The sequence below is a fragment of the Hyperolius riggenbachi genome, chromosome 7 (genome assembly GCF_040937935.1).
Source record: "Hyperolius riggenbachi isolate aHypRig1 chromosome 7, aHypRig1.pri, whole genome shotgun sequence".
Classification (NCBI taxonomy): domain Eukaryota; kingdom Metazoa; phylum Chordata; class Amphibia; order Anura; family Hyperoliidae; genus Hyperolius; species Hyperolius riggenbachi.
Window position 1 is genome coordinate 38,904,270 of NC_090652.1, and position 144,179 is coordinate 39,048,448.

The 144,179-nt window shown below is 46.5% G+C and overlaps 1 protein-coding gene and 1 long non-coding RNA gene across 2 annotated transcripts; both read left to right on the forward strand.

The window, feature by feature from the left end:
- The first annotated feature begins 785 nt into the window (after positions 1-785).
- On the forward strand, positions 786-101,235 carry LOC137525981 (interferon-induced very large GTPase 1-like). The gene is made up of 5 exons (XM_068247192.1): positions 786-5,416; positions 67,906-67,934; positions 89,171-89,259; positions 99,930-99,982; positions 100,920-101,235. Exons 1-5 carry the CDS (start codon positions 819-821, stop codon positions 101,233-101,235), a joined length of 5,085 nt encoding a protein of 1,694 aa, XP_068103293.1. The 5' UTR covers positions 786-818.
- A 2,448-nt stretch (positions 101,236-103,683) lies between these two features.
- On the forward strand, positions 103,684-112,352 carry LOC137525480 (uncharacterized). The gene is made up of 3 exons (XR_011022924.1): positions 103,684-103,740; positions 109,242-109,367; positions 112,285-112,352. It is a non-coding gene; the product is annotated as an uncharacterized lncRNA (long non-coding RNA).
- The last annotated feature ends 31,827 nt before the right edge of the window (positions 112,353-144,179 follow it).

Below are 144,179 nucleotides of genomic sequence, written 5' to 3' on the forward strand. Positions count from 1 at the left end.
TTTTAAAGGGGGACTGAAGAGAGAGGTATATGGAGGCTGTCATGTTTATTTCCTTTTAATCAATACCAGTTGCCTGGCAGCCCTGCTGGTCTATTTCTCTGCAGTAGTATCTGATTAAAACCAGAAACAAGCATGCAGCTAGTCTTGTCGGATCAGACTTATAAGTCTGAACCACTGAAACACCTGATCTGCTGCATGCTTGTTCAGGGGCTATGGCTAATAGTATTAGAGGCAGAGGATCAGCAGGGCTGCCAGGCAACTGGTATTGTCTAAAAGGAAATAAACATGACAGCCTCCATATACCTCTCTCTTCAGTTCCCCTTTAAGAGCAGCTTCCAATTTAAATGGTTTTTGGCTCATTGTGGAGCCCCAAAACATGCTATCATAACCGAATTTGCCAATTTCCTGGATTAATTGATTAATTAAAATCGGAATGGGGCACTGTCCTCGTTTTAAAGAAAAATAAAAAAAAGACTATAAGGCCTTAAAAAAATGCCAAAGGTATCCACCTTTTGGCCCTAACATTGGTAGGGGAGCACATTTGGTGGAAATGGCAAGTGTGGGTGCTTTGCAACCAACCATGCAGGACAGCACCGTAAATAATGCAAAATTTCCCTCGAAGGGAATTTGGGAATTTTGTCTGTGGAATTAAGTGGTTAAAGTGGCTATTCAATTATAGAAATAAAAAAAAATAGAGAAGCAACATAATATGCTATAAAGATGTTTGTATTGCAGGTTAGTAACCTTCTAAACTTCTTTATTTATTTTTCTTTTTAGATAAAAAAGAGACTTTCTATAATTTCCTCATACACCTGAACATGGAGAAATATTTTATTTCAAAGCTGACTCTGAGGGACATTCTAGATATAGGACCAGAAAACCTTAAAGACCAGATGCCCGAGAAAACAGAAGATGTACCTTTGTGTACTCTGAGGAAGATTATGGCGCTAGATAATACAGCAAGACATACTCAGCTTATCACAGATCTAAGTGACTTGGAATTAGATGACCTATTTTTTAGTGACATCTTTGACAATTCACAAAATCAATATTTCATCCACCCTCTGGATGTCCTGTGTGTCCTCCTGCATTGTTCAGACAGTTTTCTTCAACAAGAGATTGTCACCAAAATGGCCATGTGTCAGTTTCCTGTCCCTCTGCTGCTACCTCCTGGTGATGGATCACATTTCACCCTCATGCTGTGGGCAATGAGGGCCATTGTGAAGAAATGGAGACCCCAATCACTGGAGGTTAATAAGGGGTTCAGAGAGGATAGTGTCGTTAATATTCCTATGCCAATCATATCCTTTGTCAGGTTGGGAAAAAACAAATTATCCAAATCTATAACGGTGAATCTTGTTCTTAATCCACAAACTCAACAACATAGCTTTTTCATACATGACTTTATGGACGCGGGAAACAAAGAGAGGAAAGTATCTGATGGACTTGTGGAAATCTCCTGGTATTTTCCTAATGGTAAATCTGATGTGTTCCCAGAACCTGTTACAGTAACCAACCTACGTGGAAACCTGGAGAACAATTGGGAGCAGTTCACATTTCTGGCTCGAATCTCATCTGCTGTGTTTATATTTGTAGAGACAATTAATGAGAGGGAATTCCATTTGTTATCAAGCTGCAGTTGTGGTGATACTATGTTTTATTTTGTTGTTACTCCAGCTGCAGGCAAAAGTGTCGACACACAAACAAGAACATTTCTATTGGATCTTTTATCAGTTCTAAGAATTGGTAAAGCCAATGTTATTCTAAAGAACCAATCAAATGCAATACAAAATAAAATTCTTCATATACTAAACAACTGCCAGAAACCTGTAAGATTGGAAGATCTACAAAAGTATCTTAGTGGACATCCTTTTGAGACAGATGAAAATAAGGAGGAGTGCCAGAGAGCTAGGGAATGTGCAGATAGAATAACTAGAGACATACAAGATGTAACGGAGTATAAAAGTAAAACAATGATATTGCAAGGAGATCTTTGGAAAGATTTGTCTAAACTAGAAAAAGAACTTTGCAGAATGGAAAAACAAGGGAACCAAGATGCAGAAGCATATCACTCTCATCTACGAGTTCAGATGAATTCCTTGCATGCAAAACAATATCATCAACAAATGCCAGAAGGTATAAAGTTGTTTGCTGAGGCACTCACTCATTTATCCGGAAAAGAGAGACAGTATTTCTTGAAATGGATGAAATTTAAGCTGGATGCCATTGCTAGAGACAATTTGCTTGAACTTCAAGCCATTTATAAGAGGAAATGTACAGATGTGACATTTAACAGAGAAGAGCTTAAAGACTTGGATAGGAAAATATATACCAGTTCCTTAGGAATAGAACATTTTTTGCGTGAATTGGGACAGTTTTATGAGGCTGAATGTTCTATGATAAAACAAACACTAACTAAGGAATGTCAAAAAAAGTTTTCTAATTTCCCAGGAATGGTAGCTGAACTTCTGCTGGATGGGTTTCCATTTGAGCTGATAGATGGAGATGCCTTCAACATCCCTCTGCAATGGATAACTGATGTCTTGTCTGAACTGGATAGAAAAACGGGAGGGAAATGCAAAATAAGAGTGATATCTGTGCTGGGAGTGCAGAGTACAGGGAAATCCACCCTACTGAACACCATGTTTGGTTTGCAGTTCCCGGTGGCCAGTGGAAGATGCACACAAGGAGCATTTATGACTCTTCTTCATGTGAAACAGGATTTACAGAAGGAGCTTGGTTGCCAGTTCATTCTCGTGATTGATACTGAGGGGCTAAAAGCTCCAGAACAGGCCTCTCTAGAGGGAAGTTATGAACATGACAACGAGCTGGCCACACTGGTGGTTGGGTTGAGTGACATCACCATAGTCAATATGGCCATGGAAAACACATCAGAAATTAGGGATATTATGCAGGTTGTGGTCCATGCTTTTCTTAGAATGAAAGAAATTGGGAAGAAGCCCAACTGTCAGTTTGTACATCAGAATGTGAGTGATGTATCTGCTCATGATAGCAACATAAAACACAGGAGGGAACTTTTGCAATATTTGGATGAGATGACAAGAGTTTCTGCCGCTATGGAAAGAAGAAATAATATATTCAAATTTACAGATATAATAGAAAGTGATCTTGAGAACGACAGCTGGTATATTCCAGGCCTGTGGCAAGGAGTTCCACCAATGGCTTCCATAAATCTTGGCTACAGCTCATGTGTGCTTGAGCTCAAAACTAATTTATTGAAACATATCCAAATTCATAACCATACTGACATGCCATTAAGCATCCGTGAGTTCATTATATGGATAGAAAGTTTGTGGAGATTTGTAAAATATGAGAGATTCATCTTCAGCTTTCGAAACAGCCTGGTGGCCAAAGCCTACAATGAATTTTCTGCTCAATACTCCTTGTGGGAATTGCATTTCTGTAAAAGGATCTGCGAATGGTTGATCAGCACTGATATTTCGATTAAAAATCAGTCTGGAGAAATCTATGATGTTGTTGACATACGTGAACTTCAGGATATTCTTCAGGAGGAAGAGAACAAAATGATGGCATCATTACAAAAATACTTTGAGACATCAAAACATGCTAATCTCCTAGAACGATATAGAGAAGATTTCACAGTAAGTATCAAATGTCTGAAAATGGAGCTTGAAAGAAATGCTCTTAGCAAGTGCGATAAGGCTGCTTCAATTCAGAGAGGGAAAATAAAACTCCAGAACATTCAGAAAACGTGCCAGACACTGGTAGAAGAAAAAATCAGAAATCTCTTAGAAACATGTAAAGAGAGTACATATGAAGCAAGTGAACAGGTGATTAAACAGGAGTTTGAGTCAACATGGCTGAAGACATTGTCAGATCTACCATTTGAAAAACAAAGGAGGGTTAATGTGGAGCAATCCATTCTACAAATTCTGAAAGCAGACATGAGTAAAAAAGCACCTTATGTCAATGAAACTTTACTTAAAGTCAGAGGTTTATATAAATATGCGAAGAAACCTTTTACACTGAATAAAAAAGACATTGATTTTTTTACATTGAGAGATCTGACATTATATAGACCGGCACTGCATGACATTAGTGATCTTGCTGTATCAATCATTGGTATGTGTGATGAATATGTGAAAGAGAAGGTTTCCTCCATTGAGGATTATGATAAAACGTACTCTAAGGAACTGCTGCACATGATCAATACAAAGCTAGACAGTGAGGAAGCCAAGAAGCTTCCGTACACAGCACAGTTTGAACTAGATGTCAAGCTTCACATTCTAGGAAATGCATCTCAACTGTTTCAAAGTTTACATGACCAATTTATTCAGAAGAATGATCCAAGGTTTTGCTTAGAAAAGCTCAAACCACAGTACTTGTCAACATTCCTCAGTATCATCCATAGGAAGGATGACTGTCAACGCAGAGTGCTCAGCTTCTATAAGTACTGCCTGAAACCAGCAATAAGCAATTATGTATTCAAACATCTTGGGCAAAAAATGTTGGATGAGTTCTTAAGTGAGTCTGAAAATGTCCCATTTCAGAGCAGAAGCTTCTTTCAGTATTCTGTTTTGCAGGAACTCCTGGAGGAAATGTCATTTGAAAAATATTTAGAATACCTCAATTCATATGAAAGCTTTGTCAAAAAATGGGTATTAGTTTACATCACAAACAAGTGCCACGGCACTTCAGCCTTAGGAGATTTGCTCAAGAACATCCTCTCCTCCATTGTCAAGAAAATAAAAGCAACTCTTAAAAATGAAACTTGCCTAAAATGTAAATCTCTACCAAGCCTTTTAGAACAGTTCTGTGAAATGTTAAAGACAGACTTGGTGATTCCACAGAATGAGCTCAAAGTGATCACCTTTCACAACTTTGGGAAGGTTGAGGAGTTTGCATCTGAAGTAGAGCAGCACCTCCCTGAGATAGAGCAACAAATTCAAACTAAATTGAGTTTGATCGATATGCAGACTCTGCTTTCCAGAGTAACAGTGCAGCCTCAGCATGAATTGTTCAAAAAGGTGATTGGCTGTGGGATGCAGTGCCCTTTCTGTAAAGTCTCTTGTGATGCTGGAGGTGGATACCATAGCCAACACTTTGCTTTTGTCCATAGACCACAAGGTTTAGTCCGAGAAAGTTCCCGTTATAAAGATTCTTTAGACACCAGCATTTGCTCCACCACTGTTACATCCAATACTCATTTTAAAAATGAAGATACAAATTGGGAGTGGCACCCATACAAAGAATATCGTACAATATATCCCCATTGGATCATCCAACCAGATACCAGCATTGAGTCTTCGGATTACTGGAAATTTGTGTTTGTTTCATTTAATGAGCAGTTCGCCAAAGAATATGATGCAACACCATCTGCTTTGATTGAAAGCTGGAAATTAATAACAAAAGAAAAAGCAAAAGAAAGTATAAGGTATGTACATAAAAAAATAAAGTAACAAAATAAACATACAATTGAAGTGTGCATGAACTTAAAAAAATAAAAAAAACTAGGTCAATGTGTGTGCCTGTGCAGCATTGTTTGTTGGTTGTCAATGCAGGGATCAATGCATGTAACGTTCAACGTTCTGTGTAGAGATCGGCCGAACGGTTCGCCGGCGAACGGTTCCAGGCGAACTTTGGTGGTTCGCGTTCGCCTGGAGCAGACAAACTTTTGCGGAAGTTCGATTCGCCCCATTATGCACTATGAGGGTCAACTTGGACTCTCTGCATCACAGTCAGCAGGCACATTGTAGCCATTCAGGCTACACTAAGCCCTGGAGCCCCACCCCCTTTATGTAAGGCAGGCTCGCTGGCCATGACACTCACTCGTGTGCCTGCTGCAAATAGACAGACTAGGGAGAGCTGCTGCAGATTTTTTCTCCTAGGGAAAGATTAGTTAGGCTTTTGGCTTGCTCCTGGCTGATTGTTATTGCTAAAATAGCACCCCTCAACAGCTCTTTTGAGAGCTAATGTTTTCCTGATGTGTTTTTTTTGTGTGTGTGTTACTCCCTGACACTGACATTATACAGCCCTATCTGTTGCAGCTGGACCTTGGTAATTGTTATTACTGTGCCATCCAGGCCCTGCCTAACTATCTATACTGGGACACCTACCTATGCCTACCTAACTACTGGGGCACCTACTTACCTATACGGGGACACCTACCTACCTATACTAGGGGACCTACCTATGCCTACCTACCTATACTGGGACTCCTACCTATGCCTTGCTAACTACTGGGACACCTACCTATGCCTACCTACCTAGACTGGGTCTCCTACCTATGCCTAGCTAACTACTGGGACACCTATCTATGCCTACCTACCTATACTAGGACTACTACCTATGCCTAGCTAACTACTGGGACACCTACCTATGCCTACCTACCTATACTGGGACTCCTACCTATGCCTACCTACATACAAGAAGATAATAAGGTTGTTGCTTCATTGTGGACAGACCAAATTTGATCAGCTGGACAGTCACTGTTGTTCTATCATTGAGCTACCACAGCCCGGCGACCATATGGGCTTGAAAACCGCCACGGCCTACACTCTGGCCACGGTGCGCACCAGTCCAGCACGGCTGTCACTACGCAAACAGCTGTTTGTGGTGCTTTACACAGTGAGTTTGGTGTGTCAGTGTGAAGCAGAACTCTAATTACACTCCCTGATTGATGTATACACATGCAAGATGTTTGAAAGCACTTTAGGCCTGCAATTTAGCATCCAATGTGATTTCTGCCCTTAAAACGCTGCTTTGCGTCACATTCAGATTTTTCCCCGGGACTTTGGCCATATAGTTCCATAGATTCACCACTATTCTCCTTTACATAGCTTTCCGAAATGTTTTTTGGTCTAGGTTGCCATGGTATTTAACCAGGGCGTCATAAACAGGGCCTGGTGCCATGGCATCAGTGCGTCCCGTAGGAGGGACGCATTGTGATGTCACACAGTCACGCTGTATCCTTTATCAGCTGCAAGGGTCGGGTTGCGATAATAGCGGCCCGAACAGCAGCTGATGTTGCGGCGCTCAGCACTCCAACCACGCCTCTTTCCCACCTCCTTTCAGTTGTGAAAGTCGGGTTGCCATAGCGGCGCTCAGCGCTCCAACCAAGCCTCTTTCCCACCTCCTTTCAGCTGTGAAAGTCGGGTTGCTATAGCAGCCGCCCGAACAACAGCTTTTGATATGGCGCGGAGCGCTTTAGCCACGCCCCCTCCACTCTCCCATCCCGAGAGGTCTACCAATGGCAGCGGTCATCATGTATCTATGACGCTTGCCATTGGTCCAATATACGGACACCAGGCCGCATCTACCCTATCCACAAAGGGCACATTGAGGGATAGTATGATGCCTCAACTACGCCCCCCGCCGGATCCGCCTAGTTACACGCTTCCATCCGACACCTCCCTTCGGGCAGAGATATATCAATCGCCCCCCCTTCCGCACAGATTTTTGTATTTGCAAGAAACTCGCAGGCAGTCTCTGCGGGACCCACGGCACGACAGGGCAAACATCTGCCCATTCACTCTGCTGAGCAGATCCCCGTGGTCACACATAATGTTTACATTTGACATGCTGTTGATGGACAGGGTCCCATCCAATCCCTTTTCTCCCAACAAAAACGCCCATGTCAGGGCTGTAACATTGAAATGAAGGACAGATTTGTCCACCTATTGACAGGCTCAGTTAAACACCATCCTCCAAAAAGGGAGGGAACAGTTAACCAGTCCCCACCCCCCATTACACATTTCCCTCCAAATGGAGAGTATATAAGCCTCTAGTGTGCAAGCTGGCAGCGTTATCTGATGAAGGCGTGGAACGCCGAAACGCGTTATAACGCAGCCAGCACACGGTTTTCCTTGGGGCATTCAGGGTCATTTTCCATCAGACCCTCTCGACTCCGATGGCCACGGCAGTCTGAGGTGCGACCGCCAAGGAAGGACTTTTAAAGGATTTTACATGCTTGTATTCACCTTACATCTAGTAAGTGAATTTTTATTTTGCGCAATTGTTTTAATAAAGCGATGTTACACTAGGAGCGCTCCTCCTTCTTTTATTTTTTGTCTCTTATAACAAGCCTCTGACAGCCGGGCTCTAAGAGGAGCAGCTAAAGTGTGACGTCATTCGGCCACCCTTGACTACTGCCCTAGCAGCGCAAGATTTCACATCTTTTTCAGGTGTATAGGTGTCCCCAGTATATGCAGCCAGGTGTATAGGTGTCCCCAGTATATGCAGCCAGGTGTATAGGTGCCCCCAGTATATGCAGCCAGGTGTATAGGTCTCCCCAGTATATGCAGCCAGGTGTATAGGCCTCCACAGTATAAGCAGCCAGGTGTATAGGTGCCCCCAGTATATGCAGCCAGTTGTATAGGTCTCCCCAGTATATGCAGCCAGGTGTATAGGTCTCCCCAGTATATGCAGCCAGGTGTATAGGTTTCCCCAGTATATGCAGCCCGGTGTATAGGTCTCCCCAGTATATGCAGCCAGGTGTATAGGTGCCCCCAGTATATGTAGCTAGGTGTATAGGTCTCCCCAGCATATGCAGCCAGGTGTATAGGTGCCCCCAGTATATGCAGCCAGCTGTATAGGTCTCCCCAGTATATGCAGCTAGGTGTATAGGTCTCCCCAGCATATGCAGCCAGGTGTATAGGTGTCCCCAGTATATGCAGCCAGGTGTATAGGTCTCCCCAGCATATACAGCCAGGTGTATAGGTGCCCCCAGTATATGCAGCCAGGTGTATAGCTGCCCCCAGTATATGCAGCCAGGTGTATAGGTGCCCCCAGTATATGCAGCCAGGTGTATAGGTCTCCCCAGTATATGTAGCCAGGTGTATAGGTGCCCCCAGTATATGTAGCCAGGTGTATACTGTAGGTGCCCCCAGTATAGCCAGGTGTATAGGTGCCCCCAGGAAGGGAGGCAGCCAGTGAAAGGGAGCTGGTGGCAAAGTGGCGGAGAAGGGGGGAAGTCTCCCCCCCCCCCCCTTATTTCACCTTGGTGCTCCCTTTCCTGTCTCTCCCTTCCGGATCAATGTGTCTCCTCCGATGGCGCAGCGGCAGAGTGATAACGGGCGGAGAGGACTTACCGATGTCCTTCCAGCCGGCAGAGGGAGCTGTGATCTGTGCGCCGCTAGTTTGGTCTTGAGTAGACCAGACTTGAGGCGCACAGATCACAGCTCTCTCCGGCGGCTGCGTAACAGCGGTAAGTCCTCCCCGCCCGCTGTCAGCCGCTGCGCCATCGGAGAGAGACACATTAATCCGGAAGGGAGAGCCAGGAAAGGGAGCACCAAGGTGAGGGAAGGGGGGGGGAGACTTCCCCCCTTCTCCGCCGTTTTGCCACCAGCTCCCTTTCACTGGCTGCCTCCCTTCCTGCGCAAACAGTCCGCCCCTGCGTCTGACCCCCCAGCCAGCCGGGACACTGGGGGGTCATAGCGGGATAGCGGGAGAGCCCTCCCAAAGCATGCCAGTCCCGACGAAAACGGGATGGTTGGGGACTATGGTATAGGTTAGGGAATAGGAGTACTGTGTTTTGTGTAGTTAGTACTACAGTGCTAGTTACATAGTTACATAGTTATTTTGGTTGAAAAAAGACATACGTCCATCGAGTTCAACCAGTTCAAAGTACAACACCAGCCTGCTCCCTCACATATCCCTGTTGATCCAGAGGAAGGCGAAAAAACCCTTACAAGGCATGGCCCAATTAGCCCCAAAAGGGAAAAATTCCTTCCTGACTCCAGATGGCAATCAGATAAAATCCCTGGATCAACATCATTAGGCATAACCTAGTAATTGTAGCCATGGATGTCTTTCAACGCAAGGAAAGCATCTAAGCCCCCTTTAAATGCAGGTATAGCGTTAGTTGTTAGAGTTAGTTGTTAGAGTAGTACTGTGTTAGCTTACTACAGATTACTGCAGTGCTGCTGTGCTGAGTGTCAGTGTGACAGATAGACAGTTAGTGTGCACTGTCTTCTACTCTGCTGTCTGTCACTCCGTGCTGATTTTCTTGAAAGTCAAACACTGATTTTAATAAAGTACAAGTACCCCACATCATCTGGTGACATCATCACATGTAAGTTGTACTATGTCTGCTGGCACTGGCAGCCGGGGGAGGGGCAGTAGGCCAAGAGGAGAGGGAGCAACATTGCTGCCACCGTCAGCATTTCTGACGCATCAGTGTCCATTCTGCCGCTAGCCACTGCCCGTCCGACTGTTAGGGGTAGTCACGCTGCAGAGGTGCAGCAGCGTGTAGTGGCCATTTTCCAGCTGATGGTGGATGAGCAGGCCACCACCAGCTCTACAACAGAGACCTCCACCCCCACCAGCACTCCTGTTCGCAGGAGCAGCAGCAGCCGCCCAGCAATTTGGTCATCACGTCGACCCCAGCGGGCAGCCTACCCTCAGTGAGCGCACTTTTCACTCCAGGCACCATGATCACAACAATCAGCAGGGCTGTTACCAGCAGCGAGCCACAGGCCACTGCTGCTGCTACCACCTATATTTCACCCAAAACACAATTGCTGTGTAATTATTTTGAGGTGTCTGGGATGAAAACTGTGATGTCCCAGTAATGCGTTGGACTTTGGACCAGAGTTGGGCCGAACCTCCGATTTTAGGTTCGCGAACCGGGTTCGCGAACTTCCGCGGAAGGTTCGGTTCGCGTTAAAGTTCGCGAACCGCAATAGACTTCAATGGGGATGCGAACTTTGAAAAAAAAAATTATTATGCTGGCCACAAAAGTGATGGAAAAGATGTTTCACGGGGTCTAACACCTGGAGGAGGGCATGGCGGAGTGGGATACATGCCAAAAGTCCCCAGGAAAAATCTGGATTTGACGCAAAGCAGCGTTTTAAGGGCAGAAATCACATTGAATGCTAAATGACAGGCCTCAAGTGCTTTAAAACATCTTGCATGTGTATACATCAATCAGGTAGTGTAATTAAGGTACTGCTTCACACTGACACACCAAACTCACCGTGTAACGCACCGCAAACAGCTGTTTGTGTAGTGACGGCGGTGCTGGACTGGTGCGCACCATGGCGAGAGTGCAGGTTTTGGTGGCTTTACAGCCCATATGGTCGCCTGGCTGATGTAGCTGAATCACAGAACAGTGACTGTCCAGCTGATCAAATTTGGTCTGACCACAATGAAGCAACGACCTTATTATCTTTTGTGTGCCCCCGGAGACACTCATCTATGCGCCGGTCATTGCTTCATTGTGATACGCAAGCCCCTTCACCACGGCAAGGTAATGATCACGAAGGGGAATGGGCGCATGTACATGCCTTTTCTTTTGTTGTTGCAGCTGCCCGCAGTGCAGCCAGAAAAATTAGGCACGCACCAGAAAAATTATTACAGCGGCCGCTGCTAGCAGCGGCCTAAAAAATTCAGCAATCCGCCTGGAGTCCCGGACCCTGTTGGTGGTGGCGGAGAAGGTAGTCAAGCGGCCTCCAGGCAGACATGCTGTGTGGAGGGACTGGGAGCGACTTAGTCTTCTTGGGGCAGCCCAGGCAGCCAGTCACACGGCGTGCAGGCAGAGATGCTGTGTGTGGGGGGGTCTGACTTAGTCTTGGGGCGGGCAGCAGCCCTCCGGGATCCATGCCTCATTCATTTTGATAAAGGTGAGGTACTTAACACTTTTGTGACTTAGGCGACTTCTCTTCTCTGTGACAATGCCTCCAGCTGCGCTGAAGGTCCTCTCTGACAGGACGCTTGCGGCAGGGCAGGAGAGAAGTTGGATGGCAAATTGGGACAGCTCTGGCCACAGGTCAAGCCTGCGCACCCAGTAGTTCAAGGGTTCCTCATCACTGTTCACAGCAGTGTCTACATCTACACTTAAGGCCAGGTAGTCGGCTACCTGCCGTTCCAGGCGTTGGTGGAGGGTGGATCCGGAAGGGCTACGGCGAGGCGTTGGACTAAAGAACGTCCGCATGTCCGACATCACCATGAGATCGCTGGAGCGTCCTGTCTTTGACTGCGTGGACACGGGAGGAGGATTAGTGGCAGTGGTACCTTGCTGGCGTTGTGCTGTCACATCACCCTTAAAGGCATTGTAAAGCATAGTTGACAGCTGGTTCTGCATGTGCTGCATCCTTTCCACCTTCCGGTGAGTTGGTAACAGGTCCGCCACTTTGTGCCTGTACCGAGGGTCTAGTAGTGTGGCCACCCAGTACAGCTCATTCCCCTTGAGGTTTTTTATACGGGGGTCCCTCAACAGGCAGGACAGCATAAAAGACGACATCTGCACAAAGTCGGATCCAGTACCCTCCATCTCCTCTTGCTCTTCCTCAGTGACGTCAGGTAAGTCAACCTCCTCCCTCCAGCCGCGAACAATACCACGGGAAGGTTGAGCAGCACAAGCCCCTTGCGACGCCTGCTGCGGTTGTTCTCCTGCCGCTGTCCCCTCCTCCTCCTCCTCCCCCAAAGAAACACCTTGCTCATCATCCTCTGAGTCTGACTCGTCTTCTGCACACGACTTCTCTTCTTCCTCCTCCTCCCCCCTCTGTGCTGCCGCAGGTGTTGAGGAAACAGCTGGGTCTGATGAAAATTGGTCCCATGCCTGTTCCTGCCGTAACGGTTCCTCGTCACTCTCATTCACAGCTTCATCCGCCACTCTACGCACAGCACGCTCCAAGAAGTAAACGTAGGGAATTAAGTCGCTGATGGTGCCCTCACTGCGGCTCACCAGGTTGGTCACCTCCTCAAACGGCCGCATGAGCCTGCATGCATTTTTCATCAGTGTCCAGTTGTCGGGCCAGAACATCCCCATCTTCCCAGACTGTTTCGTTCTACTGTAGTTGTAGAGGTACTGGGTGACGGCTTTCTTCTGTTCTAGCAGGCGGGAGAACATGAGCAGGGTCGAGTTCCATCGAGTCAGGCTATCGCAAATGAGGCGTCTCACCGGCGTGTTGTTTTTCCGCTGAATTTCCGCAAAGCGTGCCATGGCTGTGTAAGACCGCCTCAAATGCCCACAGAACTTCCTGGCCTGCTTCAGGACATCCACTAAGCCAGGGTACTTTGCCACAAATCTTTGTACCACTAGATTCATGACATGTGCTATGCAGGGTATGTGTGTCAGCTTCCCCATATGCAAAGCGGCAAGCAGATTGCTGCCGTTGTCGCACACCACGTTGCCTATCTCCAGGTGGTGCGGGGTCAGCCACTCATCAACCTGTTTCTTAAGAGCAGCCAGGAGAGCTGCTCCAGTGTGACTCTCCGCTTTGAGACAAGACATGTCTAACACTGCGTGACACCGTCGTACCTGGCATGCAGCATAGGCCCTGCGGAGCTGGGGCTGTGTAGCTGGAGAGGAGAACTGCCACTCAGCCAAGGAGGAGGAGGACAGCGAAGAGCATGTAGCAGGAGGAGAGGAGGTGGCAGGAGGCCTGCCTGCAAGCCGTGGAGGTGTCACAATTTTGTCCGCTGCGCCCTGCTTGCCATCGTTCACCACCAGGTTCACCCAATGGGCTGTGTACGTAATGTAGCGGCCCTGCCCGTGCTTGGCAGACCAGGCATCCGTGGTCAGGTGTACCCTTGACCCAACGCTCTTCGCAAGAGATGACACCACTTGCCTCTCAACTTCACGGTGCAGTTGGGGTATGGCCTTTCTCGAAAAATAAGTGCGGCCTGGCATCTTCCACTGCGGTGTTCCGATGGCCACAAATTTACGGAAGGCCTCAGAGTCCACCAGTCGGTATGGTAACAGCTGGCGAGCTAACAGTTCCGCCACGCCAGCTGTCAGACGCCGGGCAAGGTGGTGACTGGCCGAAATTGGCTTCTTCCACTCAAACATTTCCTTCACGGACACCTGACTGCTGCTGTGGGCAGAGGAGCAGTAACCGCTCAAGGGCAGAGGCGGAGTGGAGGAGGGTGCCTGTGAAGGTGGAAGGGAGAAAGAAGCAGATGATGCACCTGAAGGAGGAAGAGGAGAAGGAGGGTGACTTTTCTTTTGTGTGCTGCTGCTGCTTTTGCTCAGGTGGCCATCCCATTGCTGTTTGTGCCTTTTCTCCAGGTGCCTTCGTAAGGCACTTGTCCCTACGTGAGTGTTGGCCTTTCCACGGCTCAATTTTTGTTGGCAGAGCGAACAGATGGCTTTGGTCCGATCTGAGGCACACACATTAAAAAATTTCCACACCGCTGAGCCACCCTGGGATGTGGGCACTATGGGGACCTCAGCAGCTGATGCTGAAGGGCAAGTTGGCTGGCTGTACATAGGTGGCGATACATGGTGCCGGGCTCTGCCACCAGCTGTTTCTGACGAAGAGCTGCCCCAGCTTCTTTCAGCAACTTCTATCCTCCTACTACTCTCTGACTCCCCCTCTGAACTGTCCCCCTCTTCATCTCCTCTATTGGGAACATACAGAGGATCCCTATCATCGTCATCATTGTAATCATCCTGCTCAGCTTCGCTTGACTCAGAAAAATCCAAACATGCACTATCAGTAGGTCCTTCATCCTCCTTACACGTTACATCCATAGTGTTGCCGCGTAACGCAGACATATGAGCTGGTGAAAATTCATCTGGCTGTAACAACAATGGCTGTGCATCAATGATTTCACCACTAAATAATTCTTGCGAAGTGTCAAATGCAGCGGAAGTGGTGCTAGTAGTAGCGCTGGTGGCTGAGCAAGATGAGGTGTTCTGTGTCGCTAAATACTCAACCACGTCCTGACAATCTTGGGACGTGATGGGACGTGCCTTCTTCCGAGCACTGTACTGTGGGCCAGGTCCACACGAAATTACATTTACACGACCTCGCGCAGACCTGCCGGGTGGCCTTCCTCTGGCTCTGGCACTACCTCTTCCTCTACCTGTTTTTTCCATATCGGGTATGCACGGAGTGGTATATCACACTGCGTGCACTCACGTAGGTAGGTGGGTTCACTTAACTGCACAGGTATGCGCACTGATGCGGTGGGTTCACTGAACAGAACAGGTATGCAGTGGCAGGTTCAATGAACAGTACAGGTATACAGTGGCGGGTTCACTGAACACAACAGGTATGCAGTGGCGGGTTCACTGAACAGGTATACAGTGGCGGGTTCACTGAACAGAACAGGTATACAGTGGCGGGTTCACAGAACAGGTATGCAGTGGCAGGTTCACTGAACACAACAGGTATGCAGTGGCGGGTTCACTAAACAGGTATACAGTGGCGGGTCCACTGAACAGAACAGGTATGCAGTGGCGGGTTCACTGAACAGAACAGGTATACAGTGGCAGGTTCACTGAACACAACAGGTATGCAGTGGCGGGTCCACTGAACAGAACAGGTATGCAGTGGCGGGTTCACTGAACAGAACAGGTATACAGTGGCAGGTTCACTGAACACAACAGGTATGCAGTGGCGGGTCCACTGAACAGAGCAGGTATGCAGTGGCAGGTTCAATGAACAGTACAGGTATACAGTGGCGGGTTCACTGAACACAACGGGTATGCAGTGGCGGGTTCACTGAACAGGTATACAGTGGCGGGTTCACTGAACAGAACAGGTATACAGTGGCGGGTTCACAGAACAGGTATGCAGTGGCAGGTTCACTGAACACAACAGGTATGCAGTGGCGGGTTCACTAAACAGGTATACAGTGGCGGGTCCACTGAACAGAACAGGTATGCAGTGGCGGGTTCACTGAACAGAACAGGTATACAGTGGCAGGTTCACTGAACACAACAGGTATGCAGTGGCGGGTCCACTGAACAGAACAGGTATGCAGTGGCGGGTTCACTGAACAGAACAGGTATACAGTGGTGGGTTCACTGAACAGGTATGCAGTGGCGGGTCCACTGAACAGAACAGGTATGCAGTGGCGGGTTCACTGAACACAACAGGTATGCAGTGGTGGGTTCACTGAACAGGTATGCAGTGGTGGGTTCACTGAACAGGTATGCAGTGGCGGGTTCACTGAACAGTACAGGTATACAGTGGCAGGTTCACTGAACACAACAGGTATGCAGCGGCGGGTTCACTAAACAGGTATACAGTGGCGGGTCCACTGAACAGAACAGGTATGCAGTGGCGGGTTCACTGAACAGTACAGGTTTACAGTGGCGGGTTCACTGAACACAACAGGTATGCAGTGGCGGGTTCACTGAACAGGTATGCAGTGGCGGGTTCACTAAACAGGTATACAGTGGCGGGTCCACTGAACAGAACAGGTATGCAGTGGTGGGTTCACAGAACAGGTATGCAGTGGTGGGTTCACAGCACAGGTATGCAGTGGTGGGTTCACTGAACAGGTATGCAGTGGTGGGTTCACAGCACAGGTATGCAGTGGTGGGTTCACTGAACAGGTATGCAGTGGTGGGTTCACAGCACAGGTATGCAGTGGTGGGTTCACAGCACAGGTATGCAGTGGTGGGTTCACAGAACAGGTATGCAGTGGTGGGTTCACAGCACAGGTATGCAGTGGTGGGTTCACAGCACAGGTATGAAGTGGTGGGTTCACAGAACAGGTATGCAGTGGTGGGTTCACAGAACAGGTATGCAGTGGTGGGTTCACAGCACAGGTATGCAGTGGTGGGTTCACAGCACAGGTATGCAGTGGTGGGTTCACAGAACAGGTATGCAGTGGTGGGTTCACAGCACAGGTATGCAGTGGTGGGTTCACAGCACAGGTATGCAGTGGTGGGTTCACAGAACAGGTATGCAGCCAGACAGGAACAAGTTAAGCCTAACTAATCTTTCCCTGAGAGACAGTCTGCAGCAGCTCGCCCTACTCTCACTAACGCAGGCAGCACACGGGTGACCGTAATGGCCGCCGCTGCCTGCCTTATATAAGGGGGGGTGGGGCTCCAGGGGCTAGTGTAGCCTAATTGGCTACACTGGGCCTGCTGACTGTGATGTAGAGGGTCAAAGCAATTTAAAGGCCACTTACGGTTTTCAATCCGGATACCCGGATATACCCGGATAATAGGTTTGGATATCCGGGTCTATACGGATTGCGGAATGGTTCAAATTCGGATGCTCAAATGTATCCAGCTAGTTTACTATCTGGATCCGAATCAACCCGGATAATTAAAAGGGGTATCCGAGCAACACTACTCTGACTCTCTTATTTGGTACATCTGCAAAAGAGAAGTTGCAGAGCATGGTGGTTGTTTATATTTTCCTCCCCTGTTCTCCTCATACATAACTAATGCCGCCTGATTGGCTGAAGTTTCTTTTATTCCCGTTTTCCCCTCCCACACCTCTGTTCCTCACTGATTGGCCAATATTTCTTGTGCTGAGAAAGTGACTCAGCTGAAATTCAATCCATACAATTAAACCATGTCTGCAAAGTCACACTAACTAAGATGGAAACTGACAGAAACAGAATTATCTTTATTTACTTTATAAAACTCACTGAAATCAAAATGTGGACAGTGCAATACATGTTATGTAAGTAGAGCAAGTATTTATCTACTTATCTATGTGTTTTGTTTCTGAGATTGTATGGCTGACAGCTCCTCTTTAAAGCAGAATATAACCCAGAATTTCTTCTTTGCTCTAAAAGATTATTAACAGCATATAATATACTAACACAATGTTTTTTTTTAGTAAACCAGCAAAACAGCATTCAAAGGGTGAGATCACCGGGCTGACTCTTTCTTCTGCAGGGAGAACCCGCATCCGAACTGCTTATAATCTTATCTTGTGTACACTTTCTTTACTTGATACATTTATGTAAACATTCTCTGGCTGTGCAGGACTTCAGCTGATGAGTCCTGGGGTGAAACACAGGTCAGAAATAACTGCTGGGTGCATTCACAACAGAATTACAGCAGTTATAAATAAAATGCACCAGCAGTTTTCAAAGTAAATTAACTGAACTTTGGGAAGTTATGATATCTAAATGAATATTAATACTTGTGCACAAAAGCAAATAAGATAATTGTATGGGTTATACAAAGTAGGAAAACACAGTTTTGTTGAAAATGTTGTCAGAGTTTAAAACTGCTTTAAAGTGAACCTTAAGGCAAATAAAAAAAATGAGTTCTACTCACCTGGGGATTCCCTCAGCCCCCTGCAGCTGTCCGGTGCCCTCGCAGCCTCGCTCCGATCCTCCAGGACCCGCCGGCGACCACTTCCAGTTTCGCCGTCAGGACCCGACAGGCTGGGAACGCGAGTAATTCTTCGCGTTCCCAGCCACAATAACTCCCTTTATGTTGCTATAGCAGCAAAGGGCTGCTATAGCAACATAGAGGGAGCTATTGTGGCTGGGAACGCGAAGAATCACTCGCATTCCCAGCCTGTCGGGTCCTGGCGGCGAAACTGGAAGTGGTCTGCGGCGGGTCCTGGAGGATCGGAGCGAGGCTGCGAGGGCACCGGACAGTTGCAGGGGGCTGAGGGAAGCCCCAGGTGAGTAGAACTCATTTTTTTTATTTGGCTTAAGTGCCTCTTTAAGTCTTTTTGGAAATGTTCAGAGTGAGGGAAATATTTTGGAGATAAAGGAACCCTTGTCAAACATGAAAGAAAACCCATATTCATGTACTTAGTGTGGGACATGTTTTGTACAGAAATCACAGTTTGTCAGACATGAATCTTCAGGCCTATCCATGTGCTGAGTGTGGTAAAAGTTGTGTTTGTAAATCAGATCTTGTCAAACATGAGAAATCTCACACTGTTGATAAACTCTATTCATGTCCTAAATTTTGAAATGTTTTGGGATTAAATCAAACTGTGTCATACATGAGAGGGTTTCCCCCTCTCCCACAGAGCCTTTGTCCAATCTGTGGACAAGGGTTTCTTCCCCACCTCTGGTGCCCACTGCCCAGGAGGAGGTTGGGGGCATCGACACCCTGGGGGGATTCATTGTTGCATCAGGGAGAACCCTTCAATGGACTTTCAAGGCCAAATAAAAAAAAAATAGTTCTGTACCTGCATGAATTTTGAATGCATGGAGGACGCCATCAGCGCCATCCAGGGTGTCTCCTGTGTGTGGATCGGGGAGGAGGCCCTAGAGCTGAACAGCCGCACTCGCATCTATGCAGACTGCGCAGCCGCGGCAACCTCCGGCGGCCATTTTTGAGGAGGCATGAGAGCTCGACCCGGGCTGTGGGGTCGGGAGCCGGCCCGGGGGGACATTGAGCAGCGCGGACCTGGCGGAACTACACGGAGGGCCAGGACGGTGTCCTCCGTGCATTCAAAATTCATGCAGGTACAGAACTTTTTTTAAATTTGGCCTCGTACGTCCTTTAAGAAGGAAACCCCCAGGTAAAATATTTATAGGGGGTATTGACATACTCCTTACCCATTTCCACGAAGAAAAAAAATGAAATAAACTCCCAACCATGAAAAAAAGTCCTTTAATGTTCTTAACTTCCCTGGTGGTAAGGACGAGCCTGACTTATCCAACTAAAAGATCCTGAAATTTAAAACTTCTCTGCCTGCTCTGCCGACTCCACTTTTTTTTTTACTTTGATGAGATTCACTAGGATAGCTGGAAACCTGTCAGCACACTGTGGGTAAGTGATCCATGCTATACCTTGGTGTGTCAACAGCCTTCCAGCTGCCCAAGGAACGCCTATATAAATAAATGCAGAGCCAGCGGAGCAGAGATGTTACTGGAATACCCCCTTTCTCTCTTCTTCCTTCCCACCTTCGCTGCAGAGATCACTAGTGATTTTGCCCCGCACCCCCCTCTCACCCGCAGAGATTGCCAGTGCTTTTACTCCAACCCCCGTAAATATCGCTGGAGCTTGTGCAGCATGTGAGTATTACTCCCTCTGCCTTTCTCCAGCCCTGATTTCACCACCTCCTCTGCGTTCAGCTCCGGTCTCCAATGTCGGAGCACCGGGACTCGGGTTGAACACGTCAGCACCGAGTCCCGGTTCTCTGGAATAGTAGACTGGAGCTGTACATGGCAGAGGTGGTGTGATCGGCACTGAGAGAGGCACGGGGAGTAATACTCAAATGCTGCACAAGCTCGGGAGATCGCTACAGGAGTGGGGAGCACCTATACTTATCTTTTGTGACTCTCTTTCAACTGGCAGAGTCCCAGTGGATTGGCGTACAGCCCACGTTTTCCCATTATTTAAGAAGGGCAAAAAATCAGATCCAGGAAATTATAGACCTGTAAGCTTAACATCAGTTGTATGCAAACTATTTGAGGGGTTACTAAGATATACTATACAAGACTTCATAGTAGAAAATAATCTTATTTCTCAGCATCAACATGGGTTTACTAAAGACAGGTCCTGTTTGACTAACATGCTCAGCTTTTATGAGGTAGTGAACGCTAATGTGGATATTGGGAATGCTGTCGATGTGATATACTTGGACTTTTCAAAGGCCTTTGACACGGTTCCCCACAAAAGTCTGGTGCACAAGTTGAGGATGCAAGGACTGGGGAAGAGTCTGTGTTCATGGATAGGGAACTGGCTAATGGACAAAAAACAAAGAGTTGTGGTCAATGGATCGTACTCAAAATGGGAGATTGTTAGCAGTGGGGTCCCACAGGGGTCTGTACTGGGTCCAATGCTCTTCAATTTATTTATTAATGACCTAGTAGATGCAGTAGTGAGCAATGTTGCTATTTTTGCAGATGATACAAAATTGTGCAGAATCATCAACTCTCAGGAAGATAAGGACATATTGCAACAGGATCTGGATAGGATGGCTATATGGGCACATAAATGGCAGATGAAATTCAATGTTGAAAAATGTAAAGTCATGCATTTTGGTCGTACCAATGGTCTACCACCATACAAAATAAATGGGATACAGTTGGGGACATCAAACTTGGAGAAGGACTTAGGAGTACTCATCGACAACAAGTTAAATAATCGCACTCAATGCCAAGCCGCTGCAGGTAAAGCTAACAAAATTTGGGGATGCATTAAAGGGGAAATAAAAACTTGAGATGCTAGCATAATATTGCCCCTGTTTAACTCTCTGGTAAGGCCACATTTGGAATATGGAATTCAGTTCTGGGAACCACATTACAGGAAAGATATTGCAGTTTTAGAGCAGGTGCCGAGACGAGCAACAAAATTGATACGTGGGATGGAAGGTCTCACTTACCAAGAAAGGTTAGATAAACTGGGTTTTAGTCTAGAGAAAAGACGCCTTAGAGGGGATGTAATTAACATGTATAAATACATCAGAGGGCAATATAAAAACTTGGCGGATGAGCTTTTTGTCCCTAGGCCTTCTCAAAGGACTAGAGGACATGATCTGCGCATGGAGGAAAATCGTTTTAGCCATTTATTTAGGAAAAGGTTCTTTACAGTAAGAGTGATTAAGATGTAGAATGCATTGCCACAGGAAGTAGTTATGGCAAACTCTGTACCTGCATTTAAAGGGGGCTTAGATGCTTTCCTTGCGTTGAAAGACATCCATGGCTACAATTACTAGGTAATGCCTAAAGATGTTGATCCAGGGATTTTATCTGATTGCCATCTGGAGTCGGGAAGGATTTTTTTTTCCTTTTGGGGCTAATTGGACCATGCCTTGCAAGGGTTTTTTGCCTTCCTCTGGATCAACAGGGATATGTGAGGGAGCAGGCTGCTGTTGTACTTTGTTCTTTGGTTGAACTCGATGGATGTCTTTTTTCAACCCAAATAACTATGTAACTATACTGGAGCACCTATAGCTGGCTATCTACATTGGGAACACTTGTACATTGCTACCTATATTTAGGGCATCTATACCTGGTTACCGGTACTGGGGAACCTATACCTGGCTAACCTATGCTGGGGCATCTATACCTGACTACCTATACTGGGGCACCTATACCTGAATAAGCTATACTGGGGCACCTATACCTGACTAACCTATACTGGGGCACCTATAGCTGACTAACTTAGACTTGGGCACCTATACCTGGCTGGCTAACCTATACTGGGGCACCCATAGCTGACTAGCCTATGCTGGGGCACTTATAGCTGGCTCATCTATACTGAGGCACCTATAGCTGGCTAACATGTACTGGGGAACCTATAGCTAGGGAACCTATACCAGGGCATCTATAGCTGGCTAACTTATACTGAGGCACCTACACCTGGCTAACCTATACTGGGGTACCAATACCTGGCTATCAATGCTGGGGACACTTATACCTGGCTACCTACTGTATACTGGGACACCTATACCTATCTACCTATACAGCACTTATACCGTGATACCTATAATAGGGGCACTTATACCTGAATACCTATGCTGGGAAGCTAAATACCGCATTGCAAATAATGTTCTCAAGTCCACTGGTGGGAAGGTTGGGGGGGGTGCAATTTTTACTACCTAGCCTTGGGAGCAATTTAGCTTAGAAAGTGCCCTGATTGGAAGCTTAGCTTAGTGTCCAATGCGCACTCTAGATCACACACCCGGGGGAGGCATGGGGGGTCTTATACTCAAGTCGTCTTATACTCAAAGATTGGCATGCTGATCCCTTGTCATGTACAGTACCTCCAATAGCTTTCTCAGTGTTCTTACATGTCCATTTGGTGGATTTGCTTCTCTCCCGGCAATGACATGCCCCTGGGATCGGTGTTGATGATGCCAGGGTCACGCATCATCATCAACATCTGGCAACAAACTTTATTTTTTTATTGAATTCAATTCAATAGCCTTTATTGAACTCAACATTAGAAAAAAAAATACTTGAAAATTATTTTAAATGAATTGAACCACGTTTTGCAAAGAAATCCTGGTGAAATTAAATGCCCGAGAGGTTAATTACCCACAAAAACCTAACTTTCATTACTATGACAGTATCCTCAGAAATTAACCATTGATATATCCTCCCAATACTAATTTTGAATATGAAAGCTTTTGTGTGTAACAAGCTCTAATTTATGTGCAAAACACTCAGCACATGGATAGGGCTTCTTAAGTGTGAGATATCTTAGGCCTAAGAAGTGATTTATGAACAAAATATTTCCCACACTCAGGACATGAATGTGGTTTTTCACCAGTTTGAGTTCACTCATGTTTGACAAGGTTCCATTTATCGCCTAAATATTTCCTACACTCTGAAGATTTCCACAAAGTCTTAAAATGAAAAAAAACACAACCACAAAAAAGTCCTTTAATGATCTTAATTAACCATAAATATTTACCTTTCATTGCTCCTATGACAGTATCCTTAGAAATAATCCAGAGCCATATCTTCTCCATACTTTATACGATGAACGTCACTGCACACATTGATCCCTGCCCTGACATCTGACAAACAGTGCCACATGGGTCAATCCTTGCCATGACGACCAACAAAAAACACCACACACGCTGATCACATTCCTAGCTCTGGACTTGCTATTCTAATGGTGGCCATACATTCTACAATTTTTTCATCCAATCGTACCAATTGTATGTAGTATAAGGGAACTGCCTAAATTATCCTTTCAGTATATTCACTTAATTTTCCCTTATACTAAATAGAAATGGTAATTTCTAACTGAGAACAAGAAGACCAGGAGCAACAGCACTTGCATAGTATAAAACTTGAAAAGCTTTACTTCAATATCTTCTTAAAACCAGGTAAATCATAAAATGGATCACAGAATACTTATTACTTCACAAGACATGCACCATATTGATGGAGGACATCAGGAGGTGCAGAGGATCACGGCCGACGATCGTTTCGCCCCGCCATAGGGGCTTTATCAAGATCTTATGCCCCTCTCCGCCGTCCTGTCCGTTACTATACCCTGTGCTCCTCCTCCTTTCCAGGTGCCCAGCCAATCCTAACATAGTGCACGGCAGGAGCTCACCTGTTCAATTGTCCCATCTTGCCGTCTAGTAAGCTTCCTGCGCCCCCCGTGACGTCATTTCCATTCTCCACCTCAGTGGAACGCATTACTTCTGCGTTCTAGAGCTGGGTTTCCTAGTACTTACGTATCCATGCGACAAAAATGTTCTAGCGTGCGCACCCGGGAGACATCTTGTGGACAAATGTCGGTAGTACATCTTCTACTTTGTAGTAAATTCTTCCGCACCAATGGTGAGAGGACGTGCAGAGATCAACTCTGGAGTAACAAGTGCTTGCAAACTCTCCACAAGATCCGCACCATCAAATATCCATCTTTATTAATCCATAAAAAATAGGTTAAAAGCTGTGTGGGTAAGAATAAGGTGACGTACAGGCGTTTTGGGCTGTATCAGTCCTTTCTCAAACCAACACAGACCCACATTAAACATCACAAGCTAAAACACACATTTATATAAGAAAGAGATGGACCACATAGGGAACTGCAACATTACCATATATGCATATGTATAGAAAATCCTCCACCAATCAGGAGCTGTCAGACCAGCAGTGATGCTCATCTGAGCTACGATATCCGAGGTACTCGGATATCCTAGCTCTTTTTTCACTATTCGAGCTCGAATACCGAGCTCGAATAGCATTAACTATCCGGGCTGTGCTATCCGAGCGCACTCGGATAGCAATCAGCTATCCGGAGATATCCTAGCTATCCGAGCTCGGATAGCGTCACGAGTTCGGATAGCATCACGCCAGACGTCACCTCGAGTCCTCACAAGCAAATCAGAGGGCTCCCAGCCCTCTGACTGCAGCCAATCACAGAGGGGGAGCCTGGCCAAGCCTCACTCGTTCTGCTTGCGACTTACTGACTGATAGTACTGAGAGAACTGCTCCAGTGCTTTTTGTCTGTGTGCAAGTGCATTGCTATTGTTCTAAACCTAGCGTTTTTACACTCCAACACTTGATCTTCAACTGTATTGCTTTGTATTGTAGATAGATTGTATTTTAGGCAGTTTAGTTTGGGTGATTACTAGGGGGACTAGGGAGGGAGAGAGACTGTCACTGGTGCTGCTGCAGGCCTGCAGCCAGCAGCTAGGCCCTGTGCCTAGGCAAGGCAGCCTGCCCTGCTCTGTGCTCTAGTCTCTAGTTACCTTACCTGTGCTATCACCTGTCCTACTCTACTCCTGTAGTACTACTACTTCTGTGTTAGATAGATTTGTACTATTTTGTAGTTAGCAAGGCCCAGCTTTACTGCTATACCTGTTCTGCTGTATCTGCTCTCTGTAATCTAGTCACACCTGTTGTATTATTTAGCTAGATTATTCTATTGTTTAGTTAGTAGTACTGTAGTGTACTGTACTCTAGTCTGTGTATAGGTACCGTCCGTCACCGCGTTACCTAGGGTCTTTGTGTGCGCAGTGCACGTCTGCGCTGTCCGCACCCTCTCGTTAGTGCTACACCCGACCTATTGTTTATATATTACTTCTATTGTGTATTCGCTGACTTGTACTGTAGTCTGTGTATAGGGACACCGTCAGTCAGCGTCAGCTAGGGTCTTTGTGTGCGCAGTGCGCACTCTCTCGTTAGCGCTACACCGATCTCTGCTGTAGAGTACACCTGTCCGTCACCTCACACACCCACCACCACCAGTCCCACCCCATTAAAGTACCCCACTTGTCCCACCCGCCTTTACATACATAAGTTTTTTTTTTATTTGTATAATATTAAAAATATACGTCTGGCACTGGCAGCCGCGGTTTGGGCAGGGGCAGCAAGGGCATCGCCAAGAGAGGAGGTCATGGGCGTGGCAGCCGTGCCACCACCACCATGCGCAGTTCTGCGTCTGCACCAGTGGCTATACCGCCAGTAGCCACTGGCCGTGGACGCCTTGGCCGCCCAACAGCTGGGAGTCACACTGCAGAGACACAGCAGCAGCAGCATGTGGCCCAGATGTTCCTCCCACCGCCAGGTCGTAGCCGTCCTATTGAGGAGAAGGACGCAGACGCTGTGGTGGAACTGATGGTGGATGAGCAGGCCACCATTAGCTCTGGAACCGAGTCCTCCACCCCCGCCACCACTCCTGTTCGCAAGAGCAGCAGCAGCCGCCCAGCACTGCCTGGGGAGGAGGAGGAGTGCAGTTCTCCAGCTCCAGCGGGCGACATCAGCACCCTGTCACTCAGCACCTTCTTATCCCCAAGCGCAGTGGGGTTATGAAATGCTGTTGCGGAAGAATTGGTGGAGGAAGGAATGCTCATGGGCACTTTGGGGGATGATGCTTTGGACAGTCAGACAGTGGTGACTGTCCATCCGCCAATGCATGCAGAAGGGGAGTTTGGGGGATCCCAGCAGAACATGTTTTCGGAGGGGGAGGATGATGATGACACTGTGAAGGACAAAGACTGGTTGCCAGGTCCTGGGAGTGGGGATGTCATCAGCTCTGAGGAGGAGGAGTAGGATGCATCTGCCGGCCTTGCTAAAAGGGTCAGCATCGCAGGCATGGGCAGGATCACAAGTGGGCGTGGTATGCAGGCCACACAGCCTGATCAGGAGATGAGTTCTGCCAGTGCCACCACCAACCGCACCAAGAACCCCCCCCCCCCCCCCAACCACCACAGGGAGACCAGTGGCAGCAGCACCTTCCAGCCGAAGGGGCAACTTCACCTCCCCAATATGGAATTTTTTCACCCTTCCATATTTGGAGTGCAAGTATGCCACCTGCAACCAGTGCCGCAAGCAGCTCAGCAGAAGGAAGGAACCCTCTGCGTTTGGCACCACCTCGCTGGTCAACCATCTTGCAGGGAAACACTTTCATGAGCATGAGGAGTTCGTGAAGTTGAAGGAAGCTGGCAGTGGCAGTGGCAGACCCGCCACCACTGCGAAGCCGTCGGCAGCAGGAGTGCGTCAGCAACGCACTGCTCCTCCTCCCTCTGCAACTCCTGCCGCCGACACTGAGGCCTGTTCTGGCAGCCAGTCCTCAGTGGCCTCCTCTGCTCCCTCCACTGCTTCCCGTGCCAGCAAAAGGCCTCGCCAGACCCTGCTCAGCGACACCTTCCAGGGGGTGGTCAGGGTTCTGCCTTCCAGCAGCCGTCGCGTGCGTCAGCTGAACGGCTTGCTGGCACGGGCCATGTGCTCCCAACTCCTGCCTTATTCCCTTGTGCAGGAGGGGAGCGAAATGCGTGCGCTCCTGATGTGTGCAGCCCCCGATTGGCCAATCCCCAGCCGACATTATTTTGCACGCACGGCCATCCCTGCACTTCAGTGCTCTGTGATGGCCAATGTCGGGAGAGGGCTGGATCACGCGGTGGGTCAATGGGTCCACGTCACCATGGACTCGTGGAGCAGCCAGTTTGGGACAGGCCGCTATCTGTCCTTCACCGCGCATTGGGTCAGCTTGGTGGAAAGGGGTGAGGAAGGGGGAGCGGCATCGGGCACTGTCAGAGCAGCAGCACCAACAACGCAGTGGGTGGTGCCACCATGCAGGGTCAGCGGAAGAGCAGCAGGTTCCTCTGATCCGCTTCCATCCTCCAGTACACCAGCCCAAACCCCCCCACCTCAGCAGCAGCGTGAAGCCCCGCCACTGCCAAGCGCTGCTGGAATTGGTCAGCCTGGGGAAGACCAAACTGACGGCGAACCACATCCTGGCCAAACACCGACAGCAGGAGAGGAATTGGCTGACCCCCAGAGGCCTCAGAGTCGGAGAGGTGGTTTCCGACAATGGGGCAAACCTGGTTGCTGCCATCAGCAGGGGAGACCTGACCCACATCCCCTGCCTGGTGCACGTCCTGAAACTGGTAGTCCAAAAGTTCCTGCGGACCTACCAGGGGATGGACCGACTCCTTGAGGCAGCAAGGAAGGTCGTGCGTCATTTCCGGCTCTCGCCTGCAGCCGTAGCGAGCCTGGAAGAGGTGCAGAAGGAGCTACACCTGCCACAGCACCGGCTCATGATCGATGTTCCAACTCGCTGGAACTCCACCCTGGCGATGTTGGAGCGTCTGGTTGAACAGAGGCAAGCTGTCAGCCAGTACCTTGCACGTGCAACAGTTGCCACCATCACTGCAACTGGGCGTGCCGCCACCAACCTCCCGTCCATCATCTCCACAGAGGACTGGGGGCACATGCAGCAGGTGTGCTCAGTCCTGGCACCCTTCCTGCAGGCCACCAACATGGTCAGCAGGGACCATGCAATGGTGTGCGAGTGGGTCCCCTTGGTATGTGCGCTGGACAGGGCCCTGTATGCACTGCTGGAAGAGGGAGCGGCAGCCTTGGATCAGCAGGAGCTGCAGGCAGCTTCACAGGCCACCTCTGAGGAGGAGGGCTCGGAGTTGGTGGAGGTCCCTGACCCTGCTGCTGATGAGGGGGAGCAGCAGAGCTCAGCTGGACTGGTGCGGGGGTGGAGAGAGGATGAGGTGGAGGGGGCAGAGGAAGAGGAGGACAGCACTCTCGGCTCTGGGGATGCCGATGATGTGCCAACAGACGTGGCCAGACTCTTCCCAATGGCAGCGCACATGCTGAGGTGCCTGCGTAAGGACCCAAGGGTGATCCAGATGAAGAAGAGGGAGGACATCTGGATCTGCATGATGCTGGACCGACGTCTGAAGGGGAAGCTCAGCCAGTTCCTGCCTGCAGGAGGAGACTGTGCGCAACAAATGAGGGATTTGCAGCTGTCCCTTGTTGAGCGCTTGGAGGAAGCCTTCCCTCAGACATCCACCCCCTCTGTCCAGCCAGTAGAGATGTCGCGAACCTCCGATTTTCGGTTCGCGAACCGGGTTCGCAAACTTCCGCGGAAGGTTCAGTTCGCGGAAAAGTTTGCGAACCGCAATAGACTTCAATGGGGAGGCGAACTTTGAAAAATAGAAAAAATTATGCTGGCCACAAAAGTGATGGAAAAGAGGTTTCAAGGGGTCTAACACCTGGAGGGGGGCATGGCGGAGTGGGATACATGCCAAAAGTCCCGGGGAAAAATCTGTATGTGACGCAAAGCAGCGTTTTAAGGGTAGAAATCACATTGAATGCTAAATTGCAGGCGTAACGTGCTTTCAAACATCTTGCATGTGTATACATCAATCAGGGAATGTAATTAGAGTACTGCTTCACACTGACACACCAAATTCACTGTGTAACGCACCGCAAACAGCTGTTTGTGTAGTGACGGCCATGCTGGACTACTGCGCAACATGGCGAGATTGCTCTTCCTCACTCAGTGATGTCAGGTAATGTGTGACTTCCTTCTCAACTTTCCATGGCATTGTTAAAAAGCTTACTTTTTGTTTTTAAATTACATTTTCTACTTGCTGTGTACTTATTCAGTACCGAGAATCCTGTGGAGGCGGGCAAGTCTGCCATTGTGACCCCGGCTAATGCCCGGGGAATGAGGGGTTTGAATCCATTGTGGAGCTTGAGCAACGGCTACCACTACACATCAAAGGAGGGCAGCGGGCAGGCATGCACGCCCGCCCGCCCCGAGGTAGTGACCAAAAATAACAATACAGGAGGAGGACTTTCGAGGCCCTGCTGTGTATTTGAAATGAATGTACTTTAAATCCTTTAATGAGAACCAGTTATGGCGGGCAAAGATGACACCACATTCCTTTCACGAGAATCATATGGAGGTGGGCAAGTCTGCCATTTGTGACCCCGGGTAATGGCCGGGGAATGAGGGATGGAATCCGGTGTGGAGCCTGAGAAACGGCTACCACTACACATCCAAGGAGGGCAGCAGGCAGGCATGCACGCCCGCCCAAGGTAGTGACCAAAAATAACAATACAGGAGGCGGACTTTTGAGGCCCTGCTGTGTATTTGAAATGAATTAACTTTAAATCCTTTAACGGGAATCCGTTATGGAGGACAAGTCTGCCATTGTCACCGCGGGGAATGAAGGTTGGATTCCGGCCCGAAGTGGGAGCCTGCTGAGACCCATGCTGTAGCTGCCCTGACCGTGCTTTGCAGACCAGGCATCGTGGACCCTTGAGCCAGCGGAAGACAAACCAAGTCGAAAGCATTTGCCAAGAATGTTTTACGGAGGGCAAGTTTTTTTGCCCTTTTTTTACATTTTTTGAAAATGATAGATGGTTGTATTTTTAAATTGTTTGAAAGTTTAGATGGTTGTATTTTTAAATTGTTTAAAAGTGTATCCATTCAAGTGCAAGTTATGCACTGACTGCCAGGTATAATGTGCAGTCACAGATGCAGTGAAAGGTATGCAGTGACTGCAAACAGCTGTTTGTGTAGTGACGGCCGTGCTGGACTGGTGCGCACCATGACGAGAGTGCAGGTGATGGTGGCTTTTCAGCCCATATGCTCGCCCGGCTGATGTAGCTGAATGACAGAACAGTGACTGTCCAGCTGATCAAATTTGGTCTGACCACAATGAAGCAACGACCTTATCATCTTTTGTGTGCCACCCCCACCCGAGACACTCAAATAGCCGGCGGTCATTGCTTCATTGTGATGCGCAAGCCCCTTCACCGCGGCAAGGTAATGATCACGAAGGGGGATGGGCACATGTACACGCACCAGAAAAATTAGTGTAGTGGCCGCTGCTAGCAGTAGCCCTCCGTGATCCATTCCTCATTCATTTTGATAAAGGTCAGGTACTGAACACTGTCGTGACTTAGGCGACTTCTCTTCTCAGTAACTATGCCTCCAGCTGCACTGAAGGTCCTTTCTGACAGGACGCTTGCGACAGGGCAAGAGAGAAGTTGTATGGCAAATTGGGACAGCTCTGGCCACAGGTCAAGCCTGCGCAACCAGTAGTCCAAGGGTTCATCGTCGCTTTTCGCAGAGTCTACATCCACACTCAAGGCCAGGTAGTCGGCTACCTGCCGGTCCAGGCGTTGGTGGAGGGTGGATCCGGAAGGACTATGGCGAGGAGTTGGACTAAAGAACGTCCACATGTCCGACATCACCCTGAGATCGCTGGAGAGTCCTGTCCTTGCCTGCGTGGACTTGGGAGGAGGAGGGTTACTGCCAGTGGTACCTTGATTGCGTTGTGCAGCCACATCACCCTTAAATGCATTGTAAAGCATCATCGACAGCTTGTTCTGCAAGTGCTGCATCCTTTCCGCCTTTTGTTGAGTTGGTAAGAGGTCCGCCACTTTGTGCCTGTACCGAGGGTCTAGTAGCGTGGCCAGCCAGTACAGGTCATTCGTCTTGGGTTTTTGATACAGGGGTCCCTCAACAGGCTGGACAACATGAAAGAGGACATCTGCACAAATCTGGATGCAGACGTACTCTCCATCTCCTCTTGCTCTTCCTCAGTGACGGGACGCAACTCCTCTTCCTCCCCCCAGCCACGAACAATACCACGGGACCGTGGAGCAGCAGAAGCCCCCTGTGATGGCTGCCGCGGTTGTTCTCCTTCCGCTGCCTCTTCCTCCTCCACAGAAACACCTTCCTCATCATCACCATCAGTCTGACTCCTCTCCTTCCCCACACGACTCCTCTTCTTCCTCTTCCTCCCCCCTCTGTGCTGCTGCTGGTGTTGTGGAAACATCGGGTTCATGTGTAAATGGCTCCCACGACTCCTGCTGCCCTAACTCTTCTTGTTCACGCTCCTCCACAGCTGTATCCACCACTCTACGCACGGCACGCTCCAGGAAGTAGGCGTAGGGGATCAAGTCGCTGATGGTGCCCTCATCGCGACTCACCAGTTTGGTCACCTCATCAAATGGCTCCATGACCCTGCATGCATTTCGCATCAGTGTCCAGTTGTTGGGCCACAACATCCCCATCCTCCCAGATTGTGTCCTTGTACTGTAATGATACAGGTACTGGGTGACGGCTTTCTCCTGGTCTAGCAGGCGAGAGAACATCAGCAGGGTGAAATTCCGGGCTATCGCAAATCAGGCGTCTCACCGGCAAGTTGTTTCTACGCTGAATGTCCGCAAAGCGTGCCATGGCCTTGTAAGAGCACCTGAAATGCCCACACAACTTCCTGGCCTGCTTCAGGACGTCCTCTAAGCCTGATTACTTGGACACAAATCTTTGCACGACCAGATTAAGCACATGTGCCATCTCAGCACGTTGCCGATCTCAAGCTTGTGCGGGGTCAGCCATTGCTCCACCTGTTTGTTAAGAGGAGCCAGGAGAGCTGCTCCAGTGTGACTCTCCGCTTTCAGGCAAGACATGTCTAACACTGCATGACACCGTCGCACCTGGCATGCAGCATAGGCCCTGGAGTGCTGGGGCTGTGTAGCTGGAGAGGAGATGGCGGCACCAGCCAAGGAGGAGGAGGATGACGACAGTGAAGCGGTGATAGCAGGTGGAGAGGAGGTGGCTGGAGGCCTGCCTGCAAGCCGTGGAGGTGTGACAAGTCTGTCCTCTGCGCAGCCACGTACTCCCTGCTTGCTGCCATCGGTCACCAGGTTGACCCAATGGGCTGTGTATGTAATGTAGTGGCCCTGCCCGTGCTTGGCAGACCAGGCATCCGTGGTCAGGTGGACCCTTGACCCAACGCTGTGTGCCAGAGATGACACCACTTGCCTCTCAACTGCACGGTACAGTTTGGGTATGGCCTTTTGTGAAAAATAATTGCGGCCTGGTATCTTCCACTGCGGTGTACCAATGGCCACAAACTTACGGAAAGCCTCCGACTCCACCAGCTTGTATGGTAATAGCTGGCGAGCTAATAGTTCCGCCACGTCAGCTGTCAGATGCCGGGCAAGAGGGTGACTGACAGACATTTGCTTCTTACGCTCAAATACTTCCTTAACGGACAGCTGGGCACTGCTGTGGGCAGAGGAGAAGGAACCGCTGAAGGGAAGAGGCGGTGTGGAGGAGGGTGGCTGTGAAGGTGCAAGGGAGAAAGTGGATGAAGACGATGCACCTGAAGGAGGAAGAGGAGAAGGAGGGTGGCTTGTCTTTTGAGGGGTGCTGCTTTTCCTCAGGTGTTCTTGCCATAGCTGTTTGTGGCTTCTCTCCAGGTGCCTTCGTCAGGCACTTGCCCCTACGTGAGAGTTGGCCTTTCCACGGCTCAATTTTTGCTGGCAGAGACAACAGATGGCTTTGCTCCGATCTGAGACACACACATTAAAAAATTTCCAAACCGCTGAACCCCCCTGGGGTGATGGTGCTAGGGTGGCATCAGCAGCTGACGTTGAAGGGCATGTTGGCTGGCTGGCCATAGCTGGTGATACATGGCGCCGGACACTGCCCCCAGCTGTTTCTGAGGACGAGCTCCCTCTGCTTCTATCATGGAGTCGTCTCCTCCTACTCCTCTCTGACTCCTCCTCTGAACTGTCCACCTGGTCATCTCCTCTACCGGGAACATATGTGGTATCCATATAATCGTCATCATAATCCTCCTGGCCAGCTGCGCTTTCCTCAGACACCTCCTCAAGTGCACCAACTTCAGGTGGTCCACCATCATCCCCATCCACACACTACTATCCATACTATCGCCACCTAACTCAGACGTAGGAGGTGGTGTACCTGCGCCTTCTTGTTGTTGTTGCAGTAGTGGCTGGGAATCAGTGATTTCACCACCACCACCACCAAATAACTCCTGCGAAGTGTCAAAAGCAGCGGATGTGGTGCTTGTTGTAGCGCTGGTGGCTGCGGGAGATGAGGTGTTCTGTGTTAAATACTCAATCACCTCCTCACGATTTTGGGAAGTGATGGCACGTGCCTTCTTCTGAGCACTGTATTTTGCGGCAGGTCCGCACGAAATCACAGCAACACCACCTCGCACAGCCACAGACCTGCCGGTGCCTGGTGGCCTTCCTCTGGGTCTGCCTCTACCTCTTCCTCTACCTGGTTTGTCCATTTTGTCCATCTCGGGGGTATGCTAGCTATATGCAGTGAGGTGGGTTCTCACTCAACACAACAGGTAGTTAGATGCAGTGAGCTGGGTTCACTGAACAGTAAAGGTACTTAAGATGCAGTGAGGTGGGTTCTTACTCAACACAACAGGTAGTTAGATGCAGCGAGGTGGCCAGGTGGGTTCACACTCAACACAACAGGTAGTTAGATGCAGTGAGCTGGGTTCACTGAACAGTAAAGGTACTTAAGATGCAGTGAGGTGGGTTCTCACTCAACACAACAGGTAGTTAGATGCAGTGAGGTGGCCAGGTGGGTTCACACTCAACACAACAGGTAGTTAGATGCAGTGAGCTGGGTTTACTCAACACAACGCTAGGTATATGCAGTGATGAGGTGGGTTAAGTAAACACAACAGGTACTGGGCAGTTAGATGCAGTGAGCTGGGTTCACTCAACACAAAGCTAGGTATATGCAGTGATGAGGTGGGTTAAGTAAACACAACAGGTACTGGGTAGTTAGATGCAGTGAGCTTGGTTCACTCAACAGTAAAGGTACTTAAGATGCAGTGAGGTGGGTTCTCACTCAACACAACAGGTAGTTAGATGCAGCGAGGTGGCCAGGTGGGTTCACACTCAACACAACAGGTAGTTAGATGCAGTGAGCTGGGTTCACTCAACACAACGCTAGGTATATGCAGTGATGAGGTGGGTTAAGTAAACACAACAGGTACTGGGTAGTTAGATGCAGTGAGCTGGGTTCACTCAACAGTAAAGGTACTTAAGATGCAGTGAGGTGGGTTCTCACTCAACACAACAGGTAGTTAGATGCAGCGAGGTGGCCAGGTGGGTTCACACTCAACACAACAGGTAGTTAGATGCAGTGAGCTGGGTTCACTCAACACAACGCTAGGTATATGCAGTGATGAGGTGGGTTAAGTAAACACAACAGGTACTGGGTAGTTAGATGCAGTGAGCTGGGTTCACTCAACAGTAAAGGTACTTAAGATGCAGTGAGGTGGGTTCTCACTCAACACAACAGGTAGGTAGATGCAGTGAGGTGGCCAGGTGGGTTAATACTCAACACAACAGGTAGTTAGATGCAGTGAGCTGGGTTCACTCAACACAACGCTAGGTATATGCAGTGATGAGGTGGGTTAAGTAAACACAACAGGTACTGGGTAGTTAGATGCAGTGAGCTGGGTTCACTCAACAGTAAAGGTACTTAAGATGCAGTGAGGTGGGTTCTCACTCAACACAACAGGTAGTTAGATGCAGCGAGGTGGCCAGGTGGGTTCACACTCAACACAAAGGTAGTTTGATGCAGTGAGCTGGGTTCATTCAACACAACGCTAGGTATATGCAGTGATGAGGTGGGTTAAGTAAACACAACAGGTACTGGGTAGTTAGATGCAGTGAGCTGGGTTCACTCAACACAAAGCTAGGTATATGCAGTGATGAGGTGGGTTAAGTAAACACAACAGGTACTGGGGTATATGCAGTACTGGGTAGAACAATGTGCAGCTCCCTGTCACACACACAGGTAGTCACTGAATGTGCTGGGCTGCTGGCAGTGGCACACACAATATCAATTAGCAAGGCTGTGCATGCAACAAAAGTGTCAGTTTGACACTCAGAAAAAAAAATGTACAGGTTGAGCTCTGAAAAGAGCTGTTGCTGGGTGCTTTAAAAGCAATAATAATCAGTCAGGAGCAAGCAAAGCAGCCTAGAACCTAACTAATCTGTCCCTAGGAGAAAAAGTCTGCAGCAGCTGTCCCTTTCCTCTCTCTAGCAGGCACACGAGTGAGGCTAATGGCCGCCGGACCCTGCCTTATATAAGGGGGGGGGCTCCAGGGCTTAGTGTAGCCTGAATGGCTACAATGTGCCTGCTGACTGTGATGCAGAGGGTCAAAGTTGACCCTCATAGTGTATTATGGGGCGAATCGAACTTCCGCAAAAGTTCGCCTGCTGCAGGCGAACGCGAACCCCCTAAGTTCGCCTGGAACCATTCGCCGGCGAACCGTTCGCTACACCTCTACCAGCCAGCACAGAGGCAGCAGCAGGTGCCTGCATCCACCAGCAGCAAGCGCACGCGCACCACAGACCTGCTGTCTCTGACCCAAGAGCTCTACATGAGTGTAGAGCTGCCAAGGACTAGAGAGGAGGTGCCTGCAGCAGCATCCTTCTCCAGTCACAGGCACCGCTTGACCCGCTTGTTGGCTGACTACATGGGGTCCTTCAGTGGGTTTGACAGCGTGGCCCCTGTTGATCCCATGGAGTATTGGGTCAAGCACCTGCCGATCTGGAGCGAGCTTGCGCAGTACGCCCTGGAAGTGCTCTCCTGCCCCCTTCCAGCGTACTGTCAGAGCGTTGCTTCAGTGCAGCCGGTGGAGTCGTCACTGAGAAGCGATCTCGTCTGTCTCACAAGTCTGTGGACAGACTGACGTTTCTCAAAATGAACCAGGCTTGGGTGGAAGGCGAATTCATGGCCCCTGTTGTCGGCGAGAGGGGGACATGAAGTGACGACTGGCACACACACATACACCTGCTGCTGCTGCTGCTGTTATATTTCATCCTGCTGTCTGTGTCTCCACTGCCAGGGAACACATTACAAGGTGCTGTTGCCCATGCACCACCAGCTATTACGCTCAACAAAAGCTGCATTAATTCGGAGAAAAAAAAATTGTAATTATTTAAGAGGTGTCCAGGTTGAAAACTGTGCTGTCCCAATTGTGTATTGGAAACAATGAAGGCTTCACGACCGCTGTCTGGAACCTCATGCTGTGTATTTACGACCCTGGAACCACCGCTAGGAACCAGGGCCTACTATGTCTCGCTGCCAGCCCTCCTGCCTGCTGCCAAATGCCAGTCTGCCACACACTTATCCTCCTCACGCTGCCTGCTGCTGTATTTCCTCCTGCTGTCTGTGTCTCCATTGCCAGGGAACACATTACAAGGTGCTGCTGTCCATGCGCCACCAGCTATTATGCTCAAAAATAGCTGCATCCATTTGAAAAAAAAAATTGTAATTAATTTAGAGGTGTCCGGGTTGAAAACTGTGCTGTCCCAATTGTGTATTGGACACAATGTGGGCTTCACGACCGCTGTCTGGAACCTCATGCTGTGTATTTATGGCCCTGGAGCCACCGCTAGGAACCAGGGCCTATTATGTCTCGCTGCCTGCCCTCCTGCCTGCTGCCAGTCTGCCACACACTCAACCTCCTCACGCTGCCTGCTGTTTTATTTCCTCATGCTGTCTGCGTCTCCACTGCCAGGGAACACATTACAAGGTGCTGCTGCCCATGCGCCAACAGCTATTACGCTCAAAAATAGCTGCATCCATTTGAAAAAAAAAATTGTAATTAATTTAGAGGTGTCCGGGTTGAAAACTGTGCTGTCCCAATTGTGTATTGGACACAATGTGGGCTTCACGACCGCTGTCTGGAACCTCATGCTGTGTATTTACGGCCCTGGAACCACCGCTAGGAACCAGGGCCTATTATGTCTCGCTGCCTGCCCTCCTGCCTGCTGCCAGTCTGCCACACACTCAACCTCCTCACGCTGCCTGCTGTTGTATTTCCTCATGCTGTCTGTGTCTCCACTGCCATAGAACACATTACAAGGTGCTGCTGCCCATGCGCCAACAGCTATTACGCTAAAAAATAGCTGCATCCATTTGAAAAAAAAAATTGTAATTAATTTAGAGGTTTCCGGGTTGAAAACTGTGCTGTCCCAATTGTGTATTGGACACAATGTGGACTTCATGACCACTGTCTGGGATCTCATGCTGTGTATTTACGGCCCTGGAACCACCGCTAGTACCCAGGGCCTACTATGTCTCGCTGCCTGCCATCCTGCCTCCTGCCAAATGCCAGTCTGCCACACACACTCATCCTCCTCACGCTGCCTGCTGCTGTATTGCCTCCTGCTGTCTGTGTGTTTCCACTGCCAGGGAACACATTACAAGGTGCTGCTGCCCATGCGCCACCAGCTATTTACGCTCACAAATAGCTGCATTATTTTAAAAGAAAAAAAAAATTAAATTATTTTAGAGGTGTCCGGGTTGAAAACTGTGCTGTCCCAATTGTGTATTGGACACAATGTGGGCTTCGCGACCGCTGTCTGGAACCTCATGATGTTCATTTACGGCCCTGGTACCACCGCTAGGAACCAGGGCCTATTATGTCAGTCACATCACACTGCCTGACACACATTACTCCTCCTCCTGTAGCTGCATTGAGCTTCTGCTGTCTGTGTGCTGCTACCACTGCCAGGGAGAACAGAAAAATAACTATTTTCTCCTGCCACCTGCCCACCCACTCTCCTACCGAGTACCAACTGACTATTACCACACACTACAAATAGCTGCAAGCCTGCAACTACTTCCTCCTCCTGCTGATGTCTGTGTTTTACCACCGCCAGGGTACACAGAAAAAGGCGCTGTGGCTTGCAATGTGCCACTACCTACCTATTATGCCATCAACACAAATATAACTATGGTGTTATTAAAATAAAATATTTCCACAAATGAAGTAAAAAAAAATATTACAAAAGAAAGGAAAACCAAGACACATAATATAATGATAGAGAAGAAGAGGCAGAAGAAAAAGAAGATGAAGAAGAAGATATAGAAGAAGATGAAGAAGATATAGAAGAAGAAGATATAGAAGATGAAGAAGATATAGAAGAAGAAGATATAGAAGAAGATGAAGAAGAAGAAGATATAGAAGAAAAAAAAAGTTGAAGAGAAATCGAGAGCCCAATATGGTGTAGTATGTCAAAATTGATTGGATAAATGAAACAGTGAGATGGTAATACTCACAAACACGGGTTACCACCTAGGTAACCACTCATTAAGCAGGTGAGGAGATTAGACCTGTCCTCACTCAGGATTAAGAAGTCGCTCTCTGTAGATAGGAAGAAAGGGGGTAGATCACCCCTCCACCTGGGGTGGACTCAAATATATTGGTAGGTGAACAGAGGCGCCAGAAGGATAAAAGTACATAAAATTTTAAAAAAATTGCTGGGAGGAAGTGGTGGACTCGCCTCCGTTAAAGCAGACACCAAGGACTGTAAATGTATAGATATACACATTTATTGAAAAAACCCCAAAGATGCAACGCGTTTCGCGGGCACAGCCCACTTCTTCAGGCAATAAGCAGGGGATAAACAACAGCAATTCAGTTATAGCAAGCAGAGCACCTCTTGCTATAACTGAATTGCTGTTGTTTATCCCCTGCTTATTGCCTGAAGAAGTAGGCTGTGCCCGCGAAACGCGTTGCATCTTTGGGGTTTTTTCAATAAATGTGTATATCTATACATTTACAGTCCTTGGTGTCTGCTTTAACGGAGGCGAGTCCACCACTTCCTCCCAGCAATTTTTTTAAAATTTTATGTACTTTTATCCTTCTGGCGCCTCTGTTCACCTATCAAGATATAGAAGAAGAAGATGAAGAAGATACAGAAGAAGATATAGAAGAAGATGAAGAAGATATAGAAGAAGAAGATATAGAAGAAGATGAAGAAGATATAGAAGAAGAAGATATAGAAGAAGATGAAGAAGAAGATATAGAAGAAGATATAGAAGAAGAAGATATAGAAGGAGAAGAAGAAGATATAGAAGAAGAAGATATAGAAGAAGAAGAAGAAGATATAGGAGAAGAAGATATAGAAGAAGATGAAGAAGAAGATATAGAAGAAGATATAGAAGAAGAAGATATAGAAGGAGAAGAAGAAGATATAGAAGAAGAAGATACAGAAGAAGAAGAAGAAGAAGATATAGAAGAAGAAAATATAGAAGAAGAAGATGAAGACAACGTAAATGAAGACTGTTACAACAACCATTTTGGACACACCTTCTCATGCAAACACTTTTCATGAAGTTAATTTACTATTTTTGAGACCTTTTTTATAACTAATACATCACCACATAATCACTTGATGTTTTTCTTCATAAAAAAGGTGGTTTCATGCATCATTGACCTCCAATACAAGTTTTACAAGCTATTTAAGGCCAGCTCGAATATTTTACTCGAATACAGACTCGGATAGTGACGTCGGATATCCGAGGTCGAATCGGATATTCAATTACATCGGATATTGAACTTAGAGTGAATTTGGATAGTTTACTATCCGAATTCGACCAAACTCGAATAGGATAATGAGGTATCCGAGCAACACTACAGACCAGTATAATAAAAATGTATGGCAGATATGTACATGTATAAACTTGGAATGCTTCAAATTATGCAAAATCAAGAAGAGGACACTCACCAAACTATGCCCTGCGGTACACGCCGGGCAAACTATAAAAATCGTCTCTTTGCGTCCTCAAGTTATGTATAGCCAATCAGCATCCAGGTAGACACAGCCTCTATCCCCACAGAGTGCGTCAGCCAATTAGAACCCGGCACCGAACGGCTCCTCCAATTGGCTCTCAGCCGACGGCGTCCGCATCTGACAGCCATCTGTCCAACTTACTCCCCGCAGCCTATAGTATGGGCGCCGACAGCGTCTGCCACAAGACTGCAGGTATACCACCAATCGTAGGTGGAGGGGCGGAGCCCAGATGGCTCAGAGGCGGCCAATGAACAGGAAGCCGACAGCGTCCGCTTCCAAGCCCGCGGCTAAGTCGCCAGGCCTGAATGGAGGGGGCGGGTTTCGAAACGCTCGTGGCCAGCCAATGAGCGAGATGCCGTCGTCGGCCGCTCACCAAACTGCACCACAACGTAAAAATAAAAAGGTAGGCACACACTCACAGTGCAGCCGATAACCAATCACATAAGGAGCTGTCGGCGAGAATACATAGATCATAAGGCGGAACACAATGCCGCCTACCACCATGACAGCATACACATCCCACTATGGGTAGCGTCGGCTCCATCAATCATCTGGCGGGCTACAACGTCCGCCAGAGGACTTCTTAAAGGGGACAGAGGCATATATCCACAAAGAAATTGAGAGGCAAAAAGCATATAAAAAAATGTAAAAAAACTCATATCTACCGCACTGTCACTGCACAGCACCCCCAGTGGAGAAAAATACATAATAAATAATTTAAATGAAATCAAATTAAATTAGTTAAGTCATAGTCCCTATTTAGACCTTTAGGTAACAATGTGTCCAATTTTTTAATCCAAAAGTTTTCTCTCATGGCCAGTAATCTATGTCTATCACCCCCTATGTGGAATAGGCACCCCCTCAATGACCTGAACCTTAAGTTGTGATAATCGATGATCTTTGAGGCAAAAATGTTCCGAAACTGACAATTCCATATTTTTATTTCTAATGTGAGATTTATGGGACGATAATCTGTCCCTGAGGGCCTGGGTAGTTTTCCCTACATACCCAAGCCCACAGGGACACTTCGAAAGATAGATCACAAATCTGGAGTCACAAGTATACAGCCCCTTGATCTTAAATTTAGAACCTCGACTGGGGTGGGTAAAGATCTCACCCTTAACAATATAGCTGCAAAAGTGGCGTCCCATGCATGGAAAGGTGCCATTTCTCTTACTATCAGTGGTTGTAATTCGGCCCAAATCATTTTTAACTAATTTGTCTCTCAGTGAAGGCGCTTTTTTAAAAGACAATAGTGGCCAATCGTGGAACTCCTTGACATGGGGTAACCCCTGTCTAAATATGGACCAACGTTTATTCACGATTCGGCCAATCTTGTCTGACAGTATATTATATGTGGTGACACAGGGTAATCTTTCTGAAATACCCAATTTCGCATTTCCCCATCCTGAGCCCAATCTACCCCCTTGTTTAAATTTAAAGTTTTCTTGTAAGCAGGATAAGGGATATCCACGAGCAAGAAACTTACATTTCATCTCATATGTTCTCTGGCATCTCATAGTTTTCTCATCCACAATTCTTTCAATGCATTTAAATCGACCCTTAGGTATATTATACTGTACATGTGGGGGATGAAAGCTGCAGAAGTGAAGAATAGAGTTTCTGTCTGTCTCTTTCACGTATAAATCTGTGAACAGGCGTCCCTCCCTCTTGATGACCCAGACATCTAGGAAGCTGATCCTCAATTGGTCACAATGGACAGTCAGTTCAATTGTAGAGCATCTAGTGGGCAATTCTTCAACAAAGGCATCCAGGCTCGAACGTGGTCCCCTCCATAGCACAAAAATATCATCAATATAGCGCTGCCATAGCAGCGCATGTTTACAAAATAGGGTACTGGAGTAAACAAATGCCTCCTCGTATAAACCAATAAACAAATTAGCATAGGAAGGGGCCACATTTGAGCCCATCGCTGTGCCCCTGCGTTGCACATAAAAAGTAGATTCAAACTAAAAATAATTGTTCCTTAAAATAAGCTCTAATAATGTTAGCAAGAATTTTTTTCTGTTTCCTATCAAAATCGGTGTAAAGCATAATATAAAAATCAACCGCCTCAAGTCCACCATCATGGGGAATTGCGGTATAAAGACTACTTACGTCCATCGTGACCAACCAGGTATCAGATCCAACTTCTTCCATTCCTGAAATAATTTCAAGAAAATGTTTAGTGTCTCTCAGATAAGATTGCAAGTAAATTACTATAGTACTTAATATTTTATCGCAAAAAATAGCAATATTGGAAAAGATAGAATCTATCCCAGATACAATAGGGCGTCCGGGGGGGTCCTCTAACCGTTTATGTATTTTTGGGAGTGTAGATAAAATGGGGATTCTAGGGAATGCTTTAGTTAGAATTTTTTTCAAACCCTTGTCAATAACCCCACCCACTTCAGCATCATTCAATATTTGGCCAATCTTTTGACCAATATCGAATGTAGGGTCCCCAGAAAGTTTTGCATAAACCTCCTCGTCATTGAGTTGTCTCATGATCTCCTCCCGATATTTGCTCGTATCCATAATAACAACAGCTCCACCTTTATCTGCTGCTCTAATTGTAATTGATTTATTCGTGGATAATGAGGAAATTGCTTTGCGTTCCTGTAAAGAAAGATTATTAACAATATTACAACACTTTTTAGCCTCAAAATCAGACTGTAATTTCCATATATCTTTCGTTACATGCTCCACGTATGAATTAATCACCCCATGAGTAGCAGGTGTAAAGCTACTAGTATTTCTAAGACCCCACTCTCTTAGTTTTAGACAGTCCTCTGATTGTTCCTGTGGAAGATTGGGAAAAAAAACACTTGCAAAAAATTGCTTCAATTTCAAAGATCGAAAAAATGTTGTGAGTTCCAGATCCAATAGAAAAAAGTCCGGAAAGTTTGTCGGGCAGAACGATAGTCCGAGATTCAAAACTTGATGTTCTATCTCAGTTAATTCATATGAAGATATGTTCACGACCAGGTCAACTGGAATTATGTCCGCTTTCTCAATTGCATCTTGGCACCTTCTATCGGCTTCTCTTTGTTTTTGCCTCTGGTACCTTTTTCCTCCCCTCCGCTTGTGCTGTCCGACTGACCCGATTGGTCGTCGGTTGTTGGTAAAAAATCTGTGGATGATTGGGCCCCTCCCTCATTAGGAGTTTTAGGTTTCTTTTTGGGATTTTTTGGTCTTGCAGGTCTAGGACGTCTCGGGTGGCTTTCTCCAAGTCCCCTTTGCCACCTATATACGTAACCCGTGCTATAGTCCTGCATAACCCTATTAAATTTACCACGCTTCACTTCTTCCAGTGAGGATTCATACTCCTTCAGAGTTAATTGGAGAGCCTGTTTGTACTCATCAAATTCATCCTTATCCATCAATTCAGCTAGCTTGAGGAATTTAGAATTGATCTGCTCATCAAGTAATGGTAATTATTTCATTATTTCCTGGACCGTACATAATATGGCATCAAATGCAGCTCGGTTCCATATGAACTCTCATCTCCCACAGTATTCTTTATTTTTGGGAAATAGGATTGGTGCAACTTGTGCCCTCATCTGCCGGGGTATTTTCCCATCTTTATAGTATTCCACAAGTGTCTTAGTGTGCAGGTCCAAGTCGATGTAACATTTCTTTAAACTCTCCAAGTCACGTTTAATTGTTTTAGGATCTGGTCTCTTCAGGAAGCCACCACTATTGGGGACCATTGCAACAATATTGGCTGCTTGCTCTTGTGAATAAGGGAAGGGTTTATTAGACACTTTATCACCATGGTCTTCCATTGTGCTGTCAGCGACACTCCGTCATGCACTTTGTAGTAAATGCTTCCCCACCAATGGTGAGAGGACGTGCAGAGATAAACTCTGGAGTAACAAGTGCTTGAAAACACTCCACAAGATCCCCACCATCAAATATCCATCTTTATTAATCCATAAAAAAACAGGTTAAAAGCTGTGTGGGTAAGAATAAGGTGACGCACAGATGTTTTGGACTGTATCAGTCCTTTCTCAAACCATCACAGACCCACATTAAACATCACAAGCTAAAACACACATTTATATAAGAAAGAGATGGACCACATAGGGAACTGCAACATTACCATATATGCATATGTATAGAAAATCCTCCACCAATCAGGAGCTGTCAGACTAGTGTAATAAAATGTATGGCAGATATGTACATGTATAAACTTGGAATGCTTCAAATTATGCAAAATCAAGAAAAGGACACTCACCAAACTATGCCCTGCGGTGCACACCGGGCAAACAATAAAAATCGTCTCTTTGCGTCCTCAAGTTATGTATAGCCAATCAGCATCCAGGTAGACACAGCCTCTATCCCCACAGAGTGCGTCAGCCAATTAGAACCCGGCACCGAACGGCTCCTCCAAACGGCTCTCAGCCGACGGAGTCCGCATCTGACAGCCATCTGTCCAACTTACTCCCCACAGCCTACGTTGCATCGACTTGGACCTGCACACTAAGACACTTGTGGAATACTATAAAGATGGGAAAATACCCCGGCGATCAGGGCACAAGTTGCACCAATCCTATTTCCCAAAAATAAAGAATACTGTGGGAGATAGGAGTTCATATGGAACCGAGCTGCATTTGATGCCATATTATGTACGGTCCAGGAAATAATGAAAGAATTACCATTACTTGATGAACAGATCAATTCTAAATTCCTCAAGCTAGCTGAATTGATGGATAAGGATGAATTTGATGAGTACAAACAGGCTCTCCAATTAACTCTGAAGGAGTATGAATCCTCACTGGAAGAAGTGAAGCATGGTAAATTTAATAGGGATATGCAGGACTATAGCACGGGTTACGTATATAGGTGGCAAAGGGGAATTGGAGAAAGCCACCCGAGACGTCCTAGACCTGCAAGACCAAAACATTTAAAAAGAAACCTAAAACTCCTAATGAGGGAGGGGCCCAATCATCCACAGATTTTTTACCAACAACCGACGACCAATCGGGTCAGTCGGACAGCACAAGCGGAGGGGAGGAAAAAGGTACCAGAGGCAAAAACAAAGAGAAGCCGATAGAAGGTGCCAAGATGCAATTGAGAAAGTGGACATAATTCCAGTTGACCTGATCGTGAACATATCTTCATATGAATTAACTGAGATAGAACATCAAGTTTTGAATCTCGGACTATCGTTCTGCCCGACAAACTTTCCGGACTTTTTTCTATTGGATCTGGAACTCACAAAATTTTTTCGATCTTTGAAATTGAAGCAATTTTTTGCAAGTGTTTTTTTTCCCAATCTTCCACAGGAACAATCAAAGGACTGTCTAAAACTAAGAGAGTGGGGTCTTAGAAATACTAGTAGCTTTACACCTGCTACTCATGGGGTGATTAATTCATACGTGGAGCATGTAACGAAAGATATACAGAAATTACAGGCTGATTTTGAGGCTAAAAAGTGTTGTAATATTGTTAATAATCTTTCTTTACAGGAACGCAAAGCAATTTCCTCTTTATCCACGAATAAATTAATTACAATTAGAGCAGCAGATAAAGGTGGAGCTGTTGTTATTATGGATACGAGCAAATATCGGGAGGAGATCATGAGACAATTCAATGACAAGGAGGTTTATGCAAAACTTCCTGGGGACCCTACATTCGATATTGGTCAAAAGATTGGCCAAATATTGAATGATGCTGAAGTGGATGGGGTTACTGACAAGGGTTTGAAAAAAATTCTAACTAAAGCATTCCCTAGAATCCCCATTTTATATACACTCCCAAAGATACATAAACGGTTAGAAGACCCCCCCCCCCCCCCCCCCCCCCCGGACGCCCTATTGTATTTTGGATTGATCCTATCTTTTTCAATATTGCTATTTTTTGGGATAAAATATTAAGAGCTATAGTAATTAACTTGCAATCTTATCTGAGAGACACTAAACATTTTCTTGAAATTATTTCAGGAGTGGAAGAAGTTGGATCTGATACCTGGTTGGTCACCATTGGATGTAAGTAGTCTTTGTACCGCAATTCCCCATGATGATGGTGGACTTGAGGCGGTTGATTTTTATCTTATGCTTTACACCGATTTTGATAGGAAACAGAAAAAATTCTTGCTGACATTATTAGAGCTTATTTTAACCTATTTTGGTTCCTGGATGTAGAAACTACGTCCAGGAACCATGCGCGCTGCCGCGCGTGCATGCGTGCTCCCGGCCCGTGGTTCGTTAGCCAGGCAATCAGTGAATCGGGCTATGGTGCCCGATCACTGATTCCTCTCCCCCGCTGGACAAGGGACAGCTTCTCTCGGAAGCTTCGCCTTTTCTGGCTGTTACCTCCCCCATGCGTCGCTCTAAGCGTGTGTTACGCTTAGAGTGACGTCATGTAAACAAACTCATGGCCGCCATCTTGTGTCCAAAAAGTAATACTACAACCAAAAGTAAAAAAAAAAATTAAAATCAACACACATTTACATTTTAAACCTATTGTTTACATCCCGGCCTCCCAAAACTACCCAAATAAAATGTTTAATATTAAAAAAAAAAACATTGCAATAAAAAAAAAAAACATGTAAACATTTACCTAAGGGTCTAAACTTTTTAAATATCAATGTAAAGATGATATATTTATATATTTTTTTTATTTTAAACTTGTAAATAGTGATAGATGCAAAACGGAAAAAATGCACCTTTATTTCCGAATAAAATATTGTCGCCATACATTGTGATAGGGACATAATTTTAACGGTGTAATAACCTGGACATTTGGGCAAATACAATACGTGACTTTTAATTATGGAGGCATGTATTATTTTAAAACTATAATGGCTGAAAACTGAGAAATAATGATTTTTTCCAGTTTTTTCTTATTCTTCCTGTTAAAATGCATTTACAGTAAAGTGGCTCTTAGCAAAATGTACCCCCCAAAGAAAGCCTAATTGTTGGCGGAAAAAACAAGATATAGATCAGTTCATTGTGATAAGTACTAGTGATAAAGTTATAGGCTAATGAATGGGAGGTGAACATTTCTCAAGGGAAAACGACGGAACGCGAATGGGTTAAGGAACAATTATTTTTAGTTTGAATCTACTTTTTATGTGCAACACAGGGGCACAGCGATGGGCTCGAACGTGGCCCCTTCCTATGCTAATTTGTTTATGGGTTTATACGAGGAGGTATTTGTTTACTCCAGTACCCTATTTTGTAAACATGCGCTGCTATATTGATTATATTTTTGTGCTATGGAGGGGACCACGTTCGAGCCTGGATGCCTTTGTTGAAGAATTGCACACTAGATGCTCTACAATTGAACTGACTGTCCATTATGACCAATCGTGGATCAGCTTCCTAGATGTCTGGGTCATCAAGAGGGAGGGACGCTTGTCCACAGATTTATACGTGAAAGAGACAGACAGAAACTCTATTCTTCACTTCTCCAACTTTCATCCCCCACATGTACGGTATAATATACCTAAGGGTCAATTTAAACGCATTGAAAGAATTGTGGATGAGAAAACTATGAGATGCCAGAGAACATATGAGATGAAATGTAAGTTTCTTGCTCGTGGATATCCCTTATCCTGCTTACAAGAAAACTTTAAATGTAAACAGGGGGGTAGATTGGGCTCAGCAAAATTGGGTATTTCAGAAAGATTACCCTGTGTCACCACATATAATATACTGTCAGACAAGATTGGCCGAATCGTGAATAAACATTGGTCCATATTTAGACAGGGGTTACCCCATGTCAAGGAGTTCCACGATTGGCCACTATTGTCTTTTAAAAAAGCGCCTTCACTGAGAGACAAATTGGTTAAAAATGATTTGGGCCGAATTACAACCACTGATAGTAAGAGAAATGGCACCTTTCCATGCATGGGACGCCACTTATGCAGCTATATTGTTAAGGGTGAGATCTTTACCCACCCCAGTCGAGGTACTAAATTTAAGATCAAGGGGCTGTATACTTGTGACTCCAGATTTGTGATCTATCTTTTGAAGTGTCCCTGTGGGCTTGGGTATGTAGGGAAAACTACCCAGGCCCTCAGGGACAGATTATCCTCCCATAAATCTCACATTAGAAATAAAAATATGGAATTGTCAGTTTCGGAACATTTTTGCCTCAAAGATCATCGATTATCACAACTTAAGGTCCAGGTAATTGAGAGGGTGCCTATTCCACATAGGGAGGTGATAGACATAGATTATTGGCCATTAAAGAAAACTTTTGGATTAAAAAATTGTACACATTGTTACCTAAAGGTCTAAATAGGGACTATGACTTAACTAATTTATTTGATTTAATTTAAATTATTTATTATGTATTTTTCTCCACTGGGGGTGCTGTGCAGTGACAGTGCGGTAGATATGAGTTTTTTTACATGTTTTTATATGCTTTTTGCCTCTCAATTTCTATGTGGATATATGCCTCTGTCCCCTTTAAGAAGTCCTCTGGCGGACGTTGTAGCCCGCCAGATGATTGATGGAGCCGACGCTACCCATAGTGGGGTGTGTATGCTGTCATGGTGGTAGGCGGCATTGTGTTCCGCCTTATCATCTATGTATTCTCGCCGACAGCTCCTTATGTGATTGGTTATCGGCTGCATTGTGAGTGTGTGCCTACCTTTTTATTTTTACGTTGTGGTGCAGCTTGGTGAGCGGACGCCGTCGGCGTCCTGCTCATTGGCTGGCCACGAGCGCTTCGAAACCCGCCCCCTCCATTCAGGCCTGGCGACTTAGCCGCGGGCTTGGAAGCGGACGCTGTCGGCTGCCTGTTCATTGGCCGCCTCTGAGCAGTCTGGGCTCTGCGCTCCGTCTACTGATTGGTGGTATACCTGCAGTCTTGTGGCAGACGCTGTCGGCGTCCATACTATAGGCTGCGGGGAGTAAGTTGGACAGATGGCTGTCAGATGCGGACGCCGTCGGCTGAGAGCCAATTGCAAGAGCCTTTCGGTGCCGGGTTCTAATTGGCTGACGCGCTCTGTGGGGATAGAGGCTGTGTCTACCGGGATGCTGATTGGCTATGCATAACTTGAGGACGCAAAGAGCCAATTTTTATAGTTTGCCCGGCGTGTACCGCAGGGCATCGTTTGGTGAGTGTCCTCTTCTTGATTTTGCATAATTTGAAGCATTCCAAGTTTATACATGTACATATCTGCTCTTCAATTTATTTATTTATTTATTAATGACCTAGTGGATGCAAAATTGTGCAGAATCATCAACTCTCAGGAAGATAGTGTCATATTGCAACAGGATCTGGATAGGATGGCTATATGGGCACATAAATGGCAGATTAAATTCAATGTTGAAAAATGTAAAGTCATGCATTTTGGTCGTACCAATGGTCTAGCACCATACAAAATAAATGGGAGACAGTTGGGGACATCAAACTTGGAGAAGGACTTAGGAGTACTCATCGACAACAAGTTAAATAATCGTACTGAATGCCAAGCCGCTGCAGCTAAAGCTAACACAATTTTGGGATGCATTAAAAGGGAAATAAAAACTCGAGATGCGAGCATAATATTGCTCCTGTTTAACTCTCTAGTAAGGCCACATCTGGAATATGGAATTCAGTTCTGGGCACCACATTACAAAAAAGATATTGCAGTTTTAGAGCAGATGCAGAGACAAGCAACAAAATTGATACGTGGGATGGAAGGTCTCACTTACCAAGAAAGGTTAGATAAACTAGGTTTATTTAGTCTAGAGAAAAGACGCCTTAGAGGAGATCTATGGTAGAAAAAGTAAAGGCCACTGCACCAATGGTAAAAAATGATGTGCTGATATCACCTCTGGAGCCACAAGTACCATGCAAAATACTCCATACGATCCGCACCATCAAAAATAGTATCTTTATTTATAGCTTTAAAAGCAATTAAAATCCATATATGGGTTCGTACAAAATGGATGACGCACAGGCGTTTCGGGCCATCATAGGTCTTTCTCAAATCATGATCAGCCCATAATGATCTCTAGACCATGCAATAGTACATTTAAGGTCTCAAAGAGGACCACATGGAAGACTGCAAAATTTACATATATACATATTCATGTTTCCAAACAACCAATAGGAAGCCACAAGATAGTACATTTCAAATAAAGATGGAAAACTGTTACTTATATACTCCATACACTCTCCTGATATTCATACATATCTTATTTAACAAAAAGGATACTCACCAACTGCCTCACACGTATAAAATACGTGTGGAACAAGCAGGGTATATATAAGGATCATAGTATCCAAATGGAATGAAGCCTACAGCGTCCGCCGTAGGACTGTATTCAATCACTGGGAGTGAATCTGGCATGCCCCTCTCCTCACATTGGCCAGTCACGGGCGTGGAGGCGGAAAAACCTCGTCGTTGAATATAGAAGCTTTCCGTATCTAAGTACGGAAATGGCAAGGAGGAGCGCCGGCCAATCACGGGGGACTTGCTTAAGTTCTCAGCCAATCAAAAAGTGAAGCGACGACGTCCGCCTCAAAGTGCGCAATGAAAGCACGCAATGGAAGCACAGCAGAGTGCCAGCCAATCCAAGACTAGGGAAGAGAGAAAACGAAGTAGGCGGCCAATGAGAGCAGCGCCTCCACCGTCCGCTCATAAGGACCACGTTTCTAACCAATAGTCGGACCGCCGATAGCGTCCGCTAGCTGCAGTCTTGGAGACACGTGATAATATCACGTGTCTCAGGCCACCTGTCCCGCGTCTCTGAACGCGGAGAAAACGCAAGATGGAACATAACAAGTGCTCCCATTCAAATTAGCCACATGAGGAGAACGAGGCCCATAGACTACCCCACAGTGTCGGATAACATTCAGCATAGATTATAAGCAAAATGTATATTACCCTGATAAGTGAGGAAGAGACATAAATGAACCAACTTAAATAATAAAAAGTATTTAGAAAAATTGTTAGAAAAACTATATAAGTCTCCTCCCCACTCAACAGGTATATAGTGGCCATTCATAGGAAACAATGAATCTTAAATCACAGCAGTCAAATCATAGTCTCTATTGAGACCCTTGGGTTCACAAGTCTCCAACTTATTTATCCAATAGAATTCTCTTAATGCTAGCAATTTTTGTCTATCCCCCCCCCCTGCGTAAATGGGGTATCCCTTCAATTACCTGAACCCTCAGTTGTGATAAAGAGTGATTTTTGTTACAAAAGTGTGCGGAAACGGTTAGATCCCTATTTTTATTCCTAATGTTAGATTTGTGGGAGGCAATACGGTCCTTGAGGGGTTGAGTCGTCTTTCCCACATATCCCAAGCCGCAGGGACATTTCAGCAAATAAATCACATATCTGGATTCGCAATCATAGAATCCCTTGATCTTATATCTAGTCCCCCGGCTTGGATGGGTAAAGACCTCCCCTTTGACCATATAGCTACACGCTGTAGGCTTCATTCCAATTGGATACTATGATCCTTATATATACCCTGCTTGTTCCACACGTATTTTATACGTGTGAGGCAGTTGGTGAGTATCCTTTTTGTTAAATAAGATATGTATGAATATCAGGAGAGTGTATGGAGTATATAAGTAACAATTTTCCATCCTTATTTGAAATGTACTATCTTGTGGCTTCCTATTGGTTGTTTGGAAACATGAATATGTATATATGTAAATTTTGCAGTCTTCCATGTGGTCCTCTTTGAGACCTTAAATGTACTATTGCATGGTCTAGAGATCATTATGGGCTGGTCATGATTTGAGAAAGGACCTATGATGGCCCGAAACGCCTGTGCGTCATCCATTTTGTACGAACCCATATATGGATTTTAATTGCTTTTAAAGCTATAATAATAAAGATACTATTTTTGATGGTGCGGATCGTATGGAGTATTTAGAGGAGATCTAATTAACATGTTTAAATACATCAGAAGGCAATATAATAGCTTGGCGGATGAGCTTTTTGTCCCTAGGCCTTCTCAAAGGACTAGAGGACATGATCTGCGCATGAAGGAAAAACGTTTTAGCCACTTATTTAGGAAAGGGTTCCTTACAGTAAGAGTGATTAAGATGTGGAATGCATTGCCACAGGAAGTCGTTATGGCAAACTCTATACCTGCATTTAAAGGGGGCTTAGATGCTTTCCTTGGGTTGAATGACATCCATGGCTACAATTACTAGGTAAGGCCTAATGATGTTGATCCAGGGATTTTATCTGATTGCCATCTGGAGTCGGGAAGGAATTTTTCCCTTTTGGGGCCAATTGGACCATGCCTTGTGGGGGTTTTTTCGCCTTCCTCTGGATCAACAGGGATATGCGAGGAGTTGTACTTTGTACTGGTTGAACTCGATGGACGTATGTCTTTTTTTCAACCAAAATAACTATGTAACTATGTAACTATATCTGCCATACATTTTTATTATACTGGTCTGACAGCTCCTGATTGGTGGAGGATTTCTATACATATGCATATATGGTAATGTTGCAGTTCCCTATGTGGTCCATCTCTTTCTTATATAAATGTGTGTTTTAGCTTGTGATGTTTAATGTGGGTCTGTGATGGTTTGAGAAAGGACTGATACAGCCCAAAACGCCTGTACGTCACCTTATTCTTACCCACACAGCTTTTAACCTGTTTTTTATGGATTAATAAAGATGGATATTTGATGGTGCGAATCTTGTGGACAGTTTGCAAGCACTTGTTACTCCAGAGTTGATCTCTGCACGTCCTCTCACCATTGGTGCGGAAGCATTTACTACAAAGTAGTAGTAGTTGGTAGTACATCGTATAGTCTATTACTTGAAATAAACGGCGTACAGAACTGACTCCAATGAACCCTAGTGGTCATATCAAAAAATATGTCAAAAAACGGCTAGTTGCTAAAGGCTGAGACCTAGGAAAGGAGCACTGGGTATTCCTAATTGCAAACAACGACAGGCATAATGTGTATCATATATACATAAATAAAACAGAACATTGGTAACCACACATAATGTTTCACTAATGTTCCCAAGCTAGCCCAATTAGACTCTGTTAACCCACTAACCTACCACGCTATTATATTATAGAGGACCTCAATTCACCCAACTTTGGTCAGGAAAAACCCAAACCAAAGAATTGGATGTACATCCTTGGTCATAAAAAGTTCCAAATGAGACCATGAAAAAGAACACCAAGGTTCAACATATCGAGGGGACCTCAATCATGTGTCACCAGGTGGGCCCCAAGGCTCCATCAATGGACCGTACTCCAAGATCATTGGTACCCCGGAGAAAACAAACAGAGTTGCACACTATATCTTAATAGATACTCTACATGGGACACTCAAATGGGCCGTCTGGACAATCTTTTTATCCAATCAAGTACCCTTATATCATGGCTTTACACTTCACAAAAATATTCCCATATCGATACGGTCATTGAACCCCATAGCACCATCTGCCCTTAACCTCATAATCCACATGTTTTCTATCTGCAACAATTTCAAGTCTTTATTGATACCCCCTCTATCACTATCTACACATTTATCAATCCCCATGAACTTCAGGGTTTCGGGATCCGATCCATGTTTTGCCCTTATGTGCTCTATCAGTCTTTTTGCCCCCTTGCCATTGGTTATCGACTTATAATGTTCATGCAATCTTTCCTTCATTGGTCTGGTCGTCTTCCCAATATAAATCAAATTGCATGGGCATGTCACCATATAAACCACCATCTCTGTTCTGCAATTGAAAAAATGATTGATCTTATAACGCTTGCCCAGATGGAAAAAATGTCCACCATTATTCAGTTGATGACAGTGCAGACAAGAGCCGCATCTCTAGTTTCCTACTAATCTAGTTTTATTTAGCCATGTCCTTGCCTGTGGTTTTTTAAATTCACTCTTGACAAGTTGATCTCTGAGATTTCTACATCTCTTAAAGTGGACCCAAATTAAAAATATAAGATTTCAGAAATAAAATCTATTGTCTAAATTATAATAATAAATAGAAGCCTTTTTTCAGCTGCATGATGACACACATAAAATATTTTACATTTATTGGCGGAACCCCTCCCTTCCTTTTAAATTGCCAGGCCAGAATCCGGCAGACTGGTTGAGTAGGTGATGTCCAGCAATGGAGGAATTGCTAATGGCTGCACCCAGTATAACCCTAGTTATGAAAAGAGAAGGGTGAAAAGCATGCACTGAAATGCTCATAGGCTTGAAGGAGTGTTTATTTATCTTGTGTCAGAGTGGTACAACTAAATATTTTTAATTAAAAAAAATGTTTGGTTTGGGTCCGCTTTAAACGAGATACAAGGAAAGTTGGTACATTTGACTTTCAGGAGAGGATCTGACTGTAATAGTGACCAATTCCTTGTAATGGAGCCAGCTATATGCTCACTGAGCATGTTTAACCACTTCCCTACCACGCTATGTTTTGCTGATCGGTGCTGCGTGGGCTCTCCAGCCCGCAGCACCGATCAGCTAGCAGCCAGGCCGATCAGACTTCCCCCCTTTTTTCCCCACTAGGGGGATGTCCTGCTGGGGGGGTCTGATCGCCGCCGGCTGCTTGCGCTTGCGGGGGGGGGCTCTTCAAAGCCCCCCTCCGCAGCGCTTCCTGGCCTCCTTCCCCTTCCCTCCCTCTCCCTCCCCCTGTGAGCGGCGCAGGACGGATTTCCGTCCTGCACCTGATGGGATAGGCTTTAGCCTATCAGATGCCGGTGATCCCCGGCCAATCAGAGGCCGGGGATCACCGATCTCCTCTACGGCGCTGCTGCGCAGCAGCGCCGTATACATGTAAACACCGGGGAAGATCTTCCCCGTGTGTTTACATTTACCCTGCGAGCCGCCGATCGGCTCGCAGGGTGTTCACGGAGACACCCTCCGGGAACTGACATGGAACGGCCGCTCATACGAGCGGCCGTTTCCATGGTATACACTTCTGGATTCAGGGGCGTGTATATACGCTCCGAGAATCCGGAAGTGGTTAAGAGATGTAGAAATCTCCGAGATCAACTTGTCAAGAGTGAATTTAAAAAAACCACAGGCAAGGACATGGCTAAATAAAACTAGATTAGTAGGAAAATAGAGATGCGGCTCTTGTCTGCACTGTCATCAACTGAATAATGGTGGACATTTTTTCCATCTGGGCAAGAGTTATAAGATCAATCATTTTTTCTATTGCAGAACAGAGATGGTGGTTTATATGGTGACATGCCCCTGCAATTTGATTTTTATTGGGAAGACGACCAGACCAATGAAGGAAAGATTCCATGAACATTATACAGGTCCTTCTCAAAAAATGTACATATTGTGATAAAGTGCATTATTTTCTGTAATGTACTGATAAACATTAGACTTTCATATATTTTAGATTCATTACACTACAACTGAAGTAGTTCAAGCCTTTTATTGCTTTAATATTGATGATTTTGGCATACAGCTCATGAAAACCCCAAATTCCTATCTCAAAAAAATAGCATATCATGAAAAGGCTCTCTAAACGAGCTATTAACCTAATCATCTGAATCAACTAATTAACTTTAAACACCTGCAAAAGATTCCTGAGGCTTTTAAAAACTCCCAGCCTGGTTCATTACTCAAAACCGCAATCATGGGTAAGACTGCCGTCCTGACTGCTGTCCAGAAGGCCATCATTGACACCCTCAAGCAAGAGGGTAAGACACAGAAAGAAATTTCTGAATGAGTGGCCGTTCCCAGAGTGCTATATCAAGGCACCTCAGTGGGAAGTCTGTGGGAAGGAAAAAGTGTGGCAGAAAACGCTGCACAATGAGAAGAGGTGACCGGACCCTGAGGAAGATTGTGAAGAAGGATCAATTCCAGACCTTGGGGGACCTGCAGAAGCAGTGGACTGAGTCTGGAGTAGAAACATCCAGAGCCACCATGTACAGGCGTGTGCAGGAAATGGGCTACAGGTGCCGCATTCCCCAGGTCAAGCCACTTTTAAACCAGAAACAGTGGCAGAAGTACCTGACCAGGGCTACAGAGAAGCAGCACTGGACTGTTGCTCAGTGGTCCAAAGTACTTTTTGCATGTCATTCGGAAATCAAGGTGCCAGAGTCTGGAGGAAGACTGGGGAGAGGGAAATGCCAAAATGCCTGAAGTCCATTGTCAAGTACCCACAGTCAGTGATGGTCTGGGGTGCCATGTCAGCTGCTGGTGTTGGTCCACTGTGTTTTATCAAGGGCATGGTCAATGCAGCTAGCTACCAGGAGATTTTGGAGCACTTTATGCTTCTATCTGCTGAAAAGCTTCATGGAGATGAAGATTTCATTTCTCAGCACGACCTGGCACCTGCTCACAGTGCCAAAACAACTGGTAAATGGTTTACTGACCATGGTATTACTGTGCTCAATTGGCCTGCCAACTGTAACGATTGGTGTCAGCAAAGGCAGAATCTGATTATTAGGTGATCTGAAGTATCACCTATAATGCAGATATATACCTGATTATAAGGTGATCTGCAGAATCACCTATAATGCTGGTATATCAGAAGGCTGCCGTGACAACAAATACAGAAGGTGTAACTGGTGTAGCCACACACAAGAGATATGTAATGAATAATGCTTGGTGCAACAGTAGTACTGATAGCTAGCAATTGCCTCACCAGAGGAGCTGGTGAGTGTATCAGTATAGAAGCCCTCACCAGAGGAGCTGGTGAGTGTATCAGTATAGAAGCCCTCACCAGAGGAGCTGGTGGGTACTATCTGTATGGCGGCTTTCACCAGAGGAGCTGGAGGATGTGATTAGTACTGTAGCCCTCACCAGAGGAGCTGTTGAGTACTATTAGTACAGAAGCCTATTACCAGAGGAGTTGGTGGATAGTAACAATACAGTAGTCCTCACCAGAGGAGCTGGTGGGTACTATCAGTAAAGAACCTCACCAGTGACAAAGGCTCATTGGTGAGTAGAGTAGTCAGAGAGATCGATTTGGCAACAGACAGGAAGATACAGTACAAAGTCGGCAGGCAAGAGGATAAAGGTAATTTAGGCAGAGTTTGCAACAGGATCAGATGGGCTAAAGTACAGAGACGTTAAGCAGAAGGGAAGTCAGAAGAGAGCCAGAGTCATACACAAATGATCAAGCAATATATCAATAACAATGATAATCCTAGTCTGTGTGAAATCCCCGGTTTCCTCCCGGATCAAAGCACACCGGATCTATGTAAGGGTCTGAGTGCTAACACGTAGCGTTTGCAACAGCAGACAAAGAAGGACTGAATCCTCCGAGCTTAAGAGCCCAAGGAGACCTCGCAGCATCTGTAGGTCAGCTGAGCAGCCTCCTTGCCGCATAAAGTCTGTGACGGTGCGCGCGTGCGCGCACGCGTCACAACAACCCTATGGGCAGCTGACAAACCCGTCCTCGGCGTGCTAGACGCTGGAGGCACAGGTGACATACCGGCCAACGGAACGGAGGCAGCTGCGGAGGACGCCAGGCTATACCCGCAGCTGCCTTCTCCATGTCCCCCCCAGACACACTGGGCAGCAGAATGGAGGCAGCTGCGGAGGACACTAGACTACCCGCAGCTGCCTCCTCCACATTCCTTACACCAACTCTCTGTCCTGACCTGAACCCCATAGACAATCTGTGGTATATTGTGAAGAGAAAGTTGAGAGACGCAAGACCCAACACTCTGGATGAGCTTAAAGAGAACCCGAGGTGGGAATTACTAATACTATTGGGGCACAGAGGCTGGTTGCGCACACTAAGACCAGCCTCTGTTGCCCCATCGTATGCCTCCATGTCCCCCCTGCTCGCCGCTATAGACCCCGCAGTGCTGGCGACACGCAGCGTGTCGCCAGCACAATGTTTACCTAGCGCTGTCTGTCAGCGCCGCTCCCCCGCCTCCTCCGCATCGGCGCACCCGCCCGTGTCCCTTCCCTCCCGCTGATAGGAGGGAAGTGATGCGGGCGGGTAGCGGCGATGCGGAGGAGGCGGGGGAGCGGCGCTGACAGACAGCGCTAGGTAAACATTGTGCTGGCGACGCACTGCGTGTCGCCAGCACTGCGGGGTCTATAGCGGTGAGCAGGGGGGACATGGAGGCATACGATGGGGCAACAGAGGCTGGTCTTAGTGTGCGCAACCAGCCTCTGTGCCCCAATAGTATTAGTAATTCCCACCTCGGGTTCTCTTTAAGGCTGCTATCGAAGCATCCTGGACCTCCATAACACCTGAGCAGTGCCACAGGCTGATTGCCTGCATGCCAGCCGCATTGAAGCAGTCATTTCTGCAAAACAATTCCCGACCAAGTATTGAGTGCATAACTGTACATAATTATTTGAAGGTTGAATTTTTTTGTTTTAAAAACACTTTTCTTTTATTGGTCGGATGAAATATGCTAATTTTTTGAGATAGGAATTTTGGGTTTTCATGAGCTGTATGCCAAAATCATCAATATTAAAACAATAAAAGGCTTGAACTACTTCAGTTGTGTGTAATGAATCTAAAATATATGAAAGTCTAATGTTTATCAGTACATTACAGAAAATAATGAACTTTATCACAATATGCTAATTTTTTAGAAGGACCTGTAAGTCGATAACCAATGGCAAGGGGGCAAAAAGACTGATAGAGCACATAAGGGCAAAACATGGATCGGATCCCGAAACCCCGAAGTTCATGGGGATTGATACATTTGTAAATAGTGATAGAGAGGGTATCAATAAAGACTTGAAATTGTTGCAGATAGAAAACATGTGAATTATGAGATTTCAGCAAGGCTTGGTGTACAGAGGCTCCAGAGTAGAATAAAAATGTTTAAAAACCGTCTAAAAGAGGGGGATGTTCAGGTGGACTTACCTCTCTCGAAAATATAAAACTCAATTGAGTCACAATATATCAATACAAACATTTTATGTAACTCCACTTAGTGCAAAGCGTTTCGCAGGTGTGGTCCTGCTTCATCAGGCAAACAGGAGTATAGCTCACTGGGTCTAAATGCAGAAGTGAGCGCCTCTGTGAAGCAAGGTGGATTATGAGGTTAAAGGCAGATGGTCCTATGGGGTTCAATGACCGTATCGATATGGGAATATTTTTGTGAAGTGTAAAGGGCCACCATGATATAATGGTACTTGATTGGATAAAAAGGCCTATTTGAGTGTCCCATGTAGAGTATCTATTAAGATATAGTGTGCAACTGTGTTTGTTTTCTCCGGGGTATCAATGATCTTGGAGTACGGTCCATTGATGGACCCTTGGGGCCCATCTGGTGACACATGATTGAGGTCCCCTCGATATGTTGAACCATGGTGTTCTTTTTCACGGTCTCATTTGGAACGTTTTATGACCAAGGATGTACATCCAATTCTTTGGTTTGGGTTTTTCCTGATCAAAGTTGGGTCCTCTATAATATAATAGCGTGGTAGGTTAGTGGGTTAACAGAGTCTAATTGGGCTAGCTTGGGAACATTAGTGAAACATTATGTGTGGTTACCAATGTTCTGTTTTATTTATGTATATATGATACACATTATGCCTGTCGTTGTTTGCAATTAGGAATACCCAGTGCTCCTTTCCTAGGTCTCAGCCTTTAGCAACTAGCCGTTTTTTGACATATTTTTTGATATGACCACTAGGGGTTATTAGAGTCAGTTTTGTACGCCTTTTATTTCAAGTAATAGATTATAAGATGTACTACCGACATTTGCCCACAAGATGTCTCCCGGGTGCGCACGCTAGAACATTTTCGTCGCATGCATACGTAAGTACTAGGAAACCCGGCTTTAGAATGCGGAAGTAATGCGTTCCACTGAGGTGGAGCGCGGAAATGATGTCACGGACATCAAGGAAGCTTACTAGACGGCAAGATGGGACAATTGAACAGGTGAGCTCCTGCCGTGCACTATGTTAGGATTGGCTGGGCACCTGGATAGGAGGAGGAGCACGGGGTATATTAACGGACAGGACGGCGGAGAGGGGCATAAGATCTTGATAAAGCCCCTATGGCGGGGCGAAACGATCGTCGGCCGTGATCCTCTGCACCTCCTGCTGTCCTCCATCAATATGGTGCATGTCTTGTGAAGTAAGAAGTATTCTGTAATCCATTTTATGATTTACCTGGTTTTAAGAAGATATTAAAGTAAAGGTTTTCAAGTTTTATACTATGCAAGTGCTGTTGCTCCTGGTCTTCTTGTTCTCAGTTAGAAATAATCAGTTGCACTCATTTCTGACCTGATGTTGCACCACTTCTGAGGTTGATGATTGAATTAACAGGCATTTTTTGGTGTGCACTATAGACTGTATTCTCTGGGACTTAAAATAGAAATGGTAAGATTGGAAGAAAAAATTGTATCATGTATGGCCACCATAAGTTTAGCAAACTGCGGTCGGAACGATGGCATCCTGAATTCTGCTGCAAAATGCCATTTTGCTGATTTTAAAAAACATTTTTTCTTTCAAGTATTGAAAATCAATTTTCTCAAAAACTGCAGGGTATTTTAGATTTATTTTTCCTCTTTTCCCACTGTTCTTCTTAACAAACTCTTTCAAATTTGGCTATTCTAGCATGTACAGGGGCTTTGCTATTAGTGAACCGAGCACCATTTTTGGCACTCAAGGCATCCCAATAGCACATTAAAATGGCATACTAACATTGTGACTCATTACTAAAAAAAAAATCTGTTCTACCTCTTCTAAAAATGACTTTGTAAGATATTCCACAGTTTTGTTTTATATTTAAATCTACTTTTTAGTTTTTACTGCTTTTATTGTTTTTTTTCTCAATGACACATTCATTGAAGTATGCCAGAGCTAAAACCTATGAACTATTGACCCTTTTATCTCTTCTCTGCTCTCAGAAGCCACTTTCTGATAGGAAAGTGTTTTGTAGTTGGAATTTCTTATCAGTGAGGGTCACACTGTAGTCTGACCCAGTCCTAACTCAGACAGGAACTGCCACTTGCATACCTGATGTTTAACTCTTTCAGGCAGAGAAAGAAAAAAAGGAACACAGCATAGTTATTTATGTGGTAGGCACTGTACATACACATGTCTATCTCATCATGTCACAGGTCACCTCGGGTATCCTTTAAATTCAAAACAAGGGATACTCAAAATTGCTACCCGTTTCTCTGCAAAACTGCTGTTTTTCAGGCACATATGAGAGAGACACCTAAGCGTATCCCAGTCCTTTCCTTGGGATGACAATCCTCTTTAAACTAACTCCAGGTACATAGCGATATGACCTCCATCACACCCCTTAGGAATGCAACTCACCCTCTGGGGAGACCAACAGATTGGTCTATACATGCCTTGAGGTTATTCCCTGGCCACCCCCGACCACCACGATCTTAACTGTTGCAAGGTGTATCTCTGGGATCCTCCTTTAGGATTATGCTCTTCTAGTCAAAGTTAGGTGATTACCTCCAAAGAGATGCCCAACATAGCATAATACTGTATATAAAATCTTTATTGCTAAAACATATTGGCTTGCACTTACAGATTCCTGACGTTTTCAAAAGCATGAGTTTGTTAGACGGGCTCTCCCCCGTTTGTGTTGGCCACTGGAGGGCTGTTCCACATAGATCCTGGAGGCAGGTGCCGGCTGCTGCACGCACAGCCATCCTTCTCCTCCCTCATGTTTGCTCAGATCCCCACACTCCGTTGCCACTTCCGGGCACCGCCCTACTAGTTTCGTCTTTCGACTTATCCGGAGCTCCTTGTCATCCCAAGGAAAGGACCGTGTTGCGCTTAGGTGTCTTTTTACAGTAACAGATTGGACAATATGTATACACTAGCGCATTGCCTACAAACAAGTGGTGGACTTTAGATCAATCTAATTGCAGTGTGCGCGCTGTTATCCTAATTAAAACATATGAGAGAGAATCTAAAAGGTAAAAAGCACAGACAATCATAAGCAACTCACCTAACGTGTGTGTGTGTGTGTGTGTGTGTGTGTGTGTGTGTGTGTGTGTGTGTGTGTGTGTGTGTGTGTGTGTGTGCGCGCGTGTGTATAGTGTGTGTGTATAGTGTGTGTGTATAGTGTGTGTGTGTGTGAATAGTGTGTATAGTGTGTATAGTGTGTGTGTGTGTGTGTGTGTGTATAGTGTGTGTGTATAGTGTGTGTGTGTGTGTGTGTGTGTGTGTGTGTGTGTGTGTGTGTGTGTGTGTGTGTGTGTGTGTGTGTGTGTGTGTGTGTGTGTGTGTGTGTGTGAATAGTGTGTATAGTGTGTGTGTGTGTGTGTGTGTGTGTGTGTGTGTAGTGTATGTGTATAGTGTGTGTGTGTGAATAGTGTGTATAGTGTGTATAGTGTGTGTGTGTGTGTGTGTGTATAGTGTGTGTATAGTGTTTGTGTGTGTGTGTGTGTATAGTGTGTGTGTGTGTGTGTGTGTGTGTGTGTGTGTGTGTGTGTGTGTGTGTGTATAGTGTGTGTGTGTATAGTGTGTGTGTGTATAGTGTGTGTGTGTGTGTGTGTGTGTGTATAGTGTGTGTGTGTGTGTGTGTGTATAGTGTGTGTGTGTGTAAAGTGTGTGTGTGTATAGTGTGTGTGTGTGTGTGTGTGTGTGTGTGTGTGTGTGTGTGTGTGTGTGTGTGTGTGTGTGTGTGTGTGTGTGTGTGTGTGTGTGTGTGTGTGTGTGTGTGTGTGTGTGTGTGTGTGGTCGGACTGGGACACTGGGGGCCCACCAAACAAATTTCAACCTGGGGCCCACACATCTCATTATTGCGGTGAAAAAAGGGTGTGACCATGCACCTGAAGGTGGGCGTGGTCATGATGTATTATGGACAGGGCCAAATGTACATGATCTTAGCAGCATTGTAATTCAGAGACACTGCTGCCCAGCAAAACTTTGTATAGAGTCCCCTCCTTCAATATAAAGTAATGTCCTCCTAGTTACCATACATATGACATTGATTAGACTGTGAGATACTCTGGGGACAGTCAATGACATGACTATGTACTCTGTACAGTGCTGCAGAAGATGTCAGTGCTATATAAATACATAATAATAATCAGGGGTCTAGTCCTGGGAAAAGAAGTGAGTGGACTCACTAGGAGAACCTCTGCGCGCCAAAAATGGGCGTGGTCAAGCACACCGTGGGCATGGTCATGGGTGGGGCCAAATATACATGACCTTAGCAGTGATGTAAAAGGTCTGCCGAGGAAGTTTGAGCTCTGCCGTAGTGTATCCCCCAAAAATAGATGTAATCTGACAGCATTTTACCAAAAAGACACATAATCTGGTAGAAGTTCCTCCAAAATACAGAAAATATGGAAGTGGTTCCCCCAAAATAGACAATGTGGCAGCAGCAGTTCCACCAACATACACATAATTTGGAAGCAGTTCCCCAAAATACGCGAAACATGGCAGCGGATCACCCAAAATACACGTAACACCCAAAGGACATATAATCTGGCAGTAGTGGTCCCCCAAACATACACAATCTGGCAGCAGTTCCCCAAAATACAAGTAATCTGGCAGCAGCCGTTCCCCTAACATACACGTAATCTGGCAGCAGCCGTTCCCCTAACATACACATAATCTGGCAGCTGTTCCCTAAAATAGATAACAGCGGTTCCACAAAAATGCAGTTAATCTGACAGCAGTTCCCCCAAAATAGGTACCCTCAGGTAGCCAGGTCTATAGGTGTCCCCAGTATAAGTAGCCACGAGTATAGTAGTCCCCAGTATATGTAGCCAGAGGTATAGTTGCCTAGTATATGTAGTCAGGGGTATATGTGCCCAGTATATGTAGCCAGGGGTATATATGCCCAGTATATGTAGCCAGGGGTATATGTGCCCAGTATATGTAGGCAGAGGTATATATGCCCAGAATATGTAGCCAGGGATATATGTGCCCAGTATATGTAGTCAGGGCTATAGTAGTCCCCAGTATATGTAGCCAGGTGTATATGTCCCCAGTATATGTAGCCAGGTGTATATGTGCCCAGTATATGTAGGCAGGGGGATATGTGCCCAGGTAGCCAGCAGGAGGGGAGCAGCACACAGAGCGGAGCGTCCCTTGCGGCTTGAACAAGGTAAGTCCCCTCCCACTTTCGCCGCCGGGCCCGACACTTCAAACGCCGGAGGGGAGAGGCAGGAAGGGGAGCACGAAGGTGAGGGACGGGGGGGGAGATGTCCGCCCATCCCCGCTGTCCCCATAGCTCTCCTTCTCTGCGCTGCTCCCCTCCTGCTGGCTACCTGGGCACATATCCCCTGCCTACATATACTGGGCACATATACACCTGGCTACATATACTGGGGACATATACACCTGGCTACATATACTGGGGACTACTATATACTTGCTATGTACTAATGTAATTCGTTTTTGGTCAGCTGCTCCCACTTAACAGCCATGCTTTTGGTGTATATGCAGAGCTTCTGTTTGGGTTCAAGGTGCGTTTGTAGTTCCTGGGGGGGCTCAGCGCATCTCTGATGGAGGCCATTCGGAGGCGGCCTGGTGTTGCGCTGATCCACCTTTTGCGCAATTTTCAATTTTCGATTTTATTTGATTAGCCGCACCCAGGCTATGCATATACATAGGTTAGGATTTAGTTAGTGTTAGGCCCCTCCCATGGAGGATTGACTTCTTCGCAGTGGGAGGGACGAGTACTTAATAGGTTGCATGCAAGCTGTTAATGGAAACCAACATCCTCCTCTAGTGGTAGACAGGTCATGTGTATGCTCGGTGTGTATTCGACCCCACAAGTGGGGCTTGCACTCTTTTGCAGGTAGGCACTAGTCTGTTTTTAAGTAGCGCTGCTCATTTCCTTGCTATGTACTAATGTAATTCGTTTTTGGTCAGCTGCTCCCACTTAACAGCCATGCTTTTGGTGTATATGCAGAGCTTCTGTTTGGGTTCAAGGTGCGTTTGTAGTTCCTGGGGGGGCTCAGCGCATCTCTGATGGAGGCCATTCGGAGGCAGCCTGGTGTTGCACTGATCCCACTTTTTGCGCACTACTATAGCCTTGACTACATATACTGGGCACATATACCCCTGGCTACATATACTGGGCATATATACCTCTGCCTACATATACTGGGCACATATACCCCTGCCTACATATACTGGGCATATATACCCCTGGCTACATATACTGGACACATATACCCCTGGCTACATATACTAGGCAACTATACCTCTGGCTACATATACTGGGGACTACTATACTCGTGGCTACTTATACTGGGGACACCTATAGACCTGGCTACCTGGGGTTACCTATTTTGGGGGAACTGCTGTCAGATTATCTGCATTTTTGTGGAATCGCTGTTATCTATTTTGGGGAACAGCTGCCAGATTATGTGTATGTTAGGGGAACGGCTGCTGCCAGATTACGTGTATTTTGGGGAACTGCTGCCAGATTGTGTATGTTTGGGGGACCACTACTGCCAGATTGTATGTCCTTTGGGTGTTACGTGTATTTTGGGTGATCCACTGCCATGTTTCGTGTATTTTGGGGAACTGCTTCCAAATTATGTGTATGTTGGTGGAACTGCTGCTGCCACATTGTCTATTTTGGGGGAAACACTTCCATATTATCTGTATTTTGGAGGAACTTCTACCGGATTATGTGTCTTTTTGGTGAAATGCTGTCAGATTACATCTATTTTTGGGGGATACACTACGGCAGAGCTCAAACTTCCTCGGCAGACCTTTTACATCACTGCTAAGGTCATGTATATTTGGCCCCACCCATGACCACATCCACGGTGTGCTTGACCACGCCCATTTTGGCGCGCTACGCGCGGCGCAGAGGTTCTCCAAGTGAGTCCACTCACTTCTTTTCCCAGGACTAGACCCCTGGTTTTGTGTGTGTGTACAAAAAAAACCACAAAATCCAGCTCACCTCGAGCTAGGACATTTAAACACTTGCAGATTTAATGGGGAGGTGCTGGAAGGGGTGTGGCAAGCAAAACTACAAATTAAAAAATGAACTTCTGCACACTCATGCTAATCCTCATGCAAATCCATTCATACAAATTATGCAGCAATCAATGCTGTCCCTACAGCTAAGTTAAAAGCTGGGATCTTCGTTACAAGAATATGTGTGTGTGCGGCTGTCTGTGTGCCTGTGGAGTGTTTGGTGTGTGTGTGTGTGTGTGTGCGTGCGTGCGTGCGTGCGTGTACGTGTGTCTGTGTATGTGGACGTGTGTCTGTGTGTGTGTGTGGTCGTGTGTATGGTTGTGTGTCTCTCTGTGTCTGTGGCTGGCTGTGTGTCTGTGTGGTGTTGCGCACCTAACTTTGTAAAGTTTCGAGTAGGGCATATCAGAGGAGCTAATGTCACCTCCCCTCTTACACACACTCCTGGGCTGTGCAGTCCTTTGAGAATACACCCAGGGGTTGGTGCTAAGACAGAGGGGATGTCAATCCCTTTTCAAAAGCAACTCCCTCTGACATCATCTTCCTTTTACTTGCATACCTCTCCACTGCAAACTCTTTTTAGAAGATGACAGGATTACTACATGCAGATTCCAAGGAGATACTACTGTATACTTAGCTCCCCCCCCCCCCCCCCCTTCCCATTATACCATGTTCAAGACAAACTCAGTCTTCACCAAGTATTTAATATGAAGAGCTAGAAGCACCATTTGATTGTTCAACAAAGATCCAAGTTCTGTCACTTGCTGTGTCAGTTTTATTATGCAAATTGGACTGAAAGAAAGAGACACGTGAGAATATTAACCAAATGAACTTCTTACAACGCACTTAAAGTGGATCCAAGATGAACTTTTACTCATTGCATAATTGTGTTCCTTTCCTATTGTTTATAGGGCATTACTCAAGCCAAATACTTTTTTGTTTTTGTTTTAATACTCTAATTCCCTATAAACTAAATAAACCACGCCCACAGGTTTTCAGAGAGCCTTGGCAGTAGCAAGGGCTCATGGGAGCTCAGTCTGGGCAGGAGGAGGAGAAGGTGTTACTAGTCATTGATTTCAGATGCAGAGGGGAGGAGGAGGGGCTGATTAAGTTTTTTTCACAGTGCTCAAGATACAGATAAGCCTGCCTCTGTGTAATGTTTACAAACAACATGGCTGCTGTCATTGTATCACAGGAAGAAATAATAATTTTCTATGAAAGCTGTTTGCAGACAGATTTTCTGTGTAAACTATCTATTCTAAACTTTATATAAGATATAGACAAGTTACTTGTTATAGTTAGTTTTTCATCTCGGATCCGCTTTAAACATCCCGGGTGTTTAAAGTTTTAAAAATTTCAAAAGCAGTTGTCTTTTAATATAATTCCTGCTGGTCATCACTGAACATGTGCAGTCATTAACTACTTTGGCCTCCTGGACGTACTAGCTACGCCCAGGAGGCCATGTGCGCTGCCGCGCGCCCCCGCGGCCAATCGCGCGCGTGCACGGTTCGCTAGCCAGGCAATCAGTGAATCGGGCTATGGTGCCCGATCACTGATTGCTCTCCCCCCGAGAAAAACTGTCAGCTTCGCACGGAAGCTGAGGTTTTTCTGTTCCTATTTCCCCCGACGTCACTCTAAGCGTCCGTGTTATGCTTAGAGTGACGTCATTGTAAACAAACTCATGGCTGCCATCTTGTGGCCAAAAAGCTAACTGCATGAAAATGCAAAAAACAATTACAAAATAGACCAATATGTACAAAAAAAATTGATTTGCATTCCACCCTCCCAAAAATACCCACATAAAATGTTTAATAATAAAAAAAAAAAAAAATTACAATTTAAAAAAAAAACAACACATAAATATTTACCTAAGGGTCTTAACTTTTTAGATATCTATGTAAACATGAAATATTTCTATTTTTTTTTTAAATTATAAGCTTGTAAATAGTGATGGATGCAAAAAGGAAAAAATGCACTTTTATTTCCAAGTAACATATTGTCGCCATACATTGTGATAGGGACATAATTTAAACGGTGTAATAAACGGGATAAATGGGCAAATACAATATGTGAGTTTTAATTGTGGAGGCATGTATTATTTTAAAACTACAATGGCCGAAAACTTAGAAATAATGCATTTTTTCCATTTTTTCATTATTCTTCCTGTTAAAATGCATTTACAGTAAAGTGGCTCTTAGCAAAATGTACCCCCCAAAGAAAGCCTAATTGGTGGCGGAAAAAACGACATATAGATTAGTTCATTGTGATAGGTAGTGATAAAGTTATAGGCTAATGAATGGGAGGTGAACATTGCTCGGATGCATAAAGTAAAAACGACTGAAGGCTGAAGTGGTTAATGACATCTAATTTGTTTAACTTTTTTTTTCTTAGGCATCATGGCTACAAACCTACAGTTAAATGTAAGTAACCTACAATTATTACATTTAGAAATGATATTCTCAATGTGCTAATTTTTGTGGGCAAAATGTTTATAATTTGGTAAATATCAAAGTGTACAAAGACAACCACACTGAACTGTCATAAGCTTGTTACTCCATAACACTAATAACTTCAGTACTAGAAGTATTTTAAACCCAGAACATCCTTTCTCTGCTAATGTAAAAATACCATAATTGTCACCCAATAATCATTAATGTTCCCTGGGCTCCAGACTACATGCTCATTTCCATAGGGAGGTGAGGTGTTCCTGTTAAAGTTAAAATTACTGGAGAGGTTGGCATGCACTGCCACTAGCCCTAGTAAGGCCATATAGGAGGTCAGTGTGGTTTGGTGAGCACCTGAGGGGAAAAGGTCCCAGAGATTTCACATGACTTTCAAATGAAGACAGAAATTAGAAATAAAGAATGAAGGAGCCACTCAATGAGGTTAAACGTGTTTGATTTATACATGTGCAACACACATGGGTACCTCATTCATTTATAATTCTCTATTCTAACTGTTTGGATTAGTGAGAGTGACATACCTGCTGGCATTGGCATCCTCTCCAAGGCTGTGACTAGGGATTTATGATGGAAGGTGAATTATGTGGTTGTTGACAGAAGTTAGAGTATTCACAAGCTTTTTTTATAACACATCTAGCCCTTGGGAAGATGCTTTGTGAGGTGCCGCAACACAATACTGACTGGCAACCACAAGGCACCAACGCATCAAACTGACTTGTCACCAGGCTTTCTGGAACCCCATCAATCAGGATAGGGCTTCAACAGTGAGATGAAAGAGATAATTCTCTTTGTATATAACTTGCAATGAGGGCACGTAGGTGGCCAACCCCTTCTCCAGTGCTGCAGATGAGAAAGAAAGAGAAAAATACACTAGTGATGAGCACTTATTTTGCATAATTGTTATTTTGTATCGTAGTTCGCAATTCCAATGCAAAATTGTAATGCAACATTTCGGGAAAAATTTTAATTAATTTGGCATGTAAACATAATACCTCCGTAATTTAGTTTAACCACTTCCCCTCCAAGGGTTTTTCCCCTTAAAAACCAGAGCAATTTTCACCTTTCAGCGCTGCGTCCATTCATCTGCCAATAACTTTATGAGTACTTTTCACACTTAAATGATCTCTTGTTTTTTTCGCCACCACTTTTTTGGGTGTTACATTTTGCTAGGAATTATTTTATTCTAAATGCATTTTAATGGGAATAATAAGAAAAAAAATAAAAAAAAACCCAAAACATTATTTCTCAGTTTTTGGCCGTTAAAGTTGTAAAATAAAATGTTCTACTGTGGATAAAAGCCAGGACCGGACCGATGCAGAGGCGAGAGAGGCTCCAGCCTCGGGGCGCAGTGTAGGATGGAGCGCACAAATTGCTCAGCTATCATTATCCTATTGTGTTTGAAGCAGAGAGAAATAAGAAAAGGGGATACATGGCAGTGACTGCAAGCCAGGTAACTAGAGATTAAGGTGTTGGGGGGAGGGGGGGGGATGTTGGGGACCCTGGGGCACCTCTTAATCGAACAGCAATCAGTGTGTGACAGCTGGGGTGGGAGAGGTGGAGGGGCACACTTTGGTCTTTCAGCCTTGGGTGCTGGAGGACCTTCTCCTGGCTCTGATAAAAGCCACACATTTTATTTGCCCATTTGTCCCGGTTATTGCAATGTTTAAAATATTTCCCTAATACAATATATGGCCTCAATATTTTATTTGGAAATAAAGGTGCATTTTTTCAGTTTTGCATCCATCACTAATTCCAAGTACATACTTTAACCACTTGAGGACCGCCCCCAGCCGATGGGCGGCGGCAAAGTCCGGGCCCAAACGACCGCAATACGCCCATCGGCGGGGGCGGCTGCGGGAGTGGTTATGCGGCGATCGCGTCATTCGTGACGCGATCAGCCGCCAGGGACTGGCTCCGCCCACCGCTCGTAGTAACCCGCCGGACGTTCGGAAGCGCCGGCGGGTTACTAGCACCCGGATCGCCGCATTTACATTGTATAATAGGCTTTGTAATGTATACAAAGCCTATTATACTGGCTGCCTCCTGCCCTGGTGGTCCCAGTGTCCGAGGGTCTGCACCCAAGCACACTGATTTCCCCCCCCTGCCCCCTGATCGCCCACAGCACCCCTCAGACCCCCCCCTGCCCACCCCCCAGACCACTGTTTGCACCCAGTCACCCCCCTAATCACCCATCAATCACTCCCTGTCACTATCTGTCAACGCTATTTTTTTTTTATCCCCCCCCTGCCCACTGCCCCCTCCTGATCACCCCCCCACCCCTCAGATTCTCCCCAGACCCCCCCCCCCCCGTGTACTGTATGCATCTATCCCCCCTAAACACCTGTCAATCACCTGTCAATCACCCGTCAATCACCCGTCAATCACCAGTAAATCACCCCCTGTCACTGCTACCCATCAATCAGCCCCTAACCTGCCCCTTGCGGGCAATCTGATCACCCACCCACACCAATAGATCGCCCGCAGATCCGACATCAGATCACCTCCCAAATCCATTGTTTACATCTATTCTCTCCTCTAAACACCCACTAATTACCCATCAATCACCTATCAATCACCCCCTATCACCACCTGTCACTGTTACCCATCAGATTAGACCCTAATCTACCCCTTGCGGGCACCCAATCACCCGCCCACACGCTCAGATTGCCCTCAGACCCCCCTTTATCAATTCGCCAGTGCAAAATTTACATCTGTTATTCCCTGTAATAACCCACTGATCACCTGTCAATCACCTATCAATCACCCCATGTCACTGCCACCCATCAATCACCCCCTGTCACTGCCACCCATCAATCACCCCCTGTCACTGCCACCCATCAATCAGCCCCTAACCTGCCCCTTGCGGGCAATCTGATCACCCACCCACACCAATAGATCGCCCGCAGATCCGACATCAGATCACCTCCCAAGTGCAGTGTTTACATCTCTTCTCTCCTCTAAACACCCACTAATTACCCATCAATCACCCCCTATCACCACCTGTCACGGTTACCCATCAGATTAGACCCTAATCTGCCCCTTGCGGGCACCCAATCACCCGCCCACACCTCAGAACGTCCTCAGACCCCAGCCCTGATCACCTCGCTAGTGCATTGCTTGCATCTATTTCCCCCCTCTAATCACACCTTGAGACACCCATCAATCACCTCCTGTCACCCCCTAGCACACCTACCCATCAGATCAGGCCCTAATTTGCCCCGTGTGGGCTCCTGATCACTCGGCCAAACCCTCAGGTCCCCCTCAGACCCCCTTCCGATCACCTCCCCAGTGCATTGATTGCATCTATTTTCCCCTCTAACCGCCCCCTGAGACACCCATCAATCACCTCCTGTCACCCCCTAGCACTCCTATCCATCAGATCAGGCCCAAAACATCCTGTCATCTAAGAGGCCACCCTGCTTATGACCGGTTCCACAAAATTTGCCCCCTCATAGACCACCTGTCATCAAAATTTGCAGATGCTTATACCCCTGATCAGTCATTTTGAGAAATTTGGTTTCCAGACTACTCACAGTTTTGGGCCCGTAAAATGCCAGGGCAGTATAGGAACCCCACAAGTGACCCCATTTTAGAAAGAAGACACCCCAAGGTATTCTGTTAGGTGTATGATGAGTTCATAGAAGATTTTATTTTTTTGTCAAAAGTTAGCGGAAATTAGATTTTTATTGTTTTTTTCACAAAGTGTCATTTTTCACTAACTTGTGACAAAAAATAAAATCTTCTATGAACTCACCATACCCCTAACGGAATACCTTGGGGTGTCTTCTTTCTAAAATGGGGTCACTTGTGGGGTTCCTATACTGCCCTGGCATTTTAGGGGCCGTAAACCGTGAGGAGTAGTCTAGAAAACAAATGCCTCAAAATGACCTGTGAATAGGACGTTGGGCCCCTTAGCGCACCTAGGCTGCAAAAAAGTGTCACACATGTGGTATCGCCATACTCAGGAGAAGTAGTATAATGTGTTTTGTGGTGTATTTTTACACATACCCATGCTGGGTGGGAGAAATCTCTCTGTAAATGGACAATTGTGTGTAAAAAAAATCAAAAATGTGTCATTTACAGAGATATTTCTCCCACCCAGCATGGTTATATGTAAAAATACACCACAAAACACATTATACTACTTCTTCTGAGTACGGCGATACCACATGTGTGACACTTTTTTGCAGCCTAACTGTGCTAAGGGGCCCAAAGTCCAATGAGTACCTTTAGGATTTCACAGGTAATTTTGAGACATTTGGGTTCAAGACTACTCCTCACGGTTTAGGACCCCTAAAATGCCAGGGCAGTATAGGAACCCCACAAGTGACCCCATTTTAGAAAGAAGACACCCCAAGGTATTCTGTTAGGTGTATGATGAGTTCATAGAAGATTTTATTTTTTGTCACAAGTTAGCGGAAATTGATATGTATTGTTTTTTTTTTTCACAAAGTGTCATTTTCCGCTAACTTGTGACAAAAAAAAAAATCTTCTATGAACTCACCATACTCCTAACAGAATACCTTGGGGTGTCTTCTTTCTAAAATGGGGTCACTTGTGGGGTTCCTATACTGCCCTGGCATTTTAGGGGCCCTAAACCGTGAGCAGTAGTCTAGAATCCAAAGGCCTCAAAATGACCTGTGAATAGGACGTTAGGCCCCTTAGCGCACCTAGGTTGCAAAAAAGTGTCACACATGTGGTATCGCCGTACTCAGAAAAAGTAGTATATTGTGTTTTGGGGTGTATTTTTACACATACCCATGCTGGGTGGGAGAAATATCTCTGTAAAAGGACAATTGTGTGTAAAAAAAAATCAAACAATTGTCATTTACAGAGATATTTCTCCCACCCAGCATGGGTATGTGTAAAAATACACCCCAAAACACATTATACTACTTCTCCTGAGTACGGCGGTACCACATGTGTGGCACTTTTTTGCACCCTAAGTGCGCTAAGAGGCCCAAAGTCCAATGAGTACCTTTAGGATTTCACAGGTCATTTTGCGACATTTGGTTTCAAGACTACTCCTCACGGTTTAGGGCCCCTAAAATGCCAGGGCAGTATAGGAACCCCACAAATGACCCCATTTTAGAAAGAAGACACCCCAAGGTATTCCGTTAGGAGTATGGTGAGTTCATAGAAGATTTTATTTTTTGTCACAAGTTAGCGGAAAACGACACTTTGTGAAAAAAAACAATTACAATCAATTTCCGCTAACTTGTGACAAAAAAAAAAAATCTTCTATGAACTCACCATCCTCCTAACGGAATACCTTGGGGTGTCTTCTTTCTAAAATGGGGTAATTTGTGGGGTTCCTATACTGTCCTGGCATTTTAGGGGCCCTAAACCGTGAGGAGTAGTCTTGAAACGAAATTTCTCAAAATGACCTGTGAAATCCTAAAGGTACTCATTGAACTTTGGGCCCCTTAGCGCAGTTAGGGTGCAAAAAAGTGCCACACATGTGGTATCGCCGTACTCAGGAGAAGTAGTATAATGTGTTTTGGGGTGTATTTTTCCACATACCCATGCTGAGTGGGAGAAATATCTCTATAAATAGACAATTGTGTGTAAAAAAAATAAAACAATTGTCATTTATGGAGATATTTCTCCCACCCAGCATGGGTATGTGTAAAAATACACCCCAAAACACATTATACTACTTCTCCTGAGTACGGCAATACCACATGTGTGGCACTTTTTTGCAGCCTAACTGCGCTAAGGGGCCAAAAGTCCAATGAGCATCTTTAGGCTTTACAGGGGTGCTTACAATTAGGCACCCCCCAAAATGCCAGGACAGTGAACACACCCCACAAATGACCCCATTTTGGAAAGTAGACACTTCAAGGTATTCAGAGAGGAGCATAGTGAGTCCGTGGCAGATTTCATTTTTTTTTTATCGCAAGTTAGAAGAAATGGAAACTTTTTTTTTTCTTTTTTTTTGTCAGAAAGTGTCATTTTCCGCTAACTTGTGACAAAAAATAAAATCTTCTATGAACTCACCATGCCTCTCACTGAATACTTTGGGATGTCTTCTTTCCAAAATGGGGTCATTTGGGGGGTATTTGTACTATCCTGGAATTTTAGCCCCTCATGAAACCTGACAGGTGCGCAGAAAAGTCAGAGATGCTTGAAAATGGGAAAATTCACTTTTGGCACCATAGTTTGTAAACGCTATAACTTTTACCCAAACCAATAAATATACACTGAATGGGGTTTTTTTTAATCAAAAACATGTTTGTCCACATTTTTCGCGCTGCATGTATACAGAAATGTTACTTTATTTGAAAAATGTCAGCACAGAAAGTTAAAAAAAATCATTTTTTTGCCAAAATTCATGTCTTTTTTGATGAATATAATAAAAAGTAAAAATCGCAGGAGCAATCAAATAGCACCAAAAGAAAGCTTTATTAGTGACAAGAAAAGGAGGTAAAATTCATTTAGGTGGTAGGTTGTATAAGCGAGCAATAAACCGTGAAAGCTGCAGTGGTCTGAATGGAAAAAAAGTGCCTGGTCCTTAAAGAGGAACTCCAGTGAAAATAATTTAATATAAAAAGGTGCTTAATTTTTACAATAATTATGTATACATGATTTAGTCAGAGTTTGCTCATTGTAAAATCTTTCCTCTCCCAGATTCACATTCTGACATGTATTACATGGTGACATTGTTACTGTGGGCAGATTATGTAGCTGTTCTGGCTTTAACAGACAGCTATAAACAGCCATTTCCTGTGTGTGTCATTGTTACATTGTGGCAGTTTGCCCAGAGTACCGTACGGTACCAGAGCCTCTTGTGGGAGGGGTTTCAGCACAAAATCAGTCATACAGCGCCCCCTGATGGTCTGTTTGTGAAAATCATTATATTTTTCATGTAAAAGTGGGTATCAGCTACTGATTGGGATAAAGTTCAATTCTTGGTCGGAGTTTCTCTTTAAGGGGTAGAAAGACTGTGGTCCTGAAGTGGTTAAAAAGTAACAGTAATATACCCTCTTGACATACATATTATAAAAACAAAGTTCAGTGATAAGTATTTATGTATTTTTTAACTGTGTTTTTTTTTACAAAAAAATGTATTTGTGTAACTATTGGGGAGTGTGGGAGGTAAGGGGTTCATTCTAAGTGTAATATAAAAAAAAATTGAAAAAAAACCCCAAAACATTGTTTCTCAATTTTTGGCCGTTAAAGCTGTAAAATAAAATGTTCTACTGTGGATAAAAGCCAGGACCGGACCGATGCAGAGGCGAGAGAGGCTCCAGCCTCAGGGCACAGTGTAGGAGGGAGCGCACAAATTGCTCAGCTATCATTACCCTATTGTGTTTGAAGCAGAGAGAAATAAGAAAAAGGGGATACATGGCAGTGATTGCAAGCCAAATAACTAGAGATTAAGGTGTTGGGGGGGGGGGGGGGGGTTGGAGGCCCTGGAGCGCCTCTTAATCAAACAGCAATCAGTGTGTGACGGCTGGGGTGGGAGAGGTGGAGGGGCACACTTTGGTCTTTCAGCCTTGAGTGCTGGAAGACCTTGTCCTGGCTCTGATAAAAGCCACACATTGTATTTGCCCATTTGTCCCGATTATTGCAATGTTTAATATATTTCCCTATGATAAGTATTTATGTATTTTTTTTACAAAAAATGTATTTGTGTAACTATTGGGGAGTGTGGGAGGTAAGGGGTTCATTTTAAGTGTAATATAAGACTTTTTAATTAAAAAAAAAAAAAAAAAAAAGGTGTGTAGATGTAATTTTACTATTTGGCCACAAGATGTCCTTGCGCATAACTTTCCTGTGCGTACTATTAGTATGCAAACAGGAAGTAATGTGCAGACGTGTAAGTATAGGGTTCCCATTCATTAATCTTACCTCTAATGATCGGTCAAGCATGGGAGAGAGTATGGGAGCAAGCGGGAGTGCACGGCGGCAAGGGTCGTAGTGGCTTGGAGCGGTCCTGGGGCTTTCGCCGCATTCACGCCAGTTGGCGTTACGCGGATGGCAAGAGGTTAAAGGGAACCTAAACTGAGAAGGATATGGATTTTTCCTTTTAAAACAATACCAGTTGCCTGGCTCTCCTGCTGATCCTGTGTCTCTCAAGCTGGGTGCACACATAACATAACAGCATTTTATGTCACATATTTTTTTGGGTGTACTTTTACTGTGTTTTTAGTGCTTTTGCATTAGCATTTTTTTTTACCGCAGTTGCATTTTTTCAAGCATTTTGCGTGCGTTGTAATGCATTTGCGGTTCATATACACAAAACACATATGCATTTTGTATGCGTTTTTCATGCATTTTACAATTGTATTTTATGCAAATTATAAGCAAGATAACAGGAAGCGGAAATACATCACAAAACAATTAAAAAAAAATGCATATAAAAACGCATGAAAAACGCATACCATTGCATTTCCATTGCCTTTTATTATGTGCGTTTTTGATGCGTTTTTGCATACTATGCAACAAAACCAGCGGGTTTTGAAAATGCACGCATATAAAACGCATATGCGTTTTTATATGTGTTTTTTCCTGCGGCCCATAGACTTCAATTAGTGGCAAAAACACAGCTTTTTACGCAACGCCTTGCATTTCTGCTATGTGTGCACCTAGCCACATACTTTTAGCCACAGCTCCTCAACAAGCATGCAGATGAGGTGCTCTGACTGAAGTCAGACTGGATTAGCTGCATGCTTGTTTCAGGCGTCTGATTCAGCCACTACTGCAGCCAAAGAGATCAGCGGGACTGCTAGGCAACTGGTATTGTTTAAAAGGAAACATCCATATCCCTCTCAGCTTGGGTTCCCTTTAAACTCAAAGACTACAAATTATTTTTTAAAAAAATGTATTTTGCTTGTTCCCAATACACCCCTTAAACTCCTTGCCGGTTATCCAGAGCTCAGCTCGGGATAACCTGCGCAGGAGGATTTCTCAGGCCACGCTGGGCCGATTTGCATAATTTTTTTTTCTACACGCAGCTAGCACTTTGGCCGCGGCTACCCGCCAATTCGCCGCTACCCACCGCGCCGAGCCGCCCCCAGACCCCTGCGCAGCCTGGCCAATCAGTGCCAGGCAGCGCTGAGGGGTGGATCGGGATTCCCTCTGACGTCCCAACGTCCATGACGTCATCCCGCCCCGTTGCCATGGCGACCGGGGATGGCGACCGGGGAAGCCCTGCAGGAAATCCCGTTCTGAACGGGATTTCCTGCTTACTCTGATCGCCAGAGGCGATCGGAGTGGGTGGGGGGTTGCCGCCGCATAGTGGCTATCATGTAGCAAGCCCTGGGCTCGCTACATGATTTGAAAAAAAAAAAAAATTAAAGTGCTGCGCTGCCCCCTTGCTGGCGGGAATTGGACCGGCAAGGAGGTTAACATACTGTGTGTAGCAATTTTGATGATGATAGCATGTATAGGGGCATTGCTATTAACCACTAAATTTGGCATCAAATTACACAAAATTTGGTGTATTTACGCAAAATTATAGATGAATTATGTAACATCAATTGCATGTCCAAATTGTAATTACGTATGGCTGTAATTGTGAAAAATTACACAATATTTAATGTAATCATAATTAGCAGATTCCAATCATCACTAAAATACACACCAAGCTAAAACCTTTAAAGCAGGAGGATTAGCCATACTATGCTAGGGGAAAAAACACCTATATAAGTAGGTAAAAACTTGACCTAGCAGCGTTCACTCTGCTCCCACCTAACTACACTCACCCCTCCCCCTACAACCAATCTCCTCCCCCCTCCAAACCTTATAAATCAGTGACCGATACCCCCCTTTTTCTTACATTCCAATTACAGTACTAGTTATGCTAAACCGACGACCTGAAACAGTGCTTGGAATGATACTGTACACTTTATTATAGTACCGGCCACACAACAAAGTGACAATAAAACACAATAGAACATAAGACAATGTAAAATATACATACGTCCATAAAACATGATGACATAAGTCAAAATACATATGCATAAATATAAAACATAACAATCATAGTACAAACAGCATAGTACAAAACAGCATAACAGCAGCATGAACATCCAGCTTGAAATCTTCATCCCTTTGCTAGCCAAACCACTGAAAAGGGGAGGGGCAAACCACCACGCATGAAACCAAAACTCCTACCCGCAGCCTGGGCTCAGGAGTCCATTGGGCCTACATGGCACACACCTTACCACTTTTTGATAAGCACTCGTATAGGATGGCTCCCCATGAAAGCCATCCCACCAACCAACCTATATTGCCCCTTCCACCTGCCGAATCCACCACATCTAGCAAAGGGAACTCCGCCAACAGCAAACCAAAAGTGACTCCTTACTTTTAGCTTGCCCGCCGCGACCCAACCGCAAATTCAATCTTCTCTTGCAGTAAAGGATTAAACATGTCCACACCTACATCCGTAAGGTGGACCCCATCCCGTCAAAAAAGCTCCCGGTGGTGTTCAACATTGACGTGCCGTGCAACCAAACCTCCCTGTTTCCTTACAAATTTAGTCACCGCGTGGTTGATTTTGATACGCGCTTTATCAATTGCCCTGTAGCTTCAAGCACAACACCATCGAAAACGGGGTATTATTTCCGACCAAATAAGCCTCACCCCCTGGGGCCACCTCTAACATTATAGACAGGTCGGAAACAATAGCCCTGATCAGAGATCGCATAGGAGTCAATCCCAGGTCATTGCCGCCAGCAAGCACGACTACAACCTGAAGAGGGCCCTCCCCTCACGCTGCAGCATCCGGTAAAAAATGGCCAGCAAATCCTCCCATTGCAAACCCCTTACACCATGCCAATGCAAAGCTGCCTCCCAAGATGCAAATCCAAGTTGCTTTCCATTCCTACGAGCTCCGACCCTTTGTTCGGCCCAATACACAAAGGAATGCCCCGGGAGCCAAACCTTACGGACTGGAACATCTATAAAAATAAAAAACAGTATTAAGACCTTACCATAGCATATTAAACTTTAAAAAAATTGTTTTATATATACATATATATATATACATATATATATATATATATATATATATATATCTGCTTCTTTTTTAGGGACCACCCCCAAAGGCGACACCAGTAACTCCGGAATAGGCGAGTCAGGGAACGGACCGGCCATCCTCCCTAACAAAACTTCCTTAGCTAACTTTTCCCGAACCACAATCGGATGTAATCTAGCTTTTCTTCTTCACCACCCGGAATTGAACCCCCAAGGGAATCTTAAAACCCACCCTAAAACCTTCTCTCAATAGTTGGGCGGCAGCTGTATTCTCATACCTATCTAGCCAGGGATTCATCACCTCTACCGTCACTGGTGTCATCCCTCTTACCAAAATGGTCTGAAGACTGACTCCCGGCACCCCTTTTTCCTTTCTTGAAGCATTTGCTAACCGGGTGTAAGCCCCTGCAGAAGGAGCACTCGTGCTTGAACTTACAAGCTCCCCCCCACTTACAGGAGGTGTCATTGTAGGACCAACACAGACTTTTTTTCCTGGAACTCCCAGCCCCCGCTCTTGCGGTGGCACTGCCTGACTGAAAAGGCAAACTTCTCGAAGCCGAGAGATATGTGCCCCCTTTTCCACTCATGACCCTGAGCCAGATCCCGATGTCCTTGTGATGCCAGTCCAAATCTGGCTGCACCAACATGTGCTGACGAAAATGCTCATCATGCCTCAGCAATGCTAGCCCACCGTATACCCTGTGAGCCTCCCACTCCAAATCCAGATAATAAAAAAGGGGGGTACATTTATCCGGAAACTTTTCCCCGATCATATTGCCCAAAATAGTAATGGCCTGGAGCCAATTATCAAAGGTTCATGGTATCAGCCGGAACCTCCTCCTGTCCTCATTCTCCTCCTTCCTGTGCTCCTTCCCCTTAAAGAAAACCCGAGGTGGGATTTAATTATGCTAGTGGGGCACAGAGGCTGGTTGTGCACACTAACACCAGCCTCTGTTGCCCCATGGTGTGCCTCCAGGACCCCCCTGCGCGCCGCTATACCCCCCGCTATACAATGGACCCCCCGCTATACAATGTTTACCTCTGCTTGTCTGTTAGCGCCGCTCCCCCGCCTCCTCCGTATCGGCGCTACCCGCCCGCGTCACTTCCCTCCAATCAGCGGGAGGGAAGGGACGCAGGCGGGTAGCGCCGATACAGAGGAGGCGGGGGAGCGGCGCTAACAGACAGGCAGAAGTAAACATTGTGCTGGCGACACGCTGTGTGTCGCCAGCACTGCGGGGGGTATATCGGCGCGCAGGGGGGTCCTGGAGGCACACCAAGGGGCAACAGAGGCTGGTGTTAGTGTGCACAACCAGCCTCTGTGCCCCACTAGCATAATTAAATCCTACCTCGGGTTCTCTTTAACTCAGCGATCAATGTTAAACCGCTCTAGAGGGAGAAGGGTGAAAATGTCGATGTCCTAACCCCCCCTTCAACTTGTCCAAGAATGACCAAACACCCCCAATAAACCCCTGCCAGAGCCCCTGGCCACCTCAACATCAGTTTGTGTGTCATTAGAAAAATTTTGTGGCAAGCACTCACCCAAAGGTTACACAGGAGTATCAGGCCTGCTATCCGGGGCAGCTCCGGTTGCCGACATCCGATCCGATGCATCCTCCAATGGTCCAGCTTGGCCTGGCTGCGTCAGCATTGCCGAAGAAGTGACCACTCTCTTGGGGCCTGCACCAGCCATGGGAACCTGTGAAACAAAAGGCAGGTGAGCATCACAGGGACTAGGGACATTCTGCTGCCCAGGACCTGCGTAAGGCGGGATCCATCCCATTCCACTGCCCATGCCTGGCGGCTGCATGGGGCCAAAAGGGGTCCAGAATGGTTGCGGACCCCATGGACCAGGGTACAGGTTACCCCAGACCTGTGGAGGGAAACTCATGCCTCCTCCCCTACTCTGACCTGCACTTTTGCATCCAACCTGTCCCGGGACCCACTGCTGTAACCAAGGCCGTTGGGCCGGACACCCCCAAGGAATGACCCCCCTGAGGCTAAAACCGAGCCGCGACCTGGTGAACTCACTGCTGCCCCAGGGGCCTTGCCCGGGATTGTGCTGCTAAGCACCCCTGACACTAAAGGGAGAGAATCCAGAAAGATAGAGGCAGGCTGTTGGGGACAATCTGCTGTCCGATCAGAGGATGGATGCTCCCCTGTCCTCCCTGCCTGCTTTTTGGCCCCTCTACCACCAGCATTCCCCTTGAGCTTTCCTTTGGGGGCTGCATTCTCTGCTCTGGCACCCCCCACCCGCTGTCCCCTATCCCTGGGTCCACTAACCTGGCTGCTGGAGCTTGTGCCAGCGGGAGGGCCATCAGGTCCATGGGCCTCCTCGACCACCGCACACCTGTTCTTCGCGGTGATGGGGATGGGGAGAGCCTGTCCACCGTCCGCTTGCTCTGCCGCGGCCTCCCCGCTGCACCTGCCGCTCTCTCACCATGTGCGGCACTCGCCACAGGTCGTGGCAAGTAAGCCGCCTCCATCACTCCCCGCAGCCAATCGCTTGCCCGCCGGTCCGCCTCCTCCCGGAGCTGGAGCAAGGCACCCAAAATAGCCTGCTCGATCATCCTGAATCCCCTGTCTGCAGCGAGAGCAAAGGCACGTTTGCTCTTGCTGCCTTCCTAAGGTAACTGGCCGTTACCTCCTAGCCGCCTGACTAGCCCTGTCCCCCAGAAACTAAACTACCCAATCCCAGCTGACTGCATCACTGTCCTTACCTAAAAACCTCCCCCCCAGGAAACCAAAACCTAACAACAAGTTCCCGCAGGAACTTCCAAGGTCATGCTGCACATTTCTTGACCTACTTACATAACAGATGTATTGCACTGTCCACGTTTTGATGTTAGTGAATTTTATATAGTAAGTTAAGAGAATTTTGTTCCTGGTGGGAATAATGTCTTTTGCCCACAGTTTGAGGCTAAATCCTCTCCCCTTAAACCTTCAATAGTATTTTACTATTGGTGCTGTGACTAACTCACAGCAGCATCCTCCCCCACTCCAGCACCCCCTGTGGACTTTGCTCTGCTCAGTCATCGTCTTCGACCGAGGCAGAACATCATTTATGAGTGGGGAGGAGGTGACAGTTCTACCCCCGCGCTGTGCGTCCTTAACTCCACCCCCTCCACCTGCTGCTTTAGTTCCGTGTATGTTTCAATGCACACAGTGAGCAGGGGAGCTGCGCTTTGTGTGGGCTTGTGATAATTGAGGTTGGATATCCTTCCGACCTCAATTACCACAAGCCCGCACACAGTGAAGCTCCCCTACTCGCTGCGTGCAATGAAACATATATGGAACTAAAGCAGCAGGTGGAGGAGGCGGAGTTAAGGACGCACAGCGGGGAGGAAGAACTGTCACTTCCTTCCGGAAAATTTGCGCGGGTTTCTTCTTATCATGCCTAAAATGAGTTTAGGCGTGATAAAGTGGCTTTCACTCGCGTGCAAACACTTTGCACCGCTTTGTGAATCAGGCCCACTGCAGTGTTTAAATAGAATTTGTTTGTTTTTTTATGGCAGACAATCCCGCTTTAAAGTTTTAAACTCCACTTTACTTCCTACAGTAATCTTACTCAGTCTTTTAAGTCCACCATCATATCTCCTGTTATTACACATAGCACTTCTCCCATCACATAAACATGTTCCTTAAAGCTTGCTTAGATTTCTCTCCTCACTTGTTTCGAATGGTACTTAGTTAAAAGGACCCTGACCTCTAAAAATAAACTAAATTGGTACTTACCTGGGGCTTTCTGCAGCCCACCATAGGTCGGGAGGTCCCCCGGCGTGGTCCTGGCTCCTCTCCCGGTCCCTCCGCAGTTCGTGCATGCGCAGTACTGTCACGCCGGCCGCCGTGATGATGCGCAGCGGGCAACGTGATGACGATGAGCATCCCGGTTCAGGAATTGGGAGCCCGACACCCAACCCGGGTGTCGGCGGTGCGGTATGCGGCGGAGTGACCAAAGGAGGAGCCAGGACCACGCCGGGGGACCTCCCGACCTAGGGTGGGCTGCAGAAAGCCCCAGGTAAGTACCAATTTCATTTATTTTTAGAGCTCGGAGTCCCTTTAAGCATGCAGAAGTGACTATTGTATCCAAACTCTATTAAGCCCAATTACGTATGCATTGTTTTTGGTTTACTGAGGGTAGGAACATACTAGGCAGAAATGCATAAGTTTTCCCCATAGCACATAGTGGAAAATGCATATGCGATTCTGCTTAGTGTGTTCCTATCTTAAAGGATATGTGCTGCAAATAGCATGGAATTTTCTCTGTTGGTTTCAGGCAGCTAGTAAGAAGCAGAGAAATGTAAGTAAGCAATAACCTCTCTGCATACAGTTGGTGCCTGAACATTTTTCAGAGACATGGGGCCAGATTTATCAATGCATTACCGCCAGTTTTTTCTTCTTAAACTGTTCTAACCAGCAGGGAGAACAGTTCTGCATGATGATAATAGGAATCTTCTTAAATCCTAGGTAGTAGCGGTAGTTTAGCGTGGATTTCTAGGGCTTCACTACAGTTAAGAAAAGGGCAAATCTGTTCCTAAACTGCTGCAGATAAGACGTGCTTGATAGCCGTTCTACAGATTGTGCAGACCTGACATGATTTGTGAAGTGCTCCTCCCCCCTGCTGAATTCCTCCTCAGAGCCTGTTGCTATCAATACAGCAGGTGTGTTGGTTACCTCAGCAACAGCAATTCCCCTCACACACTGCACTGTCTGAGAGACCTTCCTAGCTCCTCCTATTTTACTACAGTTTAAGAAGGAATCTGCACTAGAGCTGGCCCGAACTTTCGATTTTAGGTTCGCGAACCCGGTTTGCGAACTTACCGCGAAAGTTCGGTTGGCGCGAACTTTCGCGAACCGCAATAGACTTCAATGGGGAGGTGAACTTTGAAAACTAGAAAAAATTATGCTGGCCACAAAAAGTGATGGAAAAGATGTTTCTAGGGGTCTAGCACCTGGACGGGGGCATGGATGAGTGGGATAGACACCAAAAGTCCCGGGGAAAAATGGATTTGACGCAAAGCAGCGTTTTAAGGTCAGAAATCACATTGAATGCTAAATTGCAGGCCTAAAGTGCTTTCAAACATCTTGCATGTGTATACATCAATCAGGGAGTGTAATTAGAGTACTGCTTCACACTGACACACCAAACTCACTGTGTAACGCACCGCAAACAGCTGTTTGCATAGTGACGGCCGTGCTGGACTGGTGCGCACCATGGCGAGATTGCTCTTCCTCACTCAGTGATGTCAGGTAATGTCTGACTGCCTTATCAACTTTCAATGGTTCTTTCTCTACCATCGTTAAAGCTTACATCTATTTTTTTAAATACTTATTCTGCTTGCTGTTCAGTACCTGCAACGAGAATCTTATGGAGGGCAAGTCTGCCATTGCGAGTGACCACGGGTAATGGCTGGGGAATCCTGGTTCGATTCCGGTCCGGAGTGGGAGCCTAAGAAACGGTTACCACCCCCGCACATCCAAGGAAGGCAGCAGGCATGGCATGCACGTCCCGAGGTAGTGACCAAAAATAACAATACAGGAGGACTTTTGAGGCCCTGCTGTATATGTGAAATGAATCAACTTTAAATCATTTAACGAGAATCTGTTATGAAGAGCAAGTGTGATGGTGCCTTCACTGTGACTCACCAGGTTGGTCACCTCCTCAAACGGCCGCATGAGCCTGCATGCATTTCGCATCAGTGTCCAGTTGTTGGGCCTCAACATCCCCATCTCCCCAGATTGTGTCCTTTTACTGTAATTGTACAGGTACTGGGTGACGTCTCTCTCCTGTTCTAGCAGGCGAGAGAACATGACCAGGGTCGAATTCCAGCGAGTCGGCCTATCACATATCAAGCATCTCACCGGCAAGTTGTTTCTCCGCTGAAAGTCCACAAAGCGTGCCACTGAACACAACAGGTAGGTATATGCAGTGACAGGCGCGTCGCTAGCCCTATTTTGGGGGGGCCCACGCCCCCAATCTCTCCTGGGGTGCCACGGATCTCCTGGCTGCCGCTCCCCCCCCCCCCCCCCGGCTTTCCCCGCTGCCAGCAGCCAGACAGCAGCGCGTCACTCAGACCTCTATCAGCGGGCGACCAGATAGAGCGGGCGCTAGGACCTAGCGGACACCACTGATATGCGGAAGTGACATCACTTCCGCATATTTGTGCCCGGCGCCTGCTCTATCTGGTCGGGTTACCCGCTGATCTTGAGGTCTGACATGGCGAGGTAGGTGGGGGTGGGGAGCGCGCCTGTCACTCACTACCTAACGGAGGTCCGTCCCTGTCACTCACTACCTAAAGGGGGTCCGTCCCTGTCACTCACTACCTAAATAGGGGTCCCTGCTGACACTCACTACCTAAATGGGGGTCCCTGCTGTCACTCACTACCTAACGGGGGTCCCTGTCACTCACTATCTAACTGGGGGTCCCTGCTGCCACTCACTATCTAACTGGGGTCACTGCTGTCACTCACTATGTAACTGGGGTCCCTGCTGTCACTCACTATCTAACTGGGGGTCCCTGCTGTCACTCAATATCTAACTGGGAGTCCCTGCTGTCACTCACTATCTAACTGGGGGTCCCTGCTGTCACTCACTATTTAACTTGGGGTCCCTGCTGTCACTCACTATTTAAACGGGGGTCCCTGCTGTCAATCACTACCTAACGGGGGTCCCTGTCACTCACTACCTAAATGGGGGTCCCTGCTGTCACTCACTACTTAACTGGGGGTCCCTGCTGTCACTCACTATCTAACTGGGTGTCCCTGCTGTCACTCACTATCTAACTGGGGGTCCCTGCTGTCACTATCTAACTGGGGGTCCCTGTCACTCACTATCTAACTGGGGGTCCCTGCTGTCACTCACTATTTAACTGGGGGTCCCTGCTGTCACTCACTATCTAAACGGGCGTCCCTGCTGTCACTCACTACCTAACGGGGGTCCCTGTCACTCACTACCTAAATGGGGGTCCCTGCTGTCACTCACTACTTAACTGGGGGTCCCTGCTGTCACTCACTACTTAACTGGGGGTCCCTGCTGTCACTCACTATCTAACTGGGGGTCCCTGCTGTCACTCACTAACTGGGGGTCCCTGCTGTCACTCACTATCTAACTGGGGCTCCCTGCTGTCACTCACTATCTAACTGGGGGTCCCTGCTGTCACTCACTATCTAACTGGGGGTCCCTGTTACTCACTACCTAACTGGGGGGTGCCTGTCACTACCTAAGCTGGGGCCTCCTGTCACTACATACACTGGGGGGCTCCTGTCCCTACCTGAACTGGGGGACTGCTGGTGCTACCTTAACTGGGGGCACCTGTCGCTACCTAAACTATCCAGGCCAGCCAGCCCAGAATCACTGTCAAAAGGGCCACAACATCAGTCAGGCCAGCATTCACTTCAACCAGCCTAGCACAGCCCAGCATCACTGCCAGCCAACCCAGCCACAACATCGGCCACAGCATCACCGCCAGCCAGGCCACAGCATCACTGCCAGGCCTTTCAGCTCACACATCATCCCCAATCCAGCCAAAAACCGTATTGCCAGGCACAGCAGCCAGTAGAGGAGAATTCAGAAGCCAGGTGAGAGGTGTCTACCACATTAAGAGGGCATTCTGCCTATTTATGTGAAATGCTGTCTATTTATGTGCCTCATGACTGCTGAATTTATCTTGTTGGGTTCCTCATGATATGTTGGGGGCCTCATGATTGCTGAATTTGTCTTGTTGGGGGCCTCACGCTTGCTGACTTTGTCATGTTGGGGGCCTCATGATTGCTGAATTTGTCTTGTTGGGGGCCTCACGATTGCTGAATTTGTCATGTCGGGGGCCTCACGATTGCTGAATTTGTCTTGATAGGGGTCTCATGATTGCTGAATTTGTCTTGTTGGGGGTCACATGATTGCTAACTGCAAGACTATGGGAAAGGCTGAATCATCATCATATGAGACAATAGCATTAAACCTACTTTTTTAGCTTTTTAAAACAGAAAATACAACTGGGAGGTTCTAAAAAAATGAATACATTTTTTTCAGGAGTAGGATGGATGAAATTGTTTATCTTCACAGTTTTTCAACTTGGATTTTCCATAACGTTCATGTATGTGTTAAAACGTTTGTACAGTATTTAGTTTAAATTGCTGTTGCCACTTTGCGATAGATAAGTGAATTGTCAAAATTGTATGTGCGTATACATCTTTGATCTATGCCTATACTGATCGTAAAGTATCTAAATAAAGGACAGGGAGCTCCATCCAGTATTTCGATGGGCTGGCCCGTTATCTGTAGCTTACACCGCTGCTAAGTTCATGTACGTTTGGCCCCACCCATGGCCACGCCCACTCACTGCATGACCACGCCTGTTTTTTGCCCCCCACCTGGTGCCCACAGGTGCCCCCGATCTCCAAGGACCCTAGGAACGCCCCTGTGCAGTGATGAGGTGGGTTCACTGAACACAACAGGTAGGTATATGCAGTGATGAGGTGGGTTCACTGAACACAACAGGTAGGTAAATGCAGTGATGAGGTGGGTTCACTGAACACAACAGGTAGGTATATGCAGTGATGAGATGGGTGCACTGAACACAACAGGTAGGTATATGCAGTACTGGGTATTACAATGTGCACCTGCCACACACACAGGTAGTCACTGAATGTGCTGGGCCTGGCTGGCAGTGGCACACACACAATATGAATAAGCAAGGCTGTCTATACAACACAAGTGTCAGTGGGACACGCAGAAAAAAAAATAGATCACAAGAACAAGATTAGCTCTCAAAAGAGCTGTTGAGGGGTGCTATTTTAGCAATAAGAATCAGCAAGGAGCAGGGCCGGCCCGCACATGAGGCGGGGTGAAACTTTTGCCTCAGGCGGCACTTCTGGGGGGGCGGCACCCGCCCGTCCGTGGGTGTGAGGGGCCGCCCGAGCTGGAGGGGATAGCAGGCAGGAAGGGGGTATTGGGCCTAGCGGCGGGGAGGGGGGTCGGACCCCCCCCCTCCCTCGCCTGGGTCCCCCTTCCTCCGCTCCCCTCCAGCTTTAAAAAGTTGCGTCGCTGGCTGCAGCTATAAGAGGCAACAGGCGGGGATCACTCACCTCTTCCTCGTTCCAGCGTGCCTTTTATAAGGGGCTGCCTTTTATAAGGGGGGAGTGGCTCCACGAGGGAGTGTAGCCTGATTGGCTACAATGTGCCTGCTGACTGATGTAGAGGGTCAAAGTTATCCCTAATGGTGCACTATGGGGGCGAACCGAACTTCCGGGAAAGTTCGCCTTACATGGCGAACGCGAACCACCGGAAGTTCGCCTGGAACCATTCGCCGACAAACCGTTCAGGCCATCTCTAATCTGCACTATCTAGTGATTTCTTAGGATGTCTGAGACAGTTCTGTACTGATTTCTAACAACCTACTCATATTTTGTCTCAGACACTGTTGATAAATTTCCCCCATAATGTCTTGGGGAGTAGGACCTATGGCAACAGGTGGCTGCTGTGTGTGACCCCCACTATTCCTTTAATACAGGGGCCCATCACTAGATCAGATGCTGTTGTGGCTACACCTGTTATGTATGTGGGAGCCACTGTGACCAGGCTTGTTATATGAGCACTGAGAGATGGTTATTTGGACATCAGCAGCTGTTTGGTAGAATTGCCACTTCATAGACTGCAGCTTTAGCAGCGCCCATTGTGTAATTTGAGCCGCCTGATAAATTGTGGCTATACATATCAGCAAAGGATGTAATTAATGGCCGATGGCGGCACTGACATTGGTGGAGACTGCAACAGGTTAGTGCTAGACTTTGATAGAGGGAGGGCTCATGTGAGAAGATGGTTAGGTTAAGTCATAGTAAAATATTGGTAAAAAAAAATTACACATATTTAAAATTTGCTAGTGCCTATCCGTAGAATATCAGTAATTCTACCAATATTCTACTAGCGACTTTCCCCAGCATCCAAATAATTGAAGCACTCTTTTTACATGTAGATCCTCTGGGTGTTGGGCACCAGAGGGAGGGAGAGAGAAAGGGGTGTGACCTCGGGAGAGGGGGCGTCAAAGATTCCTTGGGTGGAGAGTCATGATTTGTAGCTATGCCACTGAATAATTCACCCCCTTTTGTTCTGTGTATTGTGTATTACATACTTATAATGTTCTATATTCATGAAACTGATCTCACTCGCCATCACTTTAAACACAGTGCTTCAGTTATTTCTTTCTACGATGCAGATGGTGCATTTCAGAAATACAACCAAAGTGGACCTTCATTGGAAACAGCAAATGCTCAGCGCCGGCCAGAATGCAAGCTCTGTGGAAAGGTAATGTAAAAGGATGACTGTATTTAGTTTTTGTGTTTATAGACAATATTTTTCACGTGATAATTTCAGAATGATGTAGAACAGGGCAATCGGAGGTGAAGCGAGTAGGCACTCCAGTAGGCTCTGCACTGCGCCTTTGTGTCTGGAACCAAGAGCACAATGTACAGGGCAGTTTCTTGGCTAAATTGCTCCCAGGGCAAGGGTGTCAAAATTGTGCCTCACCCCCCCCCCCCCCCACACACACACACACACACACACACACACACACACCACCACCACCACCCCAGGGGGCTTGAGAACAGTATTTGTGATTTTTAGGTAGACAAGTATAGGTAGGCAGGTATTACGTGCCGCCGGGCTGCTCTGTCTCTCTGACACTTAAAATGTCACATTGGTAATTAAGGGATTCTCTAGATCATTTTGTTGTGATAAGTAGTGATAAAGTTATTGGTGAATGAAAGGGAGGAATGCTGAAAGGTGAAAATTGCTCTGGTCTTTAAGGGGAAAACTGCCTCAGTGTTGAACTAGTTAAAGTGGGATTATACTCCCAAAACTAACATGTCAGTAACTACCCTTGGTTACATAAAAGAACATTCGAAAGCATTCCCAAATATTCCCTTTGTGTAAAATATTTTATTTTCACAGCAGAGAGTAGTAGAAGCCGCTTATGTCTTTTTTTTTTTTTTTATTTAAATTGTATTCAATAAAGAAGGCATTGTATACAAATGGGGCATACATTCAAATAATACAGGCATTGGAAAGAACAGGACATTGTAAGCATGAGACAACCATAAAAAAGTACTGTCAGAAATAAGTTTTTGCATATGTGCTCATTCGTTAGGACACAAGTTGAGGATTTAGCTGTGTTTCTAAGGTTTTATACCAAAAGTTCATTGAGATTACAGTGCCAAATTCATTATCCCAGTACCACATGTTCGTGTTGGAACTCCAGAGCAGACCTAGAAGGAGAATTAACCCAAGTATAAAGTAAAGATATAAGACCGTTTGAAGAGGACTCCCCTCCCAGGTAACCTCAAAATCAAACCTAGAAAATTCCAAACCTGGAAAGATGGAACCAAGGAATTGGCAAATCTGAAGATATTGCAGATAACGGGTCATCTAATGCTATTTATTCTTTTTAGAGAGTCAAATGGGGTATTGCAATGGTAGCCATGGCCACAGGATTCTGGCTTCTCTTTTTTTTCTTTCTTTTTTTATGCTCTTTACCCCCTAATCCCCCAAATTTACTGGGGAGGATGCAGGAGCACAGGCATGCTGGCTCACAGCGCCCAGTTATCAGCCACTGGGCTGTGGGCTGATAACTGACCAGGCGATCACCCTCATGCTGTGTCCGGGACTCACCACCGCTGCATGGGCTGCTCCTCGCTGCCGACAGGGGAACCGAGATGTAAGGCTAACTTGCCGCTACTGGAACGGGCCACTCTTACCGCTGGTCCACCGCCGCTGCTTTGCCTCTCCCTCTTCTGTCCTTCTGTCTCTCCCTCTTCTTCTCTCCTTCACTCTTTTCCTAACATTCTCTCCCTCTTCCCTCCTTTGGAGGGCTATGCTCCTAATTTTTCTCTCTCTTGCTTTCTCTCTCTCTCTCTCCCATTCCTTCCCTCTCTTTTTTTTCCTTTGCTGTCTCTCTCTCTCTCTCTCTCTCTCCTTCTTTCTCTTCTCTCTTTCTCTCTTTCTCTCCATCTCTTTATCTTTATCTATCTCTTTTTCTCCCCTTCTTAATCTCTCTGACTCTATTTCTCTCTCTTCTCTCTCTCTCTCTCTCTCTCTCTCTCTCTGCAATTCCCTTCCAAGGACGTTCTCCGAGGCATCCAAATTGCTGCAGAGCAGTTGAACCCTATAGAGATTGTGGCAGATCTGCTCACATAGCACTCAGATTAACCTCACTGGACCTTCCAGTATGTTCTATGTATTGTCTATATGCATACTTTATGTTTATTTAATGTATGCTTATTTACTGTAAAATCATTGACCATGGATGTGCCAAAAATAATTCCAGGTACAACCCCTGTTGCACTCGGCAAAATAAATTATTCTGATTTGATTCTGATCTGATCTGAAAAGGTTGTACATAAACAAAATATTCTTCTAATACCAAATAGAGGCAAATGAATGATTGAGGCCTTGAGCAAAAGCAGGGTGGCGAATAATTGGAATCAGACTAGAATTATGCAAAAATAGTGACACACGTTTATAATGAGCAGACCACAAATGGACATTCGATCTGATAAAGGAATATATCTGGGACGCAACCAATATTCTCGGATTCAGCCCCATAGAATCAGAATCATTTTATTTTGCCAAGCATGACTGGGTCAAGCCCGGAATTGGGTTTGGCACAATGGAGCGGTACATAGACAGAAAGGCAGGAAAAACGTCAGAATGACAGTAATACCTCATACACAAATATAAACATACACCATATACAACCATCATCAGATATACATAAAGCTCAGTATTCATCTTTCAAAAACAACACTGCTGGAAGTCTACCGTGCCTATGCGGTGGTAGGGCGCTGACAGAGGGTGGTAGAATGTTAAGGGAGTTCAGGAGGCTAACGGCCAAAAGGAAAAGAGTTCCTGTGTCTGGTGGACTTGGTGTGGATGGCCAGGAGTCTCCGACAGAGTGGAAGTGGGGTGAAAAAACAGTGGCCTGGGTGAGAGAGGTCACTCGCACTCCTCAGTGCCCTGGCTCGCAGTCTTGTGTTATAAAGGTGGTCAAGTGGGGGCAGAGGTCTCCCAATGATCCTCTCCGCCGACCTAATGATCCTCTGTAGTTTGTGCCTGTCACTGGCGGTAGCTCCCACATACCAGACCAAGATGGCGGAGCAGAGGATCGATTCAATGGTGGCAGTATAAAAGCATGTTAGAATCTCCTGCGCCATGCAGAACTTCCGCAGTTGGCGGAGGAAGAAGAGTCTCTGCTGGGCTTTCCATTGGGTTGACGTGATGTTGACCCTCCAATTGAGATCGCTGGAGATGGTGGTGCCCAGCAGGCGAGCACAGGGCACTCTGGCCACCTCGGTGCCATCGATGTAGATGGGAGGTGGGGTAGGGGTAGACTTCCTAAAGTCAATTATAAGTTCGACGGTTTTGGCCGTGTTGAGCACCAGGCTGTTCTCCTTGCACCAGTCGCATAGTCTTTCCACCTGCTGCTGGTAATCCTGGATGTTGTCCTTGGTGACGAGGCCGACGACAGTGGTGTCATCCGCAAATTTTATGACTTTAACAGAGTCTACCGTGGATCTGCAATCATTTGTGTAAAGGGAGAAGAGCAGCGGGGACAGGACGCAGCCTTGGGGTGCATCTGTGTTTGTTATCACGTCTCGTGAGTAGATGTCCCCCAGCCTGACAGCTTGGGATCTGTTAGAGAGAAAGTCTCCATCTCTCCATCTCTTTCTCTATCTCCTTCTCTCCCTTTCTTAATCTCTCTCCCTCTATTTCTCTCTCTCTCTGCAACTCCCTTCCAAGGAGAGCGCTAGGATGAAAAGGTCTCAATGCGCGAAATTCGATCTGTGTCCATCTTGCATAGGCAGAAGGTTGCCTATCACTAATCATCAGAAAAACAAAAGTTTACTTTCTTAAAGAGACTCTGTAACAACAAAAACCTCCCCTGGAGGGTACTCACCTCGGGTGGGGGAAGCCTCCGGATCCTAATGAGGCTTCCCACGCCGTCCTGCATCCCACGGGGGTCTCGCTGCAGCCCTCCGAACAGCTGGCGACAGAGCCGACTGTAGCTTCAATATTTACCTTTGCTGGCTCCAGCGGGGGCGCTGTGGCGGCTTTCGGCACGGAAATAGACGGAAATACCCAATCTCCGTCGGGTCCGCTCTACTGCGCAGGCGCCGGAAACTTGCGCCTGCGCAGTAGAGCAGACCCGACGGCGATCGGGTATTTCCGTCTACTTCGGAGCCGTCAGCCGTCAGAGCGCCTGCGCAGGAGCCAGGAAGGTAAATATTATGTCACCGCTGAACGGAGGGCTGCAGCGAGACCCCTGACAGATGGAGGACGGTGTGGGAAGCCTCATTAGGATCCGGAGGCTTCCCCCACCCGAGGTGAGTACCCCCCAGGGGACGTTTTGCCGTATAATGCTAGTATAGCCAGACACAGGACAACCAATGTGAGATAGTGTTTGGTGCAACAGTAATGAGGAAGAGATCTCCTGAGGAGTGGGAGACTCAGACAGTACTGCAGCCAATGATCTCCTGAGGAGCAGGGGATTCAGACTGTACTGCAACCAGTGGACACCTGAGGAGCAGGGACCACTGACTGTGCTGCAAGGATGATCACCTGAGGAACAGGCGATTAAGACTATACTGTAGCCAGTGGACACCTGAGGAGCAGGGACCACTGACTGTGCTGCAAAGGATGATCACCTGAGGAGCAGGCGATTAAGACTATACTGCAGCTAGTGGACACCTGAGGAGCAGGTGTTACAGACAGTGCTGCAAAGGCTGATCACCTGAGGAGCAGGTGATTAAGACTAAACTGCAGCTAGCGGACACCTGAGGAGCAGGCACCCAGACAGTGCTGCAGCTGAGCTTCACCTGAGGAGTAGGTGAAGGCTACTACAGATTCCTCACCAGTGGCAAGGCCCACTGGTGAGGACAGGAAGGTCAGACAAGCAGAGTAGGCAACGTACGGACAGATAAAGTACAAAAGACAGAAGGCTGATTCAATGTTAAGTTCAGGCAGAGTCGGCAACAGTAATCAGATGGACAGAGGTAAAGAATCAACAAGCAGGAGAGTGGTCAAAGGAAGCAGAAGGACATAACAGATAATACAATGCAATTAGTATTTTAAGCTATCAACAGAATCTGGCTAAGTGTGGATCCCCAGCTCCAGCTGGTTCTAGCGCACTTTGGGATCTGACTAAGGTCTGAGCGCTAACACGTTAGCATTCGCAACAGCAGACACGGGGCAACTGACAGACTAGTACTATATATACAGAGATGCCCCGCAGCGCCGCCCCCATCACTCAGCCAATCCAAAGTACCGCTGAAGTCAGCTGACTAGGCAGATCAGCTGACTCCCCTTCTATTCGTATAAAGGTCCTGTTGCCTGGCGTGCGCGCTCGCGCATAACCCTCAATCTATGTGCAATAGAAGGACCAGGCAGAGCAGCAGCATGTAACTGTGCGGCAGAGGCTGCCGGCTGATACGCGGAGATAGCCGCCAAGCTGCTTGCCTCTGCGGCGGTATCTCCGCTATCTATTACACACCAGTTCTGTATTTTGTACCAGTGTCCATATTTGATGTATATCATTGTCTGTATTATTATGTACCCCTTGTTTGGTGTCCTACTTTGTACAGTGCCACGGAATATGTTGGTGCTTTATAAATCAATAATAATAATACCAGTCTTTTCACAAGAGGCGCCGCAAAGTAATAGCTTTTTCGTCTTTTAAATATCACACTGCAGCTAGTGCAAAGGTGTATCCTTCTCACCAAACGCAGTATGTACCCAGGGGCGGCCCGCTCATGAGGCGGGGTGAAACATTTGCCTCAGGCGCAGTGGCGGCTCCAGGAAATTTTTTTAGGGGGTGCTATGCAGGTGCTGGACCAATTTCCGGGGGAGCTGATGACCTGCGGCACGCTAAGCGCGCCGCGGCAAAAAATGGGTGTGGCGAAAAAATGGGCGTGGTCATGACCGGATGAGGGCGGGGCTAACTGTAATTTAAAGTGAACCCAGGGTGAGAGTGATATGGTGGCTGCCATATTTATTTCCTTTTAAACAATACTAGTTGCCTGGCAGCCCTGCTGATCTATTTGGCTGTAGTAGTGAACTGAATTACACCAGAAACAAGCCATGCAGCTAATCTTGTCAGTTCTGACAATATTGTCAGAAACCCCTGACCTGCTGCATGCTTGTTCAGGGTCTATGGTTGAAAGAATAAGAGGCAGAGGACCAGCACGGCAGCCAGGCAACTGGTATTGCTTAAAGGGAGATAAATATGGCAGCCTCAATATTATTCTCACCTCGGGTTCCCTTTAAAAGTGCAACGCAAAGACAGAGGGCCCAAGTTTTGGTGACCCTTTTCCCAGAAAATTCACATAATTGTGCAGGTTTTCTCAAGAAAATACACGTAATGTGAGCAGATTTTAACAAAAAACGTCCAATGACCCCAATATGCACAATCGTTATCAGATATGGCTCCAATATGCACAATCGGTAGCAGATATGACCCCAATATGCACAATCGGTAGCAGATATGACCCCAATATGCACAATCGGTAGCAGATATGACCCCAATATGCACAATCGGTAGCAGATATGACCCCAATATGCACAATCGGTAGCAGATATGACCCCAATATGCACAATCGGTAGCAGATATGACCCCAATATGCACAATCGGTAGCAGATATGACCCCAATATGCACAATCGGTAGCAGATATGACCCCAATATGCACAATCGGTAGCAGATATGGCCCCAATATGCACAATCGGTAGCAGATATGGCCCCAATATGCACAATCGGTAGCAGATATGGCCCCAATATGCACAATCGGTAGCAGATATGGCCCCAATATGCACAATCGGTAGCAGATATGGCCCCAATATGCACAATCGGTAGCAGATATGGCCCCAATATGCACAATCGGTAGCAGATATGGTCCCAATATGCACAATCGGTAGCAGATATGGTCCCAATATGCACAATCGGTAGCAGATATGGTCCCAATATGCACAATCGGTAGCAGATATGGTCCCAATATGCACAAACGTTATCAGATATGGCCCCAATATGCACAATCGTTATCAGATATGGCCCCAATATGCACAATCGGTAGCAGATATGGCCCCAATATGCACAATCGGTAGCAGATATGGCCCCAATATGCACAATCGTTATCAGATATGGCCCCAATATGCACAATCGTTATCAGATATGGCCCCAATATGCACAATCGTTATCAGATATGGCCCCAATATGCACAATCGGTAGCAGATATGACCCCAATATGCACAATCGTTATCAGATATGACCCCAATATGCACAATCGGTAGCAGATATGACCCCAATATGCACAATCGGTAGCAGATATGACCCCAATATGCACAATCGGTAGCAGATATGACCCCAATATGCACAATCGGTAGCAGATATGACCCCAATATGCACAATCCGTAGCAGATATGACCCCAATATGCACAATCGGTAGCAGAAATGACCCCAATATGCACAATCGGTAGCAGAAATGACCCCAATATGCACAATCGGTAGCAGAAATGACCCCAATATGCACAATCGGTAGCAGAAATGACCCCAATATGCACAATCGGTAGCAGAAATGACCCCAATATGCACAATCGGTAGCAGAAATGACCCCAATATGCACAATCCGTAGCAGATATGACCCCAATATGCACAATCCGTAGCAGATATGACCCCAATATGCACAATCCGTAGCAGATATGACCCCAATATGCACAATCCGTAGCAGATATGACCCCAATATGCACAATCAGCATCACCTGAAAAAGAAACGAAAAACCCATTTACTCACCTACAGCCAGAAGACCTTCTTTCCCGACCTCCTGTCCCGAGTCCCGACCTCATTGTGGCGCGCAGCGCCCGCGCGCCCACGATCCTCTTCCTTCCCGACGTCACGACGAGACTTCCTGCCTGCATGCAGAGAGCAGGGCTACGGGAAAATGGCCGCCCGAAGCCATGCACTGCAGACTCGAAGTCTGCAGAACAGGGCTCCGGGCGGCCATCTTACCGTAGCCCTGCTCTGCTGCTTCGGGCTGCCGCTGTGAACTGACTTGGCGTCTTTTAGACACCTGAAGTCAGTTCACTCCAGGGGGTGCTTTGGGGGTGCTTGGACGATTCTAGGGGGTGCTCCAGCACCCCCTTGCACCCCCCTGGCGCCGCCCCTGCTCAGGCGGCACATCTGGGGGGCGGCACCCGCCTGTCCATGGGTGCGGGGGCCGCCCGCCGAGCTGGAGGGGTAGCGGGCAGAAAGGGGGTATTGGGCCTAGCGGTGGGGAGGGGGGTCGGACCCCCCTTTCTCGCCTGGGTCCCCCGATCTGCGCTCCTCCTCCAGCGTTAAGTACCAGCATACGTAGGATTAAGAGGCAACGGGCGGGGGAATCACTCACCTATTCCGCATTCCATCGTGGCTCCACTGACGTCATTTCCTGCACCGTCATCCACTTACAATACAGTGGGCGGCGTTGCAGGAAGTGACGTCAGTGGAGCCCACGATGGAACGCGGAAGAGGTGAGTGATTCCCCCACCCGTTGCCTCTTAATCATAAGCACGCTGGTACTTAACGCTGGAGGAGGAGCGCAGATCCCCACCGCTAGGCCCAATACCCCCTCCAGATCGGCACTGCCCCCCTCCCTCCCCCCTCGGCTGGTGGGGCGGCGATTTTTTCTAATTTTGCCTCAGGCGGCAAAAAGTCTAGGGCCGGCCCTGTATGTACCAGTCACGCAGTAGCACTTATGCAATTCACATCGGGATGCTACCATATATTTCTTCCACCTCCAGAGATCCCACATAGGCTCTTTAAGTACCTAAGAGTACAATTCAGTGCACAAAAAACATAAAGGGATTCTCTCGGTGGAAAGTTCTGAAGACACTTTATTTGAGTAAAAGTTTTCAGGAATGCAGCAAAAAACACTCACATTCAGAGGATCCTACTCCAGTAGAGACCCTCTTGGCAAATACACTTCCCACTGAAATGTGGTACTACACAGATATACTTGCAGTCAAATATGCAGCATTAAAAAAAATACATATATCCAGGCACATCGCCTCTAGTTAGGACATTAAATAAGTTATTAAGGAAAGGGAGGTGCTGAAGGGGGTGTGGCCAGAAAACAGCAAAAATCTATTAACCCTTCGCACTCTCGCATGCAAATGTTCAAACAAATGCATTCACAAATTCAATCATCCAGGCACCACTGTTATCCCTACAGCTAAGTTAAAAGCCGGGGTCTTAGTTCACAGAAGAATGCATTCTTATGCTTAGTCACCTATACTGCGCAGAAGTACCCAGGTAAACATAGGTGTCCTAACTCTGGCTCTGTAACATGCATAGTGCAGACATGCAAACACATTCATTGCATCAAACCTATCAATGGATTAGGAGCACACATCCTGACGTCCTCTCCTGGGACAGACAGTGCATCTTACCAATCGCACAGGGGAGCTAACGTTATGTGTCCATGTGCACCATGCACATACACCAGCATAAGCTGTGTGCATGCTGACAAACACATACAGGGGAAGGAGGGAGTGCACTGAATTAAAACCCTAGCCACAGGGGTCAGCAACAAGAAAAAACACATATATCCAGGCACAATCGCCTCTAGTTAGGACATTAAATAAGTTATTAAGGAAAGGGAGGTGCTGAAGGGGGTGTGGCCAGAAAACAGCAAAAATCTATTAACCCTTCGCACTCTCGCATGCAAATGTTCAAACAAATGCATTCACAGATGCATTTGTTTGAACATGTAACTAGGAGTAGTTGTTGACATTTTTGAGAGTATAGTCCCACTTTAAAGAGAAGCTGTCAGCCATACTACCTCAGAAAAAACACATATAAAAGTAGATAAATACTTGCTCTACTTACATAACGTATGTATTGCACTGTCCACGTTTTGATTTTAGTGATTTTTCTACAGTAAAAAAAGAGAACATCCTTCTTAGCATTCCCCATTTTATCTGGGGCTATTTGAAGCCAATCCTGATGTAATTTCCTCCCTTACTCTCCTACATGATTGTGTATGCATTGCCTGCCCTCCACTATAGAAAGTGCATTGTCTCAGCATGAGAAATATTGGACTATCAGAGATGAACAGAGTTGTGGGAGGGGAAAACAGGAGGGAAAGAGGCTTCAGCCAATCAGGCTGCATTAGTTAAGTCTGAGGCTGGTTTCACAGTGGGACGTTAAAGTCCCACGTTACAGCAGCCAGTAACGCAGCCTAACTCACAGCACTGTAAAATCAATTGTGCTGTTCACAGTGCACACGTTGCGTTAAACAGAAACGGAGCACGTTTAAACAAAGTGCTGCATGCTGTACGTTATACTGAGCTAAGCCACGTTAGACTGTTTGCACATGCTCAGTAATGTTGGAGGAGGAGGTCTCTCCTGCTCCTCCTCCTCCTCCGGCAGCAGCAGCAGCAGCAGCAGCAGCAGCCAGCCACATGGCTAATTAATATTCACTACACTGCAGAGACTCGTGATGGGACTGTAGTGTTGTCCAGATCATGAACGAATCGTTCATTTGATCCGGATCTTTTTTGTGAGTCGAATCATCCGGGTCATCACAATGAAAGATTCGGTTCACAGGATGTCTGTCTGGAAGAAACAGGAACATACAGAATGTACAGTGCAGGGAAAGTCCTGTCCTCCTTTGTGCGGCAATGTACCAAATAAGAGTCAGGTAAACTGGGCAATGATCATTTATCAACAGGAAACGTTATAGTGATTTTAACTTCTGAATTGCCTGGTTAGCAGCCTTATTACTGGTTTACCCGGTAAAAATAAATAATTGATTTTGGATTTTATGCCTGACAGTTACAGTTTAAAGTGTGGGGTCTCTATAACATGTTCCAGAAAGTGTCAGAAACAGTGTGCATATGTTTACTTCTTTGTGCTGAATGTCATTCCTAACATCGTGTGCCTTTTTCTTCTAGCCTCAAGATGTTGATGTAGTAGTTGTTCCAATTTCTCTAGAAAAATCATTTAGGTAAGAAAAGTCATATGATAAACATAAGATAGAAATTACTCCATTCTGTTTATGGTGAGCAAATCGGAAAGGAAAGGACCAAATATATGACATAATCTGATGTGATGAGTGAATCGCAACTGTTTGGTCCACTAGAAGAAGAAATGATCTACTAGTTTTTTACAGGCATTATTAGTTTTTTTATGTTTAGGGCTTTTTTTTTTAAAATCTATGTAGAAGCTCTTTAATTGTTTAATGTTAAGTAGATCACTGTTAAAAGGAACACTATCACTACTCACACATGGCAGACCAAACTCAATTTGTTATCAAGAAGATGATAAAATGCATTCAGATGCCAATTTTTTTATTACCCAGGACAATTGCCCCATTAGGTTGGTTGGTAGAGAGGTGCATTTAAAGCCATGATTCTTTCTGGATTTTGGGGTCTAAAACCAGTGCAATTTTGTGCAGGCTTTAAGACCCTAAAACCGGGGGAAAAAATCATGCCGCTAGAGTGCCTGCAGCAGCCAAAGCAATCACTCACCTCCCTGGGATCCACCGCTGCAGTTCTCCCTCCGTTCTCTGGGTGGTGCAGTAACCTTGTAGTGAGATTGCCGGCTGTCACGGCGATCTTACCCGAGGGATGCAAGCTCAAGATTACCGCTCCCTGCTTGTTTTTTCCACCCCAAGCTAGACTCGGGATAACCACCAAGGAGGTTAAAGCTCTTCTCAGACAGCAAAAAGACTAGAATCACAATTTCACCTTGCTTTTATAATTTAACTTTTCTTCTTCACAATTATAAACACATCTCTTTGCTTGTGTTGAGTGCTTCTAACAAATGTATTGTGTTCTGGAGGCCAAACAGTAGGCGGTACAAGAGGCTGGACGCGATTGACATAAGGACTTTTTCAACACTACCAGTCATGCAAATGTTTATGTGGACATTTTCCTTTCCAGGCTGGATCTGAAATCTGCTGGACTTTACCGATGCCAAAAGACTGGGATAAAATTCCAGGTGAAATGTCCAATGAGCATTAAATATGAGCTGTCTTCCTGGAGTGACTACATGAACCAGATGCCAAGCGCTGACTATGAGGCTCTGGGTCCTCTCTTCCAAATACACATGGACAATGACAATCAAATGGTTTCAGCAGTCTACCTACCTCATTACTTGTGCTTACAGCGTAAGTCCTACACCTCTAAGCCACATGAGTATCTGTTTAAAGTATGTACTGTACATTTCCCAGATTTCTTCTGCCCTTTCTCTGCATAAAGTAAACAGAGTACACAATATAATAAGACAAGAAAGAAAATAATTAAAAACTCCATAAACACTCAGCTAGAATACGGAGTGTCCTGACTTCTGTTCAGTGTTCTGTGTTTCCAAAGTCTTCTTAAAACTTAAAGCTGGACTCTGAGCAAATACTGTTTAGTTCCTTAATTAGGGATAGTCAATGAGATTCAAATAAGTAACCAAAGATTTTGAGCCAAGTACCAATGTTTAGTTTAAAAATCCCACACATAGGGCTTTATATATTACAAAATCTTCCAAACTGGAAGTTTTTGAGATTCAAATTCAAAGTCTGGGCTGATAAAGATGTAATGCTTATTTTTAAGCAAATAATGCAAATAATGCAACGTAAAACACATCAGTAGAAGCCCCACGTAAATGAAACGTTTTAAAAAAAAAATGACTTTAGGTTCCACTTAAGGACCGCCTGGCGGCGGGTTTAAGTGGTTATTACATGGAAACGGCCGCTCGTTCGAGACTGTCTCCATGAACAGTGTGCGAGCCGCCGATCGCGGCTCGCACACCTAATGTAAACACGCGGGGAAGAAATCCCCGCTGTTTACATCAATACGGCGCTGCTGCGTAGCAGCGCTGTAAGGCAGATCGGCGATCCCCGGCCTCTGATTGGCCGGGGATCACCGTCATTTGATAGGCTGAAGCCTATCCCACAATGCGCAGGACGGATATCCGTCCTGCGCAGCTCTATGAGGGAGAGGGAGGTAAGGGGAAGGAGGGAGTGCCGGAAATGCTGCGGAGGGGGGCTTTGAAGAGCCCCCCCCCCCGCGCTCGGCCACACGGAGCGGCGGCGATCAGACCCCCATCATCCCCCTAGTGGGGAAAAAAGGCGGGAAGTCTGATCGCCCTGCCTTGCTCACGATCTGCGCTGCGGGCTGGAGAGCCCACGCAGCGCAGATCACACAGGACAGCCCCGGTCCTTAAGTGGTTAAATAGGATATTAGAGCCGTTATAGGTGAATGGAGGGGTCACAGCCACAAGGGAGGTGAGGTAAGAGACTACACACCTCCCCATACACTAATATAGTGTTTACCTATGAGGAACAGCCTATGAGAGCTGATTGCTCTCTGAGCCTCCCAAGTAGGTAGATCACAGCGCTATACAATGTAAATAGACAGCGGTTTCGCCGTCTAACAGTCTCCTAGTGGCGATCAGCGGGATGTGCATGCATTGGCGTGCATGATCCCCTGCAAACCACACCCCCAGGACTTAACGCCAATTGGAGTTACACGGTCCTGGGGGAGCCATTGTGTTCATGCCAATTTTTTTACACTATCTCAGTTGCTTTCAGCAACACATTAAAACACATTGGGCTTGATTCACAAAGCAGTGCTAACTGTTAGCACGCTTGTGAAAAGCCCCCTTTCACGCCTAAACTCAGTTTAGGCATGATAAAATCAACTCACGCGCAAAGTCCTGCATGCAAAACTTTGCATGCGCACGGCGCTGTGCGTGCGAAACGTCGCACCGCGATGCCCCTATAAGGTCGCGACTTTAAAGTCGCACCTATGCGACCTTATAGGGGCATCGGATGCAACGTTAAAGTCGCATCGTGGTGCAACGGTTCGCGTGCACCACGCTTTGCACGCGCAAGGGACTTTGCGTGCGATCTTATTGTCAAAACGGTGCTAGCCTAGTTAGTACCCTACTTATCACGCCCAAAGTCTTTTAGGCGTGCTAACTAGGTCAGCACCGCTTTGTAAATCAAGCCCATTCAGTGTCAAAGGGCCCTTATACACAGTAGCAGTAAAATGTATGTGAAGCCTTTGGAATGACGGTATATGGATTTCTGCACAAATTGGTCATAAAATGTGATCTGATCAACAGTCACAACAATAGACATTCACAGTCTGCTTATACTAATACCACACAAATAGTTAAATGTTTCCATGTCCAAAAATAGACTGTGATTGTCTATTGTGACTTTTTCACATTTTATGACCAATTTGTGCAGAAATCCATATAATTCCAAAGGGTTACATACATTTTACTGCTACCATTCATCTCATGAGCTGTGCTGGATTTAACTTACATTTGAACTCACAAAGGCAATTTGTTTGGTTGAGATAAGCCCTGGGAAAGTTCTCCTTCCATCTCCTCTGTCCCACCCCCTCCCATTATCACCCCTATATTGCACATATATATATTTTGTGCTCTTTATAAACAGATAATTGTTTAGCGATTGCTGACACTTTCATACTTCCTGCCCCAGGTTTTACCGGAGACAAAAACCTTATAAAATGTGTTCGTTTTAAGGATGGGAATATGAGTTTGGAAGCACCAACGCGAGTTGAGCCATTTTACGTTGTGCTGGAAAATCCAACATTCTCCTGTTTTGGCACTCTGCTGACATGGAGTAGTAGAAGAACCCCACTCCATGGAATCGTCCTAATATACTTCCGGTCAATTTGTGATAATACCGAATTTAAGATTCATCTCCACCTGCTGCCCAATAGCACACATGAGGAAGAGGTAAATGAGACACAACAGGTTTATAGATATTAAGGCAATCTGTAGCCAAAAAAAAAAAAAAGGAACCCCTGGGGGGTACTTACTTCTGGAAGGGGAAGCCTCTTGATCCTTAAGAGGCTTCCCCCTTGCTCCTCAGTAGAGGGGGTCCAGGGCTGGGACCCCGAGGATCTCATTGTTGGCTGCTTGTCAAGCTGTGCACATGCGTAGTATTGGCTTCATCAGAATAGCATATGGTCCGTGCCTGCACAGTAGAGCAGCCCCGATCAGACTCAGCTATTTCTGCCGGAGCCCAAGCGGAGCCCTGAGTCTGAGGAGCCAGCACTGGATACAGATGGCTGAGCAAGACAGGAGAAGCCCCTTTAGGATCCAGAGGCTTCCCCCTTTCAAGGTAAGTAACCCCCACGGCCACTTGTTTTTTGTTTTTTTACAGGTTCTCTTTAACACTTTTGGGGAAAAGATATTCCTTAAGGTATTTCTCCAGAGTCTTCCCCCATGCTCTTCCACCAAGCCATTCCATCGCTGAGACCACCGGGCCTGTGCAGTAGCATGGAACCGCCTGGCAGAAAAAGTCAAGCCTGGTGGTGTCTGTGCTACTGCCGTCAACAAGCCCTTGTCTATGGTTTTGCGTCGGTAGTGCTGGAACAGCTCGGCGAAGGAGGACAGGGAAAGCCTCTGGAGAATCCCAAGGTGAGTAACCATTTGGGGCACTTTTTTTCTCATAGGTTTCCTTAAAGAGGAACTGTAACGCCAAAACGGCCCCTGGGGGGTACTCACCTCGGGTGGGGGAAGCCTCAGGATCCTAATGAGGCTTCCCACGCCGTCCTGCGTCCCTCGGGGGTCTCGCTGTAGCCCTCCGTGCAGTCCGGGCAGCGGTGACGTCATTATTTACCTTCCTGGCTCCTGCGCAGGCGCTCTGATGCCTCTCGGCGCCGAAGTAGGCGGAAATACCCGATCGCCGTCGGGTCTGCTCTACTGCGCAGGCGCAAGTTTCCGGCGCCTGCGCAGTAGAGCGGACCCGACGGAGATCGGGTATTTCCGTCTATTTCCGTGCCGAAAGTCGCCACAGTGCCCCCGCTGGAGCCAGCAAAGGTAAATATTGAACTGACAGTCGGCACAGTCGCCGGCTGTTCGGAGGGCTGCGGCGAGACCCCCGTGGGACAGAGGACGGCGTGGGAAGCCTCATTAGGATCCGGAGGCTTCCCCCACCCGAGGTGAGTACCCCCCAGGGGAGGTTTTTGTTGTTACAGAGTCTCTTTAAATAACAGGACAACTATACATATTGCTATTATTATAAGAAACCAAGTTAACTGGATCACTGTTTTTGCTGTGAGGATATGTCAGACTGTTGACTTGTGATTTGAGTGAGGACATGTAAGAAAGAAATAGCTGGGTGTGTTTGCAAATGATTTGCACATTACACTCTGTAAAGGGAGATTTGGGTATGTTGTTCACCACACAGTGCACTGCTGTCCTGGCTGCAGGTATGCAAGTTTTGAATCAGGTGTCATGTCTGGAATGTTGAGATAATTTATAATATTATTCAATTAAAAATGACATATACACACACATATATATATATATATATATATATATATATATATATATATATATATATATATATATATATATATATATATATATAATGTTAATAATGTTTCAACAAAAGTTTAGCTTACTATGTTATTATTATTATTATTATTATTATTATTATTATTATTATCTTGAATTTATGTAATGGCAGCATCCAGTGAGGAAGAAAAGACAGTGGAGTCAGGAACGGACTGGGCCAGTCTTTTGTATATTTCATTCAGGCTTCTTCACAGGCCAAATGAAAGCTTTCAGTTTTACACAGTTCCACTACAATATATACTCTTGATTTTTTTAGATGCTGCATAATTAGAGATGTCGCGAAACCTCCGATTTTCGGTTCGCGAACCCTTTCGCGGAAGGTCCGGTTCGCGCGAACTTTCGCGAACCGCAATAGACTTCAATGGGTAGGCGAACTTTGAAAACTGGAAACATTCATGCTGGCCAGAAAAGAGGAGTGGAGAGAAGAGATACATGGTTGAATGGAATACACATCAAAAATCCCAGAAGAAAATCTGGATTTGACACAAAGCAGTGTTTTAAGGTCAGCAATCTCATTGAATGTTCAATTGCAGGCCTACACTGCTTTACAACATTAGGAAGTGTATTCCCTCCTTCCTCCTCCCGGAGGGAGGAAGATCTTGTCTTCCAGGAAATTGTAGGATTTTAAAAGCCAGCTTACATACCTTGGCTGGGAATTGAACCCAGGTCTGAGTGCTTGGTAGGTAGCTCTCTTCACCACTATACCACCACATGCTGAAGCTAGCCTAGCATGTACCATTATGATATATCCAAGAGAAAAATGAACTTGCTTAAGGATTTGTAGGATGTCAAAAGCCAACTCACATTGGCCATGAATCGACCCCAGGCCTACCGCTCTGTAGGCTGCCATCCTAACCATTATACCACCAACACAACACACTACAATGCTACATGCTGAAGCCAGCCTAGCATGTACCATTGTGATATATCCAAGAGAAAATTGAGCTTCCTTAGGGAATTGTAGGATTTCAAAAGCCAACTCACATACATTGGCCAGGCCCAGGAATTGAACCCAGACCTACCACTCTGTAAGCTGCTATCCTAACCATTATACCACCAACACAACACACTACAATGCTACATGCTGAAGCCAGCCTAGCATGTACCATTATGATATATCCAAGAGAAAAATGAGCTTGCTTAGGGATTTGTAGGATTTCAAAAGCCAACTCACATTGGCCAGGAATCAAACCCAGGCCTACTGCGTGGTAGGCTGCTATCCTAACCGTTATACCACCAACACAACACACTACAATGCTACAAGCTGAAGCCAGCCTAGCATGTACCATTGTGATATATCGTACCATTGTGATATATCCAAGAGAAAAATGAGCTTGCTTAGGGAGTTGTAGGATTTCAAAAGCCAACTCACATGTATTGGCCAGGAATTGAACCCAGGCCTAACGCGTGGTAGGCTGCTATCCTAACCATTATACCACCAACACAAAACACTACAATGCTACATGCTGAAGCCAGCCTAGCATGTACCATTGTGATATACCCAATAGAAAAATGAGCTCTCTCTCTCTCTCTCTCTCTATAGGACTTGATGCCATTGAAGTGAATTTTCAGCTTAAAACCATCAACGGATATTGGCAGAATTTCACAGGCAATTTCGGAATTCCGCCGGATTGTAAAAGCAATTCCGTTCCGACCAAATGGAATGGAATGACCAATTTCCGTCCAAAATTGTGGAAAAAACAATTCCGCGGAAAGCATCACTACTAGAGAGAGAGAGATGAATCTACATGGCTATCTGGGGTTTTCTTCTGACAACTGTTGAACACAAAAGGCAAGGCCATGCCTGGGTGGGCTTGAACAACCAACCTTTCAGTTAACAGCCAAACACGCTAACCAATTGTGCCACAGAGACAGTACCACAAAAACTGTGCACGCATTTGCTGTTGAATGATTTTATGGGGATGTATGTGTGTCTTTTGGAGGAAGGAAGTAAGTCTGCTCCAAGAAGTTTCAGCATGTAGTGTTGGTGGTATAATGGTGTGGATAGCAGCCTACTACGCGGTAGCCCTGGGTTCAATTCCTGGCCAATGCATTTGAGTTGGCTTTTGAAATCCTAGAAATCCCTAAGCAAGCTCATTTTTCTCTTGGATATATCATAATGGTACATGCTAGGCTGGCTTCAGCATGTAGTGTTGGTGGTGGTATAGTGCTGAAGAGAGATGCCTACCAAGCACCAAGACCTGGGTTCAATTCCCGGCCAAGGTATGTAAGCTGGCTTTTGAAATCCTACAATTACCTGGAAGACAAGACCCTCCTCCGGAGAAGGAGGGAGTGAGGGAGCTGTGGTGGGGTGCTATATAAGGAATAACAATCAGCCAGGAGCAAGCCTACAAGAGCCTAACTAAGCTTTCCCTAGCAGAGTCTGTCAGTGGCTGTCCCTCAACTTATTACTGTAGGCAGACGAGTGAGTAAAATGGCAGGAGAACCTTGCCTTTTATAAGGGGGGGGGGGGGTGGGGCTCCAGGAGTGAGTGCAGTCTGATTGGCGACAATGTGCCTGCTGACTGTGATGTAGAGGGTCAAAGTTCTGCTCAATGGAGCATTATGGGAGCGAATCGAACTTCCGCAAAAGTTCGCCTTCGCCGGTGAATGTGAACCACCTAAAGTTTGCCTGGAACCGTTTGAGGGCGAACCGTTTGGGCCATCTCTATGCATAATCAGTAGTTATAGTAAACCTGAGTCGAGGAAAAAGTCAACTTTTACTTACCAGGGGCTTCCTCCAGCACCTTGTAGTCTTTGAGGTCCCTTGGTGTCCTCCAGGCTCCCTCCATTTTTTCCACTGTCATCCTAATTAAAGTTCATGACCCAGCTGGGTCATGCACTATCATGCTCCCGTCCTAGCTGAGCCTGGGAGCATTTCTCTACATGTGCAGTTACAAGACTGTACGGACTGTGCAAGCACAGATCCACAGCAGCGAATCTGAAGACATGACAACTAAAGTTGATTAAGTGATACCTCTAATGACTAACTATGTAAGATTTCTTTGGATTCTCTCATTGATAAACACCGGACCACTCACAACTGACCACAGGAGTGTGGTCAAGGAGGTGCACGGCTGGGACACTGTATGAGCCATATTGCACGGAGTCAGTCGAGGACTTTAATTTGGCTGACAGCAGAGGGACCCAGAGGACACCAAGGGATCCTTAAAGAGAAAGGGGGGCTGAAAGAAGCCCCAGGTAAGTAAAAATAAACTTTTTTCCCCATCTCAGGTACACTTTAAAGGGAACTGAGCACCAGAAATATTTTTCTTTTAAGTGAACCTACCCATAACAGAGATTCATAATGGAGTGTGCCTTTTGGGGGGAGGGGGGAGCACAACTCTGTACTCACATCCATGGACTACATCTCTCAACATGCCGATCTGTCTTGTCAAAAACTTGCGGAAAAATGCAAAGTTCGAGTTTTTGTTTGACTGTCAGAGACATTCTCGCTTATCTCTAGACAAGACCATAACTGGAATTGAGTACCACAAATTGGATAAGTGGTAGAATATTGAAAAGTATTCGGTGTACCCCAGTAATGCTTTGCGTAACTTGGGAGCATTTTGACTGCTTCCATTGCTAAGTAGGGTCTGCCTTCCAACCTTCTCATCCCATCATACTATTCCACTAGCCCAGGATGTTCCTGCATGCCTCGTCATGTGACAGGATGTCCAGGAGCTGTACGGGAGTATGCAGAAAAACACATGGCTGATTAAGCCTGACCAAGTGCTAGAAGCAGGTATTAAAACTCTGCTGCATATTCAGCATAGGTGTCCAATTGGGACCCCAGCTTTATGTGAGGGTTGGGGTTATATAGTTACACCCTAAATTCAATTTTAAAGAACTACATACTCTTTTTTGCTTTAGATGCTTGACCAAAGGAAAATCAAGTCCAGATTCCAGAGAGTTGACAAACCTGCAATAACTGAAACAGTTTATCTGAAAATAAAATACCTCATCACAGGACCCTCAGAAGCATCTGTGAGACCAAAGGTACCACCAACAGTTTATGTAAAATATAGTATTCAACATAACAGTGGCATGACGTTAATACAATAGAGCCTCTAAGGATAAACATTATCATTCACAAAATAATAATTTTTGGATAAAACTAACATTTGGATTTTATAGAGAGAAATGAAGAGGCTGGACAAGTAGGGTAAGAGAAATTGGGTAGGAGTGGGCCAGGGGCGTCGCTAGGATTCAGGATCTAGAATCCTCAAATCCTAAATCCCCAATCTCCCATTCTTATCAGTAAATACAGAACAATTATAGTGATGATAAGGAAGTGACAGATGTTTGCGGAGTTGTGTGAAGACGCAGTTAGGAAAATGAAGGCTTTTCAAAGGTTCTGCTCCAAATCACATGAAATCTGTTCAATTAAAAATTGCTGCTATCATTTCATATACTCCACATTCTTTTGGAGCCACATGTCCAATTAATAGAACATACAGAACAAATATATATGACTTGATGTTAGCAGTACTGTGTGAGGGCGGGGCCCTTCTAGGACCAAGAATTACTTTTGCTGAGCCTGCTCATCACCACTCCACTCTTATCAGTTGTTCTCTGCCTGACTCTCTGTATTCTCTGCCTGCATTAAAGGGACCCCGAGCAGTGCAGAAACTATGGAAAGATGCATACCATTTTGAAGCTCTCTTTCCAATGATATATAAACCGCCGCCCTACACCTTTTTAGTTTTCACTATTTTCATGATCGAAGTCACGAAAGATGAGATGAGAGCTTCAAAATGATATGCATCTTTCCATAGTTTCTGAACTTTTTGGGCTCCAGCATTTTATTACACAGGACGACTTTTCCCCAAAGTCGGCAGCTCCATACAGCACAATGCAATGAAATACAAGGAACCCAGGGGGATATAATTACAAACATCATGCTGGTAGGTGTGAGGATATAATTAATTAGGTGCTCGGCCACGCTACAGACAGTTTGGAGTTGCTCCGTATATTGCCTGATGAAGCGGGAATGTACCCGCGAAACACGTTGCAAAGTGGAGTGGGTATGTTTAATAAATGTTTATATTTTGTTATAAATAATGAATCCCTGTTTGTTTAATTTTGAGGGAGGTAAGTCCACTGCTTTTTAAACGGTTTTTAGACGATTTTAACCTATTTTGGCGCCTCTGTTCAAAGTTTCAACTATATAAAGTTCCCCCTGGGTGGAGGGGTGCTACCCCATCTTTTTTCCTATCTACAGAGAGCGACTTCTTAAACTTGAGTGGGGTCAGGTCATAATTCTCCCCACCTGCGATTACAGTGGTTGCCTTTGCGGTAACCCATGTTTGTGAGTATACAATTCTTTAAATTATACAATATATCCCTGTACTTTGAATACTACACTATATCGTGCTCTCAGTCTACACCTTCTTCTTGTTTACAATCTTTACAGAAGTTATTAAAGAGAACCTGTTAAAAAAAAAGTTCCCCTGGGGGTACTCACCTCGGGAGGGGGAAGCCTCAGGGTCCCAATGAGGCTTTCCACTCCCCTGTAGAGGAGGACGGGGGAAGCCTCAATAGGATCCGGAGGCTTCCCCCACCCCAGGTGAGTACCCCCCCAGGGAAGATTTTTTTCGTTACAGGTTTTCTTTAAGGTCAATCTGAAACACACTCTGACCAATGTTTACACAAATCATATTCACGGCTACTGAGCTGGAAAGGTTTTCAGCTACACTTACAAGTTTAATACTTTGTACAGCGCCATGGAATTTGTTGGCGCTGTATAAATCAATAATATTAATAATTATGTTGCTTATGTGTGAAGTAATAACACCTTGTTGAATACAAATATGCAGTCCATTTCTGTGACTCTTGGACTTTTAGAAATTGGCATCTATTTATTCTGCCTGACTTTCTCTCTTTGGCAAGCAAGTGCCCCCAGCTCCAGTTGCAACAAGGCTGAGCTCTGCTTGTCTAGGCATTCCCAGCTGGAGAAGTGAGTAAAACCCAGGGACACACTTTGTTCTGGATCCAATGTCTATCATCTTTTGTTGAAATACCATCCCGACATGCCCACAGGACATGGGCAATCATTAGATTCTTTAGTGCAAAGAGTCAAACTTCGCCCAACCCTTTGATTACCACCATACCCAGCCTCCACCGCTGTGCCACATAATTAAAATATTGTGTTGGGCCCATTGGGGCTCGCTGCTAGGAGCGCTGTTGCTGAATCAAGTCTGGCATAGTGTTCGGCTATGTGGATCAAGGATTCAAAGTCAGAAACTTTGATCCTCTTTAGTGAGCTCTGCATTGTGCAATACCATAATTATGCTGGCATTTGTGCAATGGGGGCAAAAGCTACAGCCGCTGATGTCAGGTCATCACCTCGCTCTAGTGCAGGGGTCAGGAACCTTTGTGGCTGAGAGAGCCATGAACGCCACATATTTTAAAATGTAATGAGAGCCATACAACACATTTCAAACTAAATACAAGTACAATTGGAGTGGCCGTTAATTTGGAGGGAGCGCGAGTAAGCTAGTAGTGCATACTACAGCAGTAGCGAGCCTAAATTTTATTCATGCTGCCTCACTGAGCTGCGCTTCTTGAGCGGTGCAGTTTAGTGAATCAAGCTCTACTGATTTGTCTGTGAGCCAGATGCAGCCATCAAAAGCCATAGGAGCCATAGGTTCCCTACCCCTGCTCTAGTAGGAGGAGATAGAGCCCCTACTGGAACAGAACTCCCGCAATCACCATCATCCTCCCCTTACAATGGATAAACATAAGGTCTTGGGGGGACAAGGGGGAAACCAAAAATGGATTGAAAAGGATTTAATGGGGCCATTTTGTATCAACTACCTTCTGTTTGTATGTTTTTTGTCTGCTGACATTTCCAGCATATAAAATTTGCATTTGATTTATTATAAGTTAACAGTTTGTCTTTTAAACCTTTTAGACTTTGAAGTTCAGGCCCAGTTACTTACCTCACCATAACTTTACAGAAATCAGTCTGGAAGGAAGTGGGAGAGACATTCATCTTAATGTTTCAGAAGAAGATACCAATGACATTGTGTGGGATGCTACACTGACCAGAGGTATATTTTATTTTATATAGTAGAAACATTATGCCTGTTGGGCACAGGCATAACTATAGTGAGTCTGTTGGGGCCACAGTGTCACCTTAATACAGTGTGATGAATGTAATGGAAAGTAAATAGAAGCCAAAACACTTTAATCAGGCTGAGGGAACACTGCTGAAAACATTTTAGGGCTGAAAAGTTTAAAGGTTCATTATTAGTGATGTAGCAAACATCAAATTTTTAATTTGTGAATGCGAATTTACCACAAATATTCATGAACAGGATAGCACGTTTGAGGGCTTTGCTATTAACCGCTAAATTCGGCAACCAATAAACATTTCCCACACTCAAAACAAGAACTTTAAATTCCATTTTCTCCAAAACTGTATGGACTTTTTGAAATGTTTTTTTCCTCTTGTTCCCACAGTCCTCCTTAATATACCCTGCAAATTAGGCGTTTCTAGCACGTACGAGGGGTTTGATATTAAAGTGAACCTAAAGTCAAGTAAAAAAATTGAGATTAACTCACCTGGGGCTTCCCTCAGCCCCCTGCAGCCGATCGGTGCCCTCGCAGCCCCGCTCCGATGGTCCAGGACCCGCCGGCGAACACTTCCGGTCTGGCCGTCACCGGCCGACAGGCATGGGAACGCGAGTGATTGTTCGCGTTCCCAGCCTGTATATATCGCCCCCTATGCTGCTATTGCGGCCTCCTCATGTCATCGGAGCGGGGCTGCGAGGACACCGATCGGCTGCAGGGTGCTGAGGGAAGCCCCAGGTGAGTTAATCTCATTTTTTTTTACTTGACTTTAGGTTCACTTTAACCACTAAAGTCAGTGGCCAGTGACTTTAATGTAAGAAATGCGAACACAAATTTTTGACAAAAATTTTTTGTGTTAAATGTGAATGGCGAACAGCCCAAGTTTGCCAAGAACTGTCCACCGGTGAACTGCTCTGGCCATCTCTAGTCATTATATCTGATGGTTTTGCAGCTGAATGAAGCATCAGCCTTTCATGGCTGTTGTTAAGAATGAAGTCTTAAAAGTGAAGTTCTTAAATGGAAAATAAAAATATAAGGCTCTGTTCTAGGTTACTGATGGTCTATTTACCATTACTACTACACATAGAATTAATTATCTCATAAGTTTATTTTCCATTCAGGGTTGCTTTAAAGCAAAGATATGATTTATTTTTGCAACTAACATTTCCTTTCTACCAAGAAGCCTAAGGCTCCCTGCACACTGCAAATCCGTTTTCCGATTCCGATTCCGATTCCGTTTCCGATTCCGATTCCGATTCCGTTTCCGATTTTCCTTGAATACATTCAACAGAAAAACGGATCAAAAAACGCAGCATGCAGTTAAGATTAAAAATCTGAATCGGAATCGGATGTAAAAACAGATTAAAAAGCGGAATCGGAATCTGAAATGCATGCAGTGTGCAAGAGGCCTTAGTTTGTCTCTTTCATACTGAAAGCTATAATTGCATCTATGGGTCCACTACTTCAGAATGGGATGACTTCTCCATGCAGCGAGAGAGCCATAATCCTTGGATCCACTTTGGCTCCATCAGCACATGTCCTACATGATATACTACATATTCTGCTGCTGATGCAATATTATGTGTATCTTTATAGGAGAAATAAGTGAAATTTTAAAGGTGAATCCAAGGCCTACTGAATGTAAGTTGCATGGTATAGTTTATTGAAAATTTTTGACTGAATCTGCTATTGAAGTAATCATAAAAAGCTATATTGTTTGTTCAAAAACATGGCAATAAACCTCGCTCCTTTGATAGCCTCTTCCTGAGCTCCCAACCCCGACCTTCCTTCCAACATTAACCTCTTCCTAAAAATGTAATCCTAAAGTCACTCCTAAAATTATTCCTTTTCTGACCCCTAATCTTAACTTCCCTTCTGACATTAACCTATCCCTGAGTACCCAACCGTACCCTTTCCTCGTAACATTAATGTCTTCATGACAACAAACCCTAACCTTCCTTATATTGACACCAAACCCTAACCTTCCTTATATTAACCTCTTCCAGAACACTCAATCCCAACCTACACTATTAACATTAACCCTTCTCTTCACAAATTCCCTTTCCTCACCCCATCCACCTAAACCTAGGCATTAAAACTAACCTCTACCTACAATATTTCTTGTACCTTATCCAAACCCTCCTACAGTAGTGCCTAAACCGAAACATCTACCCCCACGCCATCAATCCAGTCACTGATAACCAGTATCAAGTAAGTTGGTGGTTTGCCCACCTAATAGTCAAGCGTGTAGCTGGGGCTGAAAATACTCCCAGAGCCAAAGACTTTATTAAAATGCCAGCACTCATCAATATGATAGCCTTTCACTCATGTACCCAGTTTCTGCAACTGATGCCGTCTTGGCTGTATAATTCCCATGCAGCAGTGGCTAAATCAAACAGCGCTGCCAAAATTCTGGTGCTCCCCTGACTGTTCAGCTACTCATGCTCCTAAATGGTATACAGTGGTGTGAAAAACTATTTGCCCCCTTCCTGATTTCTTATTCTTTTGCATGTTTGTCACGCTTAAATGTTTCTGCTCATCAAAAACTGTTAACTATTTGTCAAAGATAACATAATTGAACACAAAATGCAGTTTTAAATGATGGTTTTTATTATTTAGTCAGAAAAAAAACTCAAAACCTACATAGAGCTGTATGAAAAAGAAATTGCCCCCTGAACCTAATAACTGGTTGGGCCACCCTTAGCAGCAATAACTGCAATCAAGCGTTTGCAATAACTTGCCACGAGTCTTTTACAGCGCTCTGGAGGAATTTTGGCCCACTCATCTTTGCAGAATTGTTGTAATTAAGCTTTATTTGAGGGTTTTCTAGCATGAACTGCCTTTTTAAGGTCATGCCACAACATCTCAATAGGATTCAGGTCAGGACTTTGACTAGGCCACTCCAAAGTCTTCATTTTGTTTTTCTTCAGCCATTCAGAGGTGGATTTGCTGGTGTGTTTTGGGTCATTGTCCTGCTGCAGCACCCAAGATCGCTTCAGCTTGAGTTGACGAACAGATGGCCGGACATTCTCCTTCAGAATTTTTTGGTAGACAGTAGAATTCATGGTTCCATCTATCACAGCAAGCCTTCCAGGTCCTGAAGCAGCAAAACAACCCCAGACCATCACACTACCACCACCATATTTTACTGTTGGTATGATGTTCTTTTGCTGAAATGCTGTATTACTTCTACGCCAGATGTAACGGGACACGCACCTTCCAAGAAGTTCAACTTTTGTCTCGTCGGTCCACAAGGTATTTTCCCAAAAGTCTTGGCAATCATTGAGATGTTTTTTAGCAAAATTGAGACGAGCCTTAATGTTCTTTTTGCTTAAAAGTGGTTTGCGCCTTGGATATCTGCCATGCAGGCCGTTTTTTGCCCAGTCTCTTTCTTATGGTAGAGTCGTGAACATTGACCTTAATTGAGGCAAGTGAGGCCTGCAGTTCTTTAGATGTTGTCCGGGGGTCTTTTGTGGCCTCTCGGATGAGTTTTCTCTGTGCTCTTGGGGTAATTTTGGTCGATAATGGCTCTCACTGTGGTTTGCTGGGGTCCCAAAGCTTTTGAAATGGCTTTATAACCTTTACCAGACTGATAGATCTCAATTACAGTACTTTTGTTCTCATTTGTTCCTGAATTTCTTTGGATCTTGTCATGATGTCTAGCTTTTGAGGTGCTTTTTGTCTACTTCTCTGTCAGATAGCTCCTATTTAAGTGATTTCTTGATTGAAACAGGTGTGGCAGTAATCAGGCCTGGGGGTGACTACAGAAATTGAACTCAGGTGTGATAAACCACAGTTAAGTTATTTTTTAACAAGGGGGGCAATCACTTTTTCACACAGGGCCATGTAGGTTTGGAGGTTTTTTTCTCACTAAATAATAACAACCATCATTTAAAACTGCATTTTGTGTTCAATTATGTTATCTTTGACTAATAGTTAACGGTTTTAGATGAGCAGAAACATTTAAGTGTGACAAACATGCAAAAGAATAAGAAATCAGGAAGGGGGCAAATAGTTTTTCACACCACTGTACCTGGTGCCTCAAAGCTATAAATCTTTTTGGGATCTATTGCAATGCCAGGATACTGTGTGCCCAGTTTAACGCATATCTATGATATCTGAGATTAAGCTGCCAGAAATTTGGACACAGAGTGAAGCCGAAAAACTGCTCACCCTGCTCCTGCACAAGTCCCAGCGGCGTTATTACTATTCTCCCTCCAGGTCCCCATGGACCCAGGGGGAAATACGTAATTCAGCTGCCAGCTATTGCTGGCCGAATTACGCTGTTTTTAAAGTAACTTGGGAACAGTCTTTTGACGGCACCCAAATTACTGTCTGGGCACCACTTTAGCCGTAATTACTATTAAGGCCTATGGCAGTACCGGCTGCGCTGAAATCTCCGGTGCTTTTTACTTTGCTATGAATTTAATTGCTTTTTACAATTAGCTAATATGCTATGCTACAATCACTGGAGATTACTGTTTTGTTTTGTTTTTTTACAATTTTTGGGAATAACAATATTAGAAGGTTGATTTTTTTTTTTTTAGAAGAAAGCTCCCTGTGCATAGCTGCGACACTTATCACCATTACTGTATGAATCACCATGAAATGTATTTGAAATGCCTCTTTACCATCAAAGCAGTCTTAAAATGTGAAAAACATTTATTTAAAATTAATACAGGTACTTCCGAGCATTTTGTGGACAGGCACAGAAAAGTGCTGATAGACAGGATGACCCACATAGATCCAATTCTAGATGACCTGCTGGGCCAGAGCCTCCTGACGCAGGAGCAGTACGACGAAGTTCACTTTATGATGTCTTCTTCTCAGAAGAAGATGCGGCAACTCTACAAGCATGTGTCAAAATGGAGTGACATCAACAAGGGAAGGTTCCACGAGGCTCTCAAGAAGTGTAACAAACCGCTCATCACAGAACTAGAAACTGGTGATAATGTCGTGTAGTGCTAATCTTAGAAATTGTATTTCCAAAGACCAATTTTAAATAAGTTTTGTGCAGGAGTTGTAAAAACTTTTCATTACATTCCAGTTTCTTACCATGTCCATTTTTTAATGCCTGACAGTATTTAAAATAAATATATGGGGAAAAAACTGCCTGGTAATGTGTCCTTCTGTGTCTGAGATGAACAACTACAGTGCTTTTGACCTGCTTATTTGGTTAGCAAAATGAATGATCTTCTGTTTGGCCTGGAACCCACTAGCAGCCTTTTGTAAGCTCTTGTGTTTTGAAAAGCTCTTGCTAATGTAATGCTTTGGGTGTAATCCCGCTTGAGAGATGTGATTTTTTTAAAATCCACCATAGCATCACATTAGCAAGAGCTTTTCAAATCACAAGTGCTTAAAAAAGTGCTGCTTCTGTGTACCAGGTCTTAGGCCCAGTGCACACCAAAACCGCTAGCAGATTCGCAAAATGCTAGAGGTTTTTGGAGCAGATTTCAGAGCGATTCTAGGCATGTTTAGAGATGTTTTCTAAACATGCCTAGCGTTTTTTGGAGTGTTTTTGTGTAGCAGATTAAAATAGTGTTACAGTAAAAGCTGTTACTGAACAGCTTCTGTAACAAAAACGCCTGGAAAACCGCTCTGATGTAGTGTTTTCCAGAGCGGTTTGCGTTTTTCCTATACTTTATATTGAGCCAGAAACGCTTCTGCAAACCGCAAACGTGCAGCAGGAGGCACGTTTGCGGTTTGCTAAAAAACGCAAACCGCTGGTGTGCACCATCCCATTGAAATACATTAGCCAAGCGTTTTCACTGGTGGAAGCGGTTTGTGGATCGCTGCAAAAACCGCTCGGTGTGCACTGGGCCTTAGTGTGTTTTAACAGCTTCAAAGCTGAATACTAGTATTCCTCTGGACTTCCTCAATCCCACATATGCCAACTAGCTCTGCTACACTTCTCCCAGCCCCACTGGTGAAGTCATTCCATGGCTTCTGCACAAATTCTGAGCCCATTCAGCTATTGGAGGTGGGTTGTGGCATTTAGTAGTTGATCCATAGATGGATTCTCATCTAACTACAGGAGCTCTCCAGTGCCCAGGAAAAAAACACTTATAGGTAGTATGGCTGCTAATTTTGTAGGCAGAAAAGTGTATTCCTTCCTTTTACAAAAATAAAAAAAAATTGACCACCCTATAATGTAGGTTTGTAATGCCTTTGGCTATCATTCATAAAACATTTCTGCATGCGGAAATGCTTAAAACAGCTGACTTTACCGCACACGTAGCAAAATCTGCATTCATAAAGGCTCCTTCCGCATGAAAAGCTGACCTTACCGAGCAGAGCGATAAATCACCGCCTTGTGTGGTGATTATTGTAAAAAATGTAGCAAAATGTTAATTCATAAAGATCACCGCAAGCGGTGTGAGGTCGGGAAGTACCGCTCCCTCTGATGTGGCGATACCAATGTAAGTGAATGGAGACACACAGACCTCCCAGGCAGCTGCAGCAGAGCGGAACACAGAGAAATGTATCAACTCCTCAGCTTTCTGTGTCTCCGCAAGTCTACCGCCTGCCTACTGCCAGCCTAGTTCGGGGAATCTCCGCAGTGCTACCGCACGCGGATACATTTTTATGAATCAGCAGCCAGAAGTCTAAAACACCGCCAGCGGTGTTTTCCCGCACTGATTCTCCATACCGACAGCACTTTCATGAATGATAGCCCATGGGAGGGGAGGGAGGTGGAGAGGGTTGGGGTAAGCCTCACTACTTAGCTACTGGGTGCTGTGATTTTTAAGCTTCTTTCGTCTCTTCACAATAACCTTGACATTCTGAGATGCTTGTAATATAAACAAAATGTTATAGTTTGTGTAATTAAAACAATCTTATGAAAGTTTCACTGTCTGGAATATTCTGAAAAGTCCAAGAGCAATAAAAGCTTTTAAAAAAGTACTCCAACTTCACAGTTTACACTGAAATATTGCATAGCACACTCAAACTTATAACTAAAAATAGGGGCGTTGCTAGCCCCATAGATCAGTGACACATGCCCCAGATCTATTCTGGGGTGCTCAATGGGGGCTATGTTGAGTGCTATGGTGCCTCTATGTGGGCATATTGGGCGCTATGATGCCATGCTGGGTGCTGTGATTCCTTTATGGAGCATGCAGAGAGCTGTGGTTATTCTGTGGGTGCATGCTGGGAGTTGTGGTGCCTCAATGGGAGGCCCATGGGAGCATGGGATGGGGTCCACTTGAAGAGGTCAGCATGCTATGGGGGGACAGGCAGCGGGCCAATTCACCCAGCAGAAAGCCAGACCAGCCATCACAGAAGGCAGGTAACTCTGCATAGTTATGTTTAAATCAGTGGTCCCCAAACCTTTTCCGGCCCGAGGACCACTTTCTGACCAAATTTTTCTCCGGGGAACGGCGAGGGGTGGGGGGGCGCGGGTGTTTGCGCGACCTATTGGACAGTGTCGTGCGCAGCGGGTTATGGGGGGGAGGGGGGCTGGGGTGCGGCTGCATAGCTAGCATAGTTGCCCCAGTATAGGGAGTTTAGTTGCCCCAGTATGGCTAGTATAGTTACCCCAGTATAGCTAGTATAATGACCAGTATAGCTAGTATAGTCCCAGTATGGATAGGTAGTGCCCCAGTATAGGCAGTAAAGTGCCCAGTATAGCTAGTATAGTGCCCAGTATAGGTAGGTAGTGCCCAGTATAGCTAGTATAGTGCCCAGATAGCTAGTATAGTGCACAGTATAGTGCCCAGTATAGCTAGCATAGTGCCCAGTATGGTGCCCAGTATAGCTAGTATAGTGCCCAGTATAGCTAGCATAGTGCCCAGTATAGGTAGGTAGTGCCCAGTATAGCTAGTATAGTGCCCAGTATAGGTAGGTAGTGCCCCAGTATAGTGCCCAGTATAGCTAGTATAGTGCCCAGTATAGGTAGGGAGTGCCCCAGTATAGTGCCCAGTATAGCTAGTATAGTGCCCAGTATAGCTTCCTAATATGGGTAGGTAGTGCCCCTCCCCCCTCCGCGGCCGCCGCTCCTGTTACCTTATCATGAGCGAGCGGCCGCTTGTCCGATTATATTCCCCAGTAGCCGCTCTCCTCAGTGGCATCTCCTATTACAGCAGCGCGCTCGGCGGCTGCTGTGATGAGCAGGAAGCGGTACAGTGGCTTCCTGTAGCAGCGATATGCATCGCCGTTACCATGGGAACCACTGTACCGCTTCCTGCTCATCACAGCAGCCGCCGAACGCGCTGCTGTAATAGGAGATGCCACTGAGAAGAGCGGCTACGGGGGAATCTAATCGGACAAGCGGCCGCCCGCTCATGATAAGGTAACAGGAGCGGCGGCCGCGGGGAGGGTAGGAGCGAGAGGCCAGACCTGCCGCGGCCCGGTGGTTGGGGACTCCTGCCGTACGGCACACCAGGCAACATCTCGGAACAGCGGTTGAAAAACACTGGTTTAAATTATACTGCCTGTTTATGTGATATGCTGCATTCTTGTTTTTTTTTTTTTTTTTATAAATGGAGAGGGGGCTTCATCCAACATTTTGCTGGGCAGGCCTACTTAGACCACTTTTAAGTTCATGTAAATTTGGCTCCACCCAGGACCACACCCACATTCTGGTGCATGGCCATACCCATTTTTCGGTTGAAGTGCCCAAAAGTGACCCGGATCTCTTAGGATCCTAGCAACGTCCCTGCTTACCAGCCTCAGCAGCTGTGCTGGAAGTTGTCTACCTTTGCATGTGTATGTTTTATAAGGAAGTTTTTGCTCTGCTGTATTTGCTTAACCTCTTGAGGACCAGAGGTTTACATCCCCCTAGTGACCAGGCGATTTTTTACAGTTCAGCACTGCGCAGCTTTAACGGTTATTTGCACAGCCATACAACTTACCACCCAAATGAATCTAATCTCCTTTTCTTGGTACTAATTAAAGGGAACTAGAGGGCCCAGAAAAAAGATTCTATACGTACCTGGGGCTTCCTCCAGCCCCATACGCACGGATCGCTCCCACGCCGCCGTCCTCCGCTTCCTGGATCCGCCGGTACCGGGTCCCGTCACTTCCGGTGGACGCGGCCAATTGTCCGCATGACCAGGGGCTCCCTCCATACCCTTACGTGTGCGGCTGTGCAGTATGCAGCTTCACGCATACGGGTATGCCGGGAGCCCCTGTGATGCGGACAATTGTCCGCGTGCTGCCGCCCGACGGGCCGAAACTACGGGACCCGGTACCGCCGGATACAGGAAGCGGAGGAGGGCGGCGTGGGAGCGATCCGTGCTGATGGGGCTGGAGGAAGCCCCAGATACGTATAGAATCTTTTTTCTGTGCCCTCTGGTTCCCTTTAAGCTTTCTTTTGGTGGTCTCTGATTGTTGCTGCAATTGTTATTGTTCTTTTATTTATTTATATTTTTCCCATTTTTATATTCCTCCTCCCCATCAGTTAAGTGACAAGTCATTACTCTGTACAGCGCTGCGCTATACCGCAGATCTGTACATGTGGTTTTTACCTTCTTTTTGTGAAAATCAGCCTGCCAGCTCCACAGATCGCTAGCTGGCAGTCTGTTTGCAGCGGCTCCCTGTGTCCCCTGCAGGGAACGCATGCTCGGGCGAGTGCTCATTCCCTGCTAATTTCGTGAGGAGCAAGATGACGCCATTCAGTGTTAGGCAGTCCCAGGAAAGCCACTCAGCATTGTTTGATTCACAAGGAGCCTGCACATAATCATCTTTACTACTGGCAGACAAGAAAAAAACTAGTCAGCACCAACTACCATTATCTATATTCATACCCACTTACCCGGCCATAGGCTAAAAAGGTTTTATTTTTGTTTGTTTTTTTATAAATATACATATGCAACACAGGGAGATGCTGCATGCCTGGCAGTTGAAAACAGCCATTATTTGCAACAAGGTTCACAGAAAGGAAACTGTCATGACCATGGTCATGACATCACACTGAGGGATAAGTTTCACCACAATATCAGCCGTACAAACCCCCCTGATGCGAAGAAGGTAAAAAGGGCACAGGAGCCCTTACAGAAAAAAATGCACCCATGTTTGGAGCCGCATTTTGTGGCATTAGGGGGAAATTTGGGCGCATGGCAGCTGTCGTTATTGGTTGCTCAGGGCGCCAAATTTTACTATGTTTGCTGCAAAACGCAGCCGTTTGCCGCAACTTGCGGAAAAAAATTATAAGACCCAGTGTGTGTCAAACTACCAATTTTAACCAGAGTTAAAAAGGAACGCCAGTGAAAATAATGTTATAAAAAAAAGTGCTTCATTTGTACAATAATTATATATAAATTATTTAGTCAGTGTTTTCCCATTGTAAAATCTTTCCTCTCCCTGATTTACATTCTGACATTTACCACATGGTGACATTTTTACTGCTGGCAGGTGATGTCAGTGGAGGGAGATGCTGCTTGCTTTGTTGGCAGTTGGACCCAGCTATACAGCTGACCAGTGGTGCTCGGATACCCCTTTTTATAATTCGAGTTTGGTCGAATTCGAATAGTAAATTATTCGAATTCGGTCGAATATTCGAGTCGAATATTTTTTACTATTCGATTCGACCTCGGACTTCGAGCTCACTATTCGAGTTGGTATTCGACCTCATTATTCGAATTGGCCTTAAATAGCTTCCAACACTTGTTTTGAGGGTGAATGATGCAAGAAACATCTTTTTTTCCAAGTAACAACAGCAAGTGATTATGTGGGGATGTTCCTTTAAAAAAAAAAAAAAGGTGGAAAGAGAAGTTGTGTCCAAAATTCTTCTTCTTCTTCTTTATCTTCTTCTTCTTCTTCTTCATCTTCTTCTTCTATATCTTCTTCTTCTATATCATCTTCTTCTTCTTCATCTTCTTCTTCATCATCTTCTTCATCTTCTTCTTCTTCTTCTTCATCTTCTTCTTCTTCTTTTCTTCATCTTCTTCTTCTTCTTTTCTTCTTCATCTTCTTCTTCTTCATCTTCTTCTTCTTCATCTTCTTCATCTTCTTTATCCATCTTCTTCATCTTCTTCTTCATCTTCTTCATCTTCTTCATCTTCTTCATCTTCATCTTCTTCATCTTCTTCTTCTTCATCTTCTTCTTCTTCATCTTCTTTTTCTATATCTTCTTTTTCTATATCTTCTTATTATTATTATTTTTCTATTTCGTCTTCTTCTTTTTCTATATCTTCTTCTTCTTCTCCTTCTTCTTCTTCTCCTTCTTCTTTTTCTATATCTTCTTCTTCTTCTTCTATATCGTCTTCTTCTTCTTCACTTATTTCTCTTTTATATTTTTTTTTTAAAGAAATGCAGCTATTTTTGAGTGTAATAAATAGCTGGTGGCGCACGCATGTTGGAAGCGCCATTGTATGTGCTCCCTGGCAGTGGAAACACACAGACAGCAGGAGGTAAATTCAGCAGCAGGAGGAGGAGGATGAGTGTGTGGCAGCAGGCAGTCAATGAGACAGGCAGCGTGACATAATAGCCCTGGTACCTAGCCGTGATACCAGGGCTGTAAATAAACACAGCAGGCAAGAGGTCCCAGACAGCGGTCGTGCAGCCCACATCGTGTCCAATACACAACTGGGACAACACAGTTTTCAACCCGGGCACCTCAGAAAAATTAAACCTTTTTTTTTTATGGTTTTTTTGTTTTGTTTTTACAACAAATTACACAGATATAGCTATTGTTTGACGTAATAGCTGGTGGCAGAGTGGCAGCAGAAGGTAAAGCTGTGTACCCTGGCAGTGGGAAACACAGACAGACAGCAGCAGCAGCAGGAGGAATGGAGGAGTAATGTGAGCAGCTATTGTTTGACGTAATAGCTGGTGGCAGACTGGCAGCAGAAGGTAATTCTGTGTACCCTGGCAGTGGGAAACACAGACAGACAGCAGCAGCAGCAGGAGGAATGGAGGAGTAGTGTGAGTGTGGCAGCAGGCAGGCAGCGTGACATAATAGCCCTGGTACCTAGCGGTGATACCAGGGCGTAAATAAACACAACAGGAGGTCCCAGACAGCGGTCGTGCAGCCCACATCGTGTCCAATACACAACTGGGACAACACAGTTTTCAACCCGGGCACCTCAGAAAAATTAAACCTTTTTTTTTTTATGTTTTTTTTTGTTTTGTTTTTACAACAAATTACACAGATATAGCTATTGTTTGACGTAATAGCTGGTGGCAGAGTGGCAGCAGAGGGTAAATCTGTGTACCCTGGCAGTGGGAAACACAGACAGCAGGAGGTAATTTCAGCAGCAGGAGGAGGAGGATGAGTGTGTGGCAGCAGGCAGTCAATGAGGCAGGCAGCATGACATAATAGCCCTGGTACCTAGCGGTGATACCAGGGCGTAAATAAACACAACAGGAGGTCCCAGACAGCGGTCGTGCAGCCCACATCGTGTCCAATACACAACTGGGACAACACAGTTTTCAACCCGGGCACCTCAGAAAAATTAAACCTTTTTTTTTTTATGGTTTTTTTGTTTTGTTTTTACAACAAATTACACAGATATAGCTATTGTTTGACGTAATAGCTGGTGGCAGAGTGGCAGCAGAGGGTAAATCTGTGTACCCTGGCAGTGGGAAACACAGACAGACAGCAGCAGCAGCAGCAGGAGGAATGGAGGAGTAATGTGAGCAGCTATTGTTTGACGTAATAGCTGGTGGCAGACTGGCAGCAGAAGGTAATTCTGTGTACCCTGGCAGTGGGAAACACAGACAGACAGCAGCAGCAGCAGGAGGAATGGAGGAGTAGTGTGAGTGTGGCAGCAGGCAGGCAGCGTGACATAATAGCCCTGGTACCTAGCGGTGATACCAGGGCGTAAATAAACACAACAGGAGGTCCCAGACAGCGGTCGTGCAGCCCACATCGTGTCCAATACACAACTGGGACAACACAGTTTTCAACCCGGGCACCTCAGAAAAATTAAACCTTTTTTTATTTATGGTGTTTTTGTTTTGTTTTTACAACAAATTACACAGATATAGCTATTGTTTGACATAATAGCTGGTGGCAGATTGGCAGCAGAGGGTAAATCTGTGTACCCTGGCAGTGGGAAACACAGACAGACAGCAGCAGCTGCAGGAGGAATGGAGGAGTAATGTGAGCAGCTATTGTTTGACGTAATAGCTGGTGGCAGACTGGCAGCAGAAGGTAATTCTGTGTACCCTGGCAGTGGGAAACACAGACAGACAGACAGACAGCAGCAGCAGGAGGAATTGAGGAGTAGTGTGAGTGTGGCAGCAGGCAGGCAGCGTGACATAATAGCCCTGGTACCTAGCGGTGATACCAAGGCGTAAATAAACACAACAGGAGGTCCCAGACAGCGGTCGTGCAGCCCATATCGTGTCCAATACACAACTGGGACAACACAGTTTTCAACCCGGGCACCTCAGAAAAATTAAACCTTTTTTTTTTTATGGTTTTTTTGTTTTGTTTTTACAACAAATTACACAGATATAGCTATTGTTTGACGTAATAGCTGGTGGCAGAGTGGCAGCAGAGGGTAAATCTGTGTACCCTGGCAGTGGGAAACACAGACAGCAGGAGGTAAATTCAGCAGCAGGAGGAGGAGGAGGAGTGTGTGGCAGCAGGCAGTCAATGAGGCAGGCAGCGTGACATAATAGCCCTGGTACCTAGCGGTGATACCAGGGCTGTAAATAAACACAGCAGGCAAGAGGTCCCAGACAGCGGTCGTGCAGCCCACATCGTGTCCAATACACAACTGGGACAACACAGTTTTCAACCCGGGCACCTCAGAAAAATTAAACCTTTTTTTTTTATGGTTTTTTCGTTTTGTTTTTACAACAAATTACACAGATATAGCTATTGTTTGACGTAATAGCTGGTGGCAGAGTGGCAGCAGAGGGTAAATCTGTGTACCCTGGCAGTGGGAAACACAGACAGACAGCAGCAGCAGCAGGAGGAATGGAGGAGTAATGTGAGCAGCTATTGTTTGACGTAATAGCTGGTGGCAGACTGGCAGCAGAAGGTAATTCTGTGTACCCTGGCAGTGGGAAACACAGACAGACAGCAGCAGCAGCAGGAGGAATGGAGGAGTAGTGTGAGTGTGGCAGCAGGCAGGCAGCGTGACATAATAGCCCTGGTACCTAGCGGTGATACCAAGGCGTAAATAAACACAACAGGAGGTCCCAGACAGCGGTCGTGCAGCCCACATCGTGTCCAATACACAACTGGGACAACACAGTTTTCAACCCGGGCACCTCAGAAAAATTAAACCTTTTTTTTTTTTTATGGTTTTTTTGTTTTGTTTTTACAACAAATTACACAGATATAGCTATTGTTTGACGTAATAGCTGGTGGCAGAGTGGCAGCAGAGGGTAAATCTGTGTACCCTGGCAGTGGGAAACACAGACAGCAGGAGGTAAATTCAGCAGCAGGAGGAGGAGGATGAGTGTGTGGCAGCAGGCAGTCAATGAGGCAGGCAGCGTGACATAATAGCCCTGGTACCTAGCGGTGATACCAGGGCTGTAAATAAACACAGCAGGCAAGAGGTCCCAGACAGCGGTCGTGCAGCCCACATCGTGTCCAATACACAACTGGGACAACACAGTTTTCAACCCGGGCACCTCAGAAAAATTAAACCTTTTTTTTTTATGGTTTTTTCGTTTTGTTTTTACAACAAATTACACAGATATAGCTATTGTTTGACGTAATAGCTGGTGGCAGACTGGCAGCAGAAGGTAATTCTGTGTACCCTGGCAGTGGGAAACACAGACAGACAGCAGCAGCAGCAGGAGGAATGGAGGAGTAGTGTGAGTGTGGCAGCAGGCAGGCAGCGTGACATAATAGCCCTGGTACCTAGCGGTGATACCAGGGCGTAAATAAACACAACAGGAGGTCCCAGACAGCGGTCGTGCAGCCCACATCGTGTACAATACACAACTGGGACAACACAGTTTTCAACCCGGGCACCTCAGAAAAATTAAACCTTTTTTTTTTATGGTTTTTTTTGTTTTGTTTTTACAACAAATTACACAGATATAGCTATTGTTTGACGTAATAGCTGGTGGCAGAGTGGCAGCAGAGGGTAAATCTGTGTACCCTGGCAGTGGGAAACACAGACAGCAGGAGGTAATTTCAGCAGCAGGAGGAGGAGGAGGAGTGTGTGGCAGCAGGCAGTCAATGAGGCAGGCAGCGTGACATAATAGCCCTGGTACCTAGCGGTGATACCAGGGCGTAAATAAACACAACAGGAGGTCCCAGACAGCGGTCGTGCAGCCCACATCGTGTCCAATACACAACTGGGACAACACAGTTTTCAACCCGGGCACCTCAGAAAAATTAAACCTTTTTTTTTTATGTTTTTTTTGTTTTGTTTTTACAACAAATTACACAGATATAGCTATTGTTTGACGTAATAGCTGGTGGCAGAGTGGCAGCAGAGGGTAAATCTGTGTACCCTGGCAGTGGGAAACACAGACAGACAGCAGCAGCAGCAGGAGGAATGGAGGAGTAATGTGAGCAGCTATTGTTTGACGTAATAGCTGGTGGCAGACTGGCAGCAGAAGGTAATTCTGTGTACCCTGGCAGTGGGAAACACAGACAGACAGCAGCAGCAGCAGGAGGAATGGAGGAGTAGTGTGAGTGTGGCAGCAGGCAGGCAGCGTGACATAATAGCCCTGGTACCTAGCGGTGATACCAGGGCGTAAATAAACACAACAGGAGGTCCCAGACAGCGGTCGTGCAGCCCACATCGTGTCCAATACACAACTGGGACAACACAGTTTTCAACCCGGGCACCTCAGAAAAATTAAACCTCTTTTTATTTATGGTGTTTTTGTTTTGTTTTTACAACAAATTACACAGATATAGCTATTGTTTGACATAATAGCTGGTGGCAGATTGGCAGCAGAGGGTAAATCTGTGTACCCTGGCAGTGGGAAACACAGACAGACAGCAGCAGCAGCAGGAGGAATGGAGGAGTAATGTGAGCAGCTATTGTTTGACGTAATAGCTGGTGGCAGACTGGCAGCAGAAGGTAATTCTGTGTACCCTGGCAGTGGGAAACACAGACAGACAGACAGACAGCAGCAGCAGGAGGAATGGAGGAGTAGTGTGAGTGTGGCAGCAGGCAGGCAGCGTGACATAATAGCCCTGGTACCTAGCGGTGATACCAAGGCGTAAATAAACACAACAGGAGGTCCCAGACAGCGGTCGTGCAGCCCACATCGTGTCCAATACACAACTGGGACAACACAGTTTTCAACCCGGGCACCTCAGAAAAATTAAACCTTTTTTTTTTTAATGGTTTTTTTGTTTTGTTTTTACAACAAATTACACAGATATAGCTATTGTTTGACGTAATAGCTGGTGGCAGAGTGGCAGCAGAGGGTAAATCTGTGTACCCTGGCAGTGGGAAACACAGACAGCAGGAGGTAAATTCAGCAGCAGGAGGAGGAGGATGAGTGTGTGGCAGCAGGCAGTCAATGAGGCAGGCAGCGTGACATAATAGCCCTGGTACCTAGCGGTGATACCAGGGCTGTAAATAAACACAGCAGGCAAGAGGTCCCAGACAGCGGTCGTGCAGCCCACATCGTGTCCAATACACAACTGGGACAACACAGTTTTCAACCCGGGCACCTCAGAAAAGTTAAACCTTTTTTTTTTATGGTTTTTTCGTTTTGTTTTTACAACAAATTACAAAGATATAGCTATTGTTTGACGTAATAGCTGGTGGCAGAGTGGCAGCAGAGGGTAAATCTGTGTACCCTGGCAGTGGGAAACACAGACAGACAGCAGCAGCAGCAGGAGGAATGGAGGAGTAATGTGAGCAGCTATTGTTTGACGTAATAGCTGGTGGCAGACTGGCAGCAGAAGGTAATTCTGTGTACCCTGGCAGTGGGAAACACAGACAGACAGCAGCAGCAGCAGGAGGAATGGAGGAGTAGTGTGAGTGTGGCAGCAGGCAGGCAGCGTGACATAATAGCCCTGGTACCTAGCGGTGATACCAGGGCGTAAATAAACACAACAGGAGGTCCCAGACAGCGGTCGTGCAGCCCACATCGTGTCCAATACACAACTGGGACAACACAGTTTTCAACCCGGGCACCTCAGAAAAATTAAACCTTTTTTTTTTTATGGTTTTTTTTGTTTTGTTTTTACAACAAATTACACAGATATAGCTATTGTTTGACGTAATAGCTGGTGGCAGAGTGGCAGCAGAGGGTAAATCTGTGTACCCTGGCAGTGGGAAACACAGACAGCAGGAGGTAATTTCAGCAGCAGGAGGAGGAGGATGAGTGTGTGGCAGCAGGCAGTCAATGAGGCAGGCAGCATGACATAATAGCCCTGGTACCTAGCGGTGATACCAGGGCGTAAATAAACACAACAGGAGGTCCCAGACAGCGGTCGTGCAGCCCACATCGTGTCCAATACACAACTGGGACAACACAGTTTTCAACCCGGGCACCTCAGAAAAATTAAACCTTTTTTTTTTTATGGTTTTTTTGTTTTGTTTTTACAACAAATTACACAGATATAGCTATTGTTTGACGTAATAGCTGGTGGCAGAGTGGCAGCAGAGGGTAAATCTGTGTACCCTGGCAGTGGGAAACACAGACAGACAGCAGCAGCAGCAGCAGGAGGAATGGAGGAGTAATGTGAGCAGCTATTGTTTGACGTAATAGCTGGTGGCAGACTGGCAGCAGAAGGTAATTCTGTGTACCCTGGCAGTGGGAAACACAGACAGACAGCAGCAGCAGCAGGAGGAATGGAGGAGTAGTGTGAGTGTGGCAGCAGGCAGGCAGCGTGACATAATAGCCCTGGTACCTAGCGGTGATACCAGGGCGTAAATAAACACAACAGGAGGTCCCAGACAGCGGTCGTGCAGCCCACATCGTGTCCAATACACAACTGGGACAACACAGTTTTCAACCCGGGCACCTCAGAAAAATTAAACCTTTTTTTATTTATGGTGTTTTTGTTTTGTTTTTACAACAAATTACACAGATATAGCTATTGTTTGACATAATAGCTGGTGGCAGATTGGCAGCAGAGGGTAAATCTGTGTACCCTGGCAGTGGGAAACACAGACAGACAGCAGCAGCAGCAGGAGGAATGGAGGAGTAATGTGAGCAGCTATTGTTTGACGTAATAGCTGGTGGCAGACTGGCAGCAGAAGGTAATTCTGTGTACCCTGGCAGTGGGAAACACAGACAGACAGACAGACAGCAGCAGCAGGAGGAATTGAGGAGTAGTGTGAGTGTGGCAGCAGGCAGGCAGCGTGACATAATAGCCCTGGTACCTAGCGGTGATACCAAGGCGTAAATAAACACAACAGGAGGTCCCAGACAGCGGTCGTGCAGCCCATATCGTGTCCAATACACAACTGGGACAACACAGTTTTCAACCCGGGCACCTCAGAAAAATTAAACCTTTTTTTTTTTTTATGGTTTTTTTGTTTTGTTTTTACAACAAATTACACAGATATAGCTATTGTTTGACGTAATAGCTGGTGGCAGAGTGGCAGCAGAGGGTAAATCTGTGTACCCTGGCAGTGGGAAACACAGACAGCAGGAGGTAAATTCAGCAGCAGGAGGAGGAGGATGAGTGTGTGGCAGCAGGCAGTCAATGAGGCAGGCAGCGTGACATAATAGCCCTGGTACCTAGCGGTGATACCAGGGCTGTAAATAAACACAGCAGGCAAGAGGTCCCAGACAGCGGTCGTGCAGCCCACATCGTGTCCAATACACAACTGGGACAACACAGTTTTCAACCCGGGCACCTCAGAAAAATTAAACCTTTTTTTTTTATGGTTTTTTCGTTTTGTTTTTACAACAAATTACACAGATATAGCTATTGTTTGACGTAATAGCTGGTGGCAGAGTGGCAGCAGAGGGTAAATCTGTGTACCCTGGCAGTGGGAAACACAGACAGACAGCAGCAGCAGCAGGAGGAATGGAGGAGTAATGTGAGCAGCTATTGTTTGACGTAATAGCTGGTGGCAGACTGGCAGCAGAAGGTAATTCTGTGTACCCTGGCAGTGGGAAACACAGACAGACAGACAGACAGCAGCAGCAGGAGGAATTGAGGAGTAGTGTGAGTGTGGCAGCAGGAAGGCAGCGTGACATAATAGCCCTGGTACCTAGCGGTGATACCAAGGCGTAAATAAACACAACAGGAGGTCCCAGACAGCGGTCGTGCAGCCCACATCGTGTCCAATACACAACTGGGACAACACAGTTTTCAACCCGGGCACCTCAGAAAAATTAAACCTTTTTTTTTTTTATGGTTTTTTTGTTTTGTTTTTACAACAAATTACACAGATATAGCTATTGTTTGACGTAATAGCTGGTGGCAGAGTGGCAGCAGAGGGTAAATCTGTGTACCCTGGCAGTGGGAAACACAGACAGCAGGAGGTAAATTCAGCAGCAGGAGGAGGAGGATGAGTGTGTGGCAGCAGGCAGTCAATGAGGCAGGCAGCGTGACATAATAGTCCTGGTACCTAGCGGTGATACCAGGGCTGTAAATAAACACAGCAGGCAAGAGGTCCCAGACAGCGGTCGTGCAGCCCACATCGTGTCCAATACACAACTGGGACAACACAGTTTTCAACCCGGGCACCTCAGAAAAATTAAACCTTTTTTTTTTATGGTTTTTTCGTTTTGTTTTTACAACAAATTACACAGATATAGCTATTGTTTGACGTAATAGCTGGTGGCAGACTGGCAGCAGAAGGTAATTCTGTGTACCCTGGCAGTGGGAAACACAGACAGACAGCAGCAGCAGCAGGAGGAATGGAGGAGTAGTGTGAGTGTGGCAGCAGGCAGGCAGCGTGACATAATAGCCCTGGTACCTAGCGGTGATACCAGGGCGTAAATAAACACAACAGGAGGTCCCAGACAGCGGTCGTGCAGCCCACATCGTGTACAATACACAACTGGGACAACACAGTTTTCAACCCGGGCACCTCAGAAAAATTAAACCTTTTTTTTTATGGTTTTTTTTGTTTTGTTTTTACAACAAATTACACAGATATAGCTATTGTTTGACGTAATAGCTGGTGGCAGAGTGGCAGCAGAGGGTAAATCTGTGTACCCTGGCAGTGGGAAACACAGACAGCAGGAGGTAATTTCAGCAGCAGGAGGAGGAGGAGGAGTGTGTGGCAGCAGGCAGTCAATGAGGCAGGCAGCGTGACATAATAGCCCTGGTACCTAGCGGTGATACCAGGGCGTAAATAAACACAACAGGAGGTCCCAGACAGCGGTCGTGCAGCCCACATCGTGTCCAATACACAACTGGGACAACACAGTTTTCAACCCGGGCACCTCAGAAAAATTAAACCTTTTTTTTTATGGTTTTTTTGTTTTGTTTTTACAACAAATTACACAGATATAGCTATTGTTTGACGTAATAGCTGGTGGCAGAGTGGCAGCAGAGGGTAAATCTGTGTACCCTGGCAGTGGGAAACACAGACAGACAGCAGCAGCAGCAGGAGGAATTGAGGAGTAATGTGAGCAGCTATTGTTTGACGTAATAGCTGGTGGCAGACTGGCAGCAGAAGGTAATTCTGTGTACCCTGGCAGTGGGAAACACAGACAGACAGCAGCAGCAGCAGGAGGAATGGAGGAGTAGTGTGAGTGTGGCAGCAGGCAGGCAGCGTGACATAATAGCCCTGGTACCTAGCGGTGATACCAGGGCGTAAATAAACACAACAGGAGGTCCCAGACAGCGGTCGTGCAGCCCACATCGTGTCCAATACACAACTGGGACAACACAGTTTTCAACCCAGGCACCTCAGAAAAATTAAACCTCTTTTTATTTATGGTGTTTTTGTTTTGTTTTTACAACAAATTACACAGATATAGCTATTGTTTGACATAATAGCTGGTGGCAGATTGGCAGCAGAGGGTAAATCTGTGTACCCTGGCAGTGGGAAACACAGACAGACAGCAGCAGCAGCAGGAGGAATGGAGGAGTAATGTGAGCAGCTATTGTTTGACGTAATAGCTGGTGGCAGACTGGCAGCAGAAGGTAATTCTGTGTACCCTGGCAGTGGGAAACACAGACAGACAGACAGACAGCAGCAGCAGGAGGAATGGAGGAGTAGTGTGAGTGTGGCAGCAGGCAGGCAGCGTGACATAATAGCCCTGGTACCTAGCGGTGATACCAAGGCGTAAATAAACACAACAGGAGGTCCCAGACAGCGGTCGTGCAGCCCACATCGTGTCCAATACACAACTGGGACAACACAGTTTTCAACCCGGGCACCTCAGAAAAATTAAACCTTTTTTTTTTTATGGTTTTTTTGTTTTGTTTTTACAACAAATTACACAGATATAGCTATTGTTTGACGTAATAGCTGGTGGCAGAGTGGCAGCAGAGGGTAAATCTGTGTACCCTGGCAGTGGGAAACACAGACAGCAGGAGGTAAATTCAGCAGCAGGAGGAGGAGGATGAGTGTGTGGCAGCAGGCAGTCAATGAGGCAGGCAGCGTGACATAATAGCCCTGGTACCTAGCGGTGATACCAGGGCTGTAAATAAACACAGCAGGCAAGAGGTCCCAGACAGCGGTCGTGCAGCCCACATCGTGTCCAATACACAACTGGGACAACACAGTTTTCAACCCGGGCACCTCAGAAAAATTAAACCTTTTTTTTTTATGGTTTTTTCGTTTTGTTTTTACAACAAATTACAAAGATATAGCTATTGTTTGACGTAATAGCTGGTGGCAGAGTGGCAGCAGAGGGTAAATCTGTGTACCCTGGCAGTGGGAAACACAGACAGACAGCAGCAGCAGCAGGAGGAATGGAGGAGTAATGTGAGCAGCTATTGTTTGACGTAATAGCTGGCGGCAGACTGGCAGCAGAAGGTAATTCTGTGTACCCTGGCAGTGGAAACACAGACAGACAGCAGCAGCAGCAGGAGGAATGGAGGAGTAGTGTGAGTGTGGCAGCAGGCAGGCAGCGTGACATAATAGCCCTGGTACCTAGCAGTGATACCAAGGCGTAAATAAACACAACAGGAGGTCCCAGACAGCGGTCGTGCAGCCCACATCGTGTCCAATACACAACTGGGACAACACAGTTTTCAACCCGGGCACCTCAGAAAAATTAAACCTTTTTTTTTTTATGGTTTTTTTGTTTTGTTTTTACAACAAATTACACAGATATAGCTATTGTTTGACGTAATAGCTGGTGGCAGAGTGGCAGCAGAGGGTAAATCTGTGTACCCTGGCAGTGGGAAACACAGACAGCAGGAGGTAAATTCAGCAGCAGGAGGAGGAGGATGAGTGTGTGGCAGCAGGCAGTCAATGAGGCAGGCAGCGTGACATAATAGCCCTGGTACCTAGCGGTGATACCAGGGCGTAAATAAACAAAACAGGAGGTCCCAGACAGCGGTCGTGCAGCCCACATCATGTCCAATACACAACTGGGACAAAACAGTTTTCAACCCGGGCACCTCAGAAAAATTAAACCTTTTTTTTATAGTTTTTTTGTTTTGTTTTTACAACAAATTACACAGATATAGCTATTGTTTGACGTAATAGCTGGTGGCAGAGTGGCAGCAGAGGGTAATTCTGTGTACCCTGGCAGTGGGAAACACAGACAGACAGCAGCAGCAGCAGGAGGAATGGAGGAGTAATGTGAGCAGCTATTGTTTGACGTAATAGCTGGTGGCAGACTGGCAGCAGAAGGTAATTCTGTGTACCCTGGCAGTGGGAAACACAGACAGACAGCAGCAGCAGCAGGAGGGATGGAGGAGTAGTGTGAGTGTGGCAGCAGGCAGGCAGCGTGACACAATAGCCCTGGTACCTAGCGGTGATACCAGGGCGTAAATAAACACAACAGGAGGTCCCAGACAGCGGTCGTGCAGCCCACATCATGTCCAATACACAACTGGGACAACACAGTTTTCAACCCGGGCACCTCAGAAAAATTAAACCTTTTTTTTTTTATGGTGTTTTTGTTTTGTTTTTACAACAAATTACACAGATATAGCTATTGTTTGACATAATAGCTGGTGGCAGAGTGGCAGCAGAGGGTAAATCTGTGTACCCTGGCAGTGGGAAACACAGACAGACAGCAGCAGCAGCAGGAGGAATGGAGGAGTAATGTGAGCAGCTATTGTTTGACGTAATAGCTGGTGGCAGACTGGCAGCAGAAGGTAATTCTGTGTACCCTGGCAGTGGGAAACACAGACAGACAGCAGCAGCAGCAGGAGGAATGGAGGAGTAGTGTGAGTGTGGCAGCAGGCAGGCAGCGTGACATAATAGCCCTGGTACCTAGCGGTGATACCAAGGCGTAAATAAACACAACAGGAGGTCCTAGACAGCGGTCGTGCAGCCCACATCGTGTCCAATACACAACTGGGACAACACAGTTTTCAACCCGGGCACCTCAGAAAAATTAAACCTTTTTTTTTTTAATTGTTTTTTTTTGTTTTGTTTTTACAACAAATTACACAGATATAGCTATTGTTTGACGTAATAGCTGGTGGCAGAGTGGCAGCAGAGGGTAAATCTGTGTACCCTGGCAATGGGAAACACAGACAGACAGCAGCAGCAGCAGGAGGAATGGAGGAGTAATGTGAGCAGCTATTGTTTGACGTAATAGCTGGTGGCAGACTGGCAGCAGAAGGTAATTCTGTGTACCCTGGCAGTGGGAAACACAGACAGACAGCAGCAGCAGCAGGAGGAATGGAGGAGTAGTGTGAGTGTGGCAGCAGGCAGGCAGCGTGACATAATAGCCCTGGTACCTAGCGGTGATACCAGGGCGTAAATAAACACAACAGGAGGTCCCAGACAGCGGTCGTGCAGCCCACATCGTGTCCAATACACAACTGGGACAACACAGTTTTCAACCCGGGCACCTCAGAAAAATTAAACCTTTTTTTTTTATGGTTTTTTTTGTTTTGTTTTTACAACAAATTACACAGATATAGCTATTGTTTGACGTAATAGCTGGTGGCAGAGTGGCAGCAGAGGGTAAATCTGTGTACCCTGGCAGTGGGAAACACAGACAGCAGGAGGTAAATTCAGCAGCAGGAGGAGGAGGATGAGTGTGTGGCAGCAGGCAGTCAATGAGGCAGGCAGCGTGACATAATAGCCCTGGTACCTAGCGGTGATACCAGGGCGTAAATAAACACAACAGGAGGTCCCAGACAGCGGTCATGCAGCCCACATCGTGTCCAATACACAACTGGGACAACACAGTTTTCAACCCGGGCACCTCAGAAAAATTAAACCTTTTTTTTTTTTATGTTTTTTTTGTTTTGTTTTTACAACAAATTACACAGATATAGCTATTGTTTGACGTAATAGCTGGTGGCAGAGTGGCAGCAGAGGGTAAATCTGTGTACCCTGGCAGTGGGAAACACAGACAGACAGCAGCAGCAGCAGGAGGAATGGAGGAGTAATGTGAGCAGCTATTGTTTGACGTAATAGCTGGTGGCAGACTGGCAGCAGAAGGTAATTCTGTGTACCCTGGCAGTGGGAAACACAGACAGACAGCAGCAGCAGCAGGAGGAATGGAGGAGTAGTGTGAGTGTGGCAGCAGGCAGGCAGCGTGACATAATAGCCCTGGTACCTAGCGGTGATACCAGGGCGTAAATAAACACAACAGGAGGTCCCAGACAGCGGTCGTGCAGCCCACATCATGTCCAATACACCACTGGGACAACACAGTTTTCAACCCGGGCACTTTAGAAAAATTAAATGTTTTTTTTTTTTAATGTTTTTTTTGTATTGTTTTTACAACAAATTACACAGATATAGCTATTGTTTGACATAATAGCTGGTGGCAGAGTTGCAGCAGAGGGTAAATCTGTGTACCCTGGCAGTGGGAAACACAGACAGACAGACAGCAGCAGCAGGAGGAATAGAGGAGTAATGTGAGCAGCTATTGTTTGACGTAATAGCTGGTGGCAGACTGGCAGCAGAAGGTAATTCTGTGTACCCTGGCAGTGGGAAACACAGACAGACAGCAGCAGCAGCAGGAGGAATGGAGGAGTAGTGTGAGTGTGGCAGCAGGCAGGCAGCGTGACATAATAGCCCTGATACCTAGCGGTGATACCAGGGCGTAAATAAACACAACAGGAGGTCCCAGACAGCGGTCATGCAGCCCATATCGTGTCCAATACACAACTGGGACAACACAGTTTTCAACCCGGGCACCTCAGAAAAATTAAACCTTTTTTTTTTTATGGTTTTTTTGTTTTGTTTTTACAACAAATTACACAGATATAGCTATTGTTTGTCGTAATAGCTGGTGGCAGAGTGGCAGCAGAGGGTAAATCTGTGTACCCTGACAGTGGGAAACACAGACAGCAGGAGGTAAATTCAGCAGCAGGAGGAGGAGGATGAGTGTGTGGCAGCAGGCAGTCAATGAGGCAGGCAGCGTGACATAATAGCCCTGGTACCTAGCGGTGATACCAGGGCTGTAAATAAACACAGCAGGCAAGAGGTCCCAGACAGCGGTCGTGCAGCCCACATCGTGTCCAATACACAACTGGGACAACACAGTTTTCAACCCGGGCACCTCAGAAAAATTAAACCTTTTTTTTTATGTTTTTTTGTTTTGTTTTTACAACAAATTACACAGATATAGCTATTGTTTGATGTAATAGCTGGTGGCAGAGTGGCAGCAGAGGGTAAATCTGTGTACCCTGGCAGTGGGAAACACAGACAGACAGCAGCAGCAGCAGGAGGAATGGAGGAGTAATGTGAGCAGCTATTGTTTGACGTAATAGCTGGTGGCAGACTGGCAGCAGAAGGTAATTCTGTGTACCCTGGCAGTGGGAAACACAGACAGACAGCAGCAGCAGCAGGAGGAATGGAGGAGTAGTGTGAGTGTGGCAGCAGGCAGGCAGCGTGACATAATAGCCCTGATACCTAGCGGTGATACCAGGGCATAAATAAACACAACAGGAGGTCCCAGACAGCGGTAGTGCAGCCCACATCGTGTCCAATACACAACTGGGACAACACAGTTTTCAACCCGGGCACCTCAGAAAAATTAAACCTTTTTTTTTTTTTTTTTAAGGTAAATACAGGCAGCAGGGGCAGCTATTGTTTGACGTAACAGCTGGTGGCAGAGTGGCAGCAGAAGGTAAATCTATGTACCCTGGCAGTGGGAAACACAGACAGAGAGCAGCAGCAGCAGGAGTAATGGAGGAGTAATGTGAGTAGCTATTGTTTGACGTAATAGCTGGTGGCAGAGTGGCAGCAGAAGGTATATCTGTGTACACTTGGCAGTGGGAAACACAGACAGACAGCATCCCACTGTAGATGTAAAATGTGTGGCTGCAGGCGACGTAATAGTCAAAGTGAACCAGGCTGGCTTAGTGAGCAGGAGCCAGGAGGTGGTAAAGGGTGGTAAGGCACATTAACGATGGTTCTTCCGGCAGCCAGTTCATGTCCCCCTCTCGCCGACAACAGGGGCCAGGAACTCGCCTTCCACCCACGCCTGGTTCATCTTGAGAAACGTCAGTCTGTCCACAGACTTGTGAGACAAACGTGAGCGTTTCTCGGTGACCACGCCACCAGCTGCACTGAAGCAGCGCTCGGACAGCACGCTGGAAGGGGGACAGGACAGCACTTCCAGGGCGTACTGCGCCAGCTCGCTCAAGATCTCCAGGCGCTTGACCCAATACTCCATGGGATCAACAGGGGCATCGCTGTCAAGCCCGCTGTAGGACCCCATGTAGTCAGCCACCATGCGGGTCAGGCGCTGGCTGTGACCGGAGGAGGATGCTGCTGCATGCACCTCCTCTCTAGTCACTGCTGCCGGAGCCTCTACAGTCCTGTAGAGCTCGTTGCTGAGAGACAGCAGGTCTGTGGGGCGCTTGCTGCTGGATGCAGGCACCTGCTGCTGCCTCTGTGCTGGCTGCTGGACAGTGGGGGTGGAAGGCTGGGGGAAGGCTTCCTCCAAGCGCTCAACAAGGGCCTGCTGCAAGCTCCTTATTTGTTGCGCTGGGTCTCCTCCTGCAGGCGGCAGGAACTGGCTCAACTTCCCCTTGAGGCGTGGGTCTAACATCATGCTGATCCAGATGTCCTCCCTCTGCTTCATCTGGATCACCCTGGGGTCCCTGCGCAGGCACGTCAGCATGTGCGCTGCCATTGGGAAGAGGCGGGCCTCGTGTGCTGGCACATCGACGGCAGTGCTGTCCTCATCCTCCTCCTCTCCCTCCTCAGCCTCATCCTCTCTCCACCCCCGCACCAACTCAGCTGCACTGTGCTGATCCCCCTCATCAGCAGCAAGGTCAGGGACCTCCACCAAGTCCTCCTCCTCCTCCCCCTCAGAGGTGGACTGTGCAGCTGCATGCCGCTCCTGCTGGTCCAAGGCTGCCGCTCCCTGTTCCAGCAAAGCATCAAGGGCCCTGTTCAGCAGACAAACCAGGGGCACCCACTCGCAGACCATAGCATGGTCCCTGCTCACCATGTTAGTGGTCTGCAGAAAGGGAGCCAGCACTAAGCACACCTGCTGCATGTGCCTCCAGTCATCATCGGGGACGATGGACGTGATGTTTCTGGTCTTGTCCCTTCTCTGAGCGGCGGAAACAGTGGCCAGGGCAAGGTACTGGTTGACAGCGTGCTTCTGTTCAACCAGACGCTCCAACATCGCCTGGGTGGAGTTCCAGCGAGTTGGAACGTCAATGATCAGCCGATGGCGTGGCAGCTCCAGCTCCTTTTGCACGTCTTCCAGGCTCGCACAGGCTGCAGCCGAGCGCCGGAAGTGACGCACAACGTTCCTTGCCATTTCCAGCAGTTCGCCCATCCCCTGGTAGGTGCGCAAGAACTTCTGCACCACCAGGTTCAGCACGTGGGCAACACAGAGGATGTGGATCAGGTTTCCCCTGTCGATTGCGGCAACCAGATTGGCCCCATTGTCGGCCACCACCTCTCCGACTCTGAGGCCTCTGGGGGTCAGCCAAATCCTCTCCTGCTCCTGGAGTTTGGCCAACACATGGGTTGCCGTCAGTTTGGTCTTCCCAAGGCTGACCAAGTGCAGCAGCGCTTGGCAGTGGCGTGGCTTCACGCTGCTGCTGAGGCGGGGAGTTTGGCCAGGTGTGACGGAGGATGGCAGAGGATCGGAGGAACCTGCTGCAGTTCCCCTGACCCTGCGGGGTGGCACCACCCACTGTGTTGCTGCTGCTGCTGTGCCCGCTGCTGCTCTACCATCCTCACCCCCTTCCACCAAGCTGACCCAGTGGACAGTGAAGGACAGGTAGCGGCCTGTCCCGAAGCGGCTGCTCCAGGAGTCCATGGTGACGTGGACCCTTTCACCAACCGCATGCTCCAGCCCTCGCTCCACATTGGCCATCACAAAGCGGTGCAGTGCAGGAATGGCCTTGCGGGCGAAAAAGTGTCTGCTGGGGAGCTGCCAGTCTGGGGCTGCACAAGCAAGCAGCGCACGCATGTCGCTCCCCTCCTGCACGAGCGTGTACGGCAGGAGTTGGGAGCACATGGCCCGTGCCAGCAAGCCGTTCAGCTGCCGCACGCGACGGCTGCTGGGAGGCAGAGCCCTAACCACCCCCTGGAAGGACTCGCTCAAAAGGCTCTGGCGTGGCCTTTTGCTACCACGGGAATCAGCGGACACAGCAGAGGAGGCCACTGAGGACTGGCTGCCAGAACAGGCCTCAGTGTCGGCGGCAGGAGTTGCAGAGGGGGGAGGAGCAGTGCGTTTCCGCACTCCTGCTGGTGCTGCTTGAGGAGCAGGAGGGCGGGTGGCTGCTGTTGCTGCTGCTGCTGCTGAAGGCTGTGCAGTGATGGGTGTGGTGCCACTGCCAGCACCAGATGCCTTCAGCCTCTGGAACTCCTCATGCTGGTGGAAATGTTTAGCAGCAAGGTGGTTGATGAGCGAGCTGGTGCTGAACTTTAAGGGGTCTGCACCTCTGCTCAACTTCCGCTGACAGTGGTTGCAAGTGGCGTACTTGCTGTACACTGTGGGCATGGTGAAAAATCACCAGATTGGTGACAAAAACAACCCCCTATGGCCTGGAGCCGCTGCTGCCTGTCTCCCTGTGGTGGTTGGGGGGGGGGGCTTGGGTGCGGCTAGTGGTGGTACTGGCAGATGCTGCTGCTGCTGCTGCTGCTGAGCCTGAGACACCAGCAGGCTGTGGGACCTGCCTACTGCTGCCAATGCTTGCAATGATGCGCCTCCTTGCAAGGCCCACAAGCGCATCCTCCTCCTCCTCCTCAGAGCTGCTGATGATGACATCCCCAGGTGCTGGTGGTGGCGGCACCCAGTCTTTGTCTGTCACCACGTCATCATCATCATCCTCCCCCTCCTGAAACATGTCCTGCTGGGATGATGACCCCCCAAACTCCTCTCCTGATGCATGGATGGGCTGCTTGACTGTCGCCACAGTCGTGCTGTCCAATCCCTCCTCCCCCAAAGTGCCCGTCAGCATCTCCTCCTCAAAATCGCCAACAACAGCAGACAATACCCTGATGGTGCCTGGGGTAAAAATACTGCTGAGTGACAGGTCGCCAACTTGTGACGGTGAACTGGCCTCCTCCCCAGGCCCTGCTGGGCGGCTGCTGCGAACAGGGGTGGTGGTGGTGGTGGTGAGGGTGGAGGCCTCGGATGCAGAGCTGATGGCGGGCTGCTCATCCTCCGCCATCAGTTGCATCACAGTGGCTGCATCCTTTTCCTCAATGGGACGTTTCCGACCCGGCTGGAGGAAAATAGGAGCAGGTGCTACACGCTGCTGCTGCTGTGTCTCTGCAGCGTGAGTTGCAGATGCTCCTGCTGGGCGCCCAAGGCGTCCACGGCCAGTGGCTATAGGAGGAATGTTAGCCACTGACGCAGCTGCTGCTGCTGCGGAACTGTGCATGGTGGCGCGGCTTGCCACAATGCTGCTCCCTCTCCTCCTGATTCCCTTGCTGCCCTTCCCCTTGCCCAAACCGCGCTGGTTGCCACTTCCAGACATCTTAGATGTTTTGGGCGTAATCAAAAAAGTTTTTTAGTGGGGTACTTTAATGGAGTGGGTTGGTGGGTGAGGTGACACTAATCACTAAGTGATTAGATCGCTAAGTGATTACTAGTACAGTACAAATACAAAATACAATAATCGGTAATCAGTAAGTGTGAACAGTGAACAGTGAGTGTGTCCCCTAGTACACTAACTAGAAAATACAATAATCAGTAGTAATCTGATTCAGTAGAAGGAAATAGAGTGTGTGTACACTACAGACAGTGCACGCACACACACACACGCAGGAGCTAGCCTATGAACAGTGACTGAGTGTCCCTACTAGTACAGTAAGTAGTAACGGTCAGTAAGTACAACTAAAAATTACAATAATCAGTAGTAATCACAAGGTAATAGAGTGTGTGTACACTACAGACAGTGAGTGCACGCACACACACACACACGCAGGAGCTAGCCTATGAACAGTGACTGAGTGTCCCTACTAGTACAGTAAGTAGTAACGGTCAGTAAGTACAACTAGAAATTACAATAATCAGTAGTAATCACAAGGAAATAGAGTGTGTGTACACTACAGACAGTGAGTGCACACACGCAGGAGCTAGCCTATGAAGAGTGACTGAGTGTCCCTACTAGCACTGGCGTTGTGACGGGGGTGCGGGGGGTGCGACCCGCACCAGGTGGGGTGACCCCAGCCGCCCTAGAGGGGGTGCGCTGCATATAGGGGAGAGCCGCAGCCGCGGGGAGGGCAGCCCGACCTCTCCCTCCCTCTCCCATGGCTGCCCTCCTTGCTCCCCCCTCCAGAATTCATACAGCAATGCGCAGGGGAGCCGGTGTACTAAACGAATCACCTCCCTGCGTTCCCATCGCCGCTCAGTCGCCACTGGTCATCTGCTCTCTGCATACGCTGTTACACACACTGCTTCCGGCTAACAGGAAGCAGTGTGTGTAACAGCGTATACGGAGAGGAGAAGACCAGCGGCGACTGAGCGGTGATGGGAACGCAGGGAGGTGAGTCGTTTAGTACACCGGCTCCCCTGCGCATTGCTGTATGAATTCTGGAGGGGGGAGCACGGAGGGCAGCCCTGGGAGAGGGAGGGAGAGGTCGGGCTGCCCTCCCCGCGGCTGCGGCTTTCCCCTCCATTAGGGGGGACACCTACCTATCTAACCTATACTGAGGGGCACCTACCTACCTATCCTATACTGGGGGCACCTACCTAATCTAACCTATACTGGGGGGCACCTACCTATCTAACCTATACTGGGGGCACCTACCTAATCTAACCTATACTGGGGGGCACCTACCTAATCTAACCTATACTGGGGGGCACCTACCTAATCTAACCTATACTGGGGGGCACCTACCTAATCCAACCTATACTGGGGGGCACCTACCTATCCAACCTATACTGTGGGCACCTACCTAATCTAACCTATACTGGGGGGCACCTGCCTAATCTAACCTATACTGGGGGGCACCTGCCTAATCTAACCTATACTGGGCAGCACCCTACCTATCTAACTTATACTGGGGGGCACCTACCTAATCTAACCTATACTGGGCAGCAGCTACCTATCTAACCTATACTGGGGGGCACCTACCTAATCTAACCTATACTGGGGGCAGCTACCTATGTAATCTATACTGGGGCACCTACCTATGTAACCTGTATTGGGGGCACCTACCTACCTAGCCTGTACTGGTGGCAACTATACTGGCTACCTATATCGGAGGCACCTACCTAACTAACCTATACTGGGGGCACCTACCTATCTAACCTATGCTGGGGGCAACTATTCTGGCTACCTATATTAGCCCATTGCCTTACAGTTACCCCCACCCATGTCATGTCCACACCCATTTTTTTGCCGCTGCGTGCTTCGGTTTTTTTTTG

What these genes read in the sequence shown, in the direction of transcription:
- LOC137525981 (XM_068247192.1), top strand. Translation starts at nt 819, where the DNA reads ATGGAGAAATATTTTATTTCAAAGCTGACTCTGAGGGACATTCTAGAT. An exon ending in CTACAAACCTACAGTTAAAT is followed by an intron (nt 67,935 to 89,170) that starts GTAAGTAACCTA and finishes TCTACGATGCAG; the next exon opens with ATGGTGCATTTCAGAAATAC. An exon ending in TCTCTAGAAAAATCATTTAG is followed by an intron (nt 99,983 to 100,919) that starts GTAAGAAAAGTC and finishes TTTCCTTTCCAG; the next exon opens with GCTGGATCTGAAATCTGCTG.